Raw genomic sequence first — 144,179 nt, forward strand, 5'->3', positions numbered from 1 at the left:
GTTAAATCTTTTTAAAAAATGTAATATATAGATTATCCTGTTGAAACTGAATAAAATCTTCTCCATGTGCCAGATGATTGAAATATTTCAAGAGATGTTTTGTTTAAGCTGCAAACCACTAGTTTTCTCATCTCTGCACACTCATTAGTGCTCTCTGGATGCACTAAATGTCAACATCCCATCAAAAACAATGTATCAGTGACGGGGAAGTGGTTATTTTGTTGATTAAAGAGTATGGCATGTTTCTCCTTGGATATGGAGAGTGTAGATCAATTCAACAGCTCAATTGATTGAGAGAGGAATTTATGAGTCTCTTATGACTTGGCAATTCACTTCTGCTGAATTGATTTCCTACTAGCTACTTTGCAGATGATTCACAGAAAGGCTGTTTTTAACTTATAAAACTCATAATATGATTTGCTTTCACCCTCCATTTCTATTTCAAATGAGGAAAAATAAAACACTCCAAACCTATTGAATTATTAGAGCTTGTTCTTTCCAGTTAGCTTTGCACCACATCCCCTAAGTAATACTCTCTCCTGAAAAAACTATTGGATGACTGTTGTACCAAAGATAAAAACAAAATAAAACAAACAAAAAATCAGTTGCTGTTCTTATGTAAAATTCAGAGAGGGTGAGTAGTTCAGAGGAGTAGGTTTCTGTGATTCACAAAGTTGTATCAGCATAGCCTCATCCCAGCAGTGACTTCGATAATTGCATCCTTGGTTCTCCAAGGATTCTCGTGTCTTTGATCCTCATGGTGCTGTTTTCCTCAAACTTTGCCTCCAGCAACTTTCTACACCTAGTTTCCCTGCTCTGGTTCCCATGCCACAGATCAGTGTTAGATAGTTACAAGAAAATTTTGACTAAACTCTCAAAGTTTCTCTTCTAAAATCTTTCATTTATAGTTGCTGTTCCTTGACCAAATCTCATTACCTGCCTCCCCTACAACCTCATGGTTCCCAAATCCTGTTCTTTCTGTGGGCTATCACTGAACATGTGCAATTTTTACCTATTTCCAACATTTCAAGGATTTTTAAATTTTGTTCCTCTTTACATTTTTCTTTTTCCTACTTGGAATCTGTCAATCTATTAAATATTTTCACTAGTTAAGGAGACAAGTATATTTTTCCTAACCATCTCCCCACACTTACACATATGAGTATATACTGTAACACCCAGCAAAGTCTCCTACTACATTTATATCACATGGTATTTCACTGTTTGCATTTGCTGTATATGATCGAGTTTATTCTATCTATTCATCTATAAAAATACCATAATGAAATTTTTCATATTCTCCAAAAGAATTTCTATATAATACAGGTTTATTAACCTGTGATCTTTCTATAAACTGTGATTTTTCAACATACAATAGCTTTCATGTTTAGTATTTCTCATCTAGTATTCATTTTTTTATTTTTAACAAGTATTTCTTAAGTATTCTCTTTTTCAAGGAATTGAACTAATTATTAAAGGGTGATGAATGTGTCTAGGACATAATTATTTTCTTAAAGAACCTAAAAGCTAGATATAATTACACATGAGCAAAAATAATTTCAATGTAAGAAAGAAGTGACAAATTTACTCATCTATTTCAAACAACCCATAGGGCTCAAATGAGAAAAAAGATTTCAATGCATCCATCAGTGAACATTGGGCTAAAGTTCTATAATTTGCATTTGACACAGATATAGTCAATAGACACAAAAACCCACATGGATGCAGGGGCCCAAGCACTTGGGTCATAATCCACTGCTTTCCCTGGCATATTAGCAGAAAGCTAAATTGGAAGTGGAGCAGCTGGGACTCAAACCAGTGCTTATATGGGATGCTGGCCCTTCAAGCTGGAGCTTTAACCTGCTGTGCCATAACACCAGCCCCATCAGATTTTAGTTTTAGCAAAGTCTTCAACACTGATTTACTCACTTATTCACGTCCCTTTTTCACTTACCGAGCTGTTCTCTACTGCCTACTGTATGCCCCATTCTGTACCAGGAAAACAGTCAAATAAATGAATTAAAAAGTCCAATATTGCCTTTTAAATAGTAGAATATCATACAAAAATTGTAGACAAATTGTAAATAATAAATTTCCCACAAGTGTAATACTATCCAAAGTATTTTCAATACTTCATATTTCCTAATTCCATGAAAGAAAGAATTTTCCATTAAATGATCTGCTATTGGAAAGCTAATATAAACAGGCTTATGAAGGAGACACCATTCAGAAGGAGTTAGGGATGCACAGAGACAGCATAGAGACAACTTCTGCACATTTGTTCACTTTTCCACTGAAGTTCATGCTGGATATCATATTTTATTCAGGTCTCCAAAAAATTTAAAATTATTTTAGCAAATTTGTATGCATATTCAGTTAGGATGAATTCTCTAATTCAGCCACCAAAGGGCATCTTTTTAAAAGTGCATATTCTGCTTCTGGAGACCTAGGATGTGGAGTTATATTCTGCAGTGCCAGCAAGCTCCCAGGTGATGCCCAAGCCCCTGGTATGCAGACTCAGCCTGTGTAACAAGCACTTAAAAGTATGGCAGACATCCAAGTAACTGATGATGTGGCTCAAAGTATAAAGGGGTAAAAAGGTAGTAGGATTGTAAGAAAAGATAGGGTGCTGGATTTATTCTTTAAATGAAACTAACAGGATTCCCTGATGGTTTGTTTGCAAGATATGAGAGAAGACAAGTCCAGGATCATTCTGAGATTTTTGACTTGAGCAACTGAGAGGAGCAACTGAATGCATGGGGAAGCATATAAGAGGAGAAAATTTCAGTGGCAAGTTGGAAATTTGATTTTTTTTAACATCTTACTATTGAGTTACCTGTTAAACTTGCAAATGGTCAAGATGAGCAGGTTGTTGGATACTACAGTCTGAAGTTCAGAGGAGTGGTTAAAACAGCAGCTAAGGTTTGTGTGATCTATAAATAGTATTAAATGCCATTAGAATGAATCAGCAAGTTAGAGCATGAGTTCAAGATAGAAATAGGACTAAGTCTTAGGAGCATGCGACATTTAGAGGCTAGAAAGGGTAAGGTGAGCTAGGAAAGGCTTTTGAGAAGACACAGCCCTGCATTAGGAGGAGAATCCTGAAAGTGCAGAATATGATGAGTTCAGCACTCAGGGATGAAACTAACAAATATTACATCATCATCGGATGCGTTCATAAATGTAAATTAAAATGGGGGATTTGAAATAAAATTTGAACTTTTCAGCCAAGAAACTACTTCATGACGATGTTGAGAGTATTGGGAATTGATAAGGACTGAGTGGTATATAAAGATGACATAGTGGCTGGTGCTGTGGCTCAATAGGCTAATCCCCCGCCTGCAGCGCCGGCACACCAGGTTCTAGTCCCAGTTGGGGTGCCGGATTCTGTCCCGGTTGCTCCTCTTCCAGTCCAGCTCTCTGCTGTGGCCCAGGAGTGTAGTGGAGGATGGTCCAAGTGCTTGGGCCCTGCCCCCCATGGGAGACCAGGAGAAGCACCTGGTTCCTGACTTCGGATCAGCGTGGTGCACTGGCCGCAGTGGCCATTGCGGGGTGAACCAATGGAAAAAGGAAGACCTTTCTCTCTGTCTGTCTCACTGTCCACTCTGCCTGTCAAAAAAAAAAAAAAAAAAAAAAAAAAAGGTGACATAGCATTTAAGTGTTCTTTCAGTGGTACTGAATGAGTTAATTTACTGAAACAATTACACTTTGTTTGACAATTAGGTCTAAGTTCCTTTCTTAACTTGATTTAGAAGGCAAGAGTTTTGGATTGAGGGAGAGATAGAGAGAGATCTTCCATTCTCTGGTTCACTGTCCAAATGGCCACAATGGCCAGAGCTGGACCAATCTGAAGTCAGGAGCCCAGAGCTTCTTCTGGTTCTCCACGTGGGCATGGGTGCAAGGGACCCAGGGACTTAGGCCATCTTCTGCTGCTTTCCTTGATGTATTAGCAGGGAGCTGGATTGGAATTTGGAGCAGCTGGGACTTGAACAGACACCCATATGGGATGCCAGTGCTGCAGGTGGCAGCTTAACTAGCTACACCACAGCACCAGTGCCTAAGTTTCTTTCTTAAAGTGGTAACATTAAATAGTGATTTTGTTATGAAACATAACTTTAAATAAAGCACATATGTTCCGTTAGGAAGCAGACAGCCTTTTCATATGGAATTTTCACCAGACGTATTAGAACTGATGACCTTGGCTCTCTCCTGATTTCTGCTGTCTGATTTTGGTCTCATGACTTGCCTCAGTTTCCTTAGTAATAGAAGACACTAACTCCTGTCCTACCTGGACCACAGGGTTGTTGTGACAATGAAATTAGATAGTGGGCCTCTATGTAGACAAAAACATTATACAAACAGGAATGTTTATAGAAATGTCATTAGTAAAGGATCTGCTCAAATCCACTTCTCAGTCTAGGTGATCTCTGCATGGATCTAATGCAATATAAATGTTATTACCAATATGATATGAAGAAGTCAGACATGACTGTCTTGAATGTATTTTACAATTATTAATCTGTTTGTACCATAAACATGACAATTTCACATAGGTCAGGTTAAATCTTCAGAGTTTTGTTAGTAAGAGAAGATAGTTGATATTCTAGAGTCAGCTGGATTTTTTTCCATCATATTCCCAATAGAATAACATTATTGTCATTGAGTTCTAAATGGGAAGTATCCATCTTTATTTCTTTGGTACAGAGACAAATGCTCACCCCAATCCTTATTCTGTAAAATTCCATTTTGGAGCTTGAAATCTATGATAGGAAGATGGAAAACGACAGAAGGGAAACGCGAGAAGCAGCAGCCATAGCATAAAGATATTTCTCTCTCACTTTTCTCCCTCCCGTGCACATCATCTGTCTTCCCCTGTCTTCTATAACAAACAAAAAAATCAGCTATACATTGTCCCACACTAGTATCAGTAAGTTGGAAGAAATAATTGGTGTATCAGTCAGGAGAAGCTGGGTTATCTGCACTAACAAACAAGTCTAAAATCTCAGTGATTCAAAACAATATTTTTCTTTTTCACATTTACTCAAGTCATTCTTCAGGTAGACTGTCCTCATAGAAGTCACTCAGGAGGTCAACCTAATGAGAATATCACCTTGATAAGAGCTCCCTCATTATTGAACCAGGGGAAGGAATGAAGAGAATCACTGAGGATTGAATTCTCACTATTCCAGCCATCGTGAGCTTTTGAGGTGTGTGAACCTATAGATGGGAACTCTCTCTTCCTCTTCTCCCTTCCACTAATAAATAAATAAAAATGTAAAAATCATTGACTTCCTTTCTTTTGTGAAACTAGAGCTTAAAGGAAAAACATTATTTTTACCACTTTGAAAACACATAAAAATACACAAAGTATCTGTGGAAGCAAAATACAGTTGCACGAAGAGTTTTATCCATGCAGGCAATACCAATGCTGATAAAGTAAAAAAAAAAAAAAAAAAAAAAAAAAAAAAAAAGAAGTTTTTCCCAACGCATTACTTTCAGACTGAATTATCTCAATAATTGTTTTAACTCTCCACTTCACTTGAGGAGCTCTTTCTAAAGCAAAGTTTGGGTTTGGCAAGTAGCCAGTCATGTGGCTAGATAAGTAGGCAATTCAAGCCATTGCAGTACTGGGGATAGATGGAAATGTGGAGGTGTGGCTGGAATAATGCCAGCAAGGAAATGCAGAACATTCATGCACCTGCAGTTGACGGGTTAGATTGCTCATCTTGTCCATCTTTTATTTTTTAAGATTTATTTGTTTATTTGAAAAGCAGAACTACAGAGATAGAGAGACAGAGAACAAGATCTTCGAAACACTGATTCACTCTCTAAATGGCCACAACAGATGAGGCTGGGACAGGCTGAAGACAGGATCCAGGAGCTTCTTCTAAGTCTCCTATGTGGGCTCAGCGGCTCAAGCACTTGGGTCATCGTTGCTGCTTTCCCCGGGGTATTAGCAGGGAACTGGGCTGGAAGTGGAAAAACTAGGACTTTAATGGCACCCATAAGGAACACCACAGACGGCGACTTAATCCACTGTGTAACAATGCTGGTTCTACTGTCCATCTTCTCATACTCTCTCTCAGATTCGTTTTTCCAGATGATGCTAACTCGATGCACATGAGACAAAATGTGGGCATAAGATATTCATATTCTAGGAAAGCTGATTATTTTTCTAAATCATATAAGATACGAAAGGGGATTCAGATGGATTATGAACAGTGATTTGTAAAACCAAGCTGGAAAAGAATTTTACTAGAGGCAAAATTAAAGATAAACATAACCACATGTATGAAACTAGTAAGTAGCTGAGGGTAATAGAATTTTGCTGCATTCAGAGGAGTAAAACCATATTCTCAGGAAGAAAACAGTGCATTAAGTGTCTTTTCCAAAAGCTAAAAAAATTTACAGTAATATATTTTATTACCATAAATTAATAAAAATAATACATGCAATTCTTGAAAAACACAGTTTTAAACTGTAGTATTCTACTAATAATTATTATCAAAAGAAGGATTAATTATTCATTGTTCTGAGTGAAGAAGGTTGAAAATTCACAAAATTTTGAAATTTAGGCTTTTCTTTTTCAGCTGACAAAGAAAAATTTCTTAGTATTTTTTTTTTAATTTGAGAGAGGGAGAGAGAGAGCACATGTATGCATTTGAACTTCCATTCATTAATCCACTCCCCAAATGCTCTGGGTGTTGGGGCCTGGCTTGAGGTTGAAATCTGAACTTGGAACATAATCCCTGTCACCTATGTGAATACAGGAACCCAATTCCTGGAGGCATATGCATGGTTTCTCATTGGCTTCCTTGGAGGGAAGCTGGAGTCAGGAACCAGAGCCCAGAATCAAGTCCTGGTACTCTGATGTGGGACATGGGTGTCCTAACCACGAAGCAAATGCCCATCCTCAATTTAGGATTTCTAACAACCCATTTGGAATGACTGCCTAATCAAAAAATTCACATTTTAATGCAAGAGGTCTTTCTTTTGGTCATGCATACAAAGTTCTTAAATGACAGTGGGATTGGAAAATAGGATCAAATATAGAACACATATCATGCTACAGATATAGACATTTTTTATAACCTAAGATGAGTGGACTGTCTGATGTAAGTTCTTTCACAAGAGTGTCCTTTGAAAGATGTACATACAGCGCTATGGTCTTGAGGAAAGTCCCCTTTCAGTCAGAGTTTATTGTCCCTGTGATAGTAGTTTTTTTTTTTTTTTCTTTCTTTCTAATTGTCTTTTCTTTCTTGAAGTGGAAGATGCAAGTCAACATGTTCCTTAATTATAAGCTAATTCACTCAGATTTTTATGAAAAGCAGATGTTCTGAGATTTCAGTTCAAATCATATTATTAAGAAGCATCCTTTAACTAGTTCTTTTTCCCCTTGTCCTCCCTTGGCCTTTGTTCTATTTTCAATTCCTTTGTTATTCACAGATCTTTCCATGGATTTTTCAGCCTTAAAAACACGATGTCCTTCCAATGTAAAATCACTTAATTCTGTCCTCTGGTGGAAATGTTTCTTTCAGTGGTTAAGAAGGACATTGCTCTTTTTTTTTTTTTTTTTTTTTTTTGACAGGCAGAGTGGACAGTGAGAGAGAGAGAGACAGAGAGAAAGGTCTTCCTTTGCTGTTGGTTCACCCTCCAATGGCCGCCGCAGCTGGTGCGCCGCAGCTGGTGCATGGGGTGCAGGGCCCAAGCACTTGGGCCATCCTCCACTGCACTCCCTGGCCACAGCAGAGAGCTGGCCTGGAAGAGGGGCAACCAGGACAGAATCCGGCGCCCCAACCGGGACTAGAACCCAGTGTGCTGGCGCTGCAAGGCAGAGGATTAGCCTAGTGAGCTGCGGTGCTGGCCGAGGACATTGCTCTTGACACAACTGAATCTAAATTTCTTCCCTCCTTCTTTTACGTAGTTTTTAGTTTCTCACTGTCCACATTTTCCCTCAAATACCACTTTAGGGTTTGCTCTCATAAAACATTGCCAATATAATAATACCTGTTATTTATATGGTGTTTCACAGCTTTATAAAGCACCTTTACTTCTATGGTTTATTATCATTTTGTTTCTTCTGCATGTATTTGTCAAAACATTTTAAATGTGGAAAATGAGGCATAAATGAGGCAAATGTTGTTGTATATCACCTATTTCCAGGAATTTTTTTATTTATATTTATTTATTTATTTAAAAAGATTTATTTATTTATTTGAAAGGCAAAGTTATAGAGAGGCAGAGACAGAGACAGAGAGAGAGGTCTTACATCCGCTGTATCAGCTGTGACCCTCCTGGTGGGTGAGGAAAGGTACTGCACTTTTCAGCCCCTACTGCAACACTTGGAGAATGTAGTGCCTCCTGTGATACCTGATCATGCCCTGTTCCTAACTGTTGTCTTACACATCAACCAAGGCAGGAACTACACAGTGCAGAGTTGTGACTGCAAAGGCCTGTTGTCTCAAGAGTGTGGAGATTTGGAGATTACAAGAAAAAGCCATGTGAATGGTGTCTTACAGTTTAACTATGACTAAGATCTTTAGCTACAAACCAGAAGTGAATAAATATGTAGTAATTATCAAGAGACTCTTCTACATTGTTTAGTCAAGCCATTTTCTTAAAAGATCATGTAACTAGGAACTTACAGTAATCAAGTTGGTCACCTTTTTTTTTAAGACAGTATATTCTGATATTCATTGTATGTCTTGGTAATTAACATTTATAACTTAACATGGTTTTCATGGTCCTTTGGAATAGGATTTTACCTTTCTCAACAACTCTTATTTCTCAATTCCTGTGACCATATTTGATGATTCCTAATATTGAAAGTATTTTCACAAAACTGTATTCTTACTTCTTCCATTTGAAACATACAGAGAGAACACAAACTATGCCAAGCCCAGGATTAGATAATAGGAGTTATGTGCTTTTTTAAAAAAGCAAATCCTATTGTCTTGTGCATTTTTTAAAAAATTAAAAATTTATTTATTTGAAATTCAGAGAGGCAGAGACAGAGTAAGCTCCCATCTACTGGTTCAATCCTCAAATACCTTTAACAGTCAGGGTCAAAGCCAGGAGCTAGAAATTCAATCCAAATCTCCTACACTGAAAGCCAGCATTAGCAGGAAACTAGAGTCAGGAGTCAGCGCCAAGAATCAACTCCAATATGGCAGGGGCTTCTTAACTGTTAGGTAAATGCCTACCCCATCATAGGCTTCTTATGATTTATGTGAGATATTCTTGAAGAAACCATCATCAAAAAGCATATTAAATTACAGTTGATAAAAATGGTATGGAGGAGGAGGATCCAGTGTTGTACAGAATGGGGACATCTAAATTGGTGCATGCCGGGGGAAGTCGGCAAGTCTTCCTTGGAGAAGTTTCCTGTTGTGTGAGGTCCACATGAAGCTTGCACAAGTAGATACACAGGTAAACTTAAGACTTTTTTAAAAATATTTTATTTATTTATTTGACAGGTAGAGTTACAGACAGTGAGAGAGAAACAGAGAGAAAGATCTTCCTTCCGTTGGTTCACTCTCTGAATGGCCGCAATGGCTGGAGCTGTGCTGATCCGAAGCCAGGAGCCAGGAGCTTCTTCCTGGTCTCCCACGAGAGTGCAGGGGCCCAAGTACTTGGGCCATCTTCCACCGCTATCCCAGGCTACAGCAGAGAGCTGGACTGAAAGAGGAGCAGCTGGGACTAGAACCCGGTGCCCATATGGGATGCCGGCGCTGCAGGCAGAGGATTAACCAAGTGTGCCATGGCGCCGGCCCCAAGGCTGTTTTTTGATGTGCAATTTCTTTACAAGAGAATTTCTATAGACAAGTACAAAGTTAAAGACATTGTGGTGCTACTGTTTGACATTACTATAAATGTTCTAAGCTTTAGCAAAGATAGTATGTAAAATAAGTTAACATGAATTTTAAGTATAGATTTGAAGATAATCCTATATGGTTTTAAAATTATAATGAATGCATTTATTCATTCATTTAATCAATATTTATCAAACTGTATGTCATGAAGCAACAGAATGATTATTGGAAACAAGAGATTTGGGTTGAATCTTCACATTGGCATTACAGTTTGGGAGAAGAACCTGTCTTATTGAGACTTAATCTATTTGTTTTCAAAATTTATTTATTTATTTGAAAGTCAAGGTTATATATAGAGAGGGAGACACACACATACACACACAGAGAGAGAGAGAGAGAGACGGAGAGAGAGAGAAACTTTGAGAGAGATCTTCCATCAGTTGGTTCATTCCAGAGATGGCTGCAATGGCTGGAGCTTGGCCAGGCAGAAGCCAGAACTTCACTTGTGTCTCCCATATAGTCAGCAGGGGCCCAAGCACTTGGGCCATCTTCTGTTGCTTTTGCTAGGTTATTGACAAGGAGCTGGATCAGATGTGGAGCAGCCAGGACTCGATTTGGCATGCTTTTACCCGCAATGCCACAATGCCAGCTCCAATACTTAATCTATTTCTCTGTAAAATGGGGATAGTGACACAGACTTGGAAAGCTGCTGAGATAATGTGGATGAAGCATTTGCCAGCATCTGGGACACTGTGAGTCCTTAATGCATGAGAGTTTCATCATCAGCATTGTTTTTATTATTATTTGCTGGGATTAAAACTAAACCAGCCATAGTAATTATCCTATAATTCAATTGTGGAAATGCTATTACAGTTGCAATATCTTAAGACAGAGCCCTAGAACTACATTTATAATTATCATTATCCAAGACTATTTGACTACTGTGTGCCCTTTGGAGAATGTTGTAATAGATGCTAATTCAATAATTAGAGGTATTGAAGAACCACAGGTTGTGCATAAAAGAACAGGAAATGACTAAATAGCCTTGATTTTGGTAACTTGTATTTATGGTTATGCTAATATATGTAATTAGAATCTACTTAGTGAAACCTGGAGTGGTAGGAATTGATGGTGGGGTGAAGGGAGTGGAGGATTAGAGAACTCTCATTGTCAACCCTGCTAAAGAGCTTGGCCTTCATCCTATTGGTGATGGAGACATTGTGCATGCTCTAAGCAGAGATGTGACATGGGCAGATTTCTGAGTTAGGGAGTCTGGCTCAGTGGAAGGGGTGGCAGATGAACTCCATGAGGAACACAGAAGCTGATTAAGGGTGCCTTAATATGCCAGGTAAAAATATATGAGACATTGGACTGGTTAGGAGGTTGCAAAGCAATGAAACAATAAAACTGAGAAATAAGAATGGCCTAAACCAAGGTGGAATTAAAATGAATCTTCCGGAGAAAATTGGCAGAGGCTTTGATGAATTGGAGGGTAAAAGTAGGAATAGAGTTCAAGGAAGTAGATGAGTCAGAGGTACTGACAGAATTGACCAAAAGGCAAGGACATAGTTCAGAAAGAAATTACCAGACTTGGCGATTAAGGTGGGTAGGTAAAGTAACTAAAAGGATATAAGAGAACTCTAGGAGAAGGGTGTCTTCTAAACAACACAGCGGAGCCAAGAAATGTATTTAGAGAGAAGTTTGTGATTTTTACTTTAATCCAGCCTGTTGACTTTGAAGTGTTTATGGAATATCCAGGGGCTTATAAGAGATAGACACTGTCCTGATGTGTGTGTGGGAGATTCAGACAGAAATGTGACAGCCAACCTCAGGGGCAGACACTGTGTCTGAGGAAGCATGAATTCAGTGAGAGAAGATTACTGCTCTGAACTCCTCTCTTGCTCTTATTTATCAAGTTTATTTGTTCATCAAAAACTATATTTCAAATACTCCTAGTTATTACATTATTTTGTGTTGGGATCCTGATGGGTGTCCTTCCTCTCTTTGCAAGAGCCTTCTGATCGTATCTTCTGACTTGTTTCTTCCTCTAGCGTTACCAAAATATTTCTTTCTGACAAAAATCTGAACGGTAATCATCTCATTTGGTGGTTAAAAATTGACAATTCCATTTTGCTTCTTAGGTATAGACCCAACTTTGCAACATGCGATATGATGGGACTCATTTCAAATTACGCCTTCCCATGTGCCTGAGTCTGCACCATACTTACAAGCCTCTTCTACACACACTGTGCATTTTCATTCTTCTACATAGTTGCTCAAGCTCTTGGTACTTTCTAAACTATTCCTCTCCACCTTGTTAATACTCAGCCTTCAAGTACCACTCAATCATTCTGTGTTCTGGAACTTTCTCCAATTCCTGAATTCTTATCCCATTCCCAACTGAGCAGTGTGGTTGTATGTATGTGTTCATTTCTACATGTCTGTTAGCATTTATTCACATGTTTGTGAGCCCCCCCTCTTTTTAAGATTTATGTATTTATTTGAAAGTCAGTGTTACAGAGAGAGGGAGACACACAGAGAGAAAGAGCTCTTTCATCTGCTGGCTCACTCCCCAGAGGGCTGCAATAGCCAGCACTGGACAAGGCTTAAGCCAGGAGCCAGGAACTTCTTTCAGATTTCCCAAGTGGGTACAAGGACCCAAAGCTTGGGTCATCTTCCTCTGCTTTTTTCCAGACCATTAGCAGGGAGCTGGATCAGAATGGAGCAGCTGGAACATGAACTGGTATCCATATGGGAAGCTGGTGTCGCAGGTGACAGCTTTAACCACTTTACCACAATGCCAGTACCTTTTGAGCCTTTAAAAACTGCATTATCTTACTCACCCTGCTATCTCATTTTAGACATACATAAGACATCTAATGATTGCCTATTAAATTGAATATGGTAGACATGAATTCAATACATTTCTGTGGCTGAATGTATGAAAACAACCCACTAACAAATATTTGATTGCTATGAGGGCATTCTACACCCAAGCTTGGTTATAGAGATCCATATAGAAAACAACAATCCTTTCCCAAGAACCAGGAATCATGACAGAAACCAACCCTGCAATGGTCTAAAAAGGAAAGAGAAGAGGTAAACCAGAACGGGGACTTCTGAAATACATCTTCATTATTGAGTAAAGTTGAGTCAAGTAAAATCAACTGATGTGAGGTTGTGAAATCACACTTCATCCACAGTTGTATCATACCCTATTCTGCATTGTAAAGATGAGCCTTTCTGCTTACATGAACTTTAAACATAGACTTAAGTTGTAACTGGTGGTTTATGATGTTATTAATCATTTCCTAGAATAAATATCTGTTAGAAAGCATCAGACATTTTTATTTTTTATACACTGAGTAGAAGAACATTTATTCCTTATGGTCTCAGAAACATCTTTACAAGCATCTCATATATATATGTGTGTGTGTGTATGTGTGTGTGTGTGTGTGTGTATTGGTTCAGACACATATATACACATAATTTAAAAAATGAAAAATAGAAACATAACATTTACAAAATTAAAAAAAAACTAATGTGCATTGGAAAGATTACTTCTCAGCACTTCAGGAGGTAGAGGGTAATTGTAAAGACAGCTCACGTGAAGAATCAACAAAGAAACAGCCTACCTGAATGGAAGAATTATGATGGGGTGGATGGTAGAGGGAGAGCATAGGAAACGAAATTAGAAAAAGAGATCTAAATCAGTCAATAGAAGTTGGATGAAAAGCAAAAAATTATACATCTCATCTGCTTTTATTTCTTTCTTTTTTAAAAAAGATCTATTTATTTTTTTGAAAGGGAGAGTTACAGAGAGGCAGAGGCAGAGGGAGATCTTTCATCTACTGGTTCACTCCCCAAATGGGCACAATAGCTGGAGCTGGGCTGATCTGAAGCCAGGAGCCAGGAACTTCTTCTGGGTTTCCCACATGGGCACAGGGGCCCAAGGACTTGGGCCATCTTCTACTGCTTTCCCAGGCCATAGCAGAGAGCTGGATATGAAGTGACCAATGATCTTCTAATAGTCTGAATCGGGACAAGGACAGTTTGCAGTTGCACACAATTAATGGCTGCTGACTTGAGGATTAGGTGCATCTGGGTGCAAATTTGATCTTTACCACTTAGAAACTGTGTAACTGTGAACACGCTATTTAATTTAGCATGATATAGTTTTCTCATCTATAAAATAGAGATCATTCTTATAGACAAATGTGATTTACATAACATGTCTGGAGAACTAGATGAACTGTAAATCTAAAGCCCTCGGAGAAATGCCAGGCATGCAGTAAGCACACAGTAAATGCAAAGTTTGAGTTTTAAAAAACTCTCGACCACCTCATTCTTTTTGAAGTTCCTCCTCTCTTAGCTTCTCAAGTACTCTTTTCTGAGTCCTCTCTTACCTGTTTAATAGTGCTTCTCAGCTTCTTTCTATTGATAGTTTTCAAGGTTCTCCTGTTAACCTTTGCCTAACTTTATTCTCTTGACTGTCTGTAGACTACTGTATCCTACTACTTCTCACCCCTCTCAGACTGTTGCTTTTCTAACCCTTTTATAAGCTCATCTTCCTCTACTCACTGTTTCGTGCTATAGTTACTTGGCATAGACAATTTCCTCTTTCCACTTTCTCAGTAGTTACTTTATGAGTCCTACTAGAGGAGCAGGAATTGTGGCATGGTAGATTAAGCCACTTAGGAAGACTGTATTTCATATCAGAGTGCTGGTTCAAGTCCCAGTTCCTCCACTTCCAATCCAGCTTTCTGCTAAGGCACTCGGGATAGCAGCAGATGATGGCCCAAGAGCTTGGTCTCCTGCCACCCATGTGGATGGAGTTCTGGGCTCCTGGCTTCAGCATGGCTCAGCCTGGCATTTGGAATGTGAATCAATGAATGGAAGATATCTCACTCTCTTCCTCTCTTTCTATTTCTCTCTGTGGCTATGCCTTTCAAGTAGGTAAAAATAAATGAATAACAATCTTTTAAAAAATAGTTCAGGAGCCAGCACTGTGGCATAGGAGATAAAGTGCCACCTGCAACACAGGCATCACTTAGGGCACCAGTTTGTGTCCCAGCTGTTACACTTCCAATCCAGCTCCCTGTTAATGGCCTGGGAAAGGCAGGGGGAGATGACCTAAGTGCTTGGGCCCCTGCTATCAATGTGGGAGACCTGGAGGAAGCTCTTGGTCCCTGGCTTCAACCTGGCCCAGTGCAGGCCACTGCTATCATTTGGGGAGTGAATCAGTAGATACAAGGTCTTTGTCTCTCCTTTCTCTCAAACTCTGACTGTTGAATAAGTATATAAGTCTTAAAAAAAATAGTTCAACTATCAACTATGTAAAGTTGATTCAGAAACATTTAATGCTGTTCAAAACCTTTCCTTTCAGTTTCAGACCCAATTGAATCTGCTATCACTTAGCTGCCTATCTGGTTTCTCCACTTTAGTTCTCAAAGGCATCTAAAAATTCAAGGGCTAAAAAACATTTGATCTTCCCAAACCTGCTCTTCTTTCAGTACCACCTGACCATCATTCTTTTTTTTTTTTAAATTTATTTGACAAATAGAGTTAGACAGTGAGAGAGAGAGACAGAGAGAAAGGTCTTCCTTTTTCCGTTGATTCAACCCTCAAATGACCGCTACGGCTGGATCTATGCCAATCCGAAGCCAGGAGCCAGGTGCTTCTTCCTGGTCTCTCACAAGGGTGCAGGTGCCCAAGCACTTGGGCCATCCTCCACTGCCTTTCCGGGCCACAGCAGAGAGATGGACTGGAAGAGGAACAGCTGGGACTAGAATCTGGCGCCCATATGGGATGCTGGCATCGCAGGCAGAGGATTAGCCAAGTGAGCCACGGTGCCGGCCCCTGACCATCATTCTTAACCCTCTCCCTCAGCCTCATCCAATCTGTCAAGAATGCAATGATTTTTCCCTTCCTAATATGGCTTGAATTTACCTAGTTTTCACAAGTTTCTGAATCCAAACTAGTAGCACTCTTGACTGAAAATTTAGTAACCATACTTATTCTCTCCATCTCCTGACAGCAGCTCCAGTGTTTTCTATACCTTCCACCCACAGTGAAGTTTTGCTACCTACAAATGGTGGGGTAATGCTCTTTCTTTAAAAATTTTATTGCTTTAAGGATAAAAGTGCAGGGGAAGGGACAATCTCTTTAGCATGATTTACAAGACATAATCCCTCTGTGTGTGCCTTCTGTCACATCTTTTACAACACTTTCTCCCTCTCTTCCTCTGTCTTCCTCCAACTTCTGTACTCATTTGTCCCAACATCTCCATGTTTTTCCAAATCTCTATGTCTTGTTCATGTAATGCCCACTGCTTGGAATGCTTTTCTTCCCAACCCAATATGCTGGGAAATACCTAATCTTCATTCAAGGTGTTAAGTCCAATCCCTATATAAATCTCTGATCCAAACTGTTAGACCGCTTTTTCCTCTTTGACTCATCTGTACATGGCCACATTTTTATCATGCCATCTATAACATTTTATTATGCTGATTTATTCATAAGTCCTATATTTCTCAACTACAAAGTCAGCTCCAAGATTTAAAAGAACACTTAGCACAGTGCCCGACACAGGGTAACAAGACAAGTTATTGTACACTAAGAATGCACGAGGCAGTCTAGAGTGCTTTGCATGTTTTAGCTCGTCTAACTCTCCTATAGTTCTATCAGGAAGGTATCATTAACAGCACTGCTTGTCAGATGAGGAAATGGAGACTCAGAAAGTTAAAATAATTGCTCAAGGTTGCATGCTATTATGTGAAGATGTCAGGATTTGAAACCCGAAAGAAAATTGGCCCCAAATTCCAGTTTTTAAGTGCTTCCCCTACAAATATTTCCTTTCAGAGTAGGCATTTCATATTTGAGAAATGAATTAATACATTTATTTCTAGGGGACTTTTCTTTGATTGCCTTCTCTAGCCTTTGAAAACATTCTTTCCCTTCCACTCAATAAAATGTGTGGTTCTTGGGCCAGCATTGTGGCATAATGGGTTAAATTGCCACCTGAGACACCAGCATCCCATATGGGTACCTATTTGAGTCCCAGATGCTCCACTTCAGATCCAGCACCCTGTTAATGGCCTAAGAAAGCAGCAGAAGACAGCCCAAGTACTTGGACCTGTGCCACTCTCATGGGAGACCTGGATGAAGTTCCCGGCTCCTGCCTTCAACCTTGCCTAATGTTTGCTGTTGCAGCCATTTTGGAAGTGAAACAGAGGATGGACAATCTCTCTCTCTGTCTCTCTCTGCCTCTCTCTCTCTGACTCTCCCTCTATTTCTTTCTCTGTAACTGTGCTTTTCAAATAAATGAATCAATAAATCTTTTTTTGGTATTATCCTTTTACATCACATTCAAGTGTTGGGTTTCTGTTTTTCTGTACTAAGAAGTGTTTCCTCTCTGCCCTTCTTTAATCTATTTCTCATTTTTCTTCCTCTTTCTTTATTTTCCATTTTCATTCTCTGTTAGAGAATAATTATGCACTTTGTTGTTTGCTGACCCAGAGGCAGAGTGTTTTATGTTACTGTTCTAGATCTCTTTCACTTGTTCTCCCACTTCTCTCTGTGCCCTAAAACGTGGCCTTCAAGAACTATATCAGCAGGCTCCCACGTTCTCTGGCTTCTTGTTATATTCCACCAGTAAGGAACACTGACAAGAAATTATGGGTGGAGGGAGAATGATAACACAAAAATCTACAACTATCCCATGTAAAATTGTTTAGGGCATCTGGGGGAGTAATAGTCCCTTTATAAGATATCAAGTGGTGGCTGGTGCCGCATCTCAATAGGCTAATCCTCCACCTGCGGTGCCGGCACACCGGGTTCTAGTCCTGGTTGGGGCACCGGATTCTGTCCTGGTTGCCCCTCTTCCAGGCCAGCTCTCTGCTGTGGCCCGTGAGTGCAGTGGAGGATGATCCAAGTGCTTGGGCCCTGCACTCGCATGGGAGACCAGGAGAAGCACCTGGCTCCTGGCCAGCGTGGTGCACCAGCCGCAGTGCGCCGGCTGTGGCGGCCATTGGAGGGTGAACCAACAGCAAAGGAAGACCTTTCTGTCTCTCTCTCTCACTGACTACTCTGCCTGTAAAAAAAAAAAAAAAAAAAAAAAAAAAAAAAAAAAAAAAAAGATATCAAGTGGTTTTACTCATGTAGTCTTTTTTTTTTTTTTTTTTTTTTTGGTCTGAGTTGTAGTCACCACTTCTTCTTCCTTTATACCTTCAGGTATAGGCAGGTATAGGGTTGCTGAACAGCTTCTAACTGCTACCAGCTGAAACAAGCACCCTGCCCTTGCCCTTGTATTTAGAACCTTATTAAACTCCTCGGTTTGAGTGTACTGTTTCTGTGCTTCTGGCCCCTAACTGATAGACTCCATCATTCCCGGCAACCTTTCTAACAGAACCCCAGCTTAGTGTGTATATACACTCTTCTGTACCTTGCTCATGTGACTCAGATGAAGACTGCTTCCACATACAGTTCTATCACGAGTCTTTACTCGTGTGGACCGATCAGGGAAATCTCTTCCCACGCTGCTAGAATCTAGCTTAGGAGAGGAGGCTTAAGACAGTCAGAGTATAATATGTCTGATGACTGCTGTCATGCTGCATGTGATGTCCCCATGATAATACAGGGAGAAGTTTTGCTTCGTGGTTGAAGAAACATTGTCTTGTCCTCTTTCTTATGCTGGATTTGAACAAAGAAGTTGCTTATCTCAGTTATTGTTGGCAGCTATTTTGCAACCATGACGGAAATCAGCTTGAAGAAGAAACTAATCCAGAGAAGAGAATTAAAAACATTGTTAGACTTAGCGCCAGTGCTGCAATATAGGAGGTAAAGCCACCACCTGCAGTGTCAGCATCCCATATGGGTGCCAGTTCGAGACTCGGCTGCTCCATTTCTCATCCAGCTCTCTGCTATAGCTTGGGAAAGCAGTAGAAACTTGCCCAAATCCTTGGGACCCTGTACCCCTGTGGGAGATCCGGAAGAGGCTCCTGGCTCCTGGCTCCTGGCTTCGGATTGGTGCACCTCTAGCTATTGTGGCCATTTGGGGAGTAAAACAGTGAATGGAAGAACTCTCTGCCTCTCTGTAACTCTGCCTTTCAACTATAACAAATAAACCTTTTTTAAAAAATAAGAAAATAAAAAAGCATTGCAAGACAGAATTGAACATTTGATCATATCAAACTTGGAGCCCACTTTATTTCTAGATCCTTCTCCCACAAGGTGAGGTACTTCCTACGTTTAAAATCCATTTAATTCTTACACCACAGCATCTCTAAGCTGCTTTGATTTTGTAATAGTCAATACTTATTGAGTGTTTACCATTTGGCATTCATGGTACTGTATAATAAACCACAGATTAGGTGCTAATATTAGCCTCTATACATATGAGGAAGCTAGGCCTTTGAACGTTTCGTTAATTAGCAGTGACCACATAACCAGTAAATGTTCCAGTTGTAACCCAAAGTTGGTGGGAACACTTGACTCTAGACTTCTTCCTTCAGCTGGGCGGTGCTCAGTTTGACATTCATTCACTTTTTTTTCCCTGACCAATGAGACGATAGTGTTTATTTGGGGGGACAACTGAGACAGGAGCTGTAGTGCAGAGAGAAGCTGCTCCTAGGGACTGCCTGTGAACCAGAGGTTCCATGGGAGCTGCAGGCAGCCATCTTTTGATCCTTGGAGGTAGTGGCCTGAGATGAAGCAGATACTGGAGAAGGCAGAGGGAGGCAGGAAGAACCTGGGTATCTGGTGAAACTGTTCATCCATTGCCAGTACTCCTGGACTTTTCAGTTTCAGGAGCCAGTACGTTTCTTTTCTTTTCTTTCTTTCTTTCTTTCTTTCTTTTTTTTTTTTTTTTTTTTTTTTTTTTGACAGACAGAGGGGATAGTGAGAGAGAGAGACAGAGAGAAAGGTCTTCCTTTTGCCGTTGGTTCACCCTCCAATGGCCGCCACGGCTGGCGCGCTGCGGCCGGCGCACCGCGCTGATCCGAAGGCAGGAGCCAGGTGCTTCTCCTGGTCTCCCATGCAGGTGCAGGGCCCAAGCACTTGGGCCATCCTCCACTGCCTTCCCGGGCCACAGCAGAGAGCTGGCCTGGAAGAGGGGCAACTGGGAAAGAATCCGGCGCCCCGACCGGGACTAGAACCCCGTGTGCCGGCACCGCTAGGTGGAGGATTAGCCTATTGAGCCGCGGTGCCGGCCCCAGTAAGTTTCAATAATTGATTCAGCCCATTTTCTTTATTGTTAAACCAATTTTGTGAACCAAAAGCAGTCCAGCTAACATGATTCCTTTTGGATAACAGTCACCCAATCACATTTATAGTACTATTCAACTTTTCAAAAGAAGTTCCCTGAGACAAAATAAATGATAGCATGCTAAATGTACCATCTGTGCTGCCAGACCACAATTTTAAGTGGGTTCCTGTGGCTTGAGACCCCCAGTGTTTTTTTGCTTCTCTCAAAATTTCCACCCGTCAAGCCTCTGTTCATCTTTCCAGCCTGGAGACCTAGTGTTAGCCCCACAAGACCCAGGCAAGAGGGTCTCAAGCAGGAAAGGCAGGTGAATATCTGACTTCAGTGAGCAGTATCTTTTGTGTAGCTCCCTTTCAGCATCCACTGACCCAGGGTACCCAGATGCCTTGCAGCACATCAGGGCAGGATGAAAGAGGAACCAGTACCACCACACACACCACCATTCTGAAGTTTCTTCTTTGGCGGGGAGGGGAATGCAAAGTGAAAGCCTTGGTACTCCAGTGATGGCTGGAGCAGCTATCTGTCTTTCATGCTATGGGTGACTCCTAACTGTGACGCTGTTGACTTAGTCAACTGTTAGATCCTAATGGGCAATGTTTCTAGAAAAAGAGGCTGAGAAGACAGAAGCATTCATTCACTTCTCAGACAACTATGGCAGGACCATATTTCAGTAACTCAATTCCAACAAAAGGAGGCACTGTCAGATGTTTATCTCAGGGCCCGCACTGTGACAAAGCAGGTAAAGCTGCCGCCTGCAGTGCCAGCATCTCATACGGGCACCAGTTCAAATCCTGGCTGCTCTACTTCCGATCCACCTCCTTGGTGTGGCCTGGGAAAGCAATAGGAGATGGCCCAAGGGTTTGGGTCCCTGCATTCATGCGGAAGACCCAGAAAAATCCTGGGGAAGAAGCTCCTAGCTCCTGGCTTCGGATCAGCCCAGCTCCAACTGTTGCAGCCATCTGGGGAGTGAACCAGTGGATGGAAGAGTTCTCTCTCTCTCTCTCTGCCTCTGCCTCTCTGTAACTTTGCCTTTCAAATAAGTAAATAAATCTTTAAGAAAAAAAAAAGAAAAAGACATCTATCTCTGGCATGCCATATAATTTCATCATAGAGATAACGTAGACTTTTCATGGGCATCAGCATGTTGAGAGCTGGGGTTCAGTGTTAGACAAAGGATAACATTAAAGAAATGCATAGTAAAAACTCAAGCAAGGGGGATAATTTTTGGATTCCTATTAACAAAAGTGAATCCAAGATTCCTGTTCACACAAGTGATGACAACAACAGTTTATGTAAAGCATGGCTAACTTATTGAGAAAATGATCAGGAATAGTAGTTAAGTTCTTAGGGTCAATCAATGCTTTGGGGAATGATCTGCAGATGAACTCACTTGGAAGACTAGGCCAATCTCCTATATTCAATATGCGTTTTAAATAAAATTTGAAATTATAAAATGGAATCAGGTCACTGAAACTAGCATTTGATTAAATTATGTCAAGATCTCCTATTTATTCTTTACTGACTCTGTGATCTTTATTTTAGCATTAATATTTCTTGGATGACTGAATTCACTTCCAAACATCTTTGAATTACGGCTTCAAACCTTCAGGCTCGGATTTTGTTTCATCACTCTTTTCTTCTCCCCCAGCAATATGTATTTGTTCATAAACATTGCTTTTTTCCATGATATGGTTTTTTTAGAATGTTAAAAGGAGACAAATTTTAGCCTGGATTGTTTGTCTTCCTGGGGCCACTCGGCCTGCGGTGAGTAAATCAGGTGAGGCAGCTTCCTGCAGACACTTTGACATAAAGTATTTCAAAGCCAAGTCTGATGACAGCACTTACTCCTAATATGGATGATGTGAGTACAGGAACATCAGGTTGTTAGCAGCCCTGACTAAAACAGTAACTACAACAGAGAGTGAAGAAGATGAAAATGGAAGTACTCAGCGATGAGCTCCCAGTTCCTCTAGCATGAATTCACATTGTAAGGGTGTACTGCCTTGAATGGGTTTCCTTCCTTTTACACTCCCACTTAGCTTTCCTTTAAGTGCCAAATGAAGCGGGTGGTGGAAAATGTGGTGCACCAGTCATTTTGACATTCCTTTGCAAATTAGTCAGGCTTTGATAGTACAGGTCGGCTCTACCACGTAGGGGACCTTTCAGCTTTGGGAATCTGGCAGGAGTTCAAGAGCAATGTATTGCTTTGAACTCACTTGTTAGCGGTGCAAAATAAACACCATCCACCTTGCAATAAAAAAGCATCAGCAGGAGAAAAAAAGAGAACATTCTAAACCCCTCCCTTGAGACTTCAAAACCCTCACTGGGGCTGCTAAATTAGGGCAGGAAAAATAAGGCCTGCTTGTGAAAAGAAAGGAGGGAGAAAGGACCATCTTACAACAAACACACAAAAATTACAATCACTAAGAACTAATTATGTTTTCATGATCACAAATGCATTGAGAGTTTGAAAGCTCACGAACGCATCCTGATGCTGCTATAAAATGTTTCCTGGCTAATTATTTGCCAGTACAACTGTTCACTTCCTGTGGCGGATTTATGCTAAATCCTGTTATTAGTCTTGCTCTGCAATTGCCATTGTCTATGACTAGAAGCAAGGCTGAAAGGCTACAGTCAGCCTTTTATTACACAACATGTGAATGGAGATTTGACCCAGTGTCCGACCACTTCCCGCCTTTGGTTTTTATGTGAGCTTGCTGAGCCTTTCCCAATAAATCACTGGATTCCAATGAACTTTTACTCTTTTTTCTCTCCTTTCAACTGTACCACTTTTTGTATGTGAGTGCATACTTTAAAAATAAACCTCACAATTTCACAGTGGTGAATACCTTTTCATCATACAAAATTTCTACAGTTCTTACTCCAAAAAATATGTGAAACCAATGTTTAATGCCTTGAATTCATTCAGTGGTTGAAGTTGGGAGTGGTAAAAATAAATAAAGCAAAAAAATTATGGAAGTATTACATTTCAACAAGGATATGATTTTAAATAATTGTAATGTGCAAACTGTCATAGAAACTACAGTGAAAAGTAAATACTTTCTGTAAAAATCCAACTAAACATCTCCTAGAATATTTGATATTTGGGGCATTATAAGTAAGTTTGATAATACCCTAAATACAATTTTTCATCTGATAAAATTAACACAAATTCTGTGAATTGTCTGCAAGTCTTCCTTTAACGTGGTTTATACTATTCTAAATCTCCAAAATTTAAATACAATTTCAATTTTTATTCCCACTATATTTAATAATATAATCACCATATTTAAAAATATTCTCAGATTTGGATATCAAATCTTAAAGACTTAAGAAAACTTAGTTTTTAAGAGGAAAATAGATTATTAAAATACTCAAATTAAAAAAACACAGTTTTGTTTTTGATTTATATATACCTTTTATTATGTTACTTTCCTGAACATTTTTTGTCTACTTGAAAGGCAAGGAGACAGAAAAACATAGACAGAGAAAGATCTTCCATTCACTGGTTCAATTTGCAAATGGGGCTGGACTAGGCTGAAACCAGGAGCCCAGAATTCTATCCTGGTCTCCCACATGGATGGTGGGGGACCAAGTACTTGAGCCATCACCTTCTGCCTCCCCACATGCTCATTAGCAGGAAGCTGGATCAGAAGCAGAGTAGGGATTTCAACCCAGGCACTCCAATATAGTATGCGGATGTCCCTCGGTGTATCTTAACCTCTGTTCTACAACACTTGACCTCCAGTTTCTTGTTTCTAATGGTTCCATATGCATTTTATTATTCACTTTGCTTAAAAATACCCTTATTAAGATTAAGTTTGTGAGTATTTATAGGAGTAATCCTTGTGCACTATAAAATTTTCTTATGGATCTTTTTCTAACATTTGTTCAACAGTTGATATTAAAATCTTTGAAAGTATTATCTCAGTTGCAAATATCATTTTGCTCCTGAAATTTTGCTTTTAGGATAAACACTTTTAAAAATGCTCATCCAGAAACACATATACACTCAAATATATTCTGCTTGGATTTTTCTTAAATGAAATGATATCCAAAAAGGACATCAGTAAGGAGACTTAAATAAAGGACAACATATCCAAGCAGGGAATACCATAATACTATGTGAAAAAAAAAAAAGAGAGAGAAAAAGCAAGACAGAGAAAGAAAGGTGTGGATATACATGCATTGGAAGAAATCCTTGATCATTTTTGAATGAAAAGAGCAAGCAGCTATTATTATGTGTGGATTATTTTAATTATTTATTTTTAAAGATTTTATTTATTTGAGAGGTAGAGTTACAGACAGAGAGAGGAAGAGACAGAGAGAAAGGTCTTCCATCTCCAAATGGCTGCAATGACCAGAACTGGGCTGACCCAAAGCCAGGAACCAGGAGCTTCTTCTAGGTGTCCTACATGGGTGCAGGGGCCAAAGGACTTGGGCTATCTTCTGCTGCTTTCCCAGGCTCTCAGCGGAGAGCTGGATTGGAAAAGGAGCAGCCATGACTCAAACCAGCACCCATATGGAATGCTGGCTATGCAGAGGCATAGCCTGCTAGACCATGGTGCCCGACCCCCATAGTTTGGTAGTATTTGCTTTCCCCACCAAAATATTGCTTATTTAACAGTTTAATTTTTATGTGTCATTTAAAAATCTAAAGACTACTAAAAAATTTCAAAGCGCATAAACAAAAATAAAGGAATAAAACAAAAGAAGAAAAGATATGATCTAGGCCCATACACCTTTTTTTCTTTCTTCCTTTTAAAAATATTATTTTATTTATTTGAAAGACAGAGTTATAAAGAGGCACAGGCAGAGAGGAGAAATCTTCCATCTGCTGGTTCACTCCCCTAATGACGACAGTACTGCGCCAGGCCAAAGCCAGAAGCCAGAAACTTCTTCTGCACTTCGGTGCAGGGACCCAAGGAATTGGCCATCTTCCATTGCTTTCCCAGGCACATTAGCAGGGAGCTGGATCAGAAGTAGAGCAGCTGGGACATGAACCAGTGCCCATATAGTATTCTGGAGCTTCTGTGCTGGTCCCAGGTTTTCCAAAGTTTTTAGTAAACAGATACGAATATTCATTACTTGCTTTTATCCTGTTTTGCGGGCCAGATGTAGAGATCATACATCCATCACACCTAAGGTTGCCATCAACTTACTACTAATAATGTCAACGTATGCGCTTAGAGTCATTTTAATGTGAAGCTAGACATCGGATTGCCATGAACTAAAACTGACAGCTGCTCTCCTAATTGCTGGCATGTTGGAAACATCATGATGATTCTCCCATATCTGCCCCACATTGGTTCAATATTGCTACCCTAGAATACTTGGTGCTAAAATATTTTCTCTCGAAAATGATAATGAATGGCAGCACATAAACTCATAAACATTGTGGTACAAATTAGTTTATGACATTAACTAGATTTAAGAACTTGGAAACCAAGAAACAATCATAAGGCTTGTCAAAGACCATTGCCCAAGTAGATGGACTTGTGGAGCATGAATGTATAATTGACAAACCTGGCTTTGAACCTGGTTGTAACAGTTACTCGCTATATAACTTTGAGTTCATAATTTCACTCCAATTCCTGATTTTTAAAAGGGGGTCAATGATAACTACCTAGTAGTGTTTCCATGAAGATAAAGTGTGAAAGATTTTTTTTTAACATAGAAGTTACTTGAAAATTATTAGTTATTTTTGGTTCACTGAGCCCAAAGCCTCAGTACTTCCTATAATGGCCTGGCTTTGATTCAGAAAAAAATGTGCTTGAGAAACAATTATATTCCAGACACTGTAATAACTGTGGGAACCCCACTCTTTTGAACGGATGCACAAAGGAATAACTAAATGCCTTCTAAAAGCTTATGAACTGGTAGGGGAGGCACAGGAATAAAAATATCTTTATGTATCAGTGTGCTGGGAGCTATTGGCAAGCACTTATATAGGGCAGGGAATATAGACTAAGGCAAATATATCTAAAGAAGACCTTTAAAGAATTATTCAGTAAATGAAAGGAAAAAGAGATGGTTCAGAATATACATAAATTGCATGAACAAAGGCACTAAATGAAGATATAATACTGATGCTTCGGGAACATTGAGAACCAGTACAGGAGAAACAATGCTAGAGAATTGCAGAAAATCAGGCTGAAGTAGGCTTGGCTGTTATTAATGGTCTTATATGTCATGTTAAGGGCAGGGTCATAGCTCAAAGGTGTTGTGAAAAGAAATGCTATGGAGTGACAAGATTTGTTTTGCATTTTAGAAAGATTATTTTGAGGGTGTGGATGAAAAGGAAAGACTTGAGTTAGCAGAATGAAGAATGCCAGTCTGAAAATTGTGCTTCCAACAATGATCCAGTTCTAATCTGGTCACTGAACATTTAATAAGCACATATTGAATATAATTAATGATTCAGAAATCAGATCCAAAGAAAAATGACAAGTTTTAAAAAGCAAGAATAGGCAAAGAAGCAGTCTTACAACAGAGAACTAGATAGATACAAAATGGAGGAGAGAAAAGGATAATTTAGAAGTACTTTAACTAACCTCTTTGTATCTAATTATGTAAATATGACTATAATGTAAGGAAATGACATTATTTCTAACCACATGATAGGATTGCTTGATTTTTACAATATATCAGGAAATAAGCTCCTGTAAAATGTAAGTTAAAATTATTTTTATGGAAAGAGTTTCCCTTTGTATAAGCAAACATGAAAAAAATTTCTGTATATCACACATATCTCTGCAGCCACTGGTTCTCAATGCAAATGTTGACAAAGTTAATTTTTTAGAAGTTGACTGTACTTGCTTTTACTAATCATTTGATTACTTTGAGTTTATTTTTAAAAATATTGGCATAATTCTCCCATAACATTATATCAAAACCATTATAACTGTTTTCATTTTAGCAATCAAAAGGATCTTTTTGCAGTTCTCTATAAAGCTCTACATAGTTACATCATTATCATCCACTGAGTACTAACATTATCTTGGTTACTACCATATGAATCCATATTTGTTTCTATAATGAAATACCTGAGGCTGTGCATTCCTGAGGAAGAGAAGTTATTTTAACTCCCAAAAAGCATAGCACTAGCTCAGGAAAGGACCCCTCGGATGCATCACCGCATGGTGGATGGTGCCACAATGGTGGGAGCACGTGTAGGAGAGATAACAAGGCAAGCCGTGGGAGCCACGGGAGCTGGAGAAAGGGGGCGGCTCAGCAGCAACCTTGGAACTGGTAATGGCTAGCTCACAGGGCAAATGTCTTACTGTTGACACTACTGGTTCACAAGCAAATGGGGATTATTTTCTGCAAAGCATCTGCTGATGAATACAATGAATAATAATAGTCTATAAACGCTTTGTACTCTCACAAGTTTTCTGAATTTGTCCCATTAAGCCCTTTCTGCTACTTAAACACACAAATATATATCTAGCCTTAGATACAGACTTAGAAATGTCTGTTTTAGGGGCTGGCACCGTGGCACATTAGGTTAATCCTCTGCTTGCGGTGTTGGCATCCCATATGGGCACCGGGTTCTAGTCCCGGTTGCTCCTCTTCCAGTCCAACTCTCTGCTGTGGCTCAGGAGGGCAGTGGAGGATGGCCCAAGTGCTTGGCGCCTGCACCCGCATGGGAGACCAGGAGGAAGCACCTGGCTCCTGGCTTTGGATCGGCCATTTGGGGGGGCGAACAATTGGATGGAAGACCTTTCCTCTGTCTCTCTCTCTCACTGTCTGTAACTCTACCTGTCAAATAAATAAATTTAAAAAAAGAAAAGAAAAAAAGAAATATCTATTTTAATACACCATAGCAGATTCTACTTCCATTCTACTGAATTAATTTGTTTTGAATATCTTTGAAAATATTCTTACTTATAGTTACTGCATGCTGACTCTTCTTCAGGCACTTTATTTTAAGGGTTATTTATTTTTTTGAAAGGTAGACTTACAAAGAGAGAAGAAGGGAGAGCAAGAGAGAGATCTTCCATCCGCTGGTTTACTCTCCAAATAAGCACAATGGCCAGGGCTAGGCCAGGCTGAAGCCAGGAAACAGTTGCTTCATCCAGGTCTCCCATGTGGTTACAAGGGCCCAAGGACTTGGGCTATCTTCTGCTGCTTTCCCAGGTGCATTAGCAGAGAGCTGGATCAGCAGTGGAGCAGTCAGGACTCACACTGGTACCCACATGGACGCCAGCATTGCAGGCAGCAGCCTGACCTGCTATGCTACAACATAGCCCCTCTTAAGCATTTTAAATGTAGAATGGCCCACTTGAATAAGCAACTAAGCAGTTAGCTGATATTTATGGATTCCTTGAGAGCAAATGAAAATTATTCAAAATCATTTGTCTTCTATTTTAATTGATTATTGATACTGCTCTCAAAGTCCTCAATTCCTTGAGCAACTTTTCTCACTGAAGGCTAATATATCTTAAATAAATTTATTTTCCCCAGACATATTTCTTTAGCTACTGTGTCAAATGCAATTTAATATTTCACCATCTCTAAAAAGGTTTCATTGAATGGCCCACAAATTAAAATTTTTAGTTGCAGTTCATTTTAATTCTTTATTTTTGTGAAGAAATTCTGTCATGGTGAGGTATTTTACTTTTGTTAATTTTCTTCACTGCTGCTCTCTTGTAAGTTGGGTATATTGTGGTAAGGGGCATATACGGAATTGTTGAAGTATAATATATAATTTTAGCATAGCTGAAAGTCTTTGCATAATAAATGATGCTTTGCTATCTAATTTCATAACAAAATAGTCTACACTCAACCTTGCCTTAAAAGTGTGACATTCAAAGTTCACTGTTGTTTTCTTGTTTTGACATGATTTGCACTGGTAATATTTAACTGGACATTAAAATAAAATGTTACAGCCCAGTGATGTAGAATTATAACTGTGTCACTATTATTCGTACTGTGCTTATCAGCAATATGAAACAAATAAGTGCACCACATACAAACTCTGTCACAACTTTTAGACCCATTGTAGTATGAATGTAGCTACAGACAATATAAAAATTAATGAGTATGGTTGTACTCCAATAAAACTTCAATAACGGGGCTGGTGTTGTGGTGTAATGGGTAAAGCCACTGCCTGCTATGCCGGCATCCATATGGACACAGGTTACTTCTTGGCTGCTCCACTTCTGATCCAGCTCCGTGCTAATGCACCTGGGAAAGCAGCAGAAGATAGCACAAGTGCTTGGACTGCTGCACCATGTGAGAGACCCAGAAGAAGCTCCTGGCTCTTGGCTTTGGCCTGGCCCAGCACTGACCATTGCAGCCATCTGGGAAGTGAACCAGCAAATGAAAGATCTCTCTTTCTCTTTCTCACCTCTTTATAACTTTCATTTTCAAATAAACAAATCTTTGAAAAAAAAAAAAAGAACTTCAGCAATGGACACTAAAACTTGGCTTTCTTTTATTTTTTGTATGTCAAAACATATTCTTCCTTTGATTTTTTAAAACTATTAAAAACTGTAAAACCTATTTGTGGTTCATGTGCTTTATAAAAGCAGGTGGCAGGCTGGATGTGATCAACAGATGCGATCTTGCCAATCTGCAATCTAGAGTACTCATCAAATACTTGTGTTTGAATGAATAGTTTGTAAGCCAGTGCACTTGTGAACCATATTTACTTAACTAAAGCAGAAATTCCTGATATCCATTCCCGCCCCTTCATTGTCTCTCTTAATGGGTTCAGCAGCCCCACAAATCTTCATTATTCACAAGTACCTTTGGCCATGTGATGTAGGTGGTCTTCAAACCAGTCATTAGAAAAACTGATATCTTTCTTAACTCCACTAAAACCTCTCTCATCATTTTTCTCCTTAAATGCATCTCACTTAATCTTTGAGGAAAAAAATGCAATGAGTTCTGTGCTCACAACTCCATGACTATTTTTCAATAATTCAAAACTCAAAATCATCCTTATTATTTAAATTAATTACCTTTTGAGCAGAGGATTTAGAAAAGTCATAAGATTGAATTAATATTATTACTAGGGCATATTGAAAAAATGTAAAAATATATATCAAGAAATAATGGGGAAAATCCTTTGACTTTGATAATTTATCAGTCTCCCTTAGGCTTGGGCAAGTACTCACAATGTTCTTACCCTTCAGTTAAGAAAACTACCAAACTTTATAGATTTGATTTATTGGACTATAGACTTATGAAATAGGAAACATTTCAGATGTTCTCAGATGGATAAATCAAATCCTGTTTCAAATTTGTTTTTTTCTTCAAGAAGATTACTTCAAATTACAATTGACTTTTGAAACATTCGTGTCGATAGTAAACCATTTGCTAAACATGATTTGACAGGTTCTAAACTGTCACATTGCATGTGTGTGTGTGCTAGATGATGAAGCTGCAAGGTCTTATCTCCAACATGCCTTAATTATCATGCATTTCATAAAGAAATGAATACTCAGTATTAGTACACTGAGAGTTTAAACATTGCTGAGAGATAAGACTAAATGATTGCCAGTGGTGATACTAACACTAAGATTCTGTGATTCCATGTGGATTAGTTTTTTTTCAGTATCTGACTGAGGTTCTGGGTTCTAATGATATAGGTCAAATAATATTCATTTGTGAGATACAGAAGGCACATACTTATCTGCAATCTTTAAAAAGAAATGAGGCATAGAATGTATACTTTGGATTACACAAGATGTAGTTTATTTTGTTTCTACATTAAAACAAATGATAGGGTAAGCTGGAAGGCTGAAAGGAGTCCTGGAATAACAAAGAATATGTCACAGAAGAAAAGATGACTTTATTTAACTATTTAAAAGTCACCTAGCCCTAAATTTTGGTGTAGCTGATGAAAACAGAAATATAGTAAAGTTACATACATGTCTGAATTAATAGGTGTTTACATTAATTGTAGGTGATTGATTTAGAATTGACCTAAAGATGTCTGTTGAGAATAATACCATAGAAAAAAAGATAGATGACTCTTCACTAGGATGTCTCCTCACTATCATAGTTTGATGTAGTTACACGAGGATATAATTTATGAGATGTAAACTTGGATCTTCATTTACTATGTTAAGTGTAAATGTATTGATAGGGGTTGAGGGAGACTGTATGAAGGCAGTTCAAAAAGTTAGTGGAAATTGAAATTAAAAGATAAGTTCATTTTATTGCAAAAACAATTGAAATTCAAGCAGAGAGGAGTCTTCAAAAAGCTCATGGAAAAATGTATTCTATGAAAATACTATGCATTGGGGCCGGCACCATGGCTCATTTGGTTAATCCTCCCTTGTGGCACCGGCATCCCATATGGGCACCAGTTCTAGTCCCGGTTGCTCCTCTTCCAGTCCAGCTCTCTGCTGTTGTCCAGGAAGGCAGTGAAGGATGGCCCAAGTGCTTGGACCCCTGTATCTGCATGGGAGACCAGGAGGAAGTGCCTGGTTCCTGGCTTTGGATCAGCACATTGCTGGCTGTAGTGGCCATTTGGGGAGTGAATCAATGGAAGGAAGATCTTTCCGTCTCTCTCACTGTCTATAATGCTACCTGTCAAATAAATGAATAAGAAAATACTATGCGTGGATTTTAAAATTTCTTTGCACCAAAATAGATTTATCTTTTAATTCCAACTGTCCACCAATGTTTTGAAGTGTACTTGCATAACACATTCATCACTGTAAGACTGCAAGGTCTTACAAAGCTGGTGCTGTGGCTTAGTGAGTAAGGCTGCTGCCTGCAATGTTGGCATCCCATATGGGCACCGGTTCATGTCCCCAGCAGCTCCATTTCCTATCCAGCTCTTGCTATGGCCTTGGAGAGCAGTAGAAGATAGCTTGGGTCTTTGGGCCTCTGCACCCACGTGGGAAGACCCAGAGAAGGCTCCTGGCTCCTGGCTTTGGATCAGCACAGCTCTGGCAGTTGCAGCCAATTGGGGAGTGAACCAGCAGATGGAAGACCTTTCTCTTTGCCTCTCCTTCTCTCGCTGTGTAACTCTGACTTTCAAATGAATAAAATAAATCTTTAAAAAAAATTCTTACAAGTAATCTGTGAGGCAGATTTTATTGGCCCATTTTATAGAAATACATATAAAGCTTAGAAAGATTAGGCTAAATGTTCAAGGTCATATGATAAGGGAAGAGAGTTGGATGCAAAATTCCTCTTTCTACTATACGTTATTTAAAATTCTGTTGTCTGGACCTTCACTTTGCACTGCATATAACAAATTGCCTTGCTTCAGTGGATAACAAAGTTTTCATTTTATGACTTTCATGAGTCATTTTCACATACAATGATAAATGAGTCGTGCTTTATTCCTTCCTTCCTTAACTTCCTCCACCTCCTCCTTCCTCCCACATACTCATTAATACATTGCATCCATGAAGGTAAAAGTTTTTTTTTTAAATATGAACTCCTGAGTCACCCTGCCCATCAAATACAACAGCTGTATGACACGTACTGTTTTCTTCCTTGACGTTAGTCATAGAAAAGCCTGGTTCAATGTGTATCATTGGTTTATTCATTTTGCTAAAGATAGTGGCTTCTTTCAAGATTTTTTTTGTGCTTAGGTTATTGTATTATGGAGATTAATTTTATATTTTGGTGTGGTAGACAGAATAATGGTTTCCCAAACATATCAACATCCTTATCCTAAGAATTTTGGAACATATTACTGTAGAGATAAAAAAGTGATGTATTTTCCCCCATAAATCTCAAGGCACACAGAGGTTCACGTTTGTTGCTCTTAACCATGTTTAGAAGCTATGGAAACCGTGCATATGAAAAGTACTAAATGTTAATGCCTGTAGGTGCTGTGCAGTCAATACAGCAGAGTATCATGTAGCCAGACTCACAGGGAGTATATAACCATCAGCTATGATGGGATGAGTGCCCTTTCTCCAAGTTTGCCTGTGTGCCCTGAGGAGACTCTTCTTTTGCTTCTATAGATCTTCTGAGCTCCCCTGACTGAAGAATTATGAGCAGATGTGGCACAGAAGCCCTGTGAATTTGGGGAAATGACAAGGGAAGAGTCAAGGTAACTGATATGGTTCTAGATAGAGTAACTGTGATCCTGTTTATTAAGATTGAAAATAAGGTCAAATAAGCAGGTTTTGTGAGGAAAGGAGGAAGACTATATGGTTGACTTTTGGGATCTAAAATCTGAAGTGCTTTCATGATCTCTAAGTGGGTCCATTCAGCAGAGAGTTGAAAAATAGCTTGAATTCAGAAGAGGTTAGAGCTGCAGAGGGCAATGCCATGGGAGTGAGTAAAACCACCCTAGAGAGTGAGAAATGAAGAGAATAGACTGGTCTCCACTGTAGATCAGTTGAATGAATTATTGCATGAATAAATTCCTACAATGCCTAGGCTACCTTGCCTATCCCCACAGCAAGCAGGGTCTTCATTTGTGTATCCCCTTTCTTCTTAATAGCCCAGTATACTTAGGCAAGTGACAGCGTGTGCTTCAGTTTTCTCAGGTGTAAAATGTAAATAATTAAGGTACCTGTCTCAGGGTTTTTATGAGGATTAAATGAGAATCTATAATTCTAACTTACTGGCAAGAATTAAGTTACTCAAGTTATCTGTTACTGTTAATTGGACTGCCTTTACTTATTGATGTAAATTCAGTTTCTAATATCCAATTCCCATCCCACTTACAACCCATGAAATATTCCATAGTAATTTGTTGATCACTGTCTACATTGAATTTGTTCTCTGCCTTGCAATGGGCTGTTTAAGTAAATGCTGTTATATTAATGTGTTTATGATTTACACCGGACTTGTATCCTTAACTGGAGTGTAAATTTTTCTTAGGATTAGTTCCATGTCTAACACTTTTATCTACAAATATCATTCTGTTTTACAAAGTTATTTTTATCTCTGTGGTAATTTAGAGTAAATTCTAATGTTTTAAAACTCTGAGTACAGACTAGTAGGAGCTCCATAATGTTTGAATGTAAGTAAATAAGTAAATGAACAATCTTTAAAAAAAAAAAAACACTCAAGGTTCATGGTTGGTACCTTTGAAACAAAAGGAAGATCAGCAAGAGAGAAGTGGAACCAATTTATTTAATAAAAGTTTGGATGACATGGGAGTGAGTCTTTAGAAGTAAGTACCCAAACACCCAGGAAAACTGCATTTTTGTGCTTACATTGGATGAGGAAAGGATAATTATGAATAGAAAGGGGGAATGACCTAATGGTAATAAATCCAGGTGACGCTTAGTGAGACCTTGTTCAGATTCTCCTTAGCCTTCAGGTGTAGGCTCAGATCCCCTCTGCAATGAGGGTCTTATGACTTACTTTCAGCGGTAATAGGTCAAAGAATTATATTTTCTTGGCTCAGGGAGGAAGATGGAGAAAATCACAGAGTGATCTTTCTGTTTCTGTGGTTCTCCTGATTTCCTTCCACTTAAAATACTGATTACGTCAAGGTGTCATTTGGGTGATAGTGTTTCCCGCACTACCATTGCCCTAAGTGGCAAAAGGACCTTTGGAGATGTGATCAACTTCAGGATCCTGGTCTGGAAAAACATTCTGGATTATCAGTTTGGGTCTAAGTAAACACAATGGTTCTTACAAAAGTGAAGAGGAAAATGAGTCAGAGAAGAGATGTGATGGTGGAGAAAGAAGCTGAAGTGTTGCACTTTGCAGACCGAGGGAGAGACTATGAGCTATGGAAGGAAGACAAGCTCTAGAAGCTGCCAAGACAAGGACACTAATTATCCCCCAGAGCTTCCAGAGGGACTGTTGCCATGTCAACACCTTTCAGACTCCTGATGTCAAAACTGTAAAGTAATACAATGGTGCTGTTTGCAACACCAAATTTGTGGTATTTTGTTACAACAGCAATACAAAACTGGAACATTCAGCATAACTTCTTACAACCCAATTTCATTGAGCTGTATTGTACTAATATAACGTAGCTAGTGTGTTATCATTTTCAAACAAAATTGTGTGTTTTTGTAATGATCTTGATCTTCAAATACAGCATCCCGCTTTCCTGATTACCACTATTTTGTTGTAGACTAATGGTATCTAATTCTTTCAGATAATGAATGTCTTTTATATTTCTTTTTTTATAAAGATTTATTTATTTATTGGAAAGACAGAGTTAGAGAAAGAGAGAGACAGAGACAGAGGCAGAGACAGGACAGAGACAGAAAACTTCCATGTGCTGGTTCACTCCCCAAATGGCTGCAATGGCAGGAGCTGGGCAGATCTGAAGCCATGAGCCAGAAGTTTCTTCTGGATCTCCCACATCTGTGCAGGGTCCCAAGCACTTGAGCCATTTTCCACTGCTTTCTCGGGCACATTAGCAGGGAGCTGGATCAGAAGTAGAGTAGCTGGGACTTGACTTGCATCCATATGGGATGCTGGTATTGTAGGCAGCGGCTTTACCCTCTAAACCACAGCACTGGCCCCCTGCATTATATTTCAACCACGGTCCTTGAAGCGGTAATATAGCAGGCCCAAATTAAATGTTCCCAGAGATGACAGCTTCTCCCAAGGTTAACATGTACCTATGAATACAATTTGAAAATCACAGTGTGTCAAGTGTTATTTATGAAATGATCACATCTCATAGGGCAATCTTTAGGAAAATTATAAGAAGTTCAGTAAGTTTGATATTCAATGATTAATAATGAACATATATAATTATGAAAATATAAAATCTCTACATTAGTATAAAAATAAAAATTTAAATAATCTGAATAATCTCATATTTTAAATGTTATCAACTTGTTCAGAATTAGAAGCAGATTATGCTTAATATTTTAAAGTTTCATTTCTCAGAATTGGTTCATATCCCACTGCGCATATCATAAGGACTTTTTCTAAATTAAGTTTTGAAGCAATGAGCTAAAAGCGGCCATGAAGTCATAAAGATCAGAGCCAGTTTGGTACAGAGGAGACTTAGATAATATTGGCAATTGTTAGCACTGATGGAATGGCAAATATGTTCTAAGCACATGTAAGTATAATGATCATTAATTTTCTCTAATTTTCAAGAAAACACAACTGAGACAGAGGAAAGTTAAACAATTTATTCAAACTTTTTAAGTAACTATTAGTGGAGTAGGATTAATACATGGAACCTTGATATAAAATGGTCATTTAATGATTCCTTTTTTTTGTTTGTTTGTTTGTTTGACAGGCAGAGTTAGACAGTGAGAGAGAGAGAAAGAGAAAGGTCTTCCTTTTTCCGTTGGTTCACCCCCCAAATGGCCGCCACGGCTGGTACGCTGCGCTGATCCGAAGCCAGGAGCCAGGTGCTTCCTATTGGTCTCCCTGCGGTTGCAAGGTCCAAGCACTTGGGCCATCCTCCACTGCACTCCTGGGCCACAGCAGAGAGCTGGACTGGAAGAGGAGCAACTGGGACAGAATCCAGTGCCCCAACCAAGACTAGAACCCAGGGTGCCGGCACTGCAGGCAGAGAATTAGCCAAGTGAGCTGCGGTGCCAGCCCCCATTTAATGATTCCTAAACAGGTATCGACTAGGTGTGTTACATACTTTTTAAACTTTTAATAAAAAACATTAAATTAAAGTAATACTTGAATATGGTAAAAAAAAAAAAAGATCAGAGCACAAAATGCATGCAATAAAAATTAGGTTTCTGATTCATACCTTTTCTCATTTTCATACTTCTCAGAACTAAATACTTGACATTTTCAGTGTTTCTGGGACTTACATAAACAAATCAAAATATACACTTAGAATTAAGCCACTCCCAAAGGGACAAATATCATATGTTCTCCCTGATCGGTGACAACTAAGCACCAAAGGGGAAACCTGTTGAAGTGAAATGGACATTATGAGAAATAGTGACTTGATCAGCTCTTGTCCTGACTGTTGATGTACAATGTAATACTTTATCCATTTTAGTATTTTTTTTGTTCTAGTACTATTGGTTGAACTCTTTAATTAACACACAATTATTCTTAGGTGTTTAAATTTTAACTGAAAAGTGATCCCTGTTAAGAATTTGGAAAACATTATGCTGAGTGAATTAAGCCAATCCCAAAGGGACAAATACGACATGTTCTCCCTGATCAGTGACAACTAACCGAGCATCAAAAAGGAAACCCATTAAAGTGAAATGAACACTATGAGAAACGATGACTTGATTAGCCCTTGTCCTGAATATTTATGAACAAATTAATACGTTATCCCTCTTAGTATTTTTGTTTGTTTGTTCTACTTAATACTTTTGGTTGAATACTGTAATCAATACACAGTTATTCTTAAGTGTTGAAACTTAACTGAAAAGTGATTGCTGTTAAATATAAGAGTGGGAATAAGAGAGGGAAGAGATGTGCAATTCAGGACATGCTCAATCGGACTTGCCCCAAATGGTAGAGTTAGAATCATGCCAGGGGATTTCAATTCAATCCCATCAAGGTGGCATGTACCAATGCCATCTCACTAGTCCCAGTGATCAATTTCTGTTCACAATTGATCATAATGATAGGACTAAGAACCAAAGGGATCACAGAAACAAGAATAGTGTCTGCAAATACTAGCTGATAGAATAAAAAAGGGAGAGAACGATCCAACATGGGAAGTGAGATACACAGCAGACCCATAGAATGGCAAATGTCCTAAACAGCACTCTGGCCTCAGAATCAGCCCTTAAGGCATGTGGATCCAGCTGAAAAGCCCATGAGAGTATTTCAGGCATGGAAAGCCAAGACACTCTGAGAGAAAAAAAAAAAAAAAAAAAAAAAACCAAACCACCTAAATGAAAGATCTCCGCAAGTGAGATCCCAGTGGAAAGAATAGGTCAAAAGAAGGAGGCACCTTTCTCTGAAGGGAGGAGAGAACTTCCACACTGACTATGACCTTGTCTAAATATGATCAGAGTCGGTGAACTCAAAAGGCTTCCATAGCCTTGGAAACTCATGACTGGAGCATAGGGTGATTACTGACGCCATAAACAAAAGTGTCAATTTGTTAAGTCAACAACAGGAGTCACTGTGCACTTACTCCTCATGTAGGATCTCTGTCCTTAATGTGCTGTACATTGTGATTTAATGCTATAACTAGTACTCAAACAGTATTTTTCACTTTGTGTTTCTATGTGAGTGCAAACTGTTGAAATCTTTACTTAATGTATGCTAAACTGATCTTTTGTATATAAAGAGAATTGAAAATGCATCTTGATGTGAATGGAAGGGGAGAGGGAGTGGGAAAGGGGAGTGTTGTTGGTGGGAGGGACGTTATGGGGGGGAAGCCATTGTAATCCATAAGCTGTACTTTGGAAATTTATATTCATTAAATAAAAGTTAAAAAAAGAAAAAAAAAGAAACATACACTTATACCGCTCTATCTTATTTGATCAGTTTTCATGTGAAAATGTCTCTCTGTTGACTCCGTGCTGGATTATAGTTGAATTGGTACTGCACTTCCGTCTTAAGAATGTTTCCTTTCACACTCAAAAGGGCTGACTCCAAAAGCTTTTTAGCATTCACTTTAGCAGAAGAGAAGTCTCTTTCCATCTTGCAATGCCATTTTTCACCCCTTAGAAACAATGGCTATTTTCCCTTTCCACAGACGTTTTCAACATTTCTCTTTAAATTAATGTGCTGAAAAACTCACAACGATAGATTTTGGAAATGGTCTTTTTTTCATTCATCTCCCTGAAAACATGATGGACTTTTTCAGTTTAAAGTTGTGGGAATATTCATTGTTGGGAAATTTTGTTCTAACATCGCTTATATAATTTTTCCCATCTATTTTCTTTCTATTTTAAAGATTTATTTATTTATTTATTTATTTGAAAGGCAGGCCGGCGCTGCGGCTCACTAGGCTAATCCTACGCCTTGCAGCGCCGGCACACCAGGTTCTAGTCCCAGTCGGGGCTCCGGATTCTGTCCCGGTTGCCCCTCTTCTAGGCCAGCTCTCTGCTGTGGCCAGGGAGTGCAGTGGAGGATGGCCCAAGTGCTTGGGCCCTGCACCCCATGGGAGACTAGGATCAGCACCTGGCTCCTGCCTTCAGATCAGTGCGGTCGGCTGCAGCGGCCATTGGAGGGTGAACCAACTGCAAAAAGGAAGATCTAGCCGGCACCGCGGCTCACTAGGCTAATCCTCCGCCTTGCAGCGCCGGCACTCCAGGTTCTAGTCCCAGTCGGGGCTCCGGATTCTGTCCCGGTTGCCCCTCTTCCAGGCCAGCTCTCTGCTGTGGCCAGGGAGTGCAGTGGAGGATGGCCCAAGTCCTTGGGCTGTGTACCCCATGGGAGACCAGGATAAGTACCTGGCTCTTGCCATCAGATCAGCACAGTGTGCCGGCCGTGGCGGCCATCGGAGGGTGAACCAACGGCAAAGGAAGGCCTTTCTTTTTTTCTTTTTCTTTTTTTTTTTAACTTTTATTTAATGAATATAAATTTCCAAAGTACGGCTTATGGATTACAATGGCTTCCCCCCCATAACGTCCCTCCCACCCACAACCCTCCCCTTTCCCACTCCCTCTCCCCTTCCATTCACATCAAGATTCATTTTCAATTCTCTTTATATACAGAAGATCAGTTTAGCATACATTAAGTAAAGATTTCAACAGTTTGCTCCCACACAGAAACATAAAGTGAAAAATAATAGATGATTTTTTAAATGATGATGAAATCAGATCAGACCTATTGTCATGTTTAATCCCAGTGAGAGTCAAGTTGGGAATTGATGATTTCTTTTTTATTCTTTTTACAGAAGATCAGTTTAGTATACATTAAGTAAAGATTTCAACAGTTTGCACCCCCATACAAACACAAAGTGAAATATACTGTTTGAGTACTCGTTATAGCATTAAATCTCAATGTACAGCACATTAAGGACAGAGATCCTACATGAGGAGTAAGTGCACAGTGACTCCTGTTGTTGACTTTACAAATTGACACTCCTGTTTATGGCGTCAGTAATCTCCCTATGCTCCAGTCATGAGTTTCCAAGGCTATGGAAGCCTTTTGAGTTTGCCGACTCTTATCTTGTTTAGACAAGGTCATAGTCAAAGTGGAGGTTCTCTCCTCCCTTCAGAGAAAGGTACCTCCTTCTTTGAAGACCTGTTCTAGGAAGACTTTTCTCTCTGTCTCTCTCTCTCACTGTCCACTCTGCCTGTCAAAAAAAAAAAAAAAAAAAAAGACGGAAGCCAGGGCCAGTGTTGTGGTGCAGTGGGTTAAGTCGCCACTTGTAATGGACATATGAGCACCAATATGAGTCCCGGCTGCTCCACTTCCAGAAAAAAAAAAAGAAAGAAAAAAAAGAAAGAAAGGAAAAGAAAAGAAAAGAAAAGGAAAGAAAAGAAAAGGAAAGAAAAGAAAAGAAAAGAAAGGCGAAGGAGGAGGGGGGAAGAGAGAGACAGTGGCAGAGACAGAGACACAGCGAGATTTTCCATCCAGTAGTTCATTCTACAAATGGCTACAATAGCCAGGGCTGGGCCAGGCCCAAGCCAGGATTCAGGAACAATATTCTGGTCTCTCACATGGGTGGTAGGTGCTGTCAGCCCTGGGACTCAACCTGATACTCTGTATGTGATGTTTATGTCACAAGTAGTGGCTTGACATGATACACCACAACTCTGGATTCTTCTCAATCATTTTCTATTTTTTGACTTTTTTGAATTAGTGAATTTTGCACTTTCTGGAATAATTCTATACATTGCTTAACTTTTCTTTCAATCTTCTCTTTCATAATGCTGCTTACATTTTCCAAGATGTCCTTAAATTTGTCTTCCATTTGTGCTACTGACTTTTTCAAAGTTTGAAAATCCTATTTTCAATTTCTAAGGACTCATTCATTTTTCTCTGATTGTTTCTGTTTTCATGTTTCTGATAAATAAGCTCTCAAATTTCTTTAAGCACAATAATTAAAGATTTAATAATTTTTCTAACTTCTGGATTATTTGTATTGCTTGATTTTGCTCCTTTCAAAAAAACTTTGTTTTTTAAATGTTAGTTGCATAGTTTCTGGGAACCAGGTTTTTGGTTTTCAGATCTTGGCTCTATCATTTATTAACCATATGGCTTTGGAAAATTCAACTTCTACGTGGTTTAGTTTCTTCAGTTGTAAAATAGTAGGTAGAACAGTACATGTCTAACAGAAGTTTTATCCTAGTAGAATTAAGAAATTTAAAAATGTGAAAACAGTGAATAATATTTGCTATGTACAAAAGGTATTAATATGTTATAAGTATAGTTTTTGGTTCTCTATGTGGGCCTGTGACTCATGGTTTTCTATTCTTAATGAAAAAGGAAGGCCCGCTTTATTACAGCCCGTCAATGCATATATTCCTAGCTGCACTGTGATAAGTCAGTGTCCACAGTGACTTTTCCCCCAGCTGGGAAAGCTGCTCACAATGCAGACGAGGTGGATCAGGCCACCTGGCAGCCATCACCTTCCTGTGGTGCAGGGGCAGAAAGCCAGAGGTCAGCTTGGCCTTCAGATACCACAGTGGGGAGCTTTATCCTCTCCTCCATACTGGAAGTATTAACTTGAAACAGGAAGCTTGCTCACTTTCTAAAGATAAAGCTTGACAGAAGTTAACCTGGAGGTAAATGCTGGGCTGCAATTCCAGTTTTTCTGCCTTCAGGACGGATGGGGTGGGCAGCCAGGTTGGTGAAGCCTGGAGGGCAGGCTTTGGCGGGTAGGCTTTGGCGGATGGACATTGTCTTGCTCCCCTGGTTTTAACTCCATTTTTCACTTGCACTCTCCTTGTCAACACTGAGATCACAGTGCTAGGCCAAGAGATAGGCTCTCCCTAAGCTTCCTTCTGGGCACTCTCTGGAATGTGGATGCCTCTCCCTTTGTTTCTCTGATCAGCAGCTTTCTGCTGCTCCTATCTACCCGGAATTTGTTGAAATCTCTTATCTGCTATTGACCACACCCACTCCCTATCTTCCCTTTATTGGTATCAACTTATTCTCTTTTCTACTTCCTTTGAGTCACTTCAATATGGCCTGTGGGCAAGGGTTGTGACTCAGGAGAGACATTTTGCTCTTAGAATAAAACGTATTATTCAATTTTCATTCACTTTTAAAGTTAGACATTATTATTTCAATTTTACATGACATTTTATAAGAGTTTCAGTAGTATTTAAGAATTCCATGATTAGTAAACCATAGCATCAGGACTCAAATTCAATTCTTTCTAATGAAATGTCAGAAGCTTTTTCTTCTCCAACCTGAGGATAAACATTATGAGTACTTAATATTAAACACTTAGAAGAAAATAAAAATATTCATCATGTAGATTTTTACATGTAGACAAAGTACTAGAATTATGACCTAAATTTTTATTTTAAAATTTTTATTTATTTGAAAGTTAGAGAGAGGGAAATGAGAGAGAGAGAGAGAGAGAAATATCTCCCAACTGTTGATTAACTCCCCATATGCCAGCAGAAGCTGGGTTTGGGCTAGCTAGGTCAAAGCTAAGAGGCAGGCATTAGATCCAGATCTATCACATAGTTGGCAAGGACCCATTTACTTAAACCATCACTTGCTGGCTCCCAGGTTGCTAGGAGGTAGAACTCAAACCTGTGCACTCCAATATGGGATGCAAGCATGCCAAGCAGTATCTTAACTGCCAAGCCAAATGCCCGCCTCTTATTTGAATTTTTAAAATTTAAAGTGTTGATTTGTTTCAGATTGCTAAAGATGATTTTGGATTCTATAATTACGGAACCACAACTGTGAGGATTTTGAAATCTAGAACTTGAAGACCTGGGTCATATACCAGGAATCTTCAATATGTACCTGCAAAATAGTACTCTGGAGATAAGAACTATGCATGGATTTCAAAAACTTTTGCACCAAAATAGATTTATCCTTTTAAATCCATTTTCCACAATTTCTTTGGCATCCTTTTGTATACTTTTACCATTTCTGGCCATTATTTATTGCCAGTTCAGGTGTCAGCAACAAGGCCAAAAGGAAACTGGGACTCCCATTCCTCTCAAAGGCACTGGAGGTGACCAAAGCCCTCATCTATGTTCCCTAGAAGCAAATGCATTCTATAGAATCAAAATTATTTCATCCAAAACTACTGCTCTGGCTGAGGTCTGAAATATTATCTCAGAGCCACCTTTATTGTAAAGCACAATGAGAAATTGCTACAGTCTTACAAGATTGTTATGGATTTAAGGGGAAAGATTTGACTAAATGCAATAAGCTAATAACCTCTTGAATTTATTTATGTTTAAATGAATATAGTATTGTTACACCAAAAATTGTGTTGCCTCACAATCTCTCAGTAAATACAATTGGAGAGAAAGGGGATTATGTCTGTGTTTAACCAAAGGTGCAACAATGAATTGTTAAATTGAGTCCAGGAGAGCTCATTCCTATGGTTGGGCATCGTCACACTACAGGCTGCTGATTGTTTGGATTTACGGATGAAATTAGTTCAGTATTTACAAAGGAAGGTACTCTGCAACCTGGCAGGCAGGTTTCTTCTGAAGCTTGGGGACTAGAGTTGGATTTTTTTTCTTCATGACCACAGGGCCATTAAGATCCAACTTTGCAGGGCCAGTGCTGTGACGTAGCAGGTAAAGCCACTGCCTACAGTGGGAGCATCCCTTATGGGCATAGGTTTGAATCCCGGCTGCCCCACTTCCCATCCAGCTCTCTGCTACCACCTGGAAGAGCTGTAGAAGATGGCCTGGGTACTTGGGCCCCTGCACCCATGTGGGAGGCCTGGAAGAGGTTCCCGGCTCCTGGCTTTGGATTGGCGCAGCTCCAGCCATTGAGGCCAACTGGGGAGTGAACCAGCTGATGAAAGACCCTCTTTCTCTCTTTCTCTCTCTCTCTCTGCCTCTGTCTATCTCTGTGTAACTCTGACTTTGACTTTCAAATAAATAAATAAACCTTAAAAAAAAAGATCCAACTTTGCCTGTGATTAGTTCTTGCTCTGGATATGTCTTTAGCAACATGCCTGGAAAATTTGGCATGTACATGAATGAAACTTGAACAGCAGAAATATGAATATTCAGGGAAGTAAATGATAGAAAAGAGAAGTTCTTAATCAAATCTGAAAATGTAATTATTGATTCAATTTTATTTTAAAACAACATATTAATACAATTTTAATTCCTATCAAAGCAAAATGCTACTTGTTTCCTGCCCAATGTCATTAGAAATTTCCCTTATTCACAAAAGATCTAATTTCATTGTTCAAATATAGCACTGTTAGTATGCTCAGCTAAATTAAATTTTACATGACAAATATGTGATTTACTTTCTTAGCTGAAATATTTTATTATCCATCCATTCTATTTATTAACAGCACTATTATTTTAAAATTTAAATTAAAAATCTGTTTATTCATAAGAAGAAATAGGGTCTAATTATTTTAGTCAATGACTATAGTTGAAGATTGAAAAAATGCCCATCTATTTTAACAACTAGTGCTGTAGCCAAAACATGTCTGCTCGCATTCTTTATTTCTCATAAGTGCCATTTCTTGTGAAAGGTTTTGTTTATATTGCTGCAGTCAGAGAAAAATGCACTCAACAGCAGCTTGGATGTGGAAAGTTTTCTGAAAGGCTAGGAAGGACATGCTCCGACTGCGGCCACTGGTCTCATTTTCCACTTAGAACTGAACTCAAAGTTGGAAACACTTAACAAATGTCTACAATTTAATATTGTTGCTATGATATAGTAGTTTGTGATTCTTAGAACAGCCCCAGGGAGTCAGGAGTTTCTAGAAAGCAGTTTGCTTATAGAATGCAAGGGGAGCTGGATGCCTTTCCTTGCAACTCCTATTACAATGGGATCAGTAGCTCCTATCTTTTGTAATGCAGTCAATTTTATACTTGTTTTATAATGACTATTATAGGAAACATTGGTGTTGACTGAAATTCTTCAAATGCTTCAGATCAGTCGCTTCTGTAATGTGAGTATAATCATGTGCAAAGTAAATGCCCACAGTAATGTGCCCATATTCAAACTGGAGTGGGGAGTGGGAAGAGGTCTTTATATCAGGTTGATTTAGTTTGAAGTCCACTCTATAAATGAGAACAGACTAAGCCCCTCTTCTACAAATGTGTTTCAGATTACCCTCACAAATATGTACAATCCAGTTAACTTATTTAAAACATGCTGGGTCCCACAAGGCAGTTCCACCTGGGAGGAACTGATTTCTATCTCAGTATGTAAACTTTTGCTTTCTCCCTGGCAAACACCACACACACACACACACACACACACACACACAGTGAATGTTTTCACATTGAAACTGAAGATGTAAATGAAGGCCCCCAGTCTCTGTCTGGTTCTAGTTACAAGGTCTGTTTGTTGACATCACAGATGAAGGCCTGCTGTGTCTCTGGCTCTGTCTACTCCATTTCCCCTCTAATTAGGCTTTGCCCTCAATTAAGTTAATGATGCAACTTTTCCTATAGATCATTTGCCCTTTCAATCAATTAACAGAATATGAAGGGTGCATCCCTCCTTGGCTTGGGCTTCATTTGCCTGAGGACAAACTGTTCAACTCACAGAAGTACCACATAAGCAAAAGTGAGATGTTTGCTGTATCATATATGATTCCTAAGAAATCAGCCCGAATGAAAGCCTTCGCCAAACTGCATTTCATTATTGGTTTGTGTCAGAGTGACAAATTTATCTGAAATATCAGAGCAGGTAAAAAATATTAAAAAGTATGTTTAGAATATATGGCGGTTCAAAATCAAAATGAATTTAGGGTCAATATTTTAAAAGAGCAAATAAGGACTTTTGCAACATCAAGTGGAGTTATGAAACTTTCTCTCTCTCTCTCTTTCTCACACACACACACACACACATACACACAGAGAGAGAGAGAGAGAAGCCTATGTAAATGATCTGAACTGATCACTGAGGTTTTTGCCATTAATGGGAGAAACCAAAATGATTGTACTAAGAAGAGATTACTTCCATTTTCCCAGTCTGTAATGATTTCAGAATAGATTTTAAAATACATTGGTTTTAAATATTAAAGATAACCATAATGAAATTGCTACAGAATCTGTACTTCATCTGTGTCAACATTTGAATGCTGCAAACGCCAAGATTTTGACAGAATTTAGACTGATGCTTTCTCACAATGCATGCAAATTAGGTTGAGAAAGAAAAATATGGACGTTTAGCACTTCACTGAAAGGAAACTTGTATACAAAAGCAGTAACTCCATGTGGATCATGAATTTCCCCCAGAATATTTTGTATAACAGAATGTAGATATTTTGTTATTGAAGATATGTTTTCATATCTATTTTTTCCTGGAATAGATAATATCTGATTTTAGTAAAACACAACTTGGCTTTTCCCCTCAGCTTTATTGAGGTATAGTTGATGCATAAATATTGCACACTTTCAAGGTGTGGAATTGATATTTTGGTATACATATACGTTATGAAATGCTTTCCACAAACAAGCTAGTTAACGTGTGCATCACATCACACAGTTACCATTGTTTCCGTGTGGGGTGAGAATGCTTCAAGGTCTGCTCTCCTAGGGAATTTCAAACGCCTAATTCATTTTTATTGTCTTCACCATATTGTGATTTAGATGTCCAAAACTTATGGATCACATAATTACATTCCTGTACTCTTTAATCAACAGCTTCCCATTCCCCTACCACTCCATTGCTGTAAGCATCCTTCTACTCTCTATTTCTATGAATTTGACATTTTTAAACTTGATATATAAGCACTTGGAATTTAATAGAAGATTCAGGTAAAAATAAATACTTTTACTAAAAATGTAACATTATTGACAATTTAAAGGAATAAGGTTTGAAGAATTTTGTCAATGAAAAAAGCAATTTCAAGCAATGTAAACATATATAAAGGAATGTTATTTGAGTGAATTTTACTCATTTCTCTTTCATTTCATTGAATATAGCAGGTGCTTTAAATTAGATGCTAGGAAAACATTACATGTGGGAAAATCATAAACAGTGAGCTACATACATACGATATAAAGGAGTCTTCGCTAAAGATGTTGAATATAAAAAATATAGAGATCCTTATTTTAAATGATAATATGAAACATTTTTCTCCCTCTCAAAATTAAGGAGGGAGTGACCCCTCGGAGTGCTTTTCTGAATTCCAAAACTTTTCATCTTCATTCTGTACGTATGTACTCAGATGAGTTTTACACAGTAACCTCCATCAAGGTAGCATCTATAGCAAATCCTTCTCTGTGTGTGCTTCACAGCTGTAGATTGGAGGCAGGGCACATAGATGACATATTTGGGTAAACTTCAAGCCCACTGAAGCCTTGATTTTGGACTTCTGGTCTCCAGAACCATGAGAAAATTAGTTAATATTTTAAGCCATCATGTAGATGGTAAAGTGTTGCATAAATGCTAGAAATTAATGAGCCTTCCAAAAGTAGTTTTTTTGTTTGTTTCTTTTTTTAACATTCACTTATTTATTTGAAAGTCAGAATTATAGAGAGAAACAAAGAAGAGAGAAACTGAGAGAGAATATCTTCCATCCACTGGTTCACGTCCCAGGATGGCCACAACAGCTGGGGCTGGGCCAGCCAGAAGCCAGGAGTTTCACCTGGGTCTCCCACGTCGGTGGCAGGTGCCCAAGTGCTTGGGCCATCCTCTGCTGCTTTTCCCAGGCCATTGGATTGGAAGCGGAGCTACTGGGGCATGGCCTGGCACTCAAATGGGATGCTGACATGGCACATCGTAGCTTAATACCATCCCCAGTCTAAAGTAGCTTTGCAGTCACCACCACCATTTTATTTTCTTCTTGTCACTTGATCATTTTTCCCATTTCCTTGTTTATTGTTTTCCTCTCTCACTTAGCAGCTAAATTCTAAAAGAGGAACTAGAATATTTTCTGCTCACCACCACTGTCTTTAGGAACTATACCCATGCCTGAAGCACAGTAAGTATACAATACAAATTTTTGGAATGGATGCACAAATCAAATACAGTGAATGCATTGGAAAGATAACTATCTCTAAGATTTCTTCTTTCTATTTTAATTTTTTTTTACATTAAACTGGAGACCCTTGGTAGAAGAGTGACATCTTAAAATTAGGATTCTAAGAAGGTTAGCATGACATATTATGTGTAGTGTAGTATAAAGGGAAGAAATTAGAGAAGTTCACTTTTAGGTAGGGAGTGATCCTGAGGAATGATGAAGGCCAGTCTAATTGGTGAGGTGAGACCTCACTGTGGTTTTGATTTGCGTTTCCCTGATAGCTATTGATCCTGAGCATCTTTTCATGCATCTGTTGGCCATTTGAATTTCAACCTTTGGAATGTACCTGTTTAAGTCCTTTGCCTATTTGTTAACTGGATTGTTTGTTTTGTTGTTGTTGAATTTCTTGATAGTCATTTTAGAATAACAGTAGAAATCAAATAAATTATCAAATGGATGAGGACACAGCCTATTTCTTGATAAAGGGAAACTGAAAATTTACACAAAGGATTTCTTTGGAAGAAAGGTGCTATTAATTTTTATAATTATGAAAGATAATATGTGTCTATTAAAATTACGGATGATTTTATTTTTGTGGATACTCTCCTATATATAGTGGAAATGAATCTCTACTGAAATATTTTTCCTAAAATCTGATTTTACTATATTAATCCAATACTCCAACAGGAAGAGAAGTTGCAATAGTTCAAATACAAAGGGCTGACAATCAGAAATTTCAATTGTGATGAAAGCTTTAACTACTTACCATTAGTTATTGATTTTTGAAGCATACATTTTACATAGATAATTTGAGTAATATGTGGTTTTAGAGTTAACTGTTGAAAGTCATGCTACACTTTTTCCAAGTATTTAGAAATAAAGGTCTAGAGGCTGGCACTGTTGCACAGAAGATTAAGCTGCCATCTGCAGCCCCAGCATCCCATGAGCACCAGTTTGAGTCCTGGCTGTTCCACTTCCAGTCTAGCTCCCTACTAATGTGGTTGACAAAGAGGTAGAAGGTGGCTCAATTGCTTGGGCCCCTGCACCCACATAGGAGACCTGGAAGAAGCTCCTGGTTCCTGGCTTCCATCTAGCCCCAGCCATTTGGGGAGTGAACCAGAGGTTGGAAGATTCTCTCTCTCTCTCCCTCCTTCCTTCCTCTCTTCCCCTTCTAATTCTGACTTACAAACAAATAAATAAATCTTTATTTTAAAGAAAAGGGCTCATACTTGATACAATCAGAATGTCAAGATGAGCAATCAAGTTGTATCGTATCACCCTATTATTGAAGGAGTAAGTCTTGCTAATGAACTAGGAAAACTTAGACTGTGATATTACTTTTCTCCTCTTTGGAAAGGGTTGTTTGCAAGCCTCTAAGATTAGATGATGACATTTAAAATCCATTGTCTGGAGATTCAAAAAAGGTTCCAAATGCTTTGAACTGATTTACTGGAAGAAGAAGCTTGGACATAAAAAGTTAAAACCACTTAAGGTCAATTGGCTATAGTGCAAGATTCCTGTGCTTGTATTTCATATTTATATATGAACTTGCATCTGAAAATAAACTTGGATTGATGGAGCAAAGATTGGGTAGTAGTGAGGATGGTGTGTCAGACACAGACTGAAAAGCTTGCTCTACATCATATCCTCATCTAAGGTAAATGTCCAAGTCCCCAGTAACTGCTCTCTCAAATCCCTGTGTTTGGTCACACATGGCCTCTCTTCTGCTTCACCTGTGGCCATGACTGATTTGGATCTAAGAATAGCCTGTTCCTGGCTCACCTGGAATTAAAGTTTATATCTGCTTTAAAGATAGGCTATAATCATGAGGTTTACATTTTATTATAAATTGAAGTTGTACAGAAAAAGAAACAATGATTAAGCAGAAGAATTTAGTCAGTGGATGGGGGGAAAGAAGTTGATATATGGAGAGAGGACAGAAACCATGAAAGAGAAAAACAGAGAGAGTTGGGTGGCTTGGTTATAAAACTAACTTGTGGTTGTTCTTTTGAAACTTTTTTTTAGTTCAATGCTAGTATGTTTTCTTAATACAGTTCTTGATAAAGAGTGATCCACTATCCCAATATCCTGAAACCACTCTAGTATCAAACCTGAACCTTCTGTGCCAGGAAATATCTCTGTCCCCAGGAAACTGGGAGAGTTGGTCATTTTATCAGAATCTCTACTATTTGCAGTGTAAAGAATGCTAGCTAGAGCAATTTCCACTCATAGAAAAAATAAAAGAGAAACTGATAAACATTCAAATTGATAAAACTGAAAGCACAGTAGTAATGTAACAGTAACACCTCTGCTTTCCTTCAGACCATACTCCATTTTCCACATTTCAGCCCAAACCCAATGTATGCATCTTTATTTCCTTGAGGAAACAGTGTGTAACTGGGAAGGTGTTGTGTTAAATATATACCAATGCTCTGTCAAGACACTCATAGCTATACGTCTATATAATCTTATCCTCCAAGCAAATAAAAAATGTGATTATAAAATTTTATTATTTAATAATATTATATTAATAATATTGTATATATATACATGGTACTTTTAAAGGTAATTTCAAAAATATTATCTCATTTGATCTGCCAGCTTGTCCAAGTCATGAATAAACTAAACCAGAGAGATACTAATTAGTTTGCCAGACACCATACAGCTTCTAAGTTACTGCAGTGGAGTTTCTAACTTCAAATTAGTTGTCCTTGTAATTCACTTAAAAGAAAAATATTTTTGTTCAATTTTAGATTTCTGTGCACCGAAGTTACAACATCTAAATCCACAAGTGGGTCAGGTAATTATCCTAGTTTATAGCTGAAATACAGAAATTAGGAAAATCAGAGCAGATCTAAGGAGAAAACAAACGGATTAGAATGAAGTTAGCCAATACTACCATTTCATATATCTTTTGGTATCAGAGCATTGACAAAGAGCCGAGACCCATAGATATTCTTCAGATAATCCAAAGTAAAGCTAATTGACGTGTAATATGTATTTATTTATTTGAGAGTCAGAGTTATAGACAGAGAGAGGGAGAGACAGAGAGAGCAAGGTCCTCCATCCTCTGCTTCACTCCCCAAATGGCCCCAATGGCTGGAGCCGGGCCAATCTGAATCCAGAAGCCAGGAGCTTCTCCTGGTCTTCCACATGGATGCAGGGGCCCAAGCACATGGGTCATCTTCTACTGCTTTTCCAGACCATCAACAGGGAGCTGGAATGTAAGTGGAGTAGCCAGAATTGAACTAGCATCCATATAGAACACCAGCACTGCAGGCAGAGGCTTAAGCCACTACACCACAGCACCAGCCCCAAAGCTAATTGATTTATAATGGAATTAATCAAAACTAGAACATGAAATGCCAAACACGGTCATATATGATTTTTCCTGGAAGACAGAAAAAGAAAGAATTTCAACAGGTCTGGGGAAAGGAAGACATAAACTCAGCTCAAGTTTGGAAGGACTAGTGAACGAACAAATTTGGCAGCCGCCCTTCAAACTGTGGTCAGTAAGGATACACGATTCAGTGAAGAGGCCATTGTTTTCAGGACCAGCACCAGAGACACTCTTGGTGGAGCTGGCAGTGGGAACCTCTCAGGCAGAGATATATTATTCCAAAGTGAAGTCTAAGACAAAGTAGACTCGAGACCTTCAGTTCAGAGTTGAGGCCAATGATGAAGACTTTGTCTAAAGGAAGATATTTTTTTCTGAATGTTAGAGTCTTAACAAAATTGCTGTGGAGTAATCACAGATTGTCCTCCACAGGAAAAGAATAAGGGTTCCAGAGGTTGACTAGAAATAATTTAAACTCCTCAAGAATAGCTTTGAAATTGATGGATGAGGGCAATGGGAAGTGGCTTTTATTAAAATTAAACATATATTGTTAACACAATTCATAGGATAACAGAGAATACTCTTACTTTGGGGAGCAGGTACTAAGTTAGATCTTTTTTTTTTTTTTTTTTTTTGACAGGCAGAGTGGACAGTGAGAGAGAGAGAGAGAGACAGAGAGAAAGGTCTTCTTTTTCCGTGCTGCGGCCGACGCACCGCGCTGATCCGAAGCCAGAGCCAGGTGCTTCTCCTGGTCTCCCATGGGGTGCAGGGCCCAAGTACTTGGGCCATCCTCCACTGCACTCACGGGCCACAGCAGAGAGCTGGCGTGGAAGAGGAGCAACCGGGACAGAATCCGGCGCCCTGACCAGGACTAGAACCTGGGGCCCCAGAGCCGCAGGCAGAGGATTAGCCTATTGAGCCATGGTGCTGGCCGTTGAATCATTTTTGTGTATGTTTTTGCCACCCCTCAATGTAAGCCCGTGTGACAGGAAGTAGCTGTTCCAGGCTGATCTCAAGACACTGAAAACATTCAAAATGTGATTCCATTTGGGACTGGACTGCAGCAATGTTTTTATCATCAAAAGAACTCCAAGGGTGGAGGAGATGCAAGGAGATAGAAATTTAAACTGAACAAAAAAAATCAAAAAACTCAGGGACACAACAAAAAAAGTTGCATTTATTAACAAGGACACCATATATTTTAGCCAATGGAGGCAAAACATTTCTTTACAAATTTGCAAACTAGGAAAGAATAATAGAATTAAGATCAGCAAATTTGCTTTTATACGCTAAAGATGGGCAGCAGACTTACCCTGATGGGATAAAGTGCATTAAAAATTAGAAAATATTGCCATGCTGATTATTTCATGTGAAACCATAAAATTGGGATTCTCTTTAGAAAACCACATCTGTGGGGCCAGTGCTGTGGCATAGTCAAATGGGGCCAATTTGAGTCTTGACTGCTCCACTTCTGATCCAGCTCCCTGTTAATGTACCTCAGAAAGCAGCCGAAGGTGGCCCAAGTGCTTGGGCCCCTGCACCCATGTGCAAGACTTAAAAGAAGCTCCTGGCTCCTGGTTTCAGATCAGCGCAGCTCTGGGCATTGCAGTCATTTTGAGGGTGCACCAATGGATGGAAGGTCTTTCTATCTCTCTCCTTCTCTCTACATATTTCTGCCTTTTAAATAAATAAATACATCTTTTAAACAAATGGACACTAGATCTGCCCATAAGGAGCTGGGCTGAGCAACCCTCTTTGGGCAAAGTCCCCCCATGAAGCTCTATGTCCAGCACTGCTTGCCCCTGAAGAGATAGAAGTTTACACAAAGGCCCTCCTATCCTCGTCTCAGTAGTTGCTTGTAGCCTTCAGGCCTCTTCAGAATGAGAGAAATGAAAATAGTGGTCTAACCTGTGAAGACCAACCTTGTTTTTCATCTTATAACCACTCTGCACACATCATTTAAGCAAGCACATGCTAGAGCCCTTGTTCTCATGGGCCTTGAAATCTAGACAAGGACAGGCATTGGATAAACAATTATAAGGCCCAAAAAGTGCCCAGGAGGAATGTGAATCTGGTGGGATGGAGCATCATGGAAAGCTCCTGCGGAAATATAAGCTGAGCCTTAGTCTCCTCCAAAATGCCTGGGGTTGGCCCTGCATGTGATTTAGGGCTTGGGGTTGAACACATATAGCTCCTAAAGTGGTTCATGTTCCTGGGGTGCTATAGAGAAAGAATAATGTGCTGAGCGAGTATAACAACAAATTCTTTCTCATACTTTCAGGGTTTGGGCCCTTCCTCAGTGATGCTGAAAAGGAACCACACAACCTGCTGTCCTTATGCCCGCCAAAAATGACTCTCGTGGGCAAAGTGCCGAGGGTATAAAATTCAGATCTTTTCACTAGAAAGTATCAATGTAAATATTTTATTGGCTGATACAGTTATCTGGAAAGCTGGAAAGCTAAAGAATTTTACTTTTATTGGAAAGACAAAAATGCATGGGTAGTAATGATGGTATTGATTGAAACTAAATCTCCAAGAGAATTGCAGCCTGAAAAGGAAAGGCAATGTTATTTGATCTTTATTATCTCCATTAAAGGCTTGGAGTAATTCACATTTTGACAGCATTTTGTGAGTGGCATGGACCATTTCACAAAGCTGTAATTTACCTTAAGAAGAAAACAACAATTAGCAAGTTATGTCACATAAAGATAATTATGAATTAAAAGAAATGAAACAAAACAATGAAATCCTAAAAGATTGATTTTGTTTTTAAAAGGAGTTTCACCTTATGAAATGAAACTACATAATACACTTTTTACTTCTTTGGAAGAAAAAAGGTGTGTTTGAATAGGTGGATACACATACACACAAAAAAGACTAACAATGTACAGCATATATTCTGCACTTAAACCCCCATAGAGCTTTTGCATGATTTATTAAATAAGCAGAGGCACAATGATTGTTACATTTGAAGCTTCATTCCTGGTGTATCCATTTACTCTGCTTTATAGGGAATATTAAACTATTATTACCAACAAGTCTTGCTTTAACTGTTAAATGTTGGCTAAAATGTTTCAAAATTTTAGGTTTAAAAAAAAAAAAACAGAAGAAAGAAAACCTGGATTTCTTGTTCTAGAATGAGATAAAGCTTTCTTATACACAGACCAGTCGTTCAGTTAGTGGTTATTTGGACCATCTGTTTTTTCTTAGTCTATTAAGTAGCCTCACAAATGTAGAATTCTTTTGAAATGTTGTTTTATCCAAAAATTAATTAATTAATTGAAGTTGCTAGTTTTTAATATTATGTTTAATATTTAGTTCAAAAAATCATGTCAGAATTACTTGTGTTCTTTTCCTCAACAGTGAAATGGACAGATGCTACAGGCCTGTTTCCCCGCTTGGACAGTTCAGGGAAGCTTGCAGTACTCTTCTCAGAAGGATGTGTGCAAAGCACTTAGTGCACTGCTGGGGATACTACTCAATAGATGCTAACAGCTCTGCAATTTAGCAAGTGACTATATACATATATATATATATATATATATAATATTATGGTAGTGGTTCATTTAAAATGGAAGCTTGACCCTGTTTCTGTAGTTCATCTCTGAATATTCAGCAAGGCTTCCTAGTTTACATTTAGCTTGGTAAAACCTATGTACTAGTTTTGAAAAAGAGAAATCCAGTTTAATTACTATATGTTGCAACACTTCTAGTATAATGAATTGAAACAAATGCCAAATAACTTGAAAGCCAAAGCACAATACATTTAGAAAGATGCTTACAAGGATCCTTAATCATTATTTGTTAGCTTTTTAAAGAGCACAGAGACAGACATACAGAGAACTTTCATATACTGGTTCCCTCCCCAAATGCCCACAACAGACAGAACAAAAATGGGTTTGGAATAATCACATCTCCTAGATGAAAGACAAGGACCCAGGTAGCTGGGCCATCACCTGCTACCTTTTAGAGTACACACCAGCAGGAAGCTGGAATCAAGAGCAGAGCCAGAACTTGTACCCACGCACTCTGACATGGGATGCAGGTGTCCAAAGCTGTGTCTAAACCCCTGTTTCAAGATCACCTTGGATCTTTATTTCATTCAATTATGGCTGAAAAACATCTCTGAGAATGGGAACCACAATTTTTGCTACAGATGAGTGTAGTCTGGATGAAGTATTCATACAATAATTAAAAGAACTCCAATATTTATCATTTTGTATTACCTTCGTATGTTTCTTTTTTTTTTTTTTTTTTTTTTTTTTTGACAGGCAGAGTGGACAGTGAGAGAGACAGACAGAGAGAAAGGTCTTCCTTTTGCCGTTGGTTCACCCTCCAATGGCCGCCACGGCTGGCGCGCTACGGCCAGCGCACCACGCTGATCCAAAGGCAGGAGCCAGGTGCTGATCCTGGTCTCCCATGGGGTGCAGGGCCCAAGCACTTGGGCCATCTTCCACTGTACTCCCGGGCCATAGCAGAGAGCTGGCCTGGAAGAGGGGCAACAGGGACAGAATCTGGCGCCCCGACTGGGGCTAGAACCTGATGTGCCAGCGCCGCAAGGTAGAGGATTAGCCTATTGAGCTGCGGCGCTGGCCTGGTATGTTTCTAATATCTATCAATTGTCAATTTATTTGTGCATGCATACAATTAAAGATTATGTACTTTTTCCAATAACTTTTTGAAGACCCCTTATGTATATACACTTCCTTCCTAGAAGTGAGTTGGCCATGTTAGCCATATATATCTAACAAAGTATGGAAAGACATAAGAAGCTATCTTTTAATCTAAGCATACAGAAGAAACTTGCCTCTTCTATGAAATATAGGAATGGCTCTGCTTAAAGGAGCATGAGGGTGTCTCACAAGCTGCAGTGGCAACATTACTAGGGGAAGTGAAGAATTTATTTTTTAGCTGAAACTCTGAGGAAAATTTTTAGGTAGACTCTGAAAGGTATAATTATGTGGTTTGGAAATTGGCCAGGGCACTGGAATTCATACCTCTTTACTTTCAAGCTCTGTCATGGACTCTTTAATTACCAGAAGTGGATCAGGATCTCTGTTTTCTGCATATCCCATCAAAAAGACAACACACTTTGTTACCCATTTACCTGATGCCTCTTTGAATTTAAAATTATACTAACAGTATGTAGAAATCATCTTAATCTCCCTTATTGAAATATCTTGGATTTTTAAAAAATCCCGACATATGCACATGTAAAGAAGGGGGGACTCTCTTTTCATAGAAGTAGCAACAGGTGTTCATGGAACTCTGTGGCAGAGGCCTGAGCCACCACCTAGGCTTACTGTTGACTTCAGCTGCTTACTATCTGCAAAATCTTACATCTATCAGTTAATCTTGCCTTCAGCTGTAGTTTTCTCATCCATAAAACAATCAATAAATGCTTATCTTTTTAATATTATATAAGTGAGACTGTTCAGAAGGCTCTTCACCTCAAATTTAAAGCATAGTGAACAGTTAATAGATTTGAGTGTGCATGGTGGTTGCTTGCTATTTCCAGGGTCTGCTCTAGGTTTTATGTCTGACACACAGAAGACTATGCCATGCAGAGTAGTCAGAATCCATATAAGAGTATAAATTACAGTCTGATTGTGAAGAGCTTTGTACATCAAGCTAAGAAATTTAGATTGTTATCCTGTAGGCAAAGAGGAGGGAACCACTGAGGAGTTTTAATCAGGAAAATGACAGGATGACATCTGAGTCTTAGAAATAGGACTCTGGTTACAGGGTGGAGGAGGGACTTTAATGAGGGAGTTTAGAAACAGTCTCAAATACATTACAAACTCATCTGTCCCCTCACAGAGAGCATGAAGCTAATTTAATCTCTGTTGTTAAATTGTCCTGCATTTCTTTGATGCCCTTATCGTCCTTGAAGAGAGGGAATAGTATTTTTGTCCTTATGTAAATGACCCTAGCCTTCTATTCATTTTTTTTCCCTTCAGCATCCCTTCCCCCAGGGCAGGCTGTCTTAGTTATCTGTTTCCAAATTTCAACATTCTTATTTTTATATTTTATATTTTTTCACTTCTTATTTTTTCCTTCTGAAGTGTTGTGAGCAGAGGATCCAGAGAGCCAAACTTGTTAGGACTATGTCTAAAACCAAAATAAGCCTTTAGTTTTTTCTTTGCTTAGTTTAGTGCAATCCGTGCCTGCCTCTCTCCAAGTCTTCTTTCTGTTTCTCTCCTCCTCTTTATCCCTTATCCCTTTCTTCCCCTCTCTCCTCTTTCCTTCCCCTTCTCTCTCTTTCATAACAGAAATGCTTTGTCCAGCATAGAGCCAGTGGAGAACATTTAAAATCTTTCACCTAGTAAGTATTTCTTGGATGCCTAAAATGATGTGAAGGCTGTGATAGGTGCAGGTACAACTATAGCCTAGTTATCCTCAATTTATAGGCTAATGTGGACCAAGACAAGGAGAAAGGCCATTCTGGACGGTAAGGAAGACTTCAACTGTGGATGTGGAGTCAAAGTGAAGACCTGGGAATGAATAGGAGTCACTGCTTTGTGTTGGAAAGTGAGCAAGGACAGAGGGATAAAAAGTGTTCTAAGCAGAGAGAAGGTGTCAAAAAGCCCAGAGAAAGAAAGAAATCAAGAATCTCAGAGTTGAGGGTTTGGAGAAAGGTGGGGCAGTGGTGGTCTCCACATGATACAGTGGTCAGAGATCACCTGGAGAGGTTTTCTAATAAATGTAAATGAAAATAAATTAATAAATGCAATTCGGGCTTTATTCTAAGAAAAATGAAACTAGAAGGTCTCTTGAAAACATATTTAATTATGTCCAGGTTACCTAAATGTCTGAAGTGTCTCATAACCTCTTTTCATAGTGCATGTTTATAAAAACCAAGACTAGCTTAGCATCAGGTTATAAGAAAGCGCCTAGTTCATAGAAAGTGCTATACATGTATAAGCCACAAGTTTTTTCTACCAATGGCTAAAATAACGTTACAATATTAAAATTCAGACTCAATAAGCTTTTGACACCCTTTAGGATCAAAACATAAACCATGTGAATTCTGATTTAAATAATATTTGAAATTATATAAAACTTCCCCCAGAAAGGGACTCTGGAAACCCTTAAAATTGCTATGCATGCTGCAGCTATTGCTACCAAAGGAAACTCTCTGAGTGAAGGGAGCCAGGCCAGGAGGAACAGGAAATGAGGAGTCTTGGAAGGAAGCACGTAAGTTGCATAGACACATGTGTCCAGGCTCCCTGCAAGTAACTCAGATGATGCAAGGACTGGATAAAGATTTTTTTCTTTTCAATTAATTTTCCACAGAAGTTTATGTTTTTCAGTACTGCATAATCAGTGACACTTGAATATCCCAAAATGAAGAGAAAATTATGGCCATGACTCTGTGGATACCACTGTTCAGATTGATGGTTTTAGCTTTTTTTAAATGCTTGGAGCATTTTGAGAAATTTTTGAACCCTAACTCTTAATCTCTAAATTTGTGATATATAAAAATGTGACTGGGATGGGCATTCAGCTTAGTGGCTAATATGTGGGTTCCAATGGCTGCGTTCCACTTTGAAGTACAATTCCCAGTTCTGGCTCTTGACTCCAGCTTCCTGCTAATGCAAATTCCAGGATTACTGGTGATGGCTCAAGTAGTTGGGTTCCTGCCACTGACATGGGAGACCTGATTCAGTTCCTGGCTTCAGCAGAGAGAAAACAACATCAAAATCACTCCTAACCAGTGACTGAGGGAAATATGTCAGCATTGCAAAGATTATTGAATGACTGCTATGTGGAGAAAATTACTCTAAGGTTTCTTTGTGTAATATGCCATTTGATCGTCACACTATTGACCTATCAAGAGGTGATCCTATTTTATTCCTGAAATATGGAGTAGAACATAGGTTTTGGGTAAACAGTGACTGATTTGAAATTATTCTTGTATGATCAGTGATTATATAGTAAATCCAGAAATTATAATTCAATCTTTTTCATTGCAAACTCATACTCTTAATCAATTGGCTATTTTGCTTCATTTTCCAATATAATCATTTGTTGCCTAATGATGGAAACTTCATGACAATGGGAATATGTTCTAAGAAATGTGTTCTTGGGTAATTTCATCACTGTGTAAATACCATGTAGTCCACTTACACATTCAAAAGGGCAACAATGTCACTCTTGCTATAGTCTTACTGGACTACTGATGTATGCAATCCATTGTTGACTGAAACATTATGTGGCACATAACTGTGTTTCTCCAGATATTTACTCTTAAGCATAATATTATATATAAATGAATATTCTAAAAGCAGAGAATACTGGACATAAAATTTATATCTTTTCCTCTTATTCCACAATATATTGAAAGCATCTTCCCATATCAATATATACGTTAGTCACAACTTTACTTCTAGGATCTATTCTTTTTTTTTTTTTTATTTAAAAAGCAGAGTTATAAAGAGAGAGAAAGAAAGAGAGAGATCTTCCATCCTCTGTTTCCCTCCCTTCGTAGCTGTAAAGGCTAGAGCTGTGCTGATCCAAAGCCAGGAACCAGGAGCTTCTTCCAGTTCTCCTACATGGGGGCAAGGGCCCAAAGACTTGGCCATCTTCAGCTACTTTCCCAGGCACATTAACGGTGAACTGAATGGAAAGTGGAGCAGTTGGGATTCAAAATGACACCCATATAGGATGCTGGTATCGCAGGCGGAGGCTTAACCTGCTATGACACAATGCTGGTTCTGGTCTTGACCTTTTTTTTTTTTAAATCAATTACCTCTATATAAAATTTAATTCCCTCATATTAAATGGGAAAAATAGCATTCATCCATTTATCATTGGGTTAATACTGTATGAAGATTGAATCAAATAATACTTAAGAGTACATGTAGTGAGACAAAGTGATGTAGAACAATCATTTCTCCTTTGGAAATGGTAAAGGAAATAAAATGGTTACTTTGTGCTCATGAAGGAAATAACAACATTGTGAAATTTCTCTACTGTTCTGCTCCATCACCTGTGAGTTCCATGTCTTACTATTCAAAATAAAGATAAGTAAGAAATTATCATTTTGATTAAAAATAAGACATCATGAAAAACCTTGGTTATATTATTTGTTTATTCAAAAAAAAAAAAAAAAGACATAGCCACAGATTGTGAAGTTGTAGCTACCACCCAGGCAGTCTCAGAGTTGCAGTCTCTACAGGGGTGTGGGAGGTGGATAGAAAGGAGGAGGCAGAGAATGAGAATAAAAGGGCTGTATCACTTTATTGTGCAAGTGGTAGTGCAAGGATAACTGACTCTATGATTATTTTGCTTAGATGTATATCTTAGTAGTAACGTAACAAAAATTACATAGCCAAAATTGAATGTGCTCTGGCTATTTGAATACACTCTTTGGTCTTCTTTAAAAATCTGAGAGTCAAATTTATAACATAGAAGACAGCTTAGAGTTGTTACTGGGCATTTCTCATTAGCAGACCAAAGGGTTGATGATCACATTTGTTAGTGGAATAGCTGGTAAATCAGCCCTATCTCTGATTAAACCAGTGCATAATTAATGTGCTTGATTTTAGAGCGGGCATAGCGTCTTCCTCCCTTCCCCTCTTCACTCTATCTTGCTTCTAAAGCCTTTTCTTGTACTCTCTATTACTCTCAATAGCATTTCCATCTCTAAAGGCAGAAATGCCTTTTTTAGAGCAAAGGTGAGGCAGTGGTACATGTGTGTGATGAATCAGAGTTGACATACTGAAGTACAAACTTAATACTTTCACTAAGATTGAAACTTAGCCCCCAACAGGACAGAACCCTGGGACAAGGGTGACATCCCTGAATCTCCCAGTTATCCTTAACTCCACCTTACTTCCATTATCCGCTGACCATCTAATTAAGAATTGAATCTTTTCCCTGGAAAAATGTTTTCTCTCTATTTACAGTACCATTGCCTTAGAAAAGGCCACATCAGCTGTTACCTGGATTGCTACACATTTCTTAACTAGTTCCTTTTCTAACATTTGTTCTCTCTCTTTGTCTCTCTCCTCTCTCATTCTAAAATTATTCTCCCAAATGATACTCAAATTACAATCTTGAAGACAATTTCTATATCATCAGACTGGCTGCCAACCTGAAAAAGAAAACCCCCAATTTCTTTTAACTTAGTCTGTGAAGCATTTTGCCTAGTGGCCCTTCTCTCCAGGCAGGCCTTGGTGTCTTTCTCCCTATTTGAATTCTAATTGTGACTAATTGACCAACTTTCTCTCCCCCGAATGGGCTACACCCTCTATTCTTCTCAGCACTTTTGCATTACTATTCCTTATCTCTGGAATAGTCTCCCTTGATTTGCCTTCAAGACTTTAAGACCCAACACTGGAAATTCTTCCTGGACAACCTCAGGCACAATCGGTTCTTCACTCTATTCCTGTTTCTACTAACATTTTACATTGTTGCATTGTAGTGGCTTACTAAGAGGGTATTTCAAAAATTTCATGGGAGAATGGAATTACCTTTATTTTGATGCCAAAAAGTTTGAAATCCATGTGTATTTTTTTTTTTTGGCAATGCACACATCCCATGAATTTTTTGAAGATCCCTCACGTACCTACTTTTCTATCTAGACTTAGTAAACACCTAGAAGCCAGGACTTTTGTGTAAATCATTTTAGACCCACATATATTTAAATTTTGTGTCAATTGTCATAGCCTCATACACATTTAAATATATGTAATATATATAAATATTTGTTTTATTTATTTGAAAGGCAGAGTTACAGAGAATGGTAGAGACACACATAGAGAAGTCTTTCATCTGCTGTTTACTCTCCAATGGCCACTACAGCAGGGTCTGGACCAGGCTGAAGCCAAGAGCCAGGAGCTTTCTCCTACATGGGTGGCAGGGGCCAAAGCACTTGGGTCACCTTCTGCTGATTTCCCGGGCACATTAGCAGAGAGCTGGATTGGAAATAGAGCAGCTGGGACTTGAACTGGCACCCATATGGGATGCCAGCGTTGCAGGCAGTGAGTTTCCCTGCAACCTCACAACACCAGTCCCGGCCTCCAATATTATAACTATTGATTGAATAAAGAAAAGCATGCGCAAGAATGGATTTTCCTTTGATAGCCAAAGTGTTGAAAACAACATTTATCAATGCATATCAGATGAAATTTCCTTTATAATTGTGGGCCTACAATTACACTTTACAGTTCTGACTACTAGTTGAAACAGATTATGACAAAGAAAATGATTTCACCAATCCAATTATGTTTTCTCCACTGACAGAAATCATGAAGTTGATGGTTTAGTCCCTATAGGAAGCAAACGTAAACCCATGAATTAAGTTGAAAATTATATGATTGGGGCTAGGTGTTAGCCAGATTTCAACCAGCAAAAACAGGTCTTTACTTGTATGCTGGATTCTGTGAGTGGATCTGGGAGTACAAATGTCTGTTATAAATGAACTCAAATGGTGTGAAACTAATATACCTGGGGCATTATTCTTGCTTTGATTTAAAGGTTCCGTCAGCAATGCGCTTCTGCTGCCTTGATGAAGCTGTGCTCTTTCTTATGATAAAGAGACAGTCTCATAACTTTTGTGCCTAGTGGGCGACACTGTATTTTTTCACTTTTTTTAAAGCTAATCCTGAATTATGGGGCCGTGATCCACACACTGTCATGGAATATTAGGTCTGAGCTTCCCTCCTCTCCTGGACCACTTCTAGTTGGACTTGCAAAGAGAGATCCTCTTTTCTTCTCATTCTGCACCTTTTATACATGATCTTATCCACTTTCCTGATTCTGGTTCATAATATATGTATTGTACTTAGTGGCCTTCAAAAAACTATTCAGACTTAGCATCTTTGCTGAGCTCAAATATCTCTATCTCTACATCTATTTCCACAGCCTCCTGAATGTGTGACTTTCCCACAGATGCTGCTCTCCTCTTGTGTTCCCAGTAGAATAGTATCTCCATCTATGCAGAGGTTCAAGAAGAAATTCATAGTCATCTTGTTTTGCTGTTTGCCTGATTTCCCCTTTCCCCTGCAACATATCAATTCAATTACACACTCATTTCTGTTTTTCTCTCCATGCTTATCTACATGCTTTCTACACCATGCTTATCTCCCAACTTTTACAATATCCTTAGAAACTGTTTCAGGCTCTCATGATCTCCAATTTCTCCATGTTTCATAGCATTTAGTATCTATAAACCTTATACATTCAAGCTACAGTTTATCACATTGTTTTCTATCTATTTTATGTGAGTGCCTTCCATACCGAGCCTAGTGGAAAAATCCTGGAAGCTGGAGATGATGTCTTGTATTTCAGTTTTTCCTCATGGCATTGCAAAGTGAAATGTGTGTAGTTGTCGCTCACATACTGATTGAAACTTTAAATCATAGACTCAATAACTGGAAGATCATTTTGCCATAATTGGAATTGGCAGTCTCTCTGGTCTTGCATGGTGTTACAAATGATTTCCAATTTACAACGAGACATATGAGAGACATGAAGCATTGAATGAGTTATCTAGAGCCTCCCAGGTAGAGTCCCAGAAACCATTAAAATGATGTAAAAAGTAATGATTTAAAAATGCTTTAAAGAAAAGCATAGCCGGCGCCGCGGCTCACTAGGCTAATTCCCCACCTTGCGGCGCCGGCACACCAGGTTCTAGTCCCGGTCGGGGCGCCAGATTCTGTTCCGGTTGCCCCTCTTCCAGGCCAGCTCTCTGCTGTGGCCAGGGAGTGCAGTGGAGGATGGCCCAAGTACTTGGGCCCTGCACCCCATGGGAGACCAGGATAAGTACCTGGCTCCTGCTATCAGATCAGCGCTGTCTCTCTCTCTCACTGTCCACTCTGCCTGTCAAAAAAAAAAAAAAAAAGCATAAAAATATTTGGTAATTTTTCCTGCATAATTCTATTCTCAATGTATTTTAAATAAAGACAACATTGTTATATCACTTTATTCACAGATAATAAGTTCTACCACTGAAATCTACAGTGTTTTCCACATTTGTGCATTAACAAGTCTGATGAGATGAATCTTTTTTCAGACATAGACAGCATACAAAAAATGAATCACGAAGTACATTATAAATCCATTGCAAGTGTCCCTAAAGAAAATGCTAATAAGCAATGGGAGGGCTCAGAGCCAGGTGCCTGAGAACAGAAGAACAGGAGCTGACTAATTCACATGAAAAGTGAATCAACCTTCAGCCTGGGGCTGGCAGGTCACAAGAAATGAAAAGGAAAGACAAAAGATAATCAGAGTAGTGAAAAATAATAAAAATGAAATCTGAGATCACAAGGAAAAAAATATACATAGAAGGAAAAGAAAATAAGAGAAAGTAAAAAGACTAGAGCTCACCACAACAAACCAAAGGCAGAGAGGAAATGGTATCAATTTTTAAAATTCACAAAAGAAAACATACCTACTTTTAATCAGATCCTCTCCATTTTCCCTTACAGCAATGTTCCGTTTGGCTGGGCAACTCACTAACTGATTGCATATGCCCCCTCCTCTGTAACTTTCCTTAAATTATCCTTGGCTTGAATATCTTTTGGAAACTTTTAGTAAATGAAAACATTGGGGATTTTTCCTCCTTTTGAGTAATTTCTCTATAACCTCAACATTTAAGGATTGTAAAAACTTTTTAAAATTGCAAATAAATAGCTTTTATGATATATAACTACTTATGGTCATTGAGTTTATTCAAGAGAGATTGTTGACTACTTACCATGCAATGTGCCTGGTTTTTGGTGCTGTGTTTCTGCCCACTATCAGTCAAGTGACTGTAAACAGTTTTACATGAGCTATCAAGTAGCATTCATATATATACACACACACACACATATAAAACTATGTTGCAATAGTTGTATATCCACAGGAAAGTTGAAAAGACACTGCAAAGTGTCTGTTAACCTTTTACATTACCATGGCACACTTGTTAAAACTAAGGAATCATTATTTACTCATGGCTATTAGCCAAACTCCATGCTTTATTTGATTTTGCTAGTTTTTCTCTAATATCTGTTTTTCTGTGTCAGTATCCCATCTAGGACCCTACATTACATTTTGTTGTCATGTCTCCTTGGGTGTTTCTTGGCTTAAAAAAACAAAAAAGCGACGACAACAACAACAAAAAAACTCTCCTTGTTTTTAATGATGCTAATGCTTTTGAGGAGTACAGAGTAGTTGTTTGTAGAATGTTCTTCGTTGTAGATTTGTCTGATGGTTTCTCAGTTAAATTGGGGTTGTGGAGTTTTGAGAAGCATTTCATACAAATTAGATGCTCTCTCGAGAACATCATATCAGTGTTACGGAACAGTGTGTTATTTACTGAATATTCGTGTTTCTCAAAATTTAAGTATTGAAATCATAATTGCCAAAGTGATGGTTTTACAAGGTGGGGCCTTGTATAGATGATCAGTTCATGAAGAGTGGAGCCCTCTGAGTGTGAGTTCTGCCCTGTGTAGTCTGCAGCACGGAAGCTCCTGGCCCGCTGACACCCTGCTTTTGGATTTCCAGCCTTCAGTGCTACAAGAAAGAAATATGTTGGAAACACCTGGTCTATGGTAATTTGTTATGGCAAGCTAAAGTAGGATGGAAAATATCAAACTGCCATGTCACTAGTGACCTGAACTTTAATCGGTTGGTTAAGGTAATGCTTGCGGATGTCTCCACTGTAAAGTTATACTTTTTTCTTTCCATATTGTATTCACTAAGTGATTCCCTAAATACAGCTCACACCCAGGAGGGTGGGATGGGGTGATTAATCTAGAAGTGGGAGTTTCTATATCTATTATCCTGGTGCTTCTGTAAAAAAGATGTGTCTCTTCCTTTAATTTTAAAGTCAATTATGGGTAGCAATAGATTTATATCTATTTTATTTATATCTACTTTATACTTCAAGCTAGACATCCAATATTTTGTTATTTACTTAATTTTTGCTCTAATTGTTACAGGTTAGGCCCTTAGGGGCTCATTTAAATTTTCTCTGGTGTTCTTTGACATATCTCTAGCCTTTTTTTTTTTTTTTTGAGTATTTTCTTACTTTCTGGTACCATGAGATGTTCTGGACTCATCTCACATATTTCCTGCCATAGAAATTTTCAAGAATCAATCAGTTTTCTGAGTTTCTTTTATTGGAGAATTATATTAGGAACTAAGAGGAATAGTCCTCACTATAACATTGTAAAGATTCTGATTTTACCTTTGAAAGATTTTTTTCCCCCAAAGGCCAAACTGACCTTGGAAAAAAGGTCAAAGGAAAGAATAACTTTTTCTATAGCTACATGTTCTTAAAACACCTAAAGAACTGGTTTGTTCTTGAATAGCAAGAAGAAAACTAATGGGTGTTTGGTTAAGCATTCAATGTAAATAAAATTTATAATTTGAATAATTTATAAAGATTAATTGTAAAATTATTGCTAAAATGTTCTTATCAGCAAACAACCCTTGAGCACACAAACCACAGCTGGAATTTCCAAAGTACTGCGACCTCAACCATCAGTCAGCTTCCTAATCCTTGATTGGAATAATGAATTAAGTCAATGTGGAAAGCAGACATCCATTATATGGTTTTCATGTGTACTAGATCTATCGATATTTCAAATATTGAAGCAATAAGGACAGCTTGCACATGTTGTGGAGTAGTCATTTGCTAACTACACATTAACTACACTTGTCACATTTGATAATGCACTAGTAGTAGGACTTGATAAGCAGTATATTTATAATCCTGATATCTACAGCCACACACACACATACAAAAAAAAACCCACTGAAGAACATACACCTTCTCACCTGTACCTCATTTGAAATAATTAAAAGGCAAATATTATATTTTAATCTTGTTCTTCTTTAGAATCAGTTAAATCTAAGAATGAAGGTAGATGAAATCTTGTAACAAAATACAGCTCCAGCATGAAACCTAGAAAGGGTCAAACCCTACTCTAATCTTCTGATGGAAAAGCTGGCACTCACAAGTCTGGCAGCCTTCCCACATCATGCTGTTGGTTATGGCAAAAGTACAACTGCAACTCGAGGCCGTTGGTCCCAATTTAATATACTACCTCTAGTCCTGTTCTCTGAGCCAACTCTTTAGTTCAACATCATATTGGAGAGTAACTGGAAACATCACCAGAAAGCAAATTTAGAGCAAGGGAAGGCATAAACCCTAAAAATGCTGTATACAGATTGATCCAAACTTTTGGCTATTAGAAGAAATGCCCACAACAAGAACTCACACAGCAATGTAACAGTCAATGTGAGATCACCGTTTTCCTCCCTCCCTCCCTCCCTCCCTCCCTCCCTCCCTCCCTCTCTCCCTCTCTTCCTTCCTTCTTTCCTTCCTAACTTCTCTCTTTCCTTTATTTTCTTCTTTTTTCTACGCTTTCTTTTCTTCCCTCTATTTTGTTTTACTAAGGGATTGGGAACAGAACTGGGACGAGCAAGCTGAACTTTCAAAAGTAGTTGGTAAAGGGTCAGTTTTAAATTATTAAATCCATTACAGCCTGATATTGTCTTAAATATAACAATTATTTTTAAGATTTATTTTATTTATTTGAAAGACAGAGTTACAGAAAGAGGTAGAGATGGAGAGAGAGGTCTTCCATCTGCTGGTTCACTCCCCAGATGGCCACAAGGGCTGGAGCTGTACCAATCTGAAGCCAGTCCTGTGGGCGGAGGGGCCCAAGGACTTGGGTCATCCCCCACTGCTTTCCCAGGCCATAGCAGAGAGCTGGATCGTAAGTGGAGTAGCTGGGACCCGAACCAGTGCCCATATGGGATGCTGGCACTTCAGGCCAGGGCCTTAACCCACTGAGCCACAGCACCAGCCCCTAAATATAACAAATTAATCAGCTTTTGGGAAAATTAAATATGAGAAAATAGATGGTACAATTATTTTATATTTTATTATTAGATTTCACAGACATAAATCATTCAGTGAACTTTCTTTTTTTAAAAAAAGATTTTATTTATCTATTGGAAAGTCAGAAATACCAAGAAAGAGGGAGAGAGAGAGAGAGAGGGAGAGAGAGAGAGAGAATCTTCCATTGCTGAATCATTTCCTAAATGGCCACAATGGTCCAAGCTAGTCGAGTCCGAAGCCAGGAGCCAGGAGCTTCTTCTGGTTTCCCACATGGATGTAGCGGCCCAGACACTTAGGCCATGTTCCACTGCCTTCCCAGGTGCATTAGCAAAGATCTGGATCAGAAGTGGAGCAGCCTGGATTCAAACTGGTGCCCATATAAGATACCAGCACTGCAGGTGGAGGCTTAATCCTCTGTACCACAGCTCTGGCCCCATTCTGTGAACTGTCTATAAAAATTTCTAAACACTTAGTTCCAATTTCTATCCTTACCATATTTCTATAATAATATTCAATAAATACTTCTATAAAATTTCTATTAATAACAACAACAACAAATACTTCACACATGGGCACCTGTATGCCCACAACACTTTGTGTAGCATTGTTATTGGTCACAGTCTCCACTATGCTTTAGGATTACAATCACTCCCACACACAAACCAACGCCAATTCAATCAGAATCTATAGGAATAGGGTCTAATCCTCTTTGTTGCTGTGGTTTTGATTATTTGTTTGATTTCATAAAATCTCCAGATGACTCTAATATGCCATCTTATGATAAAATGCTGTTGCTGCAGCACATTTGAAAAGTGTCCATTATGAGCCCTTGAGTGGTGCCTCCAATATTTGGAGATAAACTTTTTTAGTGAAGCAGAGGCTTCTTAATACTATCCTTTTTAAAATTCTAACTAAATCCATGCCCATTTATTCTACAGGAACTGATCATATGACAGAAAGTAGATATTAGGATACTCTGTGATAATTGGGATGAAGAGAAAGGTAGGATATAAAAATAGTGACCTATTTAGTTATTTCATTTGATAGACAGAATTTCCAACTTCTGGTTTGCTTTCCAAATTCCTAGAACGTCTGGGACTGGGCCAGGGATGAAATAGCAAGCGAGGAACTCAATCCATGTCTCCCGCATGGGTGACAGCAACCCTTTAATTGAACCATCACTATTGCCTTCCAAGGTCTGCACTGGAGAGAAGTTGGAGTCAGCAGTCAGGGCCAGAACTAAAACCCAGGCACTCCAGTGTGGGACACTAGGGTCTTAACTGCTAGGCTAAATGCCCACTCTGAGGTTTTGCTTTTAATAGTCCTGGCAGTATTGGTAGTATACTCCTTGGCTGTTTATTTGTTTGTTTGTTTTTGTTTGTTTGTGGGTTTTTTTTTTTTTTTTGGTCTCTATTACTTGCTAGTGGCAGCAGTCAGAGAGAGGGCTTGACTTGGGAACACACTTTGCCAGAGAAGCTAAGACTTAGAGAGATGTCTATATATCTTGCATTACAATAGACTGGAGGAATCCCTTATATAATAGCAGAGGAGCCAAGGAAAACATCCCACAGCTAAAACTACAGCAGTGCAGTCCATCCTACCTGTAGCTTAATGGAAGCAACTGGTATACCCAATTCCATAGGTCTATGAATCAGAGAGCTAGAAGCATAGTTCAAACACTTCCCTCCTTGGCTCATTCTTATGGAAGAAATTTTATTAAGAAATAATGGCATGCCAGAAACTGTAGTAGGGAAGTGTTTGTAGTAGATAAGTATTAGGAGTACAAAGATTGAGTCTATATCCTGATACAACTATAGTTAGTTAAAGAGATTTTTATATGGGTGGGCGTTTGGCACAGCACTTAAGATGATGCCTTGGATGCCCACGTACTATATTTGTGTGCCTGACTTTGAGTCCTAGCTTGGAGACAATGGTGATGACTCAAATAGTTACTGAAAGTAAACCAGCAGATGAAATTCCCCACTTCCCTCTCTGCCTTTGATTAATAAAATAAGTAAATATAAAAAACTTTTTAAAAAGAGACCATTATGAACTTGAATGTTTGTACCCCCTATTAAATTCATGTGTTAAAATACTAACCCCCCATGAGATGATATAAGGACATAGGGCATTTGAGAAGTAATTAGTTCATAAGCGTGGACCCTTCCTGAGTGGAATTAGTGCCATTGTGAAAGGGATTCCAGGGAGTTCTCTGGCTCTTTCTCCCGTCATGAAAAGATGAATAAGAAGATGGCCATCTGAAAACTGAAAAGGGCCCTCACAAGAACCTGACCATGCTGGCACTGTGCTCTTAGGCTTTCAGCTCAAGAGCTGCTGCGAGCAGTAAATCTCTCCTGCTTATATGCCACCATAATGACTAGGGAAGCAACAGTTAAAGTGATAAATATTTTAATAGGTTGCTCTTACAGTGCTTTGGAAGCACAGAGGAGGAAATACTAAACATCATTTGACAAAAGTTATAGAGGACTTCACAGAGTAGGTGATTTTTGAGATGTGACTAAAAGAATTCAGTCTACAACCCATTTGGGAACTCACGTAGTGCTCTCCAAAGTCACCTTCAATTAAGATGCATCTGCTTCTAGTTGATACATGGAGTTTTCTCTTGGAGCCTGGGCTCCACATACATGGAACCCTTGACATTTGCAAAGGAAACATTTAGAGACATTCCAGAATCCCTAAATTCACAAACGCTAATTAAGAGGCTGAACAATCAGTCAAGCTTACTTACTGGCAAGTATTTGTTTCTACATATTAGCCATATAGCAACACACATGGATTGCTCAAACTCTCAAAGGTTGAAAGTGCAAATGCCATGAGTCCACAGTATTTTAGAGGAGGGTTTTCCAAGGTGGTGTGAGGATCATTTCCAGGTCTCCGGAGAAACAGTGATGCTGTAGGCCAGAGAGTGAGAGTCCTGACCACCCAGGATGATGACTAGGGCCTGCTAAGGGTGCTTGGTGGGTACTTGGTTACATGGAAGACACAGTAGATGGCACACAGAGGGAGGGGATTGATGTCAGGTCTCATGTTACATGACCTAATAAGTCATCATGGGTTCAAACGGATTCCTTTCCACTGGAAAGAATTAGTAAGCTTGCATCACTGATGGAATACACTTACTGTATTCTATGTACCATGCTAAGATCATCATAAATATATCGACATTCACATGCCTGTAAGTTAGGCACTATTATTTCCCCAATTCTTAAGTAAGAGAACTAAGTTTAGAGATGTTAAGTTACACACTCAATCATGAAATCTGGAAAGTGGTAGAATGAGGCTTACCTAGGATTATGTAACACCCAAACCCTCTGTTCTTAGGCTTTCTACCCTTCCTCTCACTCAATTAAAGAGAGGGGTATTAGTGGGGCTTTTTGCAGGCAGCGAAATTGCCAGTACTTTTAGGGATTTGTAACTGACTGGGTACATGCTCCTTCCCCAGAGCTTTTGCCATACTTATGGCCTGAGTGTCCCAGGGAACTCAGACAGGAGCTCCTGTGTCAAACATTGCCAGGAATCTGGTTTTGTTTGTCATAGAATGATGTGGCCTGTGACAGGAGCTACACCTGTCAAGACCAAATGTATATTACTAGAATTAGATTCCACCAGGAAGCCAGAATCATACAGTTTCAATAGAAGTCAGGAAAATTGGAAGTAATATATGCAGTCTAATCTGTGGTTGAATCATGCACCATAATTAAGCCTCCTCATTTCCTCCTCTTTCCTTCTTCATTTTGCAAGTGTCTCCATCTGTGACTCATGTTTCTTTGCAGCATTACTCCTCCGTATCTCCTTTTCTTGTCCTGCTATTGTCCCTATATTTTAACTCTGTATTTTAACTTTTCCAGGAAGATCCTACTGATTATTGTCACAGAGTAAGTTCAAAGAAACAGCTCTCAAAAAACATTACAGATCCACATCATGAAAACCAAAGCTCTCAGTAAAGCCTGAGGTTAAAATTTAGGAACTGGTATGAATGAAAACATTATATACATAACCTAATTCAACATATCTTTTAATTAAGACTCTAATTTTGGCTGGAAATTTGCTAGAATATCACACTAAATGAGGCACAAACCTTTTCTGTAGGAATTAGTAATTTTATAAAGGGGATCATGTTATAAAACAATGTCAACAAACTCTGCTGTTATGATAGAGATGCAGACTTGATACTACAGAAACTCTTCATCCAATCTAGGGCTTTCAGGAAAATTTTTGAAGGGAGGGATGACCTCTGATTCACTGAAGATGAATTAGAATTAGTTGGGAGAAGGCACAAAAGTAAGGGGTAGAGGAAAATTATTTCAGATCCAGAGGAACAAGGATACAAAGGCATGGAAGCACCTGCTATGTCTAGAGAATAGCCAGTGAGGTGATGTACTACAAGGTGAAGTTTTAGGTGGGGAGAGGCAGGAGCGAGACCAAGCAGATGGTCAAGGCCATCTGAAAAGAGGCTTTTATGTCTAAAGAGGGTTCATTTCTTTAGGTGATGGGAGATGGAGGAGACCTGAAACATTTAAAAAAGAGATTCAACATGATCATATTGTATATAACGGTGATCTCCTGGCTGGCAAAGAGAAGGAGAGCTTTGAAGGTAGAAGACCAGAGCCTGGGATGCTAGTCCAGCAGAGAGGTGCTGGGACTTGCCCTGGGTGATCGTAGGGTGAATGAAGGAGATGTGAATCTGTCAGCATATGGATATAGGGATTATAAGAGCATTACAATTTTTTTCCTCTGAGGATTTTGTTGAATTATTGTGTATGACTAACAAAGGTGACCACAATAGGAATGCCAAATTCCAGCACAAGTCTTTTCTGTGGTTTGTTTTTTACACACCCATGTTGAATCTCAGAACCACGGCCCTTTGTTTCTTTGTTTGGTTTCAGATTCGACGTGATTTTCTCTCCATTAGTAACTTCTAGCCTTCTTTTGATTTTAAATGAAAAGATGGCTATTTCACTCATAGACAGAATTAAATAGTCGCAGATCATTACAATTATAGGAGTGTATCATTCTTTACAATTTGACAAAGAGTTTTAATACGTATGAACATATTGTATCAATATGTATGAACATATTGTACCTGAACTACCATGTTTTAGCAGCACTACTCACTATAGCTAAAATATGGAATCAACCGAGATGTTCATCATCAGATGAACAGATAATCAAAATGTGGCATATATGTACCATGGAATATTATTCAGCTGTAAAGAGGAATGTATTCTATTATATGCATCAAAATGCTTGCAACTAAAGGACATCATGTTGAGAGAAATAAGCCAGATACAAAAACACAAATACCACATCTTCTTCCTTATGTTTGGGAGCTAAAATTTTTAAAAAAACAAGAAACAAAAACTTCTAACATTCTTTTGTGTCCTTGAGGGAACTTTTCCCTCAGCCTACCTGTGGCATAGATTTTAGTTTTCGCAAATACCTTCCTCGCTCACTACCCATGCAGTTAAATAGACATTTCCTTCATAGCAGTTTATAGCACTTACCATGGTTGGAATTAAGTAATGCACCAGCATTATTTGCTTAACGTCTGCCCCTTCTCATAGTCACTATTCATGCTATCAAACATCAGGCACTAACTGTTCAACTGGATCATTAAGAGGTATAGGAAAGAGATGGATGAGATTGATGAAAAATTTGGGCAGTGAAATTGGCAGGAAACCCTCTGTTGGGCCAGACCACACCAGAATTCCTGTCTGTTTAGGACCTTGCTAGGGAGATTGTTGGATTCATAACTCACAGATACAACATTTTTGAAGAGTTTCTCATTGCTCCTGATTTATTGTCATTTAGACTCCATGCTAAAATTCCTTTGGGAGAGTCTGCTTGGTTATGGCTGCTGAGAGATGGGCAAGGAATCACTGTTTTCTGTTAACTTACACAGTGAAAAGATGGGAAATAAGGTCCTCCAACTCTTTGGATTTCCTATCATAAAAGAGGGCAGGAATTAGAATTCTGAGTTTACTATCTCTTTATTACCTATACAAATAAACACATACATTAAACATATCCATGCAGGTTTATTACACTCCTTCCAAACATTTATTTCCATGTTAAGAATGTCTCATTTTCCTTCACTGTTGTATATTCAATGCAACACCAAGTGAAACCAGACAAAGGTAGGGGGCAAGTTCAGAAATTCTGTTTGAATGAACAAAAGAAAAGGCAACGAATTTACCTTTTTATGACAGGTTCTTTGACCCAAATCACTATAAGAATTTCATAAATGTATACTATAGGGACCTTGTCTTTTCTTCCTAACTGCTTTTTGAGATAATAACTGGAATTGCTCCCACCCTTGGCTTGTTTCATGGGATTTACCAAGGTCCACTTCTGAACCACAAACTTTAGCAAAGGTACCATAGACACAGCCTTCCCCACATCCATACCTTTTTCCCTGCCTGAAAATTGACTAAAGCAGTGCCATCAGCACACCTAGAGTTAGCTGAGCTGTTCACCTTGTTTTCAATCTCTCAGCATAGATAAGACTCTGTTCTGAAGGCCTCTGGCAGAGAGAGAGAGCCTATAAACCATTTCCTCCCAAAGGAGAGATGAACAGCTAACATGGCCATGTGCAAAAGTACATTTCAATGGGATCTACAGGCAGGATATGGCTCAGTTTTGGAGACATTTGGAATCAATTATTTTCTTTCTCTGACCATCAAAAATATTGAAATTCTGGAGAAATATAATAATAATGTCTTGAAATGAGTGATTGGGGCCAGTGCTGTGGCACAGTGCTTAAAGCTACTGCCTACTAGTGCTGGCATCCCATTAGGGTGCCTGTTCAAGTCCTGGCTGCTCCATTTCCTATCCAACTCTCTGCCATAGCCTGGGAAAACATGAGAATATGGCCCAAGTGCTTGGACCTTTGTACCTGCATGGGAGACCTGGAAGAAGCTCCTGGTTCCTGGCTTCTGCCTGGCCCAGCTCCAGTCATTGTGGTCATTTAGGAAGGAAACCAGTGGATGGAAGACTTCTCTCTCTCCCTCTCTCTCTCTCTCTCTCTGCCTCTGCCTCTCTGTAACTTTGCCTTTCAAATAAATAAATAATCTTGTGGCCGGCACTGTGGCACAGTAGGTTAACGCCTGAACCACCAGCATCCCATATGGGCGCCGGTTCAAGACCTGGCTGCTCCACTTTTGATCCAGCTCTCTGCTGTGGCCTGGGAAAGTAGTAGAGGATGGCCCAAGTCATTGGACCCCAGCACCCATGTGGGAGACCCAGAAGAAGCTCCTGGCTCCTGGCTTTGGATCAGTGCAGCTCTGACTGTTGCAGCCAATTGGGGAGTGAATCATTGGATGGAAGACAACTCTCTCTTTCTGCCTCTCTTCTCTCTGTGTAACTCTATATTTCAAACAAATCAATACATCTTTAAAATAAATAAATAAATCTTTAAAAAAAGAAATGAGTGATCAATTATTTTTAAAAGATCTATCTTATCTACTTAAAAGTCAGAGTTATGTATAGATAGCAGGAGACACACACACACACACACACACACACACACGAGGTCTTCTATCTGCTGGTTCACTCCCCAAATAGGTGGACCAGGGAGAAACCAGGAGGAGGAACTTTTTCCAGGTATCCCACATGGATGCATGGGCCCAAACATTTGGGCCATCTTCCGCTGTTTTCCCAGGCATATTAGCAGGGAGCTGGATCAGAAGTAGAGCAGTCAGGGAGCTGGCACTGTAGCATAGTAGGATAATCCTCCACTTGTGGCACCAGCATCCCATATGGATGCTGGATTTAGCCCTGGCTGCACCTCTTCTGATCTAGCTCTCTGCTATAGCTTGGGAAAGCAGTAGAAGATGGAACAAGTCCTTGGGCCCCTGAATCCATGTGGGAAACCCAGAAGAAGTTCCTGGCTCCTGGCTTTGGATCAGCCCAGCTCCCAGCTATTGCAGCCATTTGGGAAGTGAACCAGTGGATGGAAGACCTGTCTCTCTATAACTCTGCCTTTCAAATAAATAAATTTTAAAAATCTTTAAAAAAAAAAAGAAGTAGAGCCATGAGGACTCTGGTGCCCATATGAGATGCCAGTGCTGCAGGCATCAGCTTAAACCAGTATGCCACAATGCCAGTCCCTGAGTGGTCAATTTTTTTACTTTCTAATTGTCTTAAAGAGTCTGATAGGCAAAGCCATAAAACAATTCCATAAAATACAGCCCTTGGGGACATTGTAAATGTTAAAATGATTATAACATGATCTAATGCAACAATCAAACACTGTCATTCAGTTGATGATGCTGGAAGTTAGAAGATCTCAACAGAGTAACTGCTTTAATGACAATGACTTCTCTTTGAAAATAACTCACCTTCCATGGGATTTTTTAATCTGAAGGTTTTGGAAAGCATACACTTTAAATATTCCATTGATATCTTAAGTTTCTTGGTTAAAGTTGATTCATAATATGGGTTTGCTACGTTTTACTGCATAGGCTGTATTTTTAAATTCCTTTAAATTTAGTTATTGGTAGTGGCTTGCTAGAACTGGGATTCATAATTCTCCCTGCTGAGAATAAAATTTGTTCTCAGAATAAAGCACATTTGACTCTTCCTAAGCTGCCAAGATGTGGAGTCTTGTGGTTAGGTATTTTGGAAAACTAACAGGTTTTGTTTACATATTGTGGCTTTCTCCAAATTTATCCCACACCCCATACTCCACAAGTCTAGGACCCCTTCCAATGTAATTGCTGTGGGACAAGTGCAAGGCAAAGGCTTCCGCAGTCACCAAATCCCTTCCATCTCTGAGTCAAATGTAGTAAGTGCCAGAAGAGTTTCCCCTGCCTCAAAATACCTGAATCTAATTTGCTGTACAAATGGAAACCTTTTCTTCTCTAGATTGGTTGCAGAGAATTTTTTTCAATGTTTGTAATTTAACAATTGCTCAGAGCCTTTCATCTGAAAGCAATTTAAGCACGTTGGGCCCAATTATCCTAACATGCTTAAAACTTACCAGTACTTTTCCTCCCTAACCTTGATGCATTAGTCTCTTCAGATAGGGTCTTTTTATCCACAGCAAATCTTAAATCCAATCATAAAGTGCTTTATGGATTAAAAGGCTAGAGGACTGTTCTTGTCCAAGAAGGAACAATAACTTGAAAAATGACAGTGTTTCTGTATATTCTTCTCTCAAGAACAAAAACATTTGGCTTTGAACTAGATTCACTCACTCCATGTAATATTCAGCCAGAAGAAATGTTGAGTCATGAATTGACACTCATTTTCTGTTACCTTCATTTGAGAAGAAAACAATGGCCTATCCAACAGTTCTAGGCCCATCTGCTCCAGCCACTTCAAGAGTTTATTCCATCAATACCTCAAAGAAACATTGAGTTCTTACTCTGTCAGGTGCTAGGCTAGGCACTGCAGAGAAAACAGTGAAAAAGCAAGGTGTGTTTCTGTATTTTATATGATGTCGAGGTAGCATGCACACAAGTATGAGTTACTTGTCGTACTGCGATAAACACCGTGATGGAAAAACTCAGCCTCAAAAGGAGCCTCTGACAAGATGCGCAGCATGCCGACGTCTCCCGGAGAAGTGAGAGCTGAGGTGATGCTCAGATGAAGAAAATTGAGGAAGAGCCTCTGGAGGACAAAGAAGCATCCTGTTTGAAACCCAGAAGGTTCATGTTTAAGAAACTTGAAAAGTTTCACTTCATTGAAGAGTACTTCATTTCATGAAGTAGCCCACTTGCATCCGGAAAAAAGATATTGCTGAGAGAGAAGTAGAATCCATTTCCTAAGGAGCCTGTAACCCACAACAAGGTATATGGACATTTCCCTGAAGGGAATGGGGCACCTTGTAAGGATTTCATGTAGAGGAATGGCAGGAATGGATGGTAATTTTGGGATGATTATTTTGGCTGCAGCATGGGGAGTGGATAGGATGGGGGTGGAAGTTGGCCTTTCCTGTTGTAGAGGACACGGCTGCAGTTGTTCTGAATGGAGGTGGATGCCAAGAGAACACAGCTTAGCAACTCAGTGAGGATGACTTTGGTGAATCTGCTGCAGTGATGACTGGCTATGGGAGAGAGAAGTCAAAGATAAGGCTCAGGCCTTCTCTCTGTGATTGCCTACTGTTGCTGATATAACTTGATTCATGAATTACTCCAATTTCATGAATTCTCTTGAGTAGCTTCATGAGACAATTTTTAAAGGATTTATTTATTTATTTGGAAGGCAGAGTTACCGGCGCCTGCACTGTGGTGTAGCAGATAAGGCCACTGCCTGCGGTGCCGGCATCCCATATGGACACCGGTTGGAGTCCTGGCTGTTCCAATTGTGATCCAGCTCTCTGCTGGTGCAACTTGGGAAGCAGTGGCAGATGGCTCAAGTGCTTGGGCCCTTGCATCCATGTGGACGACCTGGAAGAATCTCCAGGCTCCCGGCTTTGGATCAGCTCAGCTCTGGGCATTGCAGCCATTTGGGGAGTGAACCAGCGAATGGAAGACTTCTTTCTCTCTCTGCCTCTGCCTCTCTGCAACTGTGCTTTTCAAATAAATAAATAAATCTTTAAAAAAAGGCAAAGTTAGAGAGAAAGAGAGAGAGAGAGAGAGAGATTTTTCCATCTTCTGGTTCACTCCCTAAATGGTCACAACAGCCAGGCTGGACCAGGCTGAAGCCAGAAGCCAAGTGCCTCATCCTGGTCTCCCATGTGTGTTCCCCAGGCCCAAGTGCTTGGGCCATCTTCTGCTGCTTTCCCAGATGGATTAGCAGGGAGTTGGATCAGAAGTGGATCAGTGGGGACTTATACCAGTGCCAATGTGTGATGCCTGTGTTGCAGACAGAGACACTTAACCTGCCACCCCAGTGCTAGCCCCTTTCATGGCAAACTTTTGAGTGGGATCATCTTCATCCTCAGCACTTGAGAGAATCCAAAATATCAAACTAGATAACATCACACTATGTTAAGAAGCAAATTAACAGAAAGCTGAAATACAACAAATAAACTGTACAAAGTATGAAGTCAGTAAACAGCATAAACACTGAGAAATCCCATGTGACTAATTCTGTGTTTACCTCATGTGCAAACCTGGATGTGCAGCAGGTCAAGATAGAGTGGAGCTGTGTGTGCAGACTCTGCAGGGGTTTCATACCATGTAGGGTCCTGTGGCAGTACCTACTCTGCATCTCCCTTCTCTTTCCAGCCCACATGTACAACCATCTCTGCCCCTGCCTCTGCAGCCTGGCTTTATACCATGGCTTCTTCAGAATAGTCTATTTGATGATGCAAATGACAAAAAACCATTTAAGTCACCACTCTGCAACCATCCTCTTGAGCTCAGAGCATTATTAGCCATGGACAAGCCATTCTATCTCTGAAGTCTCCGTTTTCCCATTCACAAAATAAGAATTGAAAGAACACACACTCCCAGAAAGAGAGACATAGTAGAGACATAGACAGAGAAATAGACAGAGAGGAGATTTCTTCCATCTGCTGTTTCATTCCCTAAACGACCACAACAGCCAGATCTGGGCCAAGCAGAAGCCAGGAGCCACCCTGGCTCTCTTGATCTCCTAAATGGCTGGCAGGGGCTCCAGCATTTGGATGATTACTCACTGCCTTCCTGGGCTCTTTAGCAGGATGCTGGATTGGAAGTAGAGCAGCGGGGACTTAAACTGGCACTCAAAAATTATTTTTTTCCACAAAATTTTGAGACCTACTTTTGCACATGCATGTGTATAGATGAGTATACACACACACACAGACACATATATTGTTTTACTAGATTATCATCTCTTTGAAGCCAATCACCAAGTCTTTTCATCAGTGTAATTTCATTGCCCAACACCATTCCTGGATCACTGTTTATTATAAAATTTGCTGAGGATAATATTTGTGATAAATATAACTATATAGTATGATTCTAAGACACTACTGTGAAATTACTTCCAAACTTAAAGATGACACTATTAAAAATGTACACAGACAGCCGGCGTCGCGGCTCACTAGGCTAATCCTCTGCCTTGCGGCACCGGCACACGGGGTTCTAGTCCTGGTCGGGGCGCTGGATTCTGTCCCGGTTGCCCCTCTTCCAGGCCAGCTTTCTGCTGTGGCCAGGGAGTGCAGTGGAGGATGGCCCAAGTGCTTGGGCCCTGCACCCCATGGGAGACCAGGAGAAGCACCTGGCTCCTGCCATCAGATCAGCGCGGTGCGCCGGCCGCAGCGCACCGGCCGCAGCGGCCATTGAAGGGTGAACCAATGGCAAAGGAAGACCTTTCTCTCTGTCTCTCTCACTGTCCACTCTGCCTGTCAAAAAAAAAATGTACGCAGACATGCAAGTGCACATGACTACCTGTCTACCAACTTGGCTGGCATTTAAACACAAGGGGGAAGGGGACATTGCAAAGGCTGGCAGGACCACATCACAGGTGCTTTTGGAAATACGTTTAAAAGAAAGAGTTTCAGAGCATAGCCAGAGGTCAACTTCAGCAAGGTCCTTCCAAATGCAGTCTGCCAGCCAAAGAACAACCAAGGATGAACCAAAGTGGGGAGACAAGCAAGAAGGAAAAGTAGTTATCCTTAGTTGGATAGGGATAGGAAAAAAGGAAGGCCAGAAAAATAGGCCAGGGAGTGTCAAGAGGAATTTGGCCCAGGCCAGATATAGTAAAAGACAGGAATGGAGATCAAATTCAATTTAGGACAAATGTTGTTTGATGTTAGGTCTCCAGTATGGTATATACTTATGTACAGGTTGTGTCACTGCCTTTCAGAGACAGTCTCCAATTGCGTTGCATGATGATTTGTGGACCTTTAGTTCAATGAAATTTAATGTGATATTATTATGCAGCTATCTATCAGGTTCCTAGAGACTCACCAGGTCTGATTCTTTTGCTTCTACCTTCTTTTTTCCTTCCTTTCTTGTTCCTTCCTTCTTCCTTTTTCTATCTCTCTCTCTCTTCCTTTCTTTGATTTTAACTGGCTGTCATTGTATTCTACACTTTTGGGTACAAGTTTTAAGCCTGACCTTTGGTATGTATTGCAAATGGGATCTTTGTTTACTTATGGTGTTTCCTAGAGTAAGTCTTTAGAGGGTTTCAGAATTCTTCAGCCCTATTGTCAGCGTAGCATAGTCCTGACTCTAAGAAGTGCATCATAACTTGTATCTTTTCCTGGGTGTGCACTCTCAAAGTACAGTCATAAGAACATGGAATTTCCTGAATGACTCTCAAGGGCTTACGACTGCAGCCAAATGTTGAGTTGGGAGAGTTTCCCAGAATAGTATGAGAATACCCATAGTACAAACAGTTACATAGCACAAAATGCTTATTTTTTTATTAGTCACAAATCGTATTTACCACACCCCTGCCCCAGGATGAGATCTGAAACTTCAGTTAGAAATTGAATTCACCAATTTCCCCCTAACACATGTTCTTCCTGCATTGCTACTTTCAAGCTAATGTCAGTTTCAGACCCCTACTCACACAGATCAGCCGGTCTGAGTCAGTTCATCTTCTGTTTCCTTAGATACAAATCCTGTTGACAGTTTATCTGCATTTCCCATGTTTGCTTTCTTCCTCCCAAGTGAAGTTCCTCTCCACTTCCCACATGAACTACCGTTATGCTACGAATCCTTGCACAGCCCTGGTTCCACTGAGCAGTAAATATTCTCACTGCTGCAAGGGTCATCTTCCAAGAACATATTTTGGATGGCATTGTTACCTCATTTACAACGTTTTCGTATCTTTTCATTGCTTAAATAAATAAATTCCAGCTCCGTAGGCTGACATTTGTTTTCAACCTACCTTTCAAATTTTTCTTTTTTTGTTGTGTTGTGAGATAACAGTCAAGTCAGTCTTATTCTTTTCTGGGTTCATTTGATTTTTCCTACCCTCATGCTCTGCTTTTATTCATCTTCATGTGATGTTTACCTGTTTGAATCTTAGTTCTTGCTAGAAATTTGGTGATGGGTAACTATCTAGCAAATAGATAAAGAACTCAACCTATGATTTCCTCACTGATTATGTCTTAGCTAAAGATGGAGAACCATATACTAGGTATCAACACAATTAGTAGGTTTGGATGGTTGAATGATTGTCTAGAACTTGCTGACTGAAGGGTCAAGCCTGAAAGCAAAAGAGATGTTCTCGGCAAACTTTCTTTTTGCTCTCTCATTTCCATTTTCTCCTTCCAAATTAATAGTGTGTCAAATTAATATATGCTCAGTTCAACATTACAATTTACAGCCTCCCTTGCAGCTAGCAATGGCCAAATGACCAAGGTATGACCAATAAGTTATGAATAGAATTAGTAGGTGCTTTTTATGGAATTTATCCTTGAAAAAACTGCACCTGTGCTCCTCCACTCCCTTTCCTCGTTCCAAATACTTGGGAAATGATGAGATTGATGCCAAGTGGGTCCTATATTGAAGAGACAGTCACCAGCCTTAGAGTATTTCATTTATTTGAAAGAAGGAAAGAAAGGGGGGGGGGCGGTTGAACCAGGCTGAAGCCAGGAACTTGGAGATCCATTTGGATCTCCATGTGGGTGGCAGGAGCCCAAGTACTTGGGTCTTTTTCCATTGCCTTCCCAGGCACAGTAGAAGGGAGCTGGATTGAAAGCATAGCAACTTATATGCAAGAAGCATTCCAATATGGGATGCCTCATTGTAGGCAGCAACTTAGCTCACTATGTCACAACGCTGGCCCCTATTACTTAACTCTTAAACCACTTCAGTTTGTGGCTCTTTAGTATCTATCTTAGCCTCAATCCACTATCCTGTTTTTATTCCTTAATATTTTTGTTGTTGTTTTCTGGGATAATAATATACTGAACTAAAATTCATTACATGGGCCAGCCTTGTTGCTCGGCTATTCAAGCTATCTCCTGAGATACCAGCATCCCATATAAGACCCAGTTTGAGTCCCCACTACTCCACTTCTGATCTAGCTCCTTGCTAATGTGCCTGGGAAAGCAGTAGAAGATGGCTCAAGTGGCTGCCCATGTCACCCACATGGGAGACCCAGATGGAGTTCCAGGTTCCTGGTTTCAGACATTGCAGTCATTTGGGGGACTGAAACAGTAGATGGAAGATTTCTTGTCTCTCCATTTCCCTCTGTAAGTTTGCCTTTCAAATAAATAAATTGATAAAACATAAAAATAAATAAAATTTATTATTCCTTTGCAACAGCAAGTGGACATAAGATCCATTTTTGGTCATGCGTGACTAGAATAGTCCTTAGAGGAGTTCTGAAGAAATTCATTATTTTCCCAACAAAAAAGGAAAAGATGACCATCATAGGCAATTTTTTTTTTCTTTTGAGTCTAATAATTTTTTTTCTATCTGGGAACCATTTGTGTGGCTAATATTAAGTTTCCCATTCCTTCCTGAAAATTTTTACCTTATAATGTCTAAAATATGAGTAGATTTTGTGTTTTCTTTCTAGAATATTCCAATTCACCAATCTAATGGATGGGTATACATTGAACTAAAACATTGGTCTGTAAATTTGAATTAGGCAAGTTGTTACTCCTTATAACAGTACTGGACTATCTTGGAATTTAATATTATTCTAAGATAAAAAATTTCAAATCTTCTATTTCTTTGTACTTTGTTGAATCCCCACTGTCTGGTACATATAAATGGTTAGAAAAATCTATTGAATAAATAAATTAATTAATAAAATGATTTATAAAATATTTTAACTTTTCAGCTCCTTAAACAAAATAAATTACCATGAATTAACATAGCTGGGAATTATTTTATGATGGATGGATCAAATCCTTTAATGCTTGTGCTACAATATAATTACACTACATTTGGAGTTTCTATTAAAATATATTCTAATAAGCACTACAGGAAGCACAGCAATAAGTAATTGCATCAGTAAGCATATACTCTATTCAGGTGGAATAAAAATGAGAGTACAAGAAATGTAAATTTTTAAGTTAGCATAAGCTCATTAAAACTAAATACTATGGAGAACAAAAGGGAAAGTGGATATAAATGATTGAAAGGATGTGCTCCCTTGGAGAAGGTGGTTTGGCATTGTCTTGAAGAACAATTGTGTGTGTTAGAATTGTGTGTTTATGTTTATTTATTTGACAGAGAGAGTGGGAGAGACAGAGGAATTTTGCATCTGCTGGTTCACTCCCCAAATGTCCACATCATCTGGGATTGGGCCACGCCAAAGCTAGAAGCTGGGAGCTCCATCCTGATCTCTGACATGGGTGGCAGAGATTCAAGTAGTTGAGTCATCATTTGCTAGTTCCCAGGCACAGCCACAGGGACTGGATGGAAAGTGAAATAGCACAGACTTGAACCTTGAATCAGCACTCTGATATAGGATGCAGTTATCCCAATGGTGGCTTAACTCCGTGTACCACAATGTCTGCCCACAGAAAATTATTCAAATTAAGCTCCCCAAAGCCCATCTGCAATGGTGTGTATTCTTTACACCTCATATTGATTCCTATGAAAAATCAGTTGGGCTGCCTGGAAAAAAAAATGTGCTCGTCAGTTTTACAGAAATGTCTCATACCAGTCAACTACAAATCAAGTAAATAGTCTCAAACTGTGTATCTACAGATATGGGCCAGTTCCCTATGACTTTTATGTGGTGTTTCCACAACTGTAAAATGGGTACAATTACATATATGACTCCTCTCCACAAAACGCTTCTATGAAATATAATAAAAAATTGACAAAACATTTTTGAATTTGTGGTTACAATATTCCTGGAATATCTCAGTGAATATAGAATTTGGGGTTAATGATCAAAGAATGAGGTTGAATAAATAATGTACTTTGGTTTGGGATTTAAATTACATCTTTCCTTCAGTCTCTATGATTCCTGGAATTATTCTGAACATTCAATTTTTTCTTTTAATGACTATTTTTGTGATATTTTTCTTAAGAATCTTTATTACCAGTCTCTTAAAATGTTTCCTAAACTGTTATTTGTCTTCTGGTAAAATTCTTCAGTGGTGGTTGGATCAGGGCTGTGTGCATATTTAACAATAGCAATCCTCTTTATCAGTGATAGTGGAATGCAAAGCAAGAGAAAATACTTCATTGACTGCACAACCAAGTCTTCTGCCTGGGACCATCTGCTTACCTGAGCCTTGATCCTGTTAAGTAAATTCTTACTCTGGCTTCTGTTCACCCCTAACTTAGAACACTGAAATCTTTCCACTTCTGCCAACCTGTCTTTCCCTTTTGTTTCATGTTCTAGGCTCTGACTTGCCAATAATTTACTCAATTCTTCCTCGTCAACAAAAACAAACCTCTTTGGTCAATCTATAGTTTATAATGAAAGAGAATGAAATTAGAAACCTGAATATAATAGAAACTCTGAGCAAATCCTTGGCACTCTCAATATATCTTAAAATTTAGAGAATCAGTGGAGAATTTCTTCCAGTCAAGTAACCTTCAGGGAACTATATATGCTCTAAAAGTTTGGACAAAGCCATGTTCAACCATTTTAAATGCCTAATAGGTCTCCAAGTCAGTGCTAGCTTGATGGTCCAATGAAGAAAATGACTTGACCCCTGTGCTCAAAGGAGTGTACAGTCTAACGGAGGAGGAAGAGAAAGAACGTTATAATACAGGGGGCTGTATTGATACTTGCAGTCAGATGGTAGCTCGAAAGACAAGAAACAGATAACCTCACCAACGTGTCAATGTGCAAAAGACAAACTCATTGAAAAACACAGTGGAATGAATAATGGTTACTAGACCCCTAGACATTCGCAAAACTGGAAAGACAGATGTGTTAGTTAAAGCCTGGAAAAAATTCAATTGTTGTTTACCATGGTGACTACCATTAATTCCAGTATCTTGCATATTTGAAAATTGCTAAGATTTTAGGTGTCCCATCACATGCACAGAGAGAGAAAAGATATGTGAGATAATCTATGTGTTAAGTAGCATTATTTGGACATTCCACAATGTATACATATATCAAAACATTGTGTTGTACACTATAAATATGTACAATTTCTAATTGTCAGTTAAAACAATAAGAGAATGAAGAAAGGGAGGGATGAAGGAGGGAGGAAGGAAAGAAGGGAGGGGGAGAAAGAAAAGGTTCTTGGAGGAAGGGATATTTGAAATAGGTTTCATGATGTGAATACGATTTTAGAGGCAAGGGGTTTCGGAGCATAAAGCAGTTCCGACGGGGAGCAGAAAAGGCAGGGGACTCTGAATAAATTTGCTGACTTTTAGGGAATGGGTTTCAGCTGTTTCTGCCCTCAAAAAGGAAGAAGAAAAATCCAGTTACATTCTGGATTGTACTTACTCCATTTAGGTATCTTCTATTACCCTCAGTGAGAACAAGTATGCCGTGGATGTATAATATAAAAACATGCATTTGAATATCACGTTTTATAGTTGTTTAAGAGCTCTAGAAAAATTAGACATGCCTGATCCTTATGCCGTGTCTGTGAGAGAGACAAAGATGTTATTTTTCAAAATCACCAGAAGCATGAGCTGTGGAGTCTGATAGGCCTGGCCTCAAATTCTTACAAGTTTGGGCCAGTTACTTCATCATTTTGAGACTCAACTTTTCTTCTGCTTACCTTTCATATACTATAACGTCACACTCTGCTTGACTTGTCCTGCATAAAGCTGGCATGCCACTTGACAGTAGGGATTCTGTCTTGGCGAATTTTGAAAGCGGCCGAAAATGAAAATCAAGACAAAGTCCTTTGGATTCTACTGTCTTGGTTCCAGATATAGCTATGTCCTTTCCAGACCTCTGTTTCTCTTTCAAAGGCAACTTCCTGCCTTCTTAAGACCAACCTTTTCCCCTCCTCCTCCTTCTTCTCCTCCTCGTCCCCCTCCTCCTCTTACCTGGTCTATGTTATCCAAGTTCAGGTAGAAATTCCTTCCACAATTCACCTTAGCATGAGCTGAGACATAATTAGAATATGAACTAGGTTACTAAGGGCTTGAGAAACAACTAAAAGAAGACATAAGAATGGATGCCAGCTTCAGGAGCTGTTGGAACCCAGTCCTCAGCCTCCACACAGGTACTTCTCAATCTACCACCATGTGGAAGGGTTCAGATCACCACTGCCTGTGCCTGGCGCTCTATCCAAGAAGTCAACTCATAGAGAGGTATCATAGCAGATGAGGTAGTTCTTCTGTCACTCCAGTCTAACACCATTGTTAGAGATTTCTCTCCTCCTCAGGAATTCATTGTTCCCAGGATGAATGACCGAGGACATTTTCATTTCTTCCAGGCAGGAAGTCTTCATCCTACCCCTATGAAGCCATGCAGACTCCTAGCAAGCTGAAACCTTGGCCAGTCTTCAAACTGACATTTTTAAGTATTCAATATTTATCTAGTGATAGGAATCTTTTTCTATTAGTAAAAACAGTAAATGTCTTGTTACTTTCAAAGGAGGAAATTAATAGTTTACATATAAAATAATATTCATACATATTTGAGATTATAGGCAAGAAATTTTTTACTAAAATTTGATTTCTATGTTTTCAAGAGTAGAAATGTCTCCTTTACCAGTCCAAAAAGGAATATTAGTCCAAAAATAACATGTTCTGTTTTCTTTATTTTGTTGATGGTTTAGCACCCTTAGAGATTGGCATTCCAGATAGTTATCTGGTAGCCAAATATCCTAAATATGGCACCAAAATTCTCCGCAGAAAGGTGGCCTGAACTTTAGCTCATAAAATATATCTGAAAAATATCTGGGAGTGTGATTTTTAAAGTTGGCTTACTTGTTTTGAAAATGTTGTACACTGGAATCACTGAATCATCCAATTCAGGTTGATTTTTAGTAGGGTCAAACATTTTGGTTCTACAACCTTAACATCTGTTAGAGGTAACATCTCCTTAACTACTCTGTACTCTTCTGGGTCTCTCAACTATCCCTTGAGGTGAACATGTATATGCACACATCCTGCCAAAATAAGCTAATGTTTCAGCTGTGTTGTACTCCAAATCCGTATTTAGGAAAGAGATTTTTCCACAGAGAAAAAAATTCCTTCCAAAAATGATTACATCATTTTACACTAAATTCAAAACAATCCAGACATTTGCAGCCTTCTCAGCTTCTCCAGGGCTTATCTCCTCATATTTCAGAGGTACCTACTATCTTGGCTTTTTTTTTTAAAGATTTGTTTACTTATTTATTTATTTAAGATACAGTTACAGAGAGAGGGGAGGGATAGGGGGAGAGAGAGTGTGGTCTTCCATTCACTGGTTTACTTCCCAACTGACCCCAACAGCATGAACCCAGGAATCTGAAACGCCATCTGGGTGTTCTACATAGGGACTCAAGTTCCGGGGCCCTCATTTGTTGTTTTCCCAGGCATATCACCAGGGAGCTGGATCAGAAATGGGACAGCCATGACTCCCAAAGGTTATGCTGGCATTTCAAGCAGGTGGCCTAACCAGCAGTGCCACAAAACTGGCCCCCACCTTGACCTTTTGATCATTATACTTTTGCATTTCTTTAAGATTGTCTCAGATAACCTGAGACAAAATGCTATTTAGTTTGAATTCTCCTAAATGGAATTGTGCTATAGTCACTCCTTTACTTATTTCCTTACTAAACATTTGTATTTTAGTTGTTTTCACAATTTCTGAACACCTTTCTGGTTTTGGTGCATCTCTTCAGTTTTTTCTTTAAAAAATATTGCAAGTTGAATGCAATAAAAATATTCTTAGGTATGGTCTAGCATGATTTTATGCCATATTTTCTGTTTTATCAGCTTTTTAAATTTTGTTAAATTTGCAAGTTTCCTTTTTTTCTGACTCTTTTGGGAATATAAAACTTTTATTTATATTCCAAAGAACTGTATTTTTTATATTAGTGACTTTTTTTTGAAGATTTATTTATTTATTTAAAAGGCAGAGTCACAGAAGGTCAGAGACAGAGACAAGTCTTCCATCTGCTGGCTCACTCCCCAGATGGCTGCAATAGGAGCTGGGCCAATCTGAAGCCAGGAGCCAGGAACTTCCTCTGGGTCTCTCCTGTGGGTGCAACAGCCCAAGGACGTGGGTCATCTCCCACTGCTCTCCTAGGCCATAGCAGAGAACTGGATCAGAAGTGGAGCAGCCAGAGTACAAACAGGCACCCATATAGGATGTCAGCACTGCAGCGGCAGCTTCACCTGCTATGCCACAGCTCCGGCCCCGTGAGTTTTATAATTATTACGTTGTGTTAAGAATTTAATTTCTATAGACAGTGTTTATTACTTTCCTATTTTTGGATAATAATAAAAATAATGTATTTTGTTACCCTCCAACCCTTTATCTCTCTTCCACCAGTCAATTTTAATCAAGTATATGACTATTCTTTGTGTTTGCCTTTATTTACTTAAAAAGATTAAACTGTTACTTGCTGTAAATAATAATAATAATATTTAATCATAGATTGATATAGATGAAAAACCAGCATCCTTTATTTTCTGTTGTCTCTCATTTTATGTTTTTATTAGTAAGTCAAAGCATACCACACACACATACACACAATTTATCTCTATTCTGTCACTCCAGTGTATATTTTTGTTTTAATTTTAGTTGTGTAGGTGAATATGCAGGTACTTCAAAATGTTCATAGAAATGAAATTAAAAATGCTTATTTTGGTGTAAAAGTTTTTGAAAACTATTTATAGCTTTTTCATAATACATATTTTTCCATGAACATAGTGAAGACCTTCATATAGTCAATTCTTTTATTTTATGATTTATTTATTTATTTGTTTATTTGTTTATTTGAAAGGAGACTGACAGAGAGAGGGACAGAGACTGAGTGAGAGAAAGATCTTCCGTCTGCTGGTTGACTTCCCAAATGGCTGCAGCAGTCAGATCTGGGCCAGGCTGAAGCTGAGTCAGAAACTCCCTCCTGACCTCCCACATGGGTCACAGGGGCCCAGATGATTAGGCCATTCTACATTTCCTTCACAGACACATTAACAGGTTGTTGGATCCGAAGTGGAGCAGTGGGAACTTGAACTGATGCACCAATATGGGATGCTACCTTCAAACCCTGTGTGCCACAATGCTGGTCCCATGGTCAGTTCTTACTATGTACTTTCTCTGTGGTTCCCCTTGGTCCTCTGGTAATTTCTAACAGGTCACAATGTTGCCCAACTTATTTTATGAGAGATATAATTTGCTATTTTGGTACTGAAATAGCAATTTAACTGGGCATAAAATCATTGGATTGAACTTTTCTTTTTGCCATAATTATTTTTTGGGGGGTGTTGTTATTTTGATATGAATGATGTTGTGGAGAAATTTGTATTCAGCTTTATTTATTTTCCCTTGTAAGTTACTTGATCCTTTTGCCTGCTATCTTAGAAGAGCTTCAGAATTTACTAACACATGATGCTATATCTCAGTACTGATAATACTGAGAAATTTTCCCTGATTTATAGTCCATGTCTTCAAATATTAGATTCTTAATATTTGAAACATTTTTTCAGTTATATATTCGAAATGTCTGTTCTGCCTCATTATTTTAGCTTTATGCTTCAATTAAAGGATTTCAGTGTCTATGTTGTAGTTCTTTTGCTTGTCTTCTCAAGCTAACAATTTATGTCCAATTCTTTTAGATATTTTCCCTTATTTTAATTTTATTTTGCTAGTTAAATCATGGATATACTTTGTATATATACTCTATTTTTGGCAATGTCTATTTTCCCTTGCAATCTGTCCAATGTTGTTTTCACTTTTGAGATTTTTTTATTACTATTTTCCTCTACTGTTTGCCTGGATTGTTGTATTTTTGCTTTGTAGTCTTAGTTTATAGACCATTTACCACTTCACTATTAAAATATTTTGGAAAATCAAGACAAATGTTTAGTCTTAATTTACATATGTTCCATGATGTTATTAATTTAACACTTATATAGAATATATACACTATACTGGGCATTAATCTATGTGTGTTACAAATATTTTGTCATCCCCAAACCCCCATGCATTAGCTATGAGACTGAGGAAACCAAGGCACAGAGGTGTAAATTAGCCTACTTCCGGGTTTTGTAACTAGGTGGTCTGTTTCATCTCAAATGCCATTGCTACAATGACTGTGGCACTGCCTCCAGGTGAATATTCTTTATTTATTGCTTATTCCTGCTTCTTTCCACTTATGCTGTCTTTTGATAGATCCCATTTTTGTTTTCCCTTTTGAATTCATCATTGAAAAATGTATTTTTCCAGACCAACTACTGTGGAAGATTCAGACATGGAGGAAGAGCCAGAGGTAGTTGTAGGCTATTGAGGGTTTTGCATATTGGATCATGTAACTAGTTCTCTCTAGCCAAAGGGTGCAGGCAGATGCCAGACCATGCAAAGATTACCTTGAACCCTGTTGTCAGTTCTTGTGTGAATGGCTATTGTCTGTATGTGTGTGTTTGATTCTTTTTAATTTAAAATTTTCCGTGTCTTTAAGTCAACTCAAGTCTAGGACTGCTTCTGCTGCCAGTTGGAGCACCTGACTCCTGGGTTGAAAAAAAAAAATAGAAATCTGAATTCAACAAGTGCCTGTACTCCTTGCTTGAGTGTTGAGTTTTGTCTTCCTGATATCTGCAGGAGCCCGCCCTTTGCCTGCTGCTGCAGCGTTCACTCTGTGCCAATTCTCTGGGCTTCCTCCCACAAGGCTCCAGCTCCCTCCTGCTCAGTCTCCACTGCTTCTGGCAGCCTCTTGGACCTCTTTAGGGCTCTGGGGATTTTAGCTGTCTTCTACTTTTGCTGAAAATGGAGTTTGCATTTTTGTTTCCCATTTGCCTTGTTTCTTTTGGATGTTTTCCAGCAGGGGAAGGGGGATGTGCTAACCCGTGGACCGTATTTAGACCACAAGTGCCCTTACCTTACATTTTTATATTTCCATTTTTCCCATAGTCAAAGACTCTGAAAGTTACTAGACCTCTGTCCAGGATAACTAGTAAAATGATTATAAAGTTTTTCATGAATGAACTGTTATTACCGAGAGGATGGGAAAGAGTATTAACACTGCTGACCTCATTTGATTAGGTTCACACAGCCAGACTCTATTGAAATCACTTTTTACTCTATTCTTATTGATGAATGTTACTAGTATGCTGTTTACTTCCTCTACCGCATTACAAATGAATGCAATTAAAATTCTAAAGCAAAAAAAAAAAAAAAAACTCCTCTTGCCCTGATTTAATGTGCATCTAAAGCAACCAGTTTCATACACAGTATTTATTCAACATACGCAATGATACAAAATAAAATCGCCACTTTAAAGTCTCCTGTGGTTAAATTTAAATTACTGAAAGAAAATAAAATATAAAAATAAGATACGCATCAAACTTGAAAGTAGTAAGGCAGAATATGTTCTTAATAATCAGTTAAACATTTATGTTGAAGCCATTCATTTCTTTGTACAAATTTTCTAGTAATTGACCTATTTTTATTGTATTTTTTACTGTATTAAGATCAGATTGAAAACTAGTGTCATTTTCTACTACAAACCTTAAAATTGTATTCAGAGGAATACTGATCAGGGCATCAATGGCTTCAGAAACCCTCTCTGACAACTCAAATTATCAATGGAAATGCATGTACTTGTTCTCCCCACTGTTGGACTGGAAGCTGCCCTTCTAATTTCCAAATAAAAATATTACTTAAGTTTTCTACAAACATTACTTAAAATTGTATATAAGTTTTTTGCCATGTTAATCCCATTTACATACGCAGATGCTAATATTCTATTTCCCTTTTTATTAAACATTGACTGCAGAAACTAAACGAATTTGTAGCAGGAAAGAGCTAATTTTAATGATGCTAAAGTAAATTGATATTTAAGTTGAAACATGGCCTTTTTCACCTCTCAATCCCTTATAATTCCTCTTATGCCTTAATTATGGCTTGTCAGACCTATAATTTGGCTATAATTTGCTTCTCTGAAAAAAAGTTTAAGAAATGAATCATTTGTTTTTAATCATTATTAGTGAGATTTTTCCCCCCTCTCGATTTTCTCACCTTCTAATTTTCAATACAAATGATGAATCATGAAGTCACTGGGATTTTCCTAAGCACATTTGGCAAAGTCTTCAAATTTCTGGCCTATAAAGAAGTCCAATTTGAGATTTTTATTACAGGAAAAAAAGTATTTATTGCATGAATAAAAAGTGTGTTCATGAAATAGATTAAGTGAAGAACAATATAAGTTCTCAAAAGTTTATATTGTCATATTGTGTTCTTTTCTTCAAATACTATCCTTTTATATTGACAATTACTGTAATATGTTCATTTTTTTAGAAAACTTTTATTTAATAAACATAAATTTCCAAAGTATGACTTTTGAATTGCGGGCTTTTTTCCCCCATAACCACCCTCCCACCCGCAAACCATCCCATCTCCTACTCCCTCTCCCATCCCATTCTTTATTAAGATTCATTTATAATTATCTTTATATACAGAAGTTCAACTTAGTATATACTAAGTAAGGATTTCAACAGTTTGCACCCACACGAACACACAAAGTATAAAGTACTGTTTGAAGTCTAGTTTTACAGTTAATTCTCATAGTACAACACATTAAGGACAGAGATACTACATGGGGAGTAAGTGCACAGTGACTTCTGTTGTTGATTTAACAATTGACACTCTTATTTATGACGTCAGTAATCACCCAAGGCTCTTGTCATGAGCTGCATGGAAGCCTCTTGAGTTCACAAACTCCAACCTTGTAATATGTTCATTTTAAGATATGTCCAAATTTAACAATAATAGCGAAGTAAAATAATACTTTTGTAATTAGCTTCAATATTACATGTTGTATTATTTTCAGATTATGGCAGAATCTGTTAGCACTTTGTTTTAATTTTAAATTTTCAGTGTTGGCTTAATGTTAGTAGTTACTCAATGTTACATGAATTGATAAATGAATGAAATGATGCTTGATTTAAGGAAAAGTGGGGAGGCCAGTTTATTCCAATTTGCCCATGATTGTTCTGTGTATTTTTTTAAATATATATGTGTATATATATACACATTCAACTTCCCTTATCCTTGGAAACTCTTCAATCCCTAGCAATCTGAAAGGTGGGTCACCCAGGAAAATCTAAGATTACCCTATATACCTTTCTCTGTTTCAGAACTAGAAATAGCAAACTATTAACATTGGCTAAATAGAGCCTGTTTTCATTAAGAAATTTCTACCACAATACAGCAGTACTTATTCACATATATATATATATATATATATATATATATATATAGTTTATAACTGCATTTCCACTGTAACACCAGAGTTGGATAGCTGCAACCCAACTCAGTTTACAGATCTGAAACTATTTGCTACTGTGCTCTTTAAAGAAAAAGTTTCTATATTTCTACAATTTAAATGTTAAGTTGTACATTTTTCAGAACCAGAAGAATGTTATTTTTAGAAAATTAGCTTTGAAAATGTGTAATTACATTGGATAAAACATCTTATTTATGATTTGGGAGTAAAATAATTGTGCTGATGTTCTGTGCCCTGTCACTATATGCTAAATACTGTGCTAAGTTTTATATATATACATAAAATATTTATAAATATATCATACATATATATATATATAAATACTGTCTGCATGCCCTTAGAGAACTCAATAGTCAGGGAAACATGTAGGGAGAGCTGGAAAACATAAATGAAATGCAAATATATGCAAATTACTTTAGGTGAAATATCTTCCATCAGATGGGATAATGTTTTAAGATAGCAATCCTTTTTTCCTTTACCTTTTTTTTTTTTTTAAATTATCTATTTATTTGAAAGGCAGAGTTACAGAGAAACAGATCTTCCATCTGCTGGTTCACTCATGGCTACAATAGCTGGAGCTAAGCCAGGCCAAAGCCAGGAATCAGGAGCTTCATTTGGGTCTCCCAAGTGGGTGCAAGGGTCCAAGTACTTAGGCCATCTTCTGATGCTTTCTCAGGTGCATTGGCAGGAGCTGGATCAGAAGTGGAGCAGCTGGGACACAAACAGGCACCCATAAGACATCTGGGCTTCCCAGGCAGCTGCTTTACCCACAATGCCGGCCTCAACCTTGGGTTTCTTTTCCCCGTCAGTTGGCTTCAGTTGGATTCTTTATCCATTCTATTTATCCTTTATCCATCTCCACAGCACATGGAAGGAGCAAAAAGGAGAGAAAAGCAAGAATCTTGGTCCCTTCTTACTTTCTCGGTTGAAGATTGGGAATTAAACCTGTCACTTATCCCTGCAACATTCTCATAGACTTTTAGATTAGTGTTAGCCTGTTAAAAATGGAAAAGTAGAACCATTTAGGGAAAAGTTTGAATTTAAACAAAACTTAAATGATATCCGAAGCATGCTTGAGACTACTTTCAAATCTCCCTTCTGATCTTAAAATTAATCAGAATTTTGTGTTATTCTTGATGCCTCTTTTATCAAAAAGATTTATTTATGTATTTGAAAGACAGAGTTACAGAGACAGGGAGAAAGAAGGAGAAGAGGGGATAAGAGAGAGAGAGAGCAAGAGAAAGAGAAATATCTTTCATCCACTGGTTTACTTCCCAAAAGGCTGCAATGGTAAGGGCTGGGCCCAACTGAAGCCAGGAATCTGGAACCCCATCTGGGTCTCTCAGATGGGTGGGAGAGGCCCAAGTACTTGAGTTATCTTCTGCTGTTTTCCCATGTACATGCAGGAGGCTGGACGTAAAGTAGAACAGCTAGGACTCTAACCTGGTGAACATATGGGATACCAGCAGAGTCACAGGCAGTGGTGCTTAACCCGCTGTACTACAATGCTGGCCCCATCTCTTCTTTTTTAATTAAAAAAAGAATGCTTGCTTTAGGAAGGAAGAAAAAATAGAAACTACATATGTCTTGCATTGACCTCAATATTCAACTTCCCTCATTACAGAAACATCCACAAAAATATTTGCAATTTGTATTATTATTCTCATTTTACAAAAGAGGAACCAGAAAGTCAGCATGATTAAGTAATATTTTCAAGATCACAGAGCTATAGATTAAAAAGCAGGTTTTCAAGTCTAGGTTACATTTAATGTCAAATCTTAACCATTTTCCTGAGTCTCCATAATATTCATTGAGTGGAAAGGACACAGAGCTGGTGGGCAGCAAAATCAAGAAATGCTAGGTTCATGGTTCATCTCAAGGAAACGAAGATAAGGTTAAATATAAGGATGACTACAACAGGGACAGACAGTTGTCCTAGTGTTTAAAATACCTGCAACCCAGAGCTGAGTGCCTAGGTTCAATGCCTGGCTCCAGCTCCTAAATCCAGCTTCCTGCTAATGCAGACCTTGGGTGGCAGCAGTCATGGCTCAAGTGGTAGCATTTTTGCCACCCATGTGGTAGATACGGACTGCTCAGGCCCCAACTTTAGTCTTGACAGGGGGTCTGTGTGCATTTGAAGAGTGACCCATCAGTGGGAGTTTCCCACCACCTCCCATTCCCTCTCTCCTTCTAAAATAATATTTGTTTCTTTTTAAAAGAATTACAACAAAATTATCTCTATAATTGGCATACATTAGGCTAAAAGTTCATGAAATAATTAAATTAAAAGATAATTTGGGTGCAAAATTTTTGAAATCCTTGAGTATAAGAGGGCCATCAAAACATTCATGAGAAATGTACTTTATGAAAAAAACTAAAAAATTAAATTTTTGCACCAAAATAAGCTTACTTTTTAATTCTGTTTTCCATGAACTTTTGAAGTACATTTGTACATAAGATACCATGAACAAAAAGAAGTAACAGGAACAAGAAATACTAAGCCAAATTAGTAATGTGACCAGGCCCAGGAAATTAACCTTTGCTCTCTATAGTTTACATCCCCAAGGGATCCCAATATTCCTGGGAATCCTGCTGCGCCACTGAACTGACTTGATATGTTGAGCTACAGGAACAATGTGATGAAATGAGTACCACAGACAACCCTGGAAAGTAGACTATGAAATAAAAGGCACCATCTTGTGAGACAAGTTCATTCTTCCTCCTCTTCTGGTGCCTCCTGTCCTGGAATTTGGGACTCACTGACTGAGGATAAGTAATAGCAATTATCAGATACATTTAATATAGAAATATGCTTTCTAAATTACTTTGAAAATAAATTTCTATATATTTTTCTAAGAACAGTATATTAATATGATACAGGTAAGCACAACTATTTTGTTGTAATTTTTATTAAGAATAAAATGCCCTGCATGTCTAATTGATTAAAAAATATGGAAGGTAGTTTTTACTCAGCTTGTAATCCAGAATTGATGAAGGCTAGAGAAGTCAAAATCTAGAGTGTATTTTTTTTTTGTATTTGTGAAGGAGAAGGAATAAGCAGAATTAACATGTTGCTCATTCAAGTAACAGCAACAAATATTTGTGCAGTGCTCTATAGTTTATTAAACTCTTATGCCAAGTTATCTCATTTAATTCTCAGCCTAACCCTTAATACAGATAGATTCATACTGGTTTTAATGAAGAGGAAATCAAGACCAAAGAATGTCAGGGCCAGCGCCGTGGCTCACTTGGTTAATCCTCCGCCTGTAGCACCAACATCCCGTGTGGGATCTGGGTTCTAGTCCCGGTTGCTTCTCTTCCAGTCCAGCTCTCTACTGTGGCCTGGGAGGGCAGTGGAGGATGGCCCAAGTGCTTGGGCCTCTGCAGCTGCATGGGAGACCAGGAGGAAGCACCTGGCTCCTTGCTTCAGATCGGTGTAGCTCCGGCTGTAGCGGCCATTTGGGGGTGAACCAACAGAAAAGGAAGACCTTTCTCTCTGTCTCTCTCTCTCACTGCCTAACTCTATCTGTTAAAAAAAAAGACCAAAGAATGTTAAGTGATAGACTGGAAGTCACAGCGACAGCAAAGGTTGGAGTTACAACTAAAACCTAGGTGATGCCTAGTAACATTACGCATCATTTCATAAACAAGAGTTTTTCAACATGTTCATGGGAAAGTGGAATTAAAAGACAAAGTTCTTAGCACACACAAAAAATGAAATCCATGAATAATTTTTAATACTTATGAATCATATGCATGGATTTCAAATTTTTTTTTGCACTAAAATAAGCTTAATTTCATTTCCTATGAACTTTTTCTAGTATCATTATACTTATTGGCCATTTGTATGTCCTCCTTGGAGAAATGTCTATTGAAGTCCTATGCTTATTTTTTTTTTTTTTTTTTTTTTTTATTTTTTGACAGGCAGAGTGGACAGTGAGAGAGAGAGACAGAGAGAAAGGTCTTCCTTTGCCGTTGGTTCACCCTCCAATGGCCGCCGCAGCCAGCGCGCTGCGGCCGGCGCACCGCGCTGATCCGATGGCAGGAGCCAGGAGCCAGGTGCTTTTCCTGGTCTCCCATGGCGTGCAGGGCCCAAGCACCTGGGCCATCCTCCACTGCACTCCCTGGCCACAGCAGAGGGCTGGCCTGGAAGAGGGGCAACCGGGACAGAATCCGGCGCCCCGACCGGGACTAGAACCCGGTGTGCCGGCGCCGCTAGGTGGAGGATTAGCCTAGTGAGCCGCGGCGCCGGCCCTATGCTTATTTTTTAACTTGGTCATTTATTTGTTTGCTCTTGGTTGTAGGAATTCCTTATTATGACAGAGTTTCAAAAATAATACACATTTTCCATGAGCTTTTTAAAGCCCCTTCATATTTTGGATACAGCCTTTTCTCCAACATATGCTTACATCCCCATGTCACAATATCTAAGACCCAACATCCAAAAACAATCCAAATGTCCACTGATGGATGGGTGGATAAATAAAATGTGGAATATATTCATACATATAATATATGCAAAGGAATATTATTCAGCCATAAAAGAGAAAGAAATCCTGTCATATGCTACAATATGAATGAACTTTAGGATATTATGCTAAGAGAAATAAGCCAGGCACAGAAGAACAAATAATGCGCGATTCTAGTTACTTGAGTTATTAAAAGTAGACGGACTCATGGAAGCAGGAAGTAGAATGATGGTTGCCAAGGGATGTGGGACAGGAAATAGAGAGTTGCAGCTCAATGGGTATAAAGTTTCAGTTATGCAAGATAAAAAAGTCATAGAGATTTGATGTACTACATTGTGCTATTGTTGTCAATACCATATTTACACTTAAAAATTATGAGGATGGTAGATTTTAAGTGTTTTCTGCCACACTTTTTAAAAAATGGAGATGAAGGAAGGGATGGGAGAAGTAACAAACAAGGTCTATTTAACACCTTAGTTGACTGGGTCTGAATATAAATCTACTGAGGATGGCATTGTGGCCATCACTCAGGACCAGTCTTTGTCCCACTGATGGGCAGTAGGGCAGTGACCTGGGGAAGCCACCTGCTGAGAACTGGACCTACAGTAGACTGAAGGTGGAGACATCCGATTAACCCTTAACCCCTGCCCCATTTGGCCAGGCTCTCCATGTCATCTCCCTGTGACCTCTGAGTAGAGTCACCTTAACGCCACTTCCTTTTCTGGGGATGTGGACCTGTGAATGCTCACATTCTACCGTTCTTGAAATGAGTCTGGAGGAAAACTCTTTCTTTCTTTCTCTTTTCCACTTAATAGTCAAGGAGACCTCTGGTTTAGGAGAGTAGACTCGGTTACATTTTCGGCTACAAATGACTGGCTCTCAGGAACCACAGATGGAGGCTGGGGAAGTGTGGAAAATCTGATGAAGAAGGTGTGGGCCTGGCCAATGGAAAGCATTTTGGTGGGTCTAATGATTTTGGGAAAATCTCCGCAAGGCTGGAACATTTTGCCACACGTAAGTAGTTATTTCCTTAGGCTCCTGTGCATTCACTGAGAGCTCTGTGTAGCCGATGGGAGAGAGCGCTGATAAACAGCCTCAGTATGGGTTTGCCAGGAGAGAGACTGCCCTGCGGATTTCTTTCACATGTGTTGCATGTAACAAAACCTGTGTTTCTTTTTTATTTCAAACGAAATCTGTCTCATTCTTGTTCATTTGCTCTTTGGAAACACAGTTTTCTATGTCCAGAAAGCCCCTTGAGCCCTTTGAGGGAGTACTGTAAAAGGCTTTCGCCACCACCCCTTAGGCAGAAAGCAGGAAATCATGTCCTGCCAAATGCAAATGAGCTCAGGCTCAAAGGCAAAGTGGCCAAACGCTAGATGCTGTAGGCCTGGTGGAGAGCGCACCCCATCCACCTGAAGAACGCCATCAGGACATTTAAGAGGAGCAACTTCAGAACCAAAAATATGCACAGAATTGTCTCAGTTCTATGTCAGTAAACCAGGATAGCTTTTTCTGCCTTTTCGTGGCAGCTTCAGAGAGTACAAGATCAGAGGCCTCGTTTCTGCATTGTGTTCTGTCTGGGCTTCTCCTTGACTGGCATGTCCTAGCTGGTCTAAAAAAATGCTGACTGCCTGAAAGATGGCATTGACCTTGCTGAAAGAAACTAGGAACTGGCCCACTGAAAGACAGTTATCCCTCAAAGGGTTAACAGAGTCGGTTCCAAAGGAGTTAGGCAACCACCGAAACAGGATAATAAATGTGACACTCTCAGACTATCAGTAGCAAATATTTGAGCTTATCAAATAACGGAGGAAGTAGTTTAGTTACAAATAAACCAATCTCTCATAAAACAAGTTTTCACACAGGGTCATTTCATTGAGCTGGAGACAGCTAGAGGCCACTCGTAGGCAGAACTCCCACTCTGTGTACACTGTGTAACAGCCCCCTCGTGATTAATGGACAGCCAGCCGGGAGGCTGCGTGGTGCCACTCCGCAGAGAAATGGAGCTGGGCTTCCTATCAGCAGAACAACCATAAACAGCATCTCAGGATTACGGCAAGGAAGCAGCTCGTCCTCGGGAACATAGCTGGGTTTGTGTGAATTCTCCCTCATCACCCGCCTTCTTCCTCTCGCGCTCTCTCCCTTTTTTCCCCAGTATAGCAGAGACCATCGTGTCCCAGAAACTATAGTAGATGTCACTGCTTGGCACTTGCTGTGCAAAGAGAGGACAAGTATGTGGGCGTGAGGGGGAGGCGGAATGCTACTCTTAAAGGAACAGGGACTGTGCTCGCCAGGAGCTCCCATGAGGTTGTTTTCCCGCAGCCTTTGAAATCAGTTTGGGGAAAGGGCATTTATTTTGGACTCCAGAAAAAGCACACACACAAGTTTCGGGATAAGAAAACAAAACTAGAGCTCTTTCTTTCAAAGTAAAGTTCTCATTGAGATTAAGAAGAAATAAAAAAGATCTTGGCATCATTGGAGTAATTCAGCAAGGAAAAGGGGAGGAGAGACAACTGCCAGATTCTTGGTATGTGAATGTCACTTCTAATGAAATAAACACGTGAATATTTCCCTATTATGATTTCATGGAAAGTTGTCTCTATTCCTCCTACAGAGTACAAAAATAAAACATGCGGAGTGTATGAAACATGGGAGTAGAAATACAAAACTTAAAAAAAATTCAACAGTGACACCATCATTCGAAGGCAACCATTGTTAACACTGCAGTATATTTTCTTCCAACCTACTTTGAAAATAGATTGCTGAGACCTTAACCATATGTAGAATTGTGTTTCTTACTATTTTTACCCAATATTTTAGTGCAATCATGGCCCTGTCATGTTATCCAACCTTTTTCTTACATATAATTTTAAAGTTGCAAAACACTTGTTTTGCAATTTTCATTAACACGGGGCAGTTTTTAAAATAGGGTCATGCTAAGAGGAATGTTTGACTGCTTTATTTTTCAGTTGTATTTATTTGTTAAAAATTATCCTTAATCTGTTTCTAGTAAAAACCTGAAGGGAAAACTATGCTATTATCCTCATGGTTAACACATTAACTTTTCTATTTAAAATAAATAACCTGGTAATAGAATTTTCCACGGAACTAGAAGAGATTCTGCCCAATTCTCTAACTTTTATAATATACTTAGCCCTACTAATGCTGTTTCCAAATGCATAAGCTTTGCTGACTACCTTTCGAAGTCCAGATGAATTAAAAAGCGAAGGCCTGCCGTTCACACTCCCTCGATCCCCACCCTACCCCACCTACAGTACCTGCATTTAGATGTGTTTTGTTTACATGGAACATCTGGAACTACTTTTGATGACCACTATCTTTTCTGAGTACAGGAACTAGACACATTTCCTCTCAATCAGCCATTCTGTACAGTAATTCCACTGTGTCTCACCAACAATGCTTTTTCTGCCTTCCCTTTACTTAAAACAGAATGAAAGTTACACTGGAGTTATTTGCATAGCAGTGGATCAGCGAACTCTAAATACTAAGCTTGCCTTCTGGAATAAGATAGATCCTTTTCCTGTTCCCAGAACTGTGGCCACTAAGGGTTAAAACACTGTGCTCATCAGCCCATGGGGGCGGAGCTGGAAGAGACTGCTCTGTCAGCTGCCAAAGGCTGGGACTCAGCTTGTTTCCAAATAGATTTCCTCCAGGACTTACTCCTCCTAGCTGGCTAACTTTGTACTTCTTGACCCATGTCACCCCTTTCTCCATCTGCCCTCCCCTTGCTCTATGGCAGAGTATGTTGACTATAGATGATAGTAATGTCTTGTATGTTGCAAAAATGCTCAAAGAGAGACTTTAAATGTTTTCACTACAGAGAAATGATTTGAAGTGGTAGATAGGCTTAACTTGATTTGATCATTCCACAATGTAACTACACATCAAAATATGGCCTAGTACCCCATAAATATATAGATTTTTAATTAGTTATTTTAAAAAAAATTTATTTATTTATTTGAAAGTCAGTCACACAGAGAGAGCTTAAATTATTTATTAAAAACAGAATAAATCTTAAAAACATAGATTTTCCCTAAATTATCTTTCATCATGATCCCTAGGAGGTGTATGGTAAAGAAAGGGAGTAATTTCTTCTTAGATTAAGATTCAGATTTACCTAAATTGTCCTCTTGCATCTAAACAGGTATAATTTAGAATGTTTTGAAAGTTGCTTTTTTTTCTCTTTTGCAAAATCCAGATTGAACAATAACAGAGTTCCAAACATTTAGGTACTTACTGGGAACTTTTTGAGAAGGCAAAGCCCAAATACTGAAGCATACTGGGTTTGCATCTTATTAGTTAGTTTAAGCTTCATGTTTCTCTTAGAGATTTTCTTTAGTTAATGACAACTGTAAGCTAGTTTTAAGGAAGTCTTCAAGATAAAGAAAAGGCCGGCGCCGCGGCTCACTAGGCTAATCCTCCGCCTAGCGGCGCCGGCACACCGGGTTCTAGTCCCGGTCGGGGTGCCGGATTCTGTCCCGGTTGCCCCTCTTCCAGGCCAGCCCTCTGCTGTGGCCAGGGAGTGCAGTGGAGGATGGCCCAGGTGCTTGGGCCCTGCACCCCATGGGAGACCAGGAAAAGCACCTGGCTCCTGGCTCCTGGCTCCTGCCATCAGATCAGCGCGGTGCGCCGGCCGCAGCGCGCCGGCTGCGGCGGCCATTGGAGGGTGAACCAACGGCAAAAGGAAGACCTTTCTCTCTGTCTCTCTCTCACTGTCCACTCTGCCTGTCAAAAAAAAAAAAAAAAAAAAAAAAGATAAAGAAACCCACAATTTGAATTCTGGCTTTGGAGAGATATTAATGTTTCTTTATTGTTTCCTTCAAAACATTTGCAGTTACTATTAAAAAGCAAACAAAAATATTTTATGTTTAATAACCACAGTATAAAGTGGAAATAAATGAACATTTATTGAACAAATAATAAGTGCCAGGTTTTTAAGTTATTTAAATATAAATATTTATTTCTTTTTTAGAAAACTTTTATTTAATAAATATAAATTTCTTTTTTTTATTTTACAGGTAGAGTAACAGTGAGAGAGAGAGACAGAGAGAAAGGTTTTCCTTCCGTTGATTCACTCCCCAAATGGCTGCTACTGCCAGCATTGCACCAATCCAAGGCAGGAGCCAGGTGCTTCCTCCTGGTCTCCCATGCAGGTGCAGGGGCCCAAGCACTTGGGCCATCCTCCACTGCCCTCCTGGGCCTCAGCAGAGGGCTGGACTGGAAGAGGAGCAACCGGGACTAGAACCCGGTGCCCATATGGGATGCCGGCACTGCAGGAAGAGGATTAACCAAGTGAGCCATAGCGCTGGCCCCAAATATAAATTTCGAAAGTACAACTTTTGGATTATAGCAGTTTTTTCCCCCATAACCTCCCTCCCAGAGGCACAGGCAGTGAAAGTCAAAAATTAACAATTGAGATTACCTCAAATTGAGAAGTTTCTATACTGCAAAAGAAACAGCCAGGGTTTACATACACTTCAATATTTACTTTGAATCTTATGACAACCATCTTTTAGGGTAGATGTTATTCTAGTTTTAGCAATTAACTAACCTATTTTGTGTTACTAGTAAAGTTTGCAAGACCACTCTTCTCAAATTTGATCGATCACAAAGGAGAATGAATCACTTTTGAACAAAGATGCTTCTTGTAGCATATCATACAAGTTGAAACATAAAATTAACCTATGAAATCTAATCACAAGGAGGAATTCTACAAGAAATTTTAAAAGGTAAATTTATCTGTATTACAAAATTGTTTTCCTCTCCAGAAAATCCAAATTTGGAATTTTCCATTGTTTCTAGGAACTCACGGAGGTGTTCTACAATGAAGTGAGCCAAGAAGGCCAGAGACTAATATGCATTGTATAAATTGAGTACCCCAAGCTGAGTTCCTAGCAATGCCTCTTACTTTCCTTATCCTGATGAGCTAAGGTTCAGTTTCCACAATTTTTGTTCTTATCCCTCATTGAGTCATTTGACCTAATGCTGATTCTGTACTGTCAAACCTCATTTCTGTTATTGGGCCAGAGGACAAGAAGACCTTCGGAAGGGAAGGAAATGAAATAAAAATTTGCTGCATGAATCACAAAAGCACAGACTACTTATTGAAGGACAGCTTTGTGGCCAAGTTGATGCCAGGTACTTGAGGTTCAAAGGTTAAAAACTGCCAAAAATAGAAGCTAGAGAAAGAGCTAGACTCATCATATAAAGTCAGATCTGTCTGACTCCTACAAAACTTTTGATTTTTGACCATACCTTTCTTTCGCAATTATAGTGACTTTCTAGCACTCCCATTCATCATAGTTCAGGGGCAAATACTGGTAAGTAAAATAAATCTTGCCTAAAAAGTAAACCAAAAAAAAAAAAAGCCGGCGCTGCGGCTCACTAGGCTAATCCTCTGCCTTGCTGCGCCCGCACACCAGGTTCTAGTCCCGGTCAGGGCGCCGGATTTTGTCCCAGTTGCCCCTCTTCCAGGCCAGCTCTCTGCTGTGGCCAGGGAGTGCAGTGGAGGATGGCCCAAGTACTTGGGCCCTGTACCCCATGGGAGACCAGGATAAGTAACTGGCTCCTGCCATCGGATCAGTGTGGTGCACCGGCCGTGGCGGCCATTGGAGGGTGAACCAACGGCAAAGGAAGGAAGACCTTTCTCTCTGTCTCTCTCTCTCACTGTCCACTCTGCCTGTGGAAAAAAAAAAAAAAAAGTAAACCAAGAGACTAGGTTCTAGGAGGAACTTATATGATTTATTTTTTTCCCAGCTCTTGAGAATGCACTGACAAACCACTTTCTCCTTTGGATTCATGAGAGCTATATCCGCATAGACAAGAGCACTGCTCAGTTTGTTTTGGTCTCTATGATTCCTTCTATGTTGATTAGATCCTTTAGTTGAATATTCTCTAAATCACAGCTAGCACAAATACTTGAAAAAATAAGAGTGTATGATGGCTGGGACCAGCTTTGGGGTGCAGTAGATTAGGATACTGCTTGTGAGGTTGGCATCCTATATAGGGGCAATGGTTCTAGTACTGGATGCTCCACTTCCAGTCCAGCACCCTGCAAATGTGTCTGGGAACACGGTAGATCATAGCCCAAGTACTTGGACTCCACCAATTAAGTGGGAGACCTGGATAGAGTTCCTGGCTCCTGGTTCCTTGCTCCCAACTCCTGGCTTTATTCTGTCTGTTGAAACCATCTAGGGAATAAACCAGCAAATGGAAGATCTCCCTGCTGCCTGTTGTTTTGCCCTTCAAATACTAGATAAATAAATCTAGTGTGATAGTAATAACATATAATTCCATATACAAGAGGAGTTCTAAAAAGTTCATGAAAAATGGAATTAAACATTATTTTGGTGCAACAGTATTGAAATCTATAAATTTTTTTTATAATATACATTTTCCCTGAACTCATTGAAGACTCCTCACCCAATCCCAATTTTCCTAAGGTTCCCAATGAGCTTTCTTAAGATTAACAGAAGATACCCTGGAGGAGAGTCACCTGGCCTTGGTAGAATGGCACAGCCACATTGGCTTGTTCCTATTAGCTTCCTCAACTCTCCATAGATCCTAAGATGGCCTTACAGCCTTGGCATGGTGCCCTCCACACTCTCTGGGTTTGTCAGGAGCCAGTAACATTTCTGTATTGTTTTGCATCAGGTTCACACATGTTGAACCTGTGCTTGATATAAATCATATTCCAAATTAAATAGTTGCTGCTGAATACCTTGGCTGCTTCCAGGAATTGCTACTGAACAAATATGCTTGCTTACAGTTCTTGAGTTAGATCTATAATATATATGATTTTATCTCAGGAGTAATATCTTTGCCAATACTAAATCAATTCTTTTCTATTTTTCTCCTTAAATAAAATTTCTTTTTGCATCATTTGAGGGCTGAATCATAGCTTTTCACTTCAGGGCAAGACTGAACAGGACCTAATTCTGTAGCACAGAAATGGGCTTCAGAGGCAGGCCCTGTGGAGAGTAGGTCTAGCATTTGCTAAATTCTTCAATCATATTCCACTTTAGTTACCCCACTACACCTCCTCCTGAAGTATGCATACACACCAGTCTTTTATTAAAGTTCTGTTAATTTTTTTTATTTGAGAGACAGACAGACAGACACACACACACATACACACACACAGAGAGAGAGACACACACAGAGAGAGAGAGAGATCTCCCATCTGCTATCACACTCCCCAAAGGTCCACAGTGACCTTGTTCAGGCTGGAGCTGGAAACTAAGAACTCTATCCAAGTCTCCCACAAGGGTTATCTAGTCATTTCTACCATCATTTGTTGCCTTCCAGGTGCAAATTAGCTAGAAGCTAGTATGGAGCAGAGGTTCAACTCAAATCCAGGTACTTCCATATTGGATGCATTCTTCAAAACTGGTAGCTTAACCAGTAGGCCAAACTCCTAAACTACTCTTTAACTATCACCAAATCATCTAGTTTGTAGAGAAAATATCCACATTTATTGTTAAGGCTTAGCCTAGAGGCTGACATTTAAAAGGAAGGATATAATGCATAGATGAAGTCATCCTTTTTATTCAAAAGGATTGTAGAAAGAGAAAGAGAAGAAAAATTAGCTCTTGAAAATATATTTGCCCTCCCAAGAGAAATATTAAAAACTATACTTCTGATGAGGTGTTAATATTCAGAATAAACAAGGAATTCAAACAATTCAAGAAAAAAACCCAAATAATCAGATTTTTTTAAAGTAGACAATAGATGTAAATAGACTTCTCAGAAAAGGAGACATACAAATGGCTAACTGCTGCCTTAAAAACATTCAGCATCACTTATCAGGGAAACGCAAATCAAAACCACCACGAGATATCATCTGGCTCCAGTTAACTTCACTATTATATGGAAGACAATATATCACAAATATTGGGAAAGATGTGGTGGGAATACAAATTAAAATAGCCATCATGGAAAACAGTATAGAATTTCTTGAAAAAATTAAAATGGAATTATATGATCCAGAATTTCAGCTACTGAATATAACCAAAAGGAATTGAAATCAAGGAGTCAAGGAGACATCCATACCCTTTGTCTTAACTGCAACACTGTACATAACAGCCAATTTATAACTGTCCCTCAACTGATGGGTGGATAAAGAAAACGTGATATATATTGCAATGGAATACCATTCAGCCCCCCAAAGGTGAAATCTTGTCTCTTGTGATAACATGGATGGAATTAGAGGACGTTATGCTAGCTGAAGTGAGTCAGACACAGAAGGACTTACAGTACCATATGATCTCACTCATCTGTGGAATCTGAGAAAGCCGGTCTCATTAATAGTAGAATATTAATAGCTGATCTCATTGATAGTAGAGTAGAGGTCATTAGAGAATAGGGAGAGTGGGAGGAACAAGAGATGGGGAAGGGTTGGTCAACTTTTACTGAGTTAACTAGGAGAAATATGTTCTGGCATTCTATTACTCAATGGGGTGACTATAGATAACAACAATGTACTGTCTATTTCAACAAGCTAGAAAAAGTGGTTCTGAATGTTTTCAATACAAATAAATGATAAATGTTTGAGGGGAAAGGTACCTTACTTTGATTTGAACATTACACAGTATACACATACATTGAAACATCACATGACACCCTATAAATATGTACAATTTTACATTTCAATTAGAATAATGAGAAATAAAATATGTAGCTTCTTAACTGTTGAAGAGTTACTATTTGAGATAGCAATTAATAGGCAAGAGCTGAGTAGATTCCATCCCTATTTCATGTAATACAAAAAGAACACTCTAGGGGCCAGCGCTGTGGCATAGTGCATAAAGCTGCGGCCTGCAGTGCCGCATCCCATATGGGTGCCAGTTTGAGTCCTGGCTGCTCTGCTTCTGACCCAGCTCTCTGCTATGCCCTGGGAAAGCAATAGAAGATGGCCCAAGCACACACATCAGACCCTGTACCCATGTGGCAGATGTGGAAGAAGCTCCTTGCTCTGGGCTTCGGATTGGCCCAGCTCAAGACGTTGCAGCCTTTTGGGCGGTGAACCAGAGGATAGAAGAGCTCTCTCTGTCTCTCTGCCTCTGTATAACACTGGCTTTCAAAGCAATCAATCAAACAATCATTAAACAAATGATCACTGTAAAGAAAGCTTAAACACATATGGAAAGTTAGCATAGTGTGGTGACTTAGCATTCATAGTGCTGCTCTTAAATTCAGAGTTTAGATTCTCTATGGGAGTCATTTAGACAGGTTTTTGCAGGTTCTAATGGACTATAGGAAGATCTTGGAATTCATTCTCTAACCCCCAGCCATCCAGAGGAAATGAGCAAGATTAGAACACCAAGATAAATTCCTGAAACTACTTTATTTACCAATCTAGTTGCCAAAATGTGTTCCAGCGTGGACCTTCAAATGAATTTCTAGACCTCTTGGCATTGCTATGGTGCCTACAGGCTAGAATCAGTGATTCCCAACCCTGCTGAACATTAGAAACACCTGGTGAATTTGAAGGATGCCTAAGCTCAAGCCCAAACTGAGACCAATTAAACCAGACTTTGGGGTTGGAGGAGGGGAGGCACTGGCACCAGTACTTTTCAAATTCTGCCAAGTAATTATAATGCGATGCACAGCCTGGGCTGAAGATGACTTCGTTAGCTGCAAATTACTCTTATAGAACAGCAGCAAGCAATTTTCACTCATTGGCCTTGTGGCAGAATCAGCAACACTTGATTTTATTTATCACTCAAGAAGATAGTATTTAAAGCACAGAAGTCTATTGCATTTACAGGATATATACTCCACTTATTTTATGTTTAAAGAAGCTGGATTATGACAAGAGCATAAATTAGGATATTCTATTATATCCCAAATGTGAATATTACTCTTTGTTCATCTTTGTGCTCTGATAGTTACATGATGGGACTAAGACAGGAGTCCTCAACCTTGGCACAGTTAACATGCTGGGCTAGATGATTCCCTTTAGGGAGACTATCCTACATGTTGTAAGATAATTATTACCCTTACCGACTTTCATTCACTTGATGCCAGTAGCATCCCCCTCTCCCAGTTGTGACGATCCAATCCAGACAATAGAGCAAAATCATAGTGATCTAGACATTTGCTTACAAGGGAGAGAGGGAGAAAAAGGTGAAAGTAGGCAAATACTAATCCTGGGGGTTAATCCTTTACAGTGCAAACCACTGTCAGGATCAGTAAAATTTCCAGTCTAGCCATTCTTGACAGCTACTTCCTTTTGAGGACCTTTCTCTTTCATTGTGACTGTCACTGGCTTCAAGGAATGCAACTATCTGTAACTAAAGAAAGTAAGGTGTCAAGTTAGGGACTGTTTAGGACTCCAGGTATATTAAGATGGGGTATAGAATTAACAAGATCTTTGGGTTTTCATAATGTCGTTGGCTCCTTTTTCTTTCTCACCTTTTCTCCCTTTTTAGATGACAAGCATGTAGAAAATTCAAACTAACCAGTCTCTAGCCAAATCTGTGACACTACAGAACATAATTCATCACTAGTGATTATTCCATTTGGGAAAATTGAACTGCTAAACTCTACTTATGTGAAATGCATTAGAAATGTGAACAGAATCTTGTGATTAAAATTTCTGTGAATATATTTCATGTGAAGAAAAATAATTTATTTTCAAAAGAGATGACTTTTATCTTGGGATAGTAAAATCCCACATTAAAAATATAATGATTCCGTCTTTTTTTAAAAAACTGTTCTCTAGAGTAGCTGCAATGTAATATCATAAGAAAACAGAGATGGGTAACAGAGCATGTTAAGAGGTCACATGGTCCAACTTCACTTCAGGCAAGTTCTAAATACACCCACATTTGGATGATCCATGAATCTCATTGTTAATTTCAAAATTACCATTTAGTTTTAGGGGCATGTGGTAGCCCTTCCTCACCTCACTGGCTGAAAAAACTCAACTAATCTTTGTAGTTATGTAAGAAGAAATGATATCAGTGTATAATTTAATCTTGAATATTCCACAGCTCTGGGGCTTAAACAAACAAATCAAGATAAACTACCCCTTTAGAGTCAGCATTCCTGGGGCAAGTATTTGGCACAGTGGTGAGAAACTATCTCGGATGCCCGCATCCCTTATCCAGTATGGGCTACTCCCCTTCTGATCCAGATTTCTGCAAATGTCTCTCCTGGAAGGCAGGAGGCAATAGCTCAAATATTTAGGTCCTTGTCATGCACATGAGAAACATGGATTGAATTCTGGGCTTCTGGCTTTGGTTTGGCCCAGCACTGGCTGTTGGAGTCATTTTGGATATAAACCAGCAGATGGAAGATCTGTCTCTCTCTCTCTCCTTTTTAAATAAAGTGAAAGTATAAATAAATAAATAAGTCAGAATTCCTAACAGGAAAACTCAACAGAGATCTGTCCTATCAAGACAAAGAATTTACATTTACTTCTCTACTTTTCTTCCTCCTCTTCTGTCTTTGAACTACATCAGGACATTGCCATTTTCTCTCTATGTGTGTCTACCTCTCTTCAGTTCCAAAAAGAAGATAGACATCTATCTACCAAGGCTCATGATGAACTGTGAGATCTATGAATTGGTGTACTTGACATTTCCACAATGTTAAACAAAGAACAGCCTAGTTTTTTTTTTTTTTTTTGAAAGAAGAGTGGGAGATTTTTCTTCTCCATCATGGCCTATAGGAATCTTGAATTTAGGCAAGTGTGTCTATAAATATGCTTTGTTACTTTCTAAATTCAATATGTTGACATTTACAAAATGCTGAAAAGTATTATTTTTATAATTAAACATTTCTTACAGATTTGTTACTTAGTGCTATTAAAAGGCATTGTATAAATGCCCCTTTGTAACATTAGCCTAGAACCTCAGCATAAAGCCATAAAATTACTGACTGTAATAAAATAATATTTAGACAAAGCAACTCATTTTAATATAATTTTACCATTTTTTGAAAATTAAATTTAACTTTAGAATACTTGGATATGATTTTACACCATTTACCTTTTTTTGTTTTTGAGCAAAAATCTTCAAATGTAAAATGAGTAAAAAAAAATCATATATCTTAAAGTAGTTTGAGTTTATCATCTATAAAATTTGCCAAACTCTCAGTTAAAAGCAGTGAGTCTTACATAGAGGAAGGAACTCCAAATACCAGACATTCAAAGCTAATTGACTAATCAGATAAATCTCAGTAGGATCCTTGACATTCCAGGAATATGTCTGGAAACTATCTCAATTACCATATTCCCAAACATTGAAATGTTTGGGCACACTGCTTCCTAGATTTCTGCTGAATCACATTTTCATTCACAGTCAACACTGTTGCTATGTCTAGCCTCACATCACAAAGGCAACCTTTCTAGCATTCATCAAATCTTGTCGGAGTTAATGATCATTGCATAAAGAATACATGTCTAACAGTCAACAGTCATGAAATCAGGAGAAAGTAGAGATGAGGAGCCATGGAACTCCCTGCACAGGACACAATGCAGTTAGGGCATAACAACTTCTAAGCCATTGCAGACTCTGAACCCACTTGCAAATCAAAAAATTCATTATAGTAAATTCTGCAAAGGTAAAGGAACTTCTAAGAAATGTGTGAATTCTTCCTCTCCCTCTTGCTTTCCCTTTCTCTCTCCCTTCCCTTCTTGGAGGGAGAGGCAGGTAACAGTGTTAAGAATTTGGACTTTGGAGCGGAGCTGCCTGCTCTTGAAACTTGCTCTACCACTTAACAGCTGTTTAATCATGGACAAATTATTTAATTTCTCAGTGACTGAGTTTTTTTCCTTTGTAAAAACTATCACTCATAGGGCTGTTGTGGCAAATATATGAGTTAATGTACATAAAATTCTTACAACAGGACCCAGCACCTAGTAAGTACATGCTAAAACAAACCAAATAAAAAGGTAAGAAGAAAACATAAAGGAGTTCCTGTTGAATGTAAGGTGCTTGGCCTCCCACTTAAAAAAAATCTCATTGGGGCAGATATTGAACGTAATGGTTAAGATACTTGGGACACCCACTCCCCATGTTAAAGTGCCCGAGTTCATATTCTGGCTTCACTCTCAATTCTACCTTGATGCTAATAAATACCCTGGAAAGGAAGCAGTGCAGTGGATTAGACCACTGTTTGCAATATTGGCATCCCATATTGAGTGCTGGTCTTGACTGCCCCATTTTTGATTCAGCTGCCTGCTAATGTAGCTGGGAAAGCAGTAAATGATGGCCCAAATATGTGGTCCCCTGTCACCCATGTTGGAGACCTGGATGGAGTTTGAAGCTCCTGGCCTTGACCTGGCCCACCTCTGACCATTGTGACCAATTTGGGAATGAACCAGTGGATGGAAGATCTTTCTTTCTGTCTGTCCCTCACTGTGTGTGTCATAAATCTAAAAAATTAATTAATTAATTAATTAATTAAAAAAAAGAAAGTAAAGAAAGAAGGTAATGGTGGGGCCGGCGTTGTGGCACAGCAGATTAAACCACTTTCCTGAAGCACCGGCATCCCATATAGGCGCTGGTTCTAGTCCCAGCTGCTCCTCTTCTGATCCAGCTCTCTGCTTTGGCCTGGGATAGCAGTAATGGCCTAAATGCTTGGGCCCCTGCACTCACATGGGAGACCCAGAGGAAGCTCCTGGCTCCTGGCTTTGGATCAGCGTAGCTACAGCCATTGTGGCCATCTGGGGAGTGAACCAGCAGATGGAATACCTCTCTTTCTGTCTCTACCTCTCTCTGTAACTCTTTCAAATAAATAAAATAAATAGAAAGAAAGAAAGAAAGAAAGAAAGAAAGAAAGAAAGAAAGAAAGAAAGAAAGAAAGAAAGAAAGAAAGGGTTCAAGTATTTGGGTCCATACCACCCTTGTGGGAGACCGAGGTGGACTTCTTGGTATCTGGTTTTTGCCTGGCCCATCATGGGCTGTTGGGGGAACTTGGAGAGTCAACTAGTAGATAGGTGATCTCTGTCTGTCTTTAGTCTCTGCACTTCTAGCTTTGCTCTCTGCCTTTCAAATAAATACAGTAAACAAAAATTATTTTAAAAAGAAATCCTGACATGTAGATTATTGTGTGTATGTGACCAACACAGTTCCCATTTTATGTCATACTAGTTCAGCCCTGCTAGAGATGAACTTCTGATGGTCAGTCTCAATTTCTCAGGGCAGAAAACATAATTGGCCTTAACCTATGCTGAGTACTTACCACAGACCTCAGCCTTTATGGTCATGTGAACCCATTGTACATAGGTGGCTTTAAGGACCCACTCTTGGAGGGAGATCTTAACAAAAGGGGAGGCATGAGTTGAACAAAGCTTCAAAAAGCACCTGCTGTATTACCTGTTAGTCTGCAAGTCCTGCCACAACTACCACACACAGAGTAGCCTCAATGATACATGGAGACTGGAAGCCAAAGATCAGGACACTGACTAGGTGTTAAGTCTCTCACATTGATTATAGACAGCTGCCTTCTCTGCATGGCCTTGTATGACCTTGTATGACCACGTGCACTCCCGCTGCCTTTCTCTTCTTGCAAGGACACTCTTCCAATTGAATTAGCCCCCTCAGCCTTATGACTGCTATTTACTTTTTTAAAGATTTTATCTCCAAATACAGTCACATTTGGAGTTAGGACTTCAACCTATTACTTTTGGGAGGACACAATGCATTTCACGACAATTATCTAGGAAATACTATTTCTTTTGATGTGAGGTTTCTGTGATGTCAATTGGTGAAGATCAGGTCTATCTAACTCCTAGGTAAGTCTAATCTTAAATCCTTAAGTGAAAAAAATACTGTAGAGTGATGGTAAAGAAGATTAAAATTCTTCAAGCTCCTTAATGAAGTGACTTAGAGAGATTCAATACATGAGGGACTTCTAAAAAGACATCAATAATTCATGAAGCCATAATTGTTCAATAGAGGGCACAGAGTAAATATTGTTTTAATATATATATTTGGCTACATTAGTGATAAAATTAGTGGTTAAAATTTGTGTGTATATATTACAATTTTTTTAAAAAGATTTATTTATTTATCTTAGATAGAGGATAGACAGAGAGAGGCAGAGAGAGATCGATCTTCCATCCTCTGGTTCATTCCAGAAATGGCCATAACAGCCAGGGCCAAGCCAAGCCAAAGCCAGGAGCCAGGAGCCTCTCCCAGTTCTCCTACATGGGTGCAGCAGCCCAAGGACTTGGACCACCTTATGCTACTTTCCCAGGTACATTAGAAGGGAGCTAGATCAGAAGTGGAGCAGAAGACACATGAACCAACTCCCATATGGGATACTGGTATGTCAGGCATTGGCTGAACTTGCTATGCCACAATGCTACACCCTCATATGTGTTTTTTCAAAATACCTAATTTGGAAAAATTTTAAAAATTCTCGATACCATAAATATTTTGGTCCAAGCTTCAGAGAAGACTCAATAATAGAAATTCATTCCACAAGGTACAGTCTTCTCTTAGGCTCTATTTGTCTTGCTTCTTAAAGCTTTAAAAAATAATTCTGCATTTATCAAACAATGAAAGTCTGCATGTATTTATTATGTTGGGAAAAATGTCCATTCTCCAGGTCATTAGCTACTGTTAGGATGCCTTTACTCAAACAGAGTGAAGTCTCAAAGAGCAAATAAGAAAAGAAAAATGTGATTAATTTAGATTACAATAAAAGAAACCAAATGAGTACATTTTAAATTCCTATAAAACTTCTTTCTTTTTTGGAAATTTTTTTTTCAAACCATAATTGATAGTGTCTCTTTGAAAAGGATCCTAAAAGACTAGTTAAGTTACTGGAAACCACGTAGTTTTAACTTAAATTACAGTCATGTGTTACCATTTCCTTTTAATACCAACCAGTCTTGCTAGTAAAGAAGATCTGAGTATCTTTCTGTCATGCCGTAGGCTGAATACGATGGAAAGATGTCCTAAGTCAGAAATGTAAGCTGAGCCATGTCCATGCACGTTTTTCAGCATAAAGTGATATATTGACATTTTATTTTACTCATTGGTTTCTTGGGCTAGATTAATGTAACTGTACCCAAAAGAGACATCACTTTTATAGACCTGCAGAGGTTTGTGGGAAATTCCCTAAATTCACACCATGAAGTTTAGTGAGAGGAAGTGAAGGAAAGCCATTTTTTTTTTCCCTCACATGATACCCTAACACTACTCCTGGTGTCTACTTAAACAAAGTTAATAACAATTTATATCTGTTTCATGCCATTTTGATTATAATATACAAGTCATTGTGCCAAGGGCTTTGGAGATGAGATAGTGCAATAAATTTACATCTCGAAGGATTCAGAAGCTAGTAAGGGAAATCCAAGTTGACTTTCCTATTCACAATGTAATATATCATACCAGAGATACAGCATCCATGTGGGAGCACAGGAGGAGACGAATTTGTAAATGACAGCAAGGAGTAGGCACAGGTAACCACTAACTGCTGGATGTCCAAATCTGTTTCAGTACAGGAACCTCACCAACAAGGGAGCAGTGAGCTGGCTTTCCACCAAAGCTCACATGGAGCTTTGTGATTCCCAAATAGGAGAGAAAAATTCAACTGCAATATTTTTTGAATTTAGTATTAACTCTGCTATTTTTTTTTAAAAAAAGTCTATTTATTTATTTGTATATTGTTTCTACCAAGAGAGAAATTTATTAGGAAGCAGAGAATTGGCTTCCCCTTCATGTTTTGGGATGGGAGCTTAAACCTATGGAATGTGATACTACTCTGGTAAAAACCAGAATGGTTAGCAAAAACTCATTGATGTTAAAGTAAATTTCTTAAATGTGGGTTACTCTATTTCTCAGATAATTAAAGCCTTACTTATGGTGAACAAGTTTATTAGCATGTGTTTATATTTTATTTTGTATATATTATAATTGAATATACATGGCCAAACTATTTTTTGGCAAACTCACTATAAATTTAGAGTTTAAATGTTTCTTTTTCTTTTTTACAAAGTGTATGTTTTCCATAGAACATATTTATTTTGTGTTGGAATTTCAATAGCAACTCTTGATTGAGCTAATAATAATTTTATTTTTTGGCACATACCAAAATAGTTACTGTGATTCGATTCAGAAACTCAGGAAATAGAGGTGATATCTTTACAGAGTCATAGTAATACAATAACAACTGTCTAAGTCTTATTCTAATACTTGTGATTACTCATTATTTCTTGAGGTAGTTTCAAGAATTTAAAATTCAATTAGCACAAGTGATGAGAAATAATTATTCCATAAATATTGGTGTAAGACTGGCATGTATTTTTTTAGAAACTAAGTGAAGAGAGATCTAAACCTACAATTTCTTCAAGCTCCTTGCCCCAGCGATGAACCAGATGTCAGAAACTCTATGGCCTCTTTTTTTTCTGAACTATTTTCTCACTTTGTTCCCCAGATGAGATTTTGCTCCTGACTATTGACCTTGAGGCTTTATTCTGTTTCCCTTACTCGGTTATCCAGTCACAAAACCCATTTCTCCAGTTATTATCATGGTTTCTCTGATGATAATTATACTTCTTTTCTACCCTACGCTGCTTTAGGGGATGTTTCAAATTGCCATAATGCAAAAAAATTATCATACTTTCAGTATTTTAAAGTGTAAGAATGAGGTAGCTTCCCAATACACCATATTTTGAGCTTTTGTTTTTAACTCAATTTAGAATAGTAAATTTGAAAATCTAAATGAATCTTAGGCATTGACCACATTATTTCAATATTGAGATCATGCTGACTCTGAAGTTGAGACAAATACTAAAAGTTAAGTAAAAATAGCTTTGATTGGACTTTCAGTCATATAAAAATAGAATTTGAAATGCATGTAATTTCATTTTTAAAAACTCAAAAAGTAAAATACATTTGATTTTTTCATTACTTTCTACTTTTTCTAGTAGTTATGATACAGTATAAGACACAGGCAATAAAAATTTAAAAAAAGAAGAAGTGGACAATAACTTGGGATGATAGCAACAGTAATAACAACAATTATCACATAGAAACAGAAAACTCCATGTGCTAGTTGCACACATTTAACATGTTGACTTTTATCAAAGCATTTTGGATGGGTCAAGGGATTTATTTGAATATCTGAAAAGAAAAACTAAATGTCTATGAATGCTAAACATCCATGAGTATCTCTTACACTTCTGAACTCCTATATTCCTTTATTTATACCTTTACTATGATCCTTATCACTTTATTCCTTATGTTGTAGTTACCTGTATTTCTGTGTGTTCCTAACAACTGGAGGGTATGTTGTATACCTGATTCACTAGGAATACTGCCATAATTGCTATCCTAGAAGTCAATAAATGAGAACAACAGATAATATTATTCCCATATCAGCATTCCAGAATTACTATTTGACCAATGCATATACTTGTAACAGATTTTAGAAACAAAGTTTCATGCATCTGGGGGTCAAAAGGAATGATGCTCATTCCTTAATGACTGAAGAACAGTAGATGACTTCAAAGCCACCAGCAGACTATTTCCTTTATCTGGGATCAAGGACTTTGTGTGGATGAAAGGCAAAGGAAGTCATCTACCCTGAAAAAAAAGTTTTTTTTTTCTTAAAATAGAGTTTTGCTGTCTCAAGCTCCTTTAATTCCTTGAGTTCAGCTCTATGAAATCATTTTCCTTTAAGTTTAATCATCCCAAATCCCATAATAATAATTTGGGGAAAAATAGATTGCCATAGAAAACACAGAGGATGGTAGAGTAATAAGTCTAGGATTATGAAGATTTGACCTGGTTAAAAAATTCATTCATGGAAACACTGTGGTTAGAATCGGTGGGCAACCACTAGCTGTATGCTTACCAAAAGGAACTAGCAGGATACAGAGAGAGATGTTTTAAACAAAGATGTTATAAATCTGTAACAGATAATCATAATACCTAGGTTACATAAACTAAAACAGGTGTTTTCTAATACAAGCTTAATGTTGTTTTGTATTTATTGTCTGTTTATGTTAAGAAAAGAAAGAAGAGACATTGGAGGAAGGTATACAAGCTTTTCTTAGGAAATTTGTTTTATGAATAAAAAGTAGAAATACTCAACCAATGGTCAGTGCAATTGCTCCAGACTCTGTATTACACTGATGATGTCTCGCTTGCTTGTCTCAAATTTAGCTCTTCTCTAACAGGGATTTCAGTTCAAGTGAAAAAGTAGAGTTTTTTCCTTTTTAAATGCACTTACATCTACAAATGTAAAACTTTAAAATTCAAAATATGATTAAAATTTTTATCACTTTGTAAGTTTTGATTTATTTTAAAAGCTTCACTATCCTTTGATAGTAGCTGACAGATCCAATCCTGTTCCCATATGCTTTCTGCTATTTTAAAAGAAACAGTACACAATTGCCTCAGAGAAGCACCATGTGTTTCCAAAGTGTGAATCTGAAAACCATCCATCTGGTCATGTTGGCATCTTTCTGAATTGTATATGACTGAAAGAAATGTATTCAACATTTTGCAACACTTTGACTTAGCTGAGGAAGAGAGTAAGGTAAAGGAGATCTGTTTCAATTTCCAATTATTAAAATTCAAGTCTTTCCTCCAGCCCGGAATGCCTTGCTCACTCTTCCACCTGCATGGCTCCAATCATCCATCAAGACCCATTACTGCCTTAATAAAATTCATTTGGAAACTTAGCTTTGTATTTATCACACAGTTCTGTTCAAACTGCTATGAAAATGCTTATTTACTTTGATTAAAATTGTTTCTTCAAATGTTACCTTGCCTCGACTTTGTGCTTTTTCTTTCCTAAAATGGAAGGCAATTCAACTCAGCAAAAATAGTTTTACAGTGTTCCCATTATTAATATGTGGCCTACAGTGACTGTCATAAATAAATAAAGATAATTTTGCACTCAAAAGCTTATAATCTAACTGGAAAGACAGAAATTGAGCAAATAATCAAGTGTGAAGGTGGTGTTTGGTGAGAAGATAACTATATGCGAAACTTCATGCTAACAAAAATAAAACCAGTATTTTAAAGTTTCTTTTGAGTTGTCTTATGAGTAGTAGCTTTTGTCTTGTTTGAGAGATATGCAGATCAATTTTCTGTATTATTGAAATAATTATACACATTTCTTGTGAATATAAAGAACAGTTACTAAATTATGGGCCAGGCATAGTATTAGATTCTTACATGAAGTTACTTCAAAATACTTATGGAAAATGGGCTTAAAATTTTTTCACAAAATATTGATAAATCTGTGCATATAAAGAGTCTTCAAAAAGTTCATAAAGATGCATAACCTCCAAAAAGTATAAGGACTTCAAAAATTTATTGTATCAAATAAATTCATCTTTTAATGCTACTTTTTCATGAAAATTTTGAAATATTCTCATATGTATGTTATTTATATGTTTATAATCCCTTTGTGCTAAGGTACTTTATTTTCAGAAACTTTAATTTTAAAAGTAAAGGTTTTTTCAGTTTCTTTTTTTTTAATGCTTTTTTTTTTTTTTGACAGGCAGAGTGGACAGTGAGAGAGAGAGACAGAGAGAAAGGTCTTCCTTTTGCCGTTGGTTCACCCTCCAATGGCCGCCACAGCTGGCGTACTGTGGCCGGTACACCACGCTGATCCGATGGCAGGAGCCAGGTACTTCTCCTGGTCTCCCATGGGGTGCAGGGCCCAAGTACTTGGGCCATCCTCCACTGCACTCCCTGGCCACAGCAGAGAGCTGGCCTGGAAGAGGGGCAACCGGGACAGAATCTGGTGCCCCGACTGGGACTAGAACCCAGTGTGCCAGCACAGCAAGGTGGAGGATTAGCCTAGTGAGCCGCGGTGCTGGCCTCAGTTTCTTCACAAAGCAGATAAACCATATTAATTCATGATAGCTTCAAACACATGATAAAAAAATATGACCACATATGAATCAAATAGGACTAATAACTTCATGATCAACTAACAGAGTGAGACAGCTTGTCACAAAACATTAGTAGCAAAGTGGCTTCCTAAATTTTGACCATGGTAGACTTGTATTATTAGTCAATTCAGTGTACTGTAACAGAATACAATAGACTGGGAACCTTAAACAACAGCAATTTGTTTCCCACGGTTTTGAAAACTGGAAAATCCAAGATCACGGTGTCCAAAGAGCCATTCTCTGGTGACGGCCCTCTTCCTTGTTTGTGGATGGTTGTCTTCCCGTTGTGTATTCCATGGTGGAGAGCTCAGAGAGAAGAAAGAAAGCCCTTTGGGGTCCCTTTTCTTAGAACACTAATCTTCTATATAAAGCCTCCATCTTTTTGACCTAATCACCTTCCAAACACACTAACCTCTGATAACATCTCTAGGGGTTAATGTTTCAGCACATGCATTTTGTAGGTACACAATCATTGAGTTCATAGCAAAGTGCAGAAGTGGATCGATTATTAGGAGAATACAAAATTCAGTAAAAACAAAAATCCTTACTTCATAATTTATTTAAATTGATTGATATAGAAGTTGGTTTATGGGGCCAGTGTTGTGGCATAATGGATTAAGTTGCCACGTGCAACACCAGCATCCCATATGGGCGCTGGTTCAAGTCTGGGCTGCCCCACTTCCAATCCAGTTTGCTGCTAATACACCTGGAAAAGGAATAGAAGATGGCCCAACTCCTTGGGCCCCTGCACCTACAAGGGAGACCCAGACAAAGCTTCTGGCCCCTGGTTTCAGCCTGGTGCAGCCCCAGTCATTGAAGTCATTTTGGGAGTGAACCAGCCGATGGATGATCTCCCTCCCTCTCTGTCTCTCCCTCTTTCTCTGTAACTCTGCCTTTCAAATAAATAAAAAAGTTGGTTTCTTAATGAATCGACTTTTTCTACTCTAAATGAGAATATATTGATTATGGCTCCTCTTGAAGACCAAATTCCTTGAGCGCAAGCTCCCTTTCTATTTCTTTTAAACCTCAGCATAGTATCCGGACTAGAATCCTGCATCGAATGAAAACTTAGTCAAGGCTGAATAAATCAATGTAGATCTTTTCTTCTCATTGGAAAGCAATATTTAATTAACACACACCTTTTTATCCATAAAGGCATTAGCTATCTGAACTCTGCCTTGTAAGTGGAGTTCTTTTGCTGCCCAAACTATGGCACTGAATTGAAGCACTAGCCTTCAGAATAGATAAGCACTGAAGGATATGAATGCTAGGCATTCTTTCAAGACCTGGTGGTAGGTGGATTGCTGGTAGGAAGCAACTGCCTACTCTTCAACAGAGATGGAGATGGGGGAAGGATGTTATTACAAAATTTGTATGAGACCAGTTTAAAAGATATGTGTTGGAAGAGAAAAAAAGAGAGATTAAAATATCAGCTAGTGGGGCCAGTGGGTACAGTGGGTTAAGTCACTGTCTGCAATGCCAGCACCCCACACAGGCATTGATTTGAGTCCCAACTGCTCTGCTTCCTAACCAGTTTGCTGTTAATGCATCTGGGAAGGCAGTAGATGATGGCCCAAGGTGTTGGGTTCCTGTCACCCACATGAGAAACTCTGATGGAGTTCCAAGCTCCTGGCTTCAGCTTAGCCTAACTTCAGTGGCCATTTGGGAAATAAACCAGTGGATGGAAGATCTCTCTCTCTCTCTCTCTCTCTCTCTCTGTGTGTGTGTGTGTGTGTGTCTGCTTCTTACTGTAATTCTGCCTTTAAAATAAATAATAAATCTTTAAAAAATAAATCAACTAGAAGCAACGATACTGAAAAAATTAAGTTTTCATTTCTGCTTAAAAGGAAAAGTTTACACGTTTTATGTTGTATGTTAGAAATAAATTTAAAATTGAAATTATTGTCCAAAAATGCTTTGGTATATTTGCTCCTTTATCTGGTTTTGTGAAAGCTTTCTGATCTCCAAGTTCATGTAATGAAGAAAAACCTTGAATATCTTTCACTTCGTCATGCCTGGGCTGAGGGCAGATGACTCACTGTGTGAATTCAAGTTAAATCACTTAACCTTTTTCTCTTATTCAACCCATCTGGGAAGCTGAATACTAGCACTTAACTATGAAACAGATGGTGTGCCAAAGCTAAATTTTCCCAGATTAAAAAAGAAGAAAAATGTGTTATAAGCACTAAAAGAACCAAATGTGGAAAAAGACCAAGGATTGAAAGGAAAAGAGCTATAAATTGGATCAGACCTTTTCCCCTGTAAAAATAATGTAATGCTTAAAAAATAAATCCTTTGAGAGGATTTGGGGACAAACTTAGTAAATGTTTCATAAGCACCATATGTGTAAAGGTGGTCATGAATAATGGCATTTATGGTAAGTTCAGTTCTCTTTGTTGGTTCATTTACCTATTTGTCTCAGAAAACAAATATGGTTACTGCAGGGTGCTTTTAGATTAGCCATTTGATAACTATGAAGTTAAATGTTATTGATAATATTTTTTGAAAAACTTTATGGGATCCATCTGAATTATAGAACTGTTGAAATTTTTTTGATAAAAACTTTCCAATATGTTGTAGGATAATCGTGTTTTCTAACCTACTCTGGCATAATTACATATATTATATATGTATACATACACACACATGTATTTTCCAAGAACTATCTGGGTTGCTTGAAATATGTATGCACTATCATTGGAAGAAAGGCTAGTTACTAGCCCTTGCTAAATTTGGATGATTTTGATCTCACTGTATATAAAAGTGTATTAAGTTCAAATGTTTTATATGCCAATATTTACATCTGTCATATTTGTGGAAGAAGAACTGTCCTGTTGCAGCTAAATAAAGACATTTTGATGAGTAAAGCAGAACATAATTGAAAGTATCTGTATCTTATTTCCTGACTGGTTGTGATAAACGGAGGGGAAGTTAGCTAACTGTGTAAAATATTTAGTTTGTAGAAGAGGCTGGATATGTAACCTGAGAAATTCACAGTGTAGATTTCCAGATGCCACAGTACAGAAACCCAGACTGAATAGGGTCCAGAAACTGCCTCCAAGGGGAGGCTCCACTGTGGTTGAGGCAAATGGTACGTCACTAACCCAGTGCAACCATCCTTTGATTAATTTTCAAAATCCAGTTTATAAAGTAAAATGAAAATATGTACATGCCTTTTCTTCAAAGAACCACTTTTTTATTGAACTTGGGCCATTCTCATTTTACTAAGAAATGCAGATGAGGCATGGCTAAATTAGGAAACAATGGAAATCAAAAACCAAACGCTGCCTTTCTTAAGAGAGGCGAGTTTAATGTGTCTGTTACTCTAACTTCCTTCTGAGAAAATATAAAAGCATTGCCTCTAATTATGGTTTTAATATCCACAGTAATGAATAACCACATAAGGATACATTTCCAGTTTAACACAACTTTATTCAAGGCAACAAATGTATCCTTGGGAATGTTTACAAAAATAAATCTAATACAAACCATTTAAACCCATGAGACTTCCAAACCAATCTGCAGAATCCTCTTTTACTTATTTTTGTTGATAGGAAGTTATTTCAAAATATTTGCAGAAAATGGAGTTAAAAGAAATTTTTTATTTTGGTGCAAAAAATCCTGGACATTCATACATATGGAGGGTCTCCAAAATGTTTGTTCACACCAAAATAAGCTTATCTTTTAATTCCATGTGCCATGATCTATTTCAAGTACCCTCAATCTACATTTTCACTATTCTTTTAACAGTAAAAATAGTGAAGTTGAAAATTAAAAAATCATTGATATGAAGAGTTAAAATTTCAAAATAAAATTGATCTTGTGAGTCAGTCAGTTTGATTTGGAATAAATGGGGCTTATATCTTAAATAAAAATAAAATAATGCCAAAAAAGAAAGAAAAGAAAAGAGGCCTGCTGGTCAATTCCCAAAAGATTCTTGGACCCAGACCTCCCCAAGATTTAAACTGGCTCCTTGACCTATACGAGTTTCTTATAGAAGGGATACAAGCTGTACTTTCAAAAGGCTTATGAAAGAAAGTGTCTAGAATGTGTAGGGTAATCATCTTGTTTGCTCTTGGGACATTGTATCCAGAACCATGTTTCCCAGGCTTCAATTAGTTCAGGCCAATGTTGCTTCCAATGAAGACACTTTGGCTCTCTGAGATGATGCCTGTTGACTTTCTGTTCAATATCATTCTCTTTAGAGTACCTCCCTATATTCTTTCCTTTAGTCTAAATATTGAAAGTAATTCCTTAGTAATGAATGCTGAGTGATTCCCTCAATCCTGGGACACAGCATGGTAATTGGCTTCCACCTGGGTTAAGAATCATTTCCAATCTATTACCATAATCAGAAGCAAGTCAAAGCCCAGAACTGATGTTGGGTAGGTAGTCAGCCTCACTTAAGTACACAGTATTTATATTTATATATTTATAGTTCATAATGGAATATGCAGAACATAAGCTTCTTATAAACACTTTGAAATCATTTTCACTCTATCCATAAATCTAACATAAAAGCATCTTTGTTCTTGTGATTACGATTAATGCTAAAAAAGACTACTGTCTTATAAACCGGTGTTACCACTTCTCTGAGCATTAGTTCTCTCTATATACAAATCACACATACTGTTTTACTTTCATATTGCACAGCAAGAACTGAAACCAAAAATGGTTGTAACACAAGCACATCACAAAACTTTAATTGGTGGTTTCATATTTTCTAACTAAAAACTTTCAATGATTGGAAATGGTCTCCAAATAGTTAATAGATTAAGAAGAAAAAATGAGGAACAAGTCTGTCTAAAGAAGAATCTCTAAACTTTTGTCTCAACTCAAATTGTATTTCAACTCCCATAGTATAATGTCATTTAAATTGCTACATTTTACTCCAGATATCCAAATGTGTGGCTTCCTGCATGGCGACTGGTGTTATCAATTGAGAAAATGTACACCATCATGGACATCTAGACAATCTCTTGGAACAAAGGAATGGAAACAACTTTTGAGGGTATAATTTTTATTTCTAGACACTATGTTAGTAGTTTTTATTTTGTGATCTCATTTAACCTTCCAAATTCCTTCTTGGGTAGATATTTTACACATGAGTAAATTAAGTCACAAAAGTTTAAATTACTGACTTAGACTCTAGCATTTATACGACAAAGCCCATGCTCTTTCCACTACATAATATCATCTTCTACAAGAAGAACTTACAGGTACACACTCATTAGTAATAGTAATTTTAGATAACTTAAAGACAAATTTTTTTAAAACCTCTACATACGTATTTGAGGAATTTCAACACTGTTGTTCAATTCCATGTGATTCGTCAGAGACAGGATTTCTCAGGAGCAGGGCTTCCAAGTTCTGAATTTCTACACAAGAGCACAGAGGAAGAAACAGCCTGAGTTTTCTTGGCATTTTAAAAATGCTCCTTAAAAATTTCTATGTGGCAGTGTGTTTATGGTTTTTTTGTTTGTTTTTTGACAGGCAGAGTTAAACAGTGAGAGAGAAAGAGACAGAGAGAAAGGCCTTCATTTCCATTGGTTCACCCCCCCCAAATGGCCACTACGGCCAGCACATTGCGCCAATCCGAACCCAGGAGCCAGGTGCTTCCTCCTGGTCTCCCATGTGGGTGCAGGGCCCAAGCACTTGAGTCATCCTCCACTGCCTTCTTGGGCCACAGCAGAGAGCTGGACTGGAAGAGGAGCAACAGGGACAGAATCTGGCATCCCAACCGGGACTAGAACCTGGGGTGCCGGCGCCACAGGTGGAGGATTAGCCAAGTGAGCCATGGCTCAGCCATGTTTACGCTTTTATGTATGTGTTGATAATAATTTTAAATTTCTAATACTATTCTTAAATCATTGTCTTGTGTGAACCTATACTTTGTGCTTAATTATTTTTTCTCTCAGTATGTGCGAAATAACACAGCATTCGGACTTCTGCTGCTTTGCTTTGCTTTTCTTGGAGTTTGCTTTTCCCAAAAATACAACATTAAGAGAACTTTCCACTAAAAATCATATCATATATTTCATTTTCTTGTTTTAGCTTTCATAAGCAACATTTGTCAGCACCTAGGCCAATCAAGTGAGTGATTGCTTACTACAAAAATAGTCTAATCTGAACTGACTCCTTAGGAGCTGGTCATGGAAGCTGGCGTGAAAGCACATACAAAAATATGAATCTTTCCCATTTTTTAACAAGAACATCTCTAATGGTTCTTTCCCACAACTTAAATAATATATAAATAATTTATGTATCAATCATTTTTATCCAGCTTTTTCTAATTTATCCCCTTGATGTAATGTAAAAATGGAGTCTATGGACAAATATGTTTTATGAGGTTCTCAGTACTCCACTGATCTCTTTGAATTTCATGTTGTACACCCATTCAGCCATTCAATAAGAACTTTCAGAGGATCTGAAGTAAAGAAGAGATTTAACATTTTTGGTCATGAAATCCTTCTTTGCCTTATTCACATTCTATGGAAGATCCACCTCTTAAAACTGACATTGGGAAATTTTGATATAATCTCTTGCAAATAGGCTATAAAGTTTTAAGTAGCTGAAGTGCTCATTAATTAACTTTGTAGATTAAACAGAGGGAAAACCAGAAAATTTTCAGATATATATGATTTAAAAATTCATAACTTTTGACTTTTAGTGCATTAATCTAGTTATATGTCCCTTAATAGAGAAAACAAATAGCATTTGACTATATTTTCCAACAATATCTGATAAATTACATTTGATTTTACTTTTAAATAAAATACTATTAAGCATTCAGAGAAATCAAACCCCTAGATCTCACTGTTCTCTAGGCCAAGCATGTTAAACTCTCTGGAAAGTCTTCCAAAGGATCCTTACTATAGACCAATGAGAATCAGGCCATCAAAGTAGATAGGAAACCATGACTGACCTCTTTTCTGCTCTCCTCTGAAATTGACCATAAGAATTCCAACAGAGGTCTGTTACAAATAAACAGGTCTTAAATTTCCATATTTTTGTGTTTATTTTCCCTTGCACTTATAGTAGGCAAAGATCCAACCTTCTGCTCCTTTACCTCTTAACGAAAGCACTGTGCTCATACAGTGAAGGAAATTGTGTTCAATTTAGAAAGCTCATTCAAGTATCTATATGTAGAGTTCCAAAAATAAAATTTAAAATCCATCTGTTTTGAACTACACACCTATTAGAATGGTAAAATAACATAAAATAAACACTAACTGTGCCAGAGCTGGCATGGATGTGGAGCAATGGATCTCATGTAAATTGCCAGTGGCAACATGAAATGGCACAACCAATCTAGATGTTTGGCTGATTCTTATACATTAAATATTCATTGGCCAAGTGACCCAACAATCACATTCCTGGGCTTTTAGTCTAGAGAAATGAAAATTCATGTTCACACAAAAACTTTTTTTTTTTTATCTTTTATTTAATGAATATAAATTTCCAAAGTACGACTCATGGGTTACAATGGCTTCCCCCCCCCATACCGTCCCTCCCACCCACAACCCTCCCCTTTCCCACTCCCTCTCCCCTTCCATTCACATCAAGATTCATTTTCGATTATCTTAATATACAGAAGATCAGCTTAGTATACCTTAAGTAAGGATTTCAACAGTTTGCTCCCACACAGAAACATAAAGTGAAAAATAATAGATGATTTTTTTAAATGATGATGAAATCAGATCAGACCTATTGTCATGTTTAATCCCAGTGAGAGTCAAGTTGGGAATTGATAATTTCTTTTTTTTTTTTTTTTTTTACAGAAGATCAGTTTAGTGTACATTAAGTAAAGATTTCAATCGTTTGCACCCCCATAGAAACACAAAGTGAAATATACTGTTTGAGTACTCGTTATAGCATTAAGCCTCAGTGTACAGCACATTAAGGACAGAGATCCTACATGAGGAGTAAGTGTACAGTGACTCCTGTTGTTGACTTTACAAATTGACACTCCTGTTTATGGCATCAGTAATCTCCCTATGCACCAGTCATGAGTTTCCAAGGCTATGGAAGCCCCTTGAGTTCTCCGACTCTTATCTTGTTTAGACAAGGTCATAGTCAAAGTGGAGGTTCTCTCCTCCCTTCAGAGAAAGGCACCTCCCTCTTTGAAGACCTGTTCTTTCCACTGGGATCTCACTCACAGAGATCTTTTTGCCAGAGTGTCTTGGCTTTCTATGCCTGAAATACTCTCATGGGCTTTTCAGCCAGATCCGAGTGCCTTTAGGGCTGATTCTGAGGCCAGAGTCACACAAAAACTTATAGCTAATGTTCACAGCAGTATTAGTTATCATAGCCCTATACTGGACTACCTCTACTTAACCTCCACGCTCATTCCATGGAACACTATTGAGAAATTTTTTTTTTAAACTTTTATTTAATGAATATAAATTTCCAAAGTACAGCTTATGGATTACAATGGCTTCCCCCCCATATCGTCTCTCCCACCCGCATCCCTCCCCTTTCCCACTCCCTCTCCCCTTCCATTCACATGAGGATTCATTTTTGATTCTCTTTATATACAGAAGATCAGTTTAGCATACATTAAGTAAAGATTTCAAGTTTGCTCCCACACAAACATAAAGTGAAAAATAATAGATGATTTTTTAAATGATGATGAAATCAGATCAGACCTATTGTCATGTTTAATCCCAGTGAGAGTCAAGTTGGGAATTGATAATTTCTTCTTCTTCTTCTTTTTTTTTTTTTTTACAGAAGATCATTTTAGTATACATTAAGTAAAGATTTCAACAGTTTGCACCCCCATACAAACACAAAGCGAAATATACTGTTTGAGTACTCATTATAGCATTAAGTCTCAATGTACAGCACATTAAGGACAGAGATCCTACATGAGGAGTAAGTGCACAGTGACTCCTGTTGTTGACTTTACAAATTGACACTCTTGTTTATGGCATCAGTAATCTCCCTATGCACCAGTCATGAGTTTCCAAGGCTATGGAAGCCTTTTGAGTTCACCAACTCTTATCTTGTTTAGACAAGGTCATAGTCAAAGTGGAGGTTCTCTCCTCCCTTCAGAGAAAGGTACCTCCGTCTTTGAAGACCTGTTCTTTCCATTGGGATCTCACTCACAGAGATCTTTCATTTAGGTGTTTTTTTTTTTTTTTTTTTTTTTTTCCAGAGTGTCTTGGCTTTCCATGCCTGAAATACTCTCATGGGCTTTTCAGCCAGATCCGAATGCCTTTAGGGCTGATTCTGAGGCCAGAGTGCTGTTTAGGACATCCACCATTCTATGAGTCTGCTGAGTATCTCACTTCCCATGTTGGATCACTCTCCCCTTTATTTATTCTATCAGTTAGTATTAGCAGGTACTAGACTTGTTTATGTGCTTCCTTTGACTCTTAGTCCTTTCATTATGATCAATTGTGAACTGAAATTGATTACTTGGACTGGTGAGATGGCATTGGTACATGCCACCTTGATGGGATTGAATTGGAGTCCCCTGGTATGTTTCTAACTCTACCATTTGGGGCAAGTCAGCTTGAGCATGTCCCAAATTGTACATCTCTTCCCTCTCTTATTCCCACTATTGAGAAATTTGAAAGGAACAAAGTATTGATAGATGCTGTAAAATGAATGAAAACATGAATGAATCTCGAGATGATTATGCTGAATTTAAAAAGCATCACAGGGAGGATAAAAACATTATGGAGGTAGGATTCAATTGTGTAACATTTGTGAAATGATAAAACTAAAGGAATGGAGAACAGATCAGTGATTGCCAGGTGTTAGTGAAGAAGGTAAAAACCATAAAGGGTACCACAAGGGAGCCTCTTTGTGTTAACAGAGCATTTGTGGATGTTGATTGTGAAACAAAACTTCATAGGACTGAAGTCACACATATACTGAAATGGGCGAGGACATATAAAAAAAAAAACCTCTGAAATCCAAATAAGCTCTGTAGTCCATTTAATTGCATTCCATCAATGTTCGTTTCATGGGATTGATAATGTATTATAGTTACATAAGGTGTTAGTTACTGTTAGGAGAGTCAACCAATGGGTACAGTAACCTCTCTCAACTACTTATCTTTCTTTTTTAAAGATTTATTTATTTGTTTGTTTGAAAGGCAGAGTTACAGAGAGGCAGAGGAAGAGAGAGAGGCCTTCCATCTGCTGGTTCATGCCCCTTATGGGCCACAACAGGCAGGGCTGGGCCAATCTGAAGCCAGGAGCCAGGGTCTTCTTTGGGTCTCCCATGTGGGTGCAGGGCCCAAGTACTTGGGCCATCTTCTACTGCCTTCCCAGGCCATAGCAGAGAGCTGGATTGGAAGTGGGGCAGCTGGGACTTGAACTGGTGCCAATATGAGATACCACTACTGCAGGCAGTGGCTTTACCCACTATGCCACAGCGCCAGCCCCTCAACTACTTTTTTAATTTCCTGGCAATTTATAATTATTAAAATCTCACAAAATTTTATCTATTTTTAAGAAGTCAGTTTTCTCCTTGAGCCATTTATGCTAATTCAACTATGTAAAACAAATTATCTAACCAATCTGCCATTTTCATTTTGTCCTCAGTGAAATTTCCTTCTGTAGGGGAAGCATTTGCTGTAGTGGTTTAAGATACTCTCATCCCATATCTGAGGGTCTTTGTTCAACACCCAGCTCTAGCTCCCAACTCCAGCTTCCTGTTAGTGAGAATCCTGAGAAACAGTGGTGATGTCTCAAGTAATTGGGTTCCTGCCATCGATGAGAGACATCTACATTGAGTTCCCGGTTTTTGGTCCTGGTCCAGGCTCAGCTCCAAATGTTGAGATCATTTGCGGAGTAAGTCAGCAGATGGGACATCTTTATCTCTCTGCCCCTCAAATTTAGAATAAAAATCCCTAGTGTGAAACTCAAAGATGAGATGCGCTAATGTTTTTGGGTATATGAAGCTAGATTAGGCCTCATAGGGAATAAATAATGAAATTTTTCAAACAAAAAATTTATTTATAATTTTTATTTACTTGAATAGCAGTGATGCAGAGATATAATGGACAGAGAAATATCATCCATCTGATAGTTCACTTCCCAAATCCCCACAAAAACCAAGGCTGGGCCAAGCTGAAGCCAGAAGCCAGGGGCTGAATTTGATCTTCCACGTGAGTGGCAGGGACCAAACTACTGGAGCCATCACCTGCTCCCTGCCAGGGTGCTCATCAGCAGGAAGCTCGAACTGGAAATCAAGCCCGGCCTTGAACCTGAGCACTCTGTTAATGGCTGTGCCAAATTCTTGCCCCTAATTTTCAGTTTCACATTTAGAAAAAAGATGTTACAGCAACACATTTTCTAAGAACAATGAATTTAACAGGGAGGGTAAGAAACTGTAGTTTCATGGACAGCACTCTTTAAACTCTGTGGGAATTACTAATGTTTTCCTTGTTATGAATTCATAAGGGGAAAAAAGTAGGATAATCATATATCAAGACTGGTCTGATTAAGCACTAGAGCGATTCAAAAGCAGTGCCAAATGTGTGATTCTGGATGTATCAAATGACGCTGTTATCTGTGAAACTTTGTGAAAAAAAGTCTTACAATTTTTACAGATGATAAAAGTGCAATGTTGAAAAAAAAATAAAAAACCTAAATCATGTCTAGGACATGATATGAAACTGGGCATTTTTTTAACTTTTATTTAATGAATATAAATTTCCAAAGTACAGCTTATGGATTACAATGGCTTCCCCCACCCCCCCGATAATTTCCCTCCAACCTGCAACCGTCCCCTTTCCCTCTCCCTCTCCCTTTCCATTCACATCAAGATTCATTTTTGATTCTCTTTATATACAGAAGATCAGTTTAGCATATATTAAGTAAAGATTTCAACAGTTTGCACCCACATAGAAACACAAAGTGAAAGATACTGTTTGAGTACTAGTTATAGCATTAAATCACAATGTACAGCACATTAAGGACAGAGATCCTACATGAGGAGTAAGTGCACAGTGACTCCTGTTGTTGACTTAACAAATTGACACTCTTGTTTATGGCATGAGTAATCACCCTAGGCTCTTGTCATGAGTCGCCAAGGCTAAGGAAGCCTTTTGAGTTCACTGACTGACCATATTTAGACAAGGTCGTAGTCAAAGTGGAAGTTCTCTCCTCCCTTCAGAGAAAGGTACCTCCTTCTTTGATGACCTGTTCTTTCCACTGGGATTTCACTCGTGGAGATCTTTCATGTAGGATTTTTTTTTTTAACTGGGCATGTTTTTTGACAGGCATATTTATATTTATAAAATTGACTCTGGCCACATTTTCTTTGTGTAGATCTTTATATGATTTAATAGCGAATATGTATATATATATAAGTTGCTTACATAATTTTTAAAAAAGATTTATTTTTATTTATCTGAGAAGCAGAGTTGTAGAGTGAGGTAGAGACAGAGAGAGGTCTTCCATCTGCTGATTCTCCCCCTAAATGGCCACAATGTTCGGGGCTAGACCAGGCCAAAGCCAAGAGCCCAGAGCTTCTTTTCTGTCTCCCATATGGGTGCAAGGGCCCAAGCACTTGGGCCATCCTCTTCTCCTTTCCCAGGTGCATTAGCAGGGAGCTGAATTGGAAGTGGAGTACCCAGGATGGGAACTGGCACCCATAAGGGATGCTAGCTCTGCAGGCTAGGGCTTTAATCTGCTGTGCCACAGCACTGTCTTCTAAATAATTTTTTCATCATCAAAATCATGCCTAGATCCATAGTTGAAAATATTTCTCATTTTTCATTATTTTACCTTCTCCCAAGCTATCCCCTGTGATGTTACCATGTTGGTTTCCCTGGGGATACTTGTTTCCAACAACTGCCTTTAATTATTCACCTGGAGGCCGGCGCTGTGGCTCACGTGGCTAATCCTCTGCCTGCGGCACCGGCACCCTGGGTTCTAGTCCTGGTTGGGGCGCTGGATTCTGTCCCGGTTGCTCCCCTGCCAGTCCAGCTCTCTGCTGTGGCCCAAGAAGGCAATGGAGGATGACTCAAGTGCTTGGGCCCTGCACCCACATGGGAGACCAGGAGGAAGCACCTGGCTCCTGGCTTCAGATGGGTGCAGTACACCAGCCGTAGCAGCCATTTGGGGGGGTGAACCAATGGAAAGGAAGACCTTTCTTTCTGTCTCTCTCTCTCTCACTGTCTAACTCTGCCTATCAAAGAAAATTATTCACCTGGATGTCCTAGAGGCTAAAATAATTCAATCTTAGTTTGTCCATGTTGAGTTCCTGACTTGTTCTTGCAAACTTGTTTCTCTTTCCAGACTCCAAGTCTTGATTAATGATGTTATCACCACCCAATTTCAAGCTGAAACAACTCTCTTCTTTATCTGGCACTGCTTCCCAGACTTTATAGGACATTGGAATTTCCATCTCCACTGAGCATGTCATCTCTCTTGTACTAAGCCCATCATTGGCTTCTTACATTGTATTAGTTTTCAGTGGCAGCCACAACAAAGTTCCACAAATTTAGTGGGTTTAACTACACTGGGCTAAAATCAAAGTGCTAGCCAGGCTACATTCCTTCCTGTGGTCTCCAGGGGAGAACTGATTTTCTGCTCATTTGAGTGTTGGCAGAATGCAGTTCTATGGTCGTAGGGCCAAGGTCCTCGTTTCCTTACTGGCTGTTGTCCACGGGATTGTTCTCAGCACACAGAGGCTGCCCACATTCTTTGGTTTGTGGTTCCTTTCCTCCATCTTCTAACCCAGATACTTGGTTGAGTACTTCTCATGTTGCATTTCTCTGATGATTCTTCCATTATTGCATCTCCCTTTCATGCAGCTGGGAAAGCCTCTCAGCTTTTAAAGAACTCATGGTTTGGACTAGGGTAATCTAGAATAATCTCCTCCTCTCACAATTCTTAGCCTAAACCACACCCTAAATCCCCCTTTCCATGGAAGGCAACACAGTCACAGGCTCTGGTGACTGGGACACCAACATCTTTGGCAGCCATTATTCTCTCTTCAACAGATGGGCTTGAGTTTTAGGAAAGCCAGGAAGTAAACTTGTTGAAAAATCAGGAACAATTAGAAAAGTGAATCCAGAAGTCAGTCAGACTGAAGGGCATAGGAATGTCAGGTTTATTATTGATACAGCTCACTGGAGAAGGTAACACTGGATCCGTGGCAAATGGTCTTTCATTCTTTGAATGAAATGCTTCTGCATCCCGGCATTGGCCTGCAGAGGTGGACAGAGCAGGCCCCATGGGAGTCTCCCATCAGGGGAATAGCGTGGTGAATGGTGCCTGCTCAATTCCTTCTCAACTGCATCTTTCTGTGGCCCTCTCGTCCTCTTCTGTGGAGAATAAAAGGGGTGAGATGAGATAACAGTAGAAATTCCTTTCCAAAAGTGTCCCTCATCACGGTCTGTGGGCTGCATCCATGCTTTAAATACTGGATCTCTCAAAGTCTTGTACCACTTGCTGCTCTGGTGGTATTTCCTGCTGTTGCCCTTCCCATACCCTGCCAGGTATGTTTCTTCACAGCAATGTGTTGCCCAAGTCCCTGCTTTCGTATTTGCCATCTCCTCTACTAGGTGACCTTTCAGTGGTTGTGTGATAGCTTCTTACTCATACCTTAAAAATAGCTTCATCTGTGTCCTCTGCTGAAGAAAGCTTCAATGCCCCACTCCAGACTCCCTTCTCTTTCGGTCATACCTTCTCATGTTGCATTTTCAGTGTCTCACATAATATATGGATTTGTACAAAAATTATCTCTCATTAAATGTTTTTGAATGAATTTCATATTTTGCATGAAATTCATGAATCAATGCCATTTGAGGGAAGGAATTATGTGTCATTCATCTTTTTAGCACCGGCACCACTTCCATGTCTGATATATAAAATGTTCTCTATATGTTTTTCCTGAAAGAATATATATAGTTTAGTGATTTAAATAATGTTGTCCAAAGTAGAATATATTATTGGATATATCCATATAACTGTATCTAGGTCAATTAGTCTATTTAATCTTACTTTTTTAAACAAACTTTTGTTTTGTAGATTCAGAGCACTTCCGGTGGCCAACAAGTTCCTAACAATTCAACCTCAGAACACTTTTCTGATCACATTGCAAAGCTCACTTTCCAGGGCCCATGATGTAGCCCAGCAGGCTAAGCCATCTGAGCTGCTGGCATCCCTTATCAGAGCTGGGTGGAGTCCTTGCTACGCCACTCCTGATTCAGCTACATGCTAATGGGCTTGGGGAAGCAGCAGAGGGTGACCCAAGTACCTTGACACCCCTGTGGGAGACCTGAGTGACATTCCAGGCTCCTAGCTTCAGTCTGGACCAGTCCTGACCCTGGGGACCATTTAGGGAGTGAACTAGTAGATGGCAACTCTGTGTGTCTTTCCCCCTTTTTCTGTAACTCTGCTTTCAAATAAGTATATAAACATGTCTTTAAAAAGAAAACACAGCACTCTTTCCTATTTCTTTCCCCATTTACACTTTTTTTTAATAATGACTACAACTACATACATAACATTATGTCAATTTTATGTTACTTTTGGTTTATTTGCTTTTGTCCTAATGAAACTATAAACCCCAAAAGAACAATGACTTTGTTTTATTCAATAGCTCAAACAGTGTCCACTACAACATAGGCATTAGATGAATATATACTCACTGAAAGAAAGAATGAATGAGATTGTAAGATGAGAGAAAACAGGATTTGGGAATCAGAGAAGACTGGTTTAAAATAGTGACTCTCCAGATTGTTAGCTATTTGGCCTTAAATAAATAATTTAATGTCTAATAACATATACCTTGTGTAGATGGTGGCATATTGGCAACAGTGTATCTAAAATGTTTGGCACTAAATATTCAAAAAATATTTGGTATAATTATGTCACTTGTTTTTACAGTTAAAGTCTTTATACAAAAATTGTTCATCAAGATTGGTTTTCTTAGTGCTATGTTTTGTGCACCATTAAACTTAGTGAAGTGAAATTCTAGGGTGCATACCCTGTTGCTATCAGTGGAGTCAAGTATCTTTAATGGAGTGTTATAATATCTTCCAAAATTATTAAGAGTGGCATGAAGGGATTTTAAACATTCCTAAGTAAGAAATATTTCAAAGTCATCCAAAAAGCTCTCCAAGTTTAGTGCTTCCTATTCAACCCCAAAGTGCAGGCTAAGACAGCAATTATAAAACACCTGTGACCTGCACAAGAGCAAATGTTTTTGTCTACATATGCCATAAGCTAATTCATTAAAAAAATCGTAACTTGTTTATTTTCACATTCTGTTTTGTTTTATCTGCATGTACCTTAGATTTTATAATAAATTGAGTTATAATTTTAAAGTAGTTGATAATATAGAACTTTTTAATCTTAAACTATTTTGATTATTTGGAAAACAGAACTTGTTTTGTATCTGATCCTTTATAAACTTAAAGGAAATTTGGTATTTATTAGTTTGTAGGATAAGCAGCCATGTATTATACATTACAGGTAAATTACCTTAGTTAACCTTGTTCTACCCTGTAAAATAAGGTTGTGTTTCGTTCTTTGCGGTAGAAGAAGCTGTAGTCCAAAGAACTGTTAACTTTCCCATGATTACAGGAGTCAAAACCTGATTAGTGTGCAATGTAACAGAAAGAAGGCGAATGTCGGGTCCCTTACTGCGGCATAATAGGTTAAGCCTCTGCCTGCCAGCGCCAGCCCTGTGTAATCAATTCTTTAAAAAAGTCCAATTCACAGAAATAAAGATTAAAATGGTGGTTGCTGGGGCTTATTGGTGGGGGGACAGACATTGATCAAAAGGAACAAATTGGAAGTTATGAGATGAATTAGTTCAGGAGAACCTAATGTACACCATGATGACTTTAGTAAATGATACTGTACTATGCACTTGAAATTTGCTAGAAGAGTGGATTTTAAATGTTCTTGTCAAAAGAATGCTTAAGGTGAGAGCTGATAGGTGAGTTCACTACCTTCACTATGGTAACCATTTCACAATGCGATAACACAGCTTTGACAATTATTTTTAAATAAACTCAAAAAAAGTTTGTTTTGTTTATAAGTGAAAAATTTTAATTATCAGGTAGATATCTAAAAGGAAAGCAGTAACCCTCTAAATAGAAAACCAGCTTCAACTTTCTCATCTGTGATTGCTCCATTCCCAGTATAAATACGTGATTGCTGGGGCTAGTGCTGTGGTGCAGCAGGTGAAGTCAGCACCGGTTCTAATCCTGGCTCCTCCACGTCTGATCCAGCTCTCTGCTATGGCCTAGGAAAGCAGGAGAAGATGACCCAAGTCCTTGGGCGCCTGCACTCACGTGGGAGACCTGGTGGAAGCTCCAGGCTACTGGCTTTGGATCAGCCCACCTTGGGCTATTGTGGCCATTTGAGTAGTGAACCAGCAAACCTCTGTAACTCTGTCTTTCAAATAAATCTTAAAATATATATGATAGCTCCATTCCCAGTATTAATAAGGAACAACCTCTTGAGAATTAATTCTACTCAAAGATTAAGGGGAAAATTCTCTCATCATTTAATAATAAATATAGCAATATTATGAAGTAGAGTAAACTGTTTAAATGGATTTTGAAGGTGAAATAAACCCGGAAAACTTTAACATACAAATAAACAGGAGTATACTTATGTGTATGATGCATTAGGAAGACGACTTACACATAAATCAGAGTTAATATTTTAAAAATTTGAGTGGCTGGTGCTGTGGCGTAGTATATTAAGCCTCCACCTACAGTGCTGGCATCCCATATGGGCACAGGTTTGAGTCCTAGCTGCTCCACTTCTGATCCAGCTTCCTGCTAATGTGCCTGGGAAAGCAGTGAAAGATGGCCCAAGTTCTTGGGCCCCTGTACTTTCATGAGAGACCTGAAAGAAGCTGCTGGCTCCTGGCTTCAAATCAACCCAACTCCAGCTGTTGAGGCCATTTGGGAAGTGAACTAGAGGATGGAAGACCTCTCTCTCTATCTTTCTCTTCTCTGTAACTATACCTCTCAAATAAATCTTTAAAAATAATAATAATTTAAAATTTTGAAATACAGTAAGAGAGAAATATTAATATTCACTTTTAATTTTGCTCTTGAAGAAAGAAAAATCAGAAGCTAGAAATTGAGAACGTTCATTACAAGTTACATTGATAATGATGTATCCTCAAAACTCAGGCACAAAATTAATTGCTTTTCTGTTAGACTTTTAATAGGCATAACTGCTTATCTAATCACTTCCTTTCATTTTCTATTTACTTTTCTTATTTCTGTAATCATAAATCAGAAGTCAATTGTGTTCTGTCCCTACAGTTTGGCATACAAGTTATTAATTAATCTGCCTATTAATTTTATGGGGGGAAAGTAGAGATAGTTATTTGGCTTATATGGAAGTCAAGTTGGTCACTTTTAATTATTTGGTTTTTATTTAACTTGATGACCTGTGACTGAGATATTAAGATACTTGGGAAGTCTGAGTTTTAATCCAGTAAATTCTAAGGGCAAATGTCCCTGCCTGTTCCTTGTTCTTACTCTACTGTGACACACCTTCCAGTAGTTTGGGTAAACTGTTATTCAGAAAAATCTGCCTAGCAAAATCTCTATTTAAATGGTAAAGGAAGAGATTATGGATTTTCGCCCCCTATCTTAAAAGAAAAGCCTTAGGGGTGGTTTATGGCCAGAGCACCAATGTTTAAGTTAATGAGGTAGAAGTAACCAGAATGAAAAATTATGAAGTGATCCCAAGAGAATTAATATATTAATAAAATGGCTCCTCTTCAACCTCATTAGACAGTTCAATGATAATTTTTCTATTGTAAGAACACTGCAGTTTTATTCACAATGGCATAAAGAAAAAAAGAATAATTATCTTCTCTCACATTTTAACAAAAGATTTTGGGATGACAAAATAGTTTACTGAAAATAGCAGTTGAGAGGTCTGTGCTAATTCTATTGTTACTTTTAGAGCAGATGCCATGTCACATGCAAAATGCCAAGACCACAGAAAAATATTTTTAGCTGGGTAAAAATATGTGACATTTAAGAAAGAAATGGTAGTGCTTTGATTCATTTGTTAATTAAGCACTTCAACATTCTCTGTACACGACTTGGTGAAGGTTATAGAAGGTAAGAAAGATGCAGTCCTTGCTCCCATGTGGTTTATATTTTTAGACAATTAAGATAAAATGTTCTTCATAATTTATAATGCGTGGGAAGGAGAAAAGATAAAGGCAAATGATAGAGCAAAAGTATGCTTGGTCTCATCAACAAAGGCCCCAGTATTGGTCGAAATCTTTCAAAGGCTAAGAGTTTGGGTTAGGTAGTTATAGGGAAACATGCCTTCAGTGAGCCACATGGATCTGCATGAATAGAGCCCGCTAATTAGAGAGAAACACCACAGGATGTGAGACTAACTTAAGTCAACATCAGAAGGGATGGGACAGGGGTTTGGAGCAGATCATGGACAGAAACTGGATTAACTAATTGTTCTTTTAGCAATATTTAAATAAAGAAACATTATGCATAAATTGGGCACAGATAAAGTAAAGCAAATACTTTAAAATTTAGAAGGTCTTGGAAACTTTGTTCCCATATGGACATAAAGGCTATAAATAGTGAGACTAAGAAGTGCATTGGGCACTCTATGAGAGAAGACCTCAATAATTTTTAAACTAAAAGCACTGCTATTTAAACATTGCAAATTGTTTTCTGTCTTCTGCAATGGAGACTTAACTTTGGAATAGATTTCCTCATTGTTCTGTAAACTAATATATCATTAGAAATGGACATTTTAGAATATGTATGCTTACATTTCCTTAGGGAACACACCTTGTATGAAGAAATAACCAAATAAGTCCTTAGGGAAGGGTTGAATGTAAGGAATTTAATGACAGATAAATGCTGCTATGAACGTAATGGATAGTTTTTTGGTTTGATATTGAAAACTGGATGTGTCTTTTGGCATGGTAAGTCTCTGAAAATCTTTTTTCTTTTTTTCCTGAAAATCTCATTTCTGACAAAAACATATTTGTTTCATGAAGAGATGGTGGAGACTGCCAGTGTGTGAATTCTTGTCTCTTGCTCTTAGGAACAGCATATGTGTACCCTGCCTAAACAGCTCAGGTAATGTATAAGGGGACTTTGACGTGGGAAAGAAAGGCATTGAAACCTGATGATATTCTCTTTGTCTTATACCCATGTGCTCCAGGAGGTAGTCTGAAGTTAATGCAGCCCATCCTGGACAGAGCTAGGGATGTCTCACATGGAAAGATCCTTAAGACAACTCATTGTTTGGTAAAAGTAATGATATGAAATGATTTTAATCTAATACCTGTTTAGAGCAATAACAACCCTGGTCATGGAAAGATTCTTCATGGTAGTAGACAGAATAATAACTTCTGAAGACATCCATTCCTTATCCTTAGCATCTGTGAATATGTTGTGTTATATGGCAAGGGGAAATTAGGATATAGGTGAAATAAGAGTTAACAATCAACTGACCTTAATATACAGAGATTAATCTGGACTGCCGAGGTAAATTCAGTAAAATCACAAAGATCTAAATGTAGAAAAGCTAGAGAAGGAGAGATGACAACAGAAGCAGTAAGAGAGTGATGCTATGTGAGCTAGAGCCAACCAACAACTGCTGGGTTTGCATGAGGAGCAAGGAACTGCAGGCCAAGGACTTTGGGAAAGGCAGGGGAATGGATTCTCAGAGCTTCCAGAAGGAATGCAGATCTGCCAACACCTTGATTTTACCTCATTGAGAGCTTTTTTGGACTTCTGTTCCTTGGAACTGTAACATAATACATTTGTGCTATTTTAAGTCACTATTTTAAGTCACAGCAAGAGGAAGCTAATAAAGTCTGGATTTCAGCAGGTGTCCCACAGGTCAGTCATCCCAAAGGAGGGTCAAATAAGGAGCAAAAGGAATTTAATGGACACACCTAAGACTGAAGATTTCTCTTCTTCCGAGAGCCCTTGTCTTGGGTTCCATTTCATGAAGATAATCTGAACCTTCTGTGTGGTGAAGAACAAGGCAGCACTTGGGGCAGAGTCAGGCCTAGAATGACATATAGAGACTCCAAGCTATAATCATAAGATTGTGAAATCATCTTTTACTTTTTCTTTATTTTTTAAAATATTTGTTTATTTATTTGAAAGTCAGAGTTACACACAGAGAGAAGAGGCAGAGAGAGAGAGAGAGAGAGAGAGAGAGAGAGAATCTTCCATTCAATGGTTCACTCCCCAGATAGCCGAAATGGTCAGAGCTGGGCCGATCCAAAGCCAGGAGCCAGGAGCTTCATTCAGGTCTCCCAGGTGGGTACAGGGGCCCAAGGACTTGGGTCATCTTCTATTGCTTTCCCAGGCCATAGCAGAGCTGAATCGGAAGCGGAGCAGCTGGGACTCCAATCGGCGCCCATATAGGATACTGGCACTGTAGGCAGCAGCTTTACCTGATACGCCACAGCGCTGGCCCTGAAATTGTCTTTCTTTATCACAGAAACTTCTGAAGAGTTCCATTAATCATGACCTAATAGACTTTGTTGTTCAGTGGGAAATGAAATATGCTTGGTAAAGAGACCACGTTGTTTTTTTTTTGTTTGTTTTTGTTTTTGTTTTTGTTTTTCCTTACCCTTTCCCTAGCAAGAGAATGTTGAGGGCAGTGGCAGTCAGTAGCAGAGATCTACATGTCAAGCAAAGCACTGATGTCACAAGAAGAATGTGCAGGTATAGTAGCTGAGTAGAAGACAGGGAGGATGGACAGGAAAATACTTGGGCATTCCTGGACATTTGCTGGGGATGTCCTTTCAGAATGGACTGGGGTTATTTGATGAGTGTACTCTTCTAAGGGAATCAGTCTCAAATTATCATGATTTGTGTTTTAATAATAAATACAAGATTTCCAACTCAAGGCACTGAATAAAAATATGTAAGAAAAGAACCAAGTATCCTTAAAATGAGTTAAAAAAAGATAAGTGAACAAAATGAACCAGCAACAGAATAAACCGGAATTGAGAAGCTCATGAAGAAATGAATCCATGCAACACAGCCACAAATCAACAATCTTAAAATAAATTAATACCCAAGCGTATCAAGAATTTTAGGTGACAGTAAGTAGCTTTTGACTACTAAGAATCAGATCCATGCAAACATATGTGTAACTTGGAATATGGCAGATATGGCCTTAATAGTCATTGAGAATTCTTGAATAAATGGTGCTGGGACAGTATTTTTCTATGTGGAAAAATATAAATTAAACTGTTACTTCACACAATGTGATAAAATCAAGTCCAACTGAATTTGACAGATAACTATAAATGTTAAACTTCAACTCTTTCAGAAGAAAAACAAGATATCAATATGATATTGATTTATTAGTCAATTTGCAAAAAGACAAAGATTAAAGAAACTCATTTACAACTCTAATAATATTGAATAAGAATACTTTGAATAAGTAAAAAACTAGAACAAAGTGAAAAATATATGCAAGCATATATTTCATTTATGTTTTGGACCCCTCAATGACTTTTATTTAAGGAATACAAATTTCATAAGTAAACTTTAGGAATATGATGATTCTTCTCACCATACCACCCTCCCACTCCCACTTTCAGCCCTCCTACTCCTTCCTCTCCCATTTCCACTCCCATTCTCCATTGAGATTCATTTTCTTTTTTTTCTTTTATTTTTTAAAAGATTTATTTATTTATTTGAAAGAGTTACACAGAGAGAAGGAGTGGCAGAGAGAGAGAGAGAGAGAGAGAGAGAGAGGTCTTCCGTCTACTGGTTTACTCCCTAGTTGGCCTCAATGCCCGGAACTATGCCAATCTGAAGCCAGGAGCCATGAGCTTCTTCTGGTTCTCCCACATGGGTGCAGGGGTCAAAGGTCTTGGGCCATCTTCTACCGCTTTCCCAGGCCATAGTAGAGAGCTTGATAGGAAGTAGAGCAGCCCGGACTCAAACTGGCGCCCAGATAGGATTCTGGTACTGCAGGCAGTGGCCTAACCTGCCACACCACAGCTCCGGCCCAGCCTCTTCACTTTCCTGGGTATTTCTTTTGCAGTACAGAAGATTCTCAATTTGATGTAATCCCATTTGTTAATTTTGACTTTGATTGCCTGTGCCTCTGGGGTGTTTTCCAAGAACTCTTTGCCTGTGCCAATGTCTTGCAGGATTTCCCCAATGCTCTCTAATAATTCGATGGTATCAGGTAGAAGATTTAGGTCTTTAATCCATTTTGAATGGATTTTTGTGTTAGGTGTAAGGTAGGGGTCTTGCTTCATACTCCTGCAGTGGAATCCAGTTTTCCTAGCACAATTTGTTGAAGAGACTGTCCTTGCTCCAGGGATTGGTTTTAGCTCCTTGGTAAAATATAAGTTGGTTGTAGATGCTTCCATTGATTTTTGGTGTTTCTATTCGGTTCCATTGGTCTATCCATCTGTTTTTGTACCAGTACCAAGCTGTTTGAATTAT

Source organism: Oryctolagus cuniculus, chromosome 9 (genome assembly GCF_051225735.1).
Source record: "Oryctolagus cuniculus isolate XC-2025 breed Fujian yellow rabbit chromosome 9, ASM5122573v1, whole genome shotgun sequence".
Classification (NCBI taxonomy): domain Eukaryota; kingdom Metazoa; phylum Chordata; class Mammalia; order Lagomorpha; family Leporidae; genus Oryctolagus; species Oryctolagus cuniculus.